This window comes from Bufo gargarizans, chromosome 6 (assembly GCF_014858855.1).
Source record: "Bufo gargarizans isolate SCDJY-AF-19 chromosome 6, ASM1485885v1, whole genome shotgun sequence".
Taxonomy (NCBI): domain Eukaryota; kingdom Metazoa; phylum Chordata; class Amphibia; order Anura; family Bufonidae; genus Bufo; species Bufo gargarizans.
The window spans coordinates 352,926,260-353,067,437 of NC_058085.1; the positions used below are offsets into that span (position 1 = coordinate 352,926,260).

General features: G+C 42.8%; 1 protein-coding gene and 1 long non-coding RNA gene across 2 annotated transcripts; both read left to right on the forward strand.

Moving 5' to 3' along the window:
* The first annotated feature begins 6,330 nt into the window (after nucleotides 1-6,330).
* On the forward strand, nucleotides 6,331-12,487 carry LOC122939845. Its single transcript, XR_006390183.1, has 3 exons — nucleotides 6,331-6,440; nucleotides 7,588-7,697; nucleotides 12,419-12,487. It is a non-coding gene; the product is annotated as an uncharacterized LOC122939845 (long non-coding RNA).
* A 36-nt stretch (nucleotides 12,488-12,523) lies between these two features.
* On the forward strand, nucleotides 12,524-115,627 carry LOC122942214 (alpha-2-macroglobulin-like protein 1). The gene is made up of 26 exons (XM_044299714.1): nucleotides 12,524-12,580; nucleotides 21,135-21,365; nucleotides 33,071-33,134; nucleotides 35,559-35,704; nucleotides 37,142-37,291; nucleotides 37,429-37,563; nucleotides 38,229-38,325; nucleotides 39,966-40,062; nucleotides 43,010-43,235; nucleotides 43,325-43,451; nucleotides 45,345-45,466; nucleotides 45,853-45,904; nucleotides 46,304-46,378; nucleotides 69,697-69,873; nucleotides 76,962-77,043; nucleotides 77,143-77,299; nucleotides 77,382-77,456; nucleotides 78,002-78,164; nucleotides 78,692-78,906; nucleotides 98,298-98,513; nucleotides 100,022-100,146; nucleotides 103,876-103,972; nucleotides 105,600-105,668; nucleotides 107,009-107,111; nucleotides 109,680-109,721; nucleotides 115,318-115,627. The coding sequence occupies exons 1-25, from the start codon at nucleotides 12,524-12,526 to the stop codon at nucleotides 109,718-109,720; spliced, it is 3,099 nt and encodes a 1,032-aa protein (XP_044155649.1). The 3' UTR covers nucleotide 109,721; nucleotides 115,318-115,627.
* Nucleotides 115,628-141,178: the final 25,551 nt, after the last annotated feature.

Consider the following 141,178-nt stretch of genomic DNA (forward strand, 5'->3'; position numbering starts at 1 on the left):
ACCCCTTTAAATTTCTATAACACCTCAAACCTTTTGTTCCCTACAGTCATCATGAATGCAGTGGATTTTAATGAGAACCTCATTGCCAAAAATGAACCGGTGAGAAAATAACCACTGTCAGACATCTGCAACCTGGGACTCTTCAGTCATTGTGAAGCTAGAATAGCAAAAATAAAACATAGTATAAGAGCAGAATGAATTCTGTAACCACGGAGACACATAGGTCTGCCTAAGAGCTGTGTACAGAAGTAGATTTTCAATCATGACACTTTATTATAATAAAAATGGCTGTAAATGTGCACCTAGGTTTAACTCATTCATACTGACTGCTAACCATAGCTTGGTTTTTATTTTACAGTTCACATTGGTTACCCTTCAGGTAAGTTATTACATACTAATACTGTCCATTTCTACTTCATATTTCACTGACCCAGCTGTTTGTCTGCATGTAGCAGAGCAGAGTGGGAGGATCCTGCTGCCGCCAGTTGTCTTACGGCCAGACACAGGATAGCGGGAAGGAAAAAAGAGACCTGGTAGACTTCCTGGGGCACATAGAGATTTCTTTACAAGATGTGTCTACACTTAGGCCCCTTTCACACGGGCGAGATTTCCGTGCAGGTGCAATGCGTGAGGTGAACAATGCACCCGCACTGAATCCAGACCCATTCATTTCTATGGGGCTGTGCACATGAGCGGTGATTTTCACGCATCACTTGTGTGTTGCGTGAAAATCGCAGCATGCTCCTCTTTGTGCGTTTGTCAAGTAACGCAGGCCCCATAGAAATGAATGGGGTTGCGTGAAAATCGGTTGCTAGGTGACGATCGGGATGGGTACCCGATTATTATTATTTTCCATTATAACATGGTTATAAGGGAAAATAATAGCATTCTAAATACAGAATGCATAGTAAAATAGGGCTGGAGGGGTTAAAAAAAAATAAAAAATATTTCAACTCACCTTAATCCACTTGTTCATGCAGCCGGCATCTCTTCTGTCTTCTTTCTTCAGGACCTGTGGTGACATCACTGCGCTCATCACATGGTCCATGGTGATGGATCATGTGAATGACCATGTGATGAGCGTAGTGACGTCATCAAAGGTCCTTTTTCTCACAGATGAAGACAGAAGAGAAGCCGGGTGCGCGAACAAGTGGATTAAGGTGAGTTAAAATATTTAAAATTTTTTTTTAACCCCTCCAGACCTATTTTACTATGCATTCTGTATTCAGAATGCTATTATTTTCCTTTATAACCATGTTATAAGGGAAAATAATGCAATCTACACAACCTTGAACCCAAACCTGAACTTCTGTGAAGTTCGGGTCTGGTTACCACAGTCTTTTTTTTTAGCACACGCGTGCAAAACACATTGCAACCGCACGATAAAAACTTTAACGGAATGCAATCGCAGTCAAAACTGACTGCAATTGCGTACCTACTCCCGCTGGTTTGCCGCAATGCACCGGGACGCATCCTAGAATGGCTCATTCACACGTCAGTGTTTTGGTCAGTGATTTCTATCAGTGATTGTGAGCCAAAAACCAGGATTTGGAGCTTCCACAGACATAAGGTATAAGGGAAAGATCTGCTCCTGTTCAGTGTTTAGACCCGCACCTGGTTTTGGCTCACAATTACTGATGGAAATCACTGACCAAAACACTGACGTGTGAATAAGGCTACATGCACACGACCGTTTGCGGATCCGCAAAACACGGATGGTGTCCGTGTGTTCCGCAATTTGCGGAACGGCACGGACAGCCATTGATATAACTGCCTATTCTTGTCTGTTTTGCGGACAAGAATAGGACAGGTTATATTTTTTTTGCGGACCCACCCCATTCGGAATTGTTTTTTTAGCTTTACACTATGTCGTATGCAAAATTAACTGCCACCATTAGAAAGTGCAACTTGTCTCGCAAAAAAAACAAAAACAAAAAAAAACATGCATATGGCTATGTGAATGGAAAAATAAAAAAAGTTAGGGCTCTGGCAAGCAGTGAGTAAAAAACGCTAGGATATGTCCCCATTGTCTGATAGGTGCGGGTCCCACTGCCGGGACCCGTAGCTATATCTAGAACGCAGCAGGGAAGGTGGTGGCCAAAGGGTCAAGGTCCTGCCACCACCAAGCACTCTCCAGCGGTGGGACCCAAACCTATCAGACAATGGGGGCATATCCTAGCGATATGCCTCTATTGTCTGAGATGGGAATACCCCTTTAAGGAAAGAACTGTTTGTATTTTTTGTGTGTGTTAATTTTTTCTTCTTGTAGATTAATTATTAGTCTTTGTAAGCACATGGTAACAAAAAATGGTGAAGACAGGGGCATAGCTACAAGGGGTACAGAGGTAGCAGTCAGACCTGAGACCCAGTGCCTAAAGTAGACACCAGTATTAGAAATAGCACGATAGGTGGGGGGACAGAAAAATGTAACGTTATGCCTCAATGAACTGATGTCATAGAGTATATCCTAATTATTTATTATTATGTAGCAGGTTTATTTAGCCTCTGTGTATGGTCTGTTAAAGAGGTTATCCTACGAAAAATCATACATAACTTTAGTGTATGACAATTCATTACATTATGTTTACCGTTAGGATGACCAAAATAACATTATAAAACAGTGGCAGAATGTTCAACCGAAGAGCGGCATATTGGAAATATCCTATAATCTGTCCCCCGACATACGTGTCGGTGATTATACAATCACGGTTAATAAAGGGGACTCTAAGTCGAAAGTGGTCATCACCGTGGACAAGCTTGGTAAGTCTAATGTTGAGGATGATGATGAGTCTTCTTATTATTATTATTATTATTTTATCACTTCTTTTAGCCACACAGCACAAATGTTTATGTAATTTCGGCACCAGGGTTACGGACCCTTATCTGTAATGTCCTTCTTTGACAAACATACATAGGGCAGCATATTCAACTTTAAGTAAAAAGTGAGTGTTGGGGGATGATGGTCTATACGACACAGCGCCATTAACTGTACATAGAAATTTAAGTCCACATTGTAAAAATAAAGCAAAAAAATCAAAAATGAGCAGAAACATAACTGATCACAACAGGAAAACGAAAAACTTAATTTAAGAGAATAGTAAATCAATGTCTGCTTCTTGTACAGTCTTACCCAAGTTTGAAGTCAAGATAGACGCACCAGATGAAGTAACCATTCACGAGAGCAGCTTTTCTATCAACATATGCAGCAAGTAAGTCCAGTATCTGCATCTGATTGTAGTAGTATGTCCTCCTGACTGTAGGGACTGGAGACGTCCTTCAAAAAATTATCCAAATAATTCCCACGCATAAGGGTACGACAACACAGCGCGGAAGTGTGTGGTCACGCTGTGGTTAGGGGAACGCATGCATCCGCACGTAATTACCGCATGATTTTAGGGTGCGTTTTTTTTATCTGCAATCCTTTAGTAGTTTGAACTGTTGCAGATTTTGCTGGTTCTTCAGTCTTCTGATCAGTGACGTACATGGAGAAGTAAGGACCCCACAGCAAGGATCAAACCAGGCCCCCCACACAGGACAGAAGGGTTTCCACCTAAACCCCTTTCAGTGACCCTTGGGCCATTTCTTCCACTGCCTCATTTGCTAAAAGGTGTTCCTTTAGAGCAGAGCACCTTTTCTGGTTGGGGGCCACATTGTCAACCTGAACCAATTCCAAGGGCCGAAAATAAACTTTAAAGGGGTATTACCAAGTGAAATACTATATTTATGGCATATTGAACATACAGTAATATATATATAAAAAGACGTATGTGTGTGTGTGTGTGTATGTTCCGCGAAAACTCCAAAAAGCAACCATTCATTTCAAAGAAACTTGGTATACATATCCCTTGCTACCTGGAAAGAAATCTTGTGGGGGTCTCAGCTCTCTAGGATATTCACAAAAAATTACCTGCATTAGCCAATACAAGCCTGCAAGTCTTTCTCTTAAAGGGGTTATCCCACTTAGCGTTTTTAAACTTACCTGCTGCCACCGCGCGTTCACTTCCTGGATTCTGCCTGGGGGCGGGCTTCATCTTGATTGAAGTCTTCTCCCGGCCGTGCCGCGAGCTGGACTGAACGCGCACGCCGCCGCGCATGCGCAATGGTGACTTATTCCTGCCCAGTTTAGTACAGAGCCGGCGTGTGCGTTCACAGCTCTGTACTATTCTGGCCGGGAAGAAGTCACCGTTGCGCATGCCGCGGCAGCGTGCGCGTTCAGAACAGCGAGCGGCCCGGCCGGGAGAAAAGAAGGAGTCTTCTGGGCAAGCGCGACCATCGGGATTTTGGAGAAGAGCGGTGGTCATAACCAGGGGAGACCGAGTCACAACAATAAGGTAAGTGGGGATGAATTTTATCCTAATCGGTGGGAATTTGTTAATAAAGTATATTTACAAAAATGATCACTGTCAAATCATTAACAGATTTAACAGTGATCATTATGATGGGATAACCCCTTTAAATCCTAGCTGCCATACACACATGTCCCTTATCAGCCAATAGAAGCTCGCAGGTCCTACTCCAGGTTGCCATAACAAATGATCACGGGTTTTAGCAGTTCGCAGGTCCTGAAATATTTAGTCATATGACGTATGAAGGCACAACTACACTGCTACATGCATGGGGGCAGGGGCCACTATGGAGTTCACTGTTAAAGGGGTGGGCGCTGTGAAAGTCACTGTTAAAGGGGCGGTCACTGTTAAAGGGTTTCTACCACCAGATTTTAACCTATTTAGCTGTCTGACACTAGCGATCTGCTAGTGTCTGCTGTACCTAACCATGTTCATGCATTACCTTTGTCTGGGGCGGTTAAGCTTAAAAACGTAGTTTTATTGATATGCAAATGAGCCTCTAGGTGCTATGGGGGCGTATTTTCAGAGGCTCTGTCTACTCACTATTTCTGCCGCCCAGCACGCTCCAGCCCACCCCTCTCCTCTAGATTGAGAGCCTTCTGTATTCGGTGCAGGCGCAGTGACTGTTGGACTGCTCCCTGCGCCGTAATCGGCGCAGGCGCAGTGAAGATGCCTGTGCAGGGAGCGGTCCGACAGTCACTGCGCCTGCGCCGAATACAGAAGCACACGGCGCAGGCGAGAGAATTCGGCCGAGATGGAGAGTAGTAGGATGTCAATCTAGAGGAGAGGGGCGGGCTGGAGCGCGCTGGGCGGCAGAAATAGTGAGTAGATGGAGCCTCTGAAAATACGCCCCCATAGCACCTAGAGGCTCATTTGCATATCAATAAAACTACGTTTTTAAGCTTAACCGCTCCAGACAAAGGTAATACATGAACATGGTTAGGTACAGCAGACACTAGCAGATCGCTAGTGTCAGACAGCTAAATAGGTGAAAAGCTGGTGGTAGAAACCCTTTAAAGGGGCGATCACTGTGAAAGTCACTGTGAAAGTCACTGTTATTTAATAAAAAATTGCAGTGAATAAATACCCGAGCAACGCCGGGTCATCAGCTAGTATATTATAAATGTTACACTTCTAGTGCTCCCATCTAATGGGACAATACATAAAAGATTCATGTGAGCAGCCACAAGACATAGAGATACATGTCTGCTACCAGATGGTTGGGGGCCGCATAGAATGGTATTGAGGGCTGCATGTGGCCCCCAGGCCACAGGTTGTGCACCCCTGCTTTAGAGGGTAGAGTCCTGACCAAGTTTTCACCCCCAGTTGAAGAGGAGATAATCCCAAGTACGACTGGGGCCCCTCTTGCCCTGGGCCCCATAGCAGTCGCCTGGTCTGCCGCTATGGTAGTTATACCCCTGCTTCTGATTAACTTCAAATGTGGTAGAGTATATTAAACATATTCCGCAAGTGACTGTTCAACTGTAGCCGGAGCAGTCAGAAGCTACAAGCAGCAGGACGCGTTTTACGTACTGTCGACCTCAAGTACAACAGGTTCAGACATTACAACTTTGAAAGCACCAGGTCAGCCTCAGAAACTTATATCCCCATTGACTTCTATTGGGAAATGAGATGCTGCGGCTCCCTAACTGCATAACGACCGCTCTGTGTATGGTCGTAGCCTAATATTTATATCATGGAAAATATCTCAGAACTGTTTTATCATCCTAGATATACATATGGACAGCCGGTGAGAGGTCACATAACTGGAAAGATATGTCGTAATGCTCTATTTAGTCCAGATCACATCTGCAAGCCTATTGATGGGCAGGTAAGGATCAAGTCATGACCTAGGATATGACTGATCAATGGATGGATGGATGGATCGATAGATAGATAGATAGATAGATAGATAGATACTTCTTTCTAATGAAATAAAGCTGATTCACTCAGTAATTTACCTCTTCTGCTGTCTGTAGACTGATGTGAATGGATGCTTCACCGCACAAGAAGACACCGACCTCTTCAAGTTTAAGTACAATGGGTACATGAACTATGTGGACGTGGAGGCTTCACTTGAGGAGGATGGAACCGGTAACAATGATTTTTAAATTAAATTAGTATTTATTATAGGCACGTGTACGGGGGTGGCAAAATCTTCAGATTTCTTTTTATGGACAGAGGGCAGCACGGTAATCTCAACAGAAACCCCATGTACTCTGGATTAGACAATAGAGACCCATGGACCTCTTCCTTACTCTCAAATTCTGCCTAGTCTAACGGTATAACCTTTCAATGAACACATTTTCATATTTCTATAGTGTTTTAATGCTTTACCACTTTTGCACAACAAAATCATCCTTAAAAAATATGAAATTGTCTAAAAGAATTTTAGAAAAAAAGATTTCTTTGAATCCCGTCAACTGGCCGCTCATGTAGAGCTCTTATCTCTGACCTCTAGACTTTATAAACACTCATTATGGCTAAATTCTTATCAAACTGATAAGAATATACTTAAATAAGTGTTTATGAGGTCAAGAAGTCAGAGATGAAAGGTACATATGAGCCATCAGATGAGGGGATTCAAAAACAAAGTCACAACAAGTAAACAGACAGTTTTTTTAATGCTTGTATCCCAGGAACAGCTGGACATTTTTAATAAAGACCAACTGAAAGAATTGTTTTTTTTAGTCCACAATGAGTAAAATGCCAACATAAAAAAAACTGCCCCTGAAGGTGTACATAGCCTTTAAGGCCAGAATCAACCACACTTTTTTATAATTTCCCATCAATTTTATTCTGGATTATTCTCGTTATTTATTTTTTGGGTATTTGTTACATCTGTTTTTTTGGGCATTGTTAAAGTCCTATAGAATAGCCTATGGGCAGTCAAGCAAGAAAAAGCCATCCCAGCAGATTGTCAATTTATTAATGTCTAAGAGGAATAATAGAGGGATAGCACATTTGCGATTTATGCTGCTGAATTATTTCATGGGGAATACATGTATTTACTAAAATAGACATGTCAGGACCTCTTTATATGTCATTGGGCATATTTGGTACTATTAAGTAAGCCCATGGGATATTCCATTCAATATAAACTGAAAAGGTACTATTGTATATACATATAGATCAACATTTTCTATTTTATAATAATAATAATCAATAAAATGCAAACTAGAAAATCCCTTTAACCCTCATCCTTGACATTGTGAAACATCCTTTTTCTACTTCCCTGCAGGAGTGCAAAGAAAAGCTGCAAAATACATGGTTATCACAGACATTCTTGCCAAGGTAGAATTCATTGAGTCCAGAGCTGCCTTTAAGTTAGGAATTGACTACAGAGGTCAGGTAAGTTATGATATGGCACTCGTGGAACAGACATTTTTTTGGTACTGAATAGAGATGAGCGAATCAATTGTAAATGAATCTAATTTGATAAAATTTTCCCCAAAATTCTACTTCCGGATAAATTTTAAGTTCTGGAGATTCAATTCGGATAAATCAGGACCTTGGTAAAGGCCTTACCCACAATGCCCTGCAGTGACGAGATAGACTTGTCTATTAGGAACTATGCAAGGTCCCAAACAGAGAGGTCATTGTGAGCTCAGCCACTGATGTGATAGGACGCGTCTGTCACAGACACAGCTGGTGGGCCCAGGACAGCCAGTTTAAGGTCTTACAGGAACAATGTTAGGGATGGGGAAGATATACAGTTGATATAAAAAAAAGTCTACACACCCCTGTTAAAATGTCTGTGATGTAAAAAAATTAGACAAAGATAAATCATTTCAGAACTTTTTCCACTTTTAATGTGACCTATAAACTGTACAACTTAATTGAAAAACAAACTGAAATCTTTTAGGTAGAGGGAAGAAAAAATATAAAAATAAAATAATATGGTTGCATAAATGTGCACACCCTTAAACTAATACTTTGTTGAAGCACCTTTTGATTTTATTGCAGCACTCAGTCTTTTTGGGTATGAGTCTATCAGCATGGCACATTTTGACTTGGCAAGATTTGCCCACTCTTCTTTGCAAAAACACTCCAAATCTGTCAGATTGCAAGGACATATCCTGGGCACAGCCCTCTTCAGATCACCCCACAGATTTTCAATCGGATTCAGGTCTAGGCTCTGGCTGGGCCATTCCAAAACTTTAATCTTCTTCTGGTGAGGCCATTCCTTTGTTGATTTGGATGTTTGCTTTGGGTCGTTGTCATGCTGAAAGATGAAGTACCTCTTCATGTTCAGCTTTCTAGCAGAAGCCTTGGCATGATGCTGCCACCACCAGCTTCACTGTGCGTATGGTGTTCTTTTGGTGATGTGCAGTGTTGTTTTTGGGCCAAACATATCTTTTGGATTTATGGCCATAAATTGGTTTCATCAGACCATAACACCTTTTCTCACATACTTTTGGGAGACTTCAGATGTGTTTTTGCAAAATGTAGCCTGGCTTGGATGTTTTTCTTCGTAAGAAAGGCTTTCGTCTTGCCCCTCTACCCCATAGCCCAGACATATGAAGAATACGGGAGATTCTTATCACAGGTACCACACAGCCGGTACTTGCCAGATATTCCTGCAGCTCCTTTAATGTTGCTGTAGGCCTCTTGGTCCCTCCCAGACCAGTTTTCTTCTCGTCTTTTCATTAATTTTGGAGGGACGTCCAGTTCTTGGTAATGTCACTGTTGTGCCATATTTTCCCCACTTGATAATGACGCTCTTCACTGTGTTCCATGGTATATCTAATGCCTTGGAAATTATTTTGTCCCCTTCTCCTGACTGATACCTTTTAACAATGAGATCCCTCTGATGCTTTGGAAGCTCTCTGTGGACCATGGCTTTTGCTGTGGGATGTGACTAAGAAAATTTCAGGAAAGACCAACTAGAGAAGCGTAACTTTATTTGGGGTTAATCAGTGGCACTTTATATGATGGCCGGTGTATGCTGACTCCTAGTTAACAGGATTTTGAATGTGATTGCTTAATTCTGAACACAGCTACATCCCCAGTTATAAGAGGGTGTGCACACTTATGCAACCACATTATTTTAGTTTAGTTTTTTGTTTTCTTCCCTCCACCTAAAAGATATCAGTTTCTTTTTCAATTGAGTGGTACAGTTTATAGGTAACATTAATGGTGGAAAAAGTTCTGAAATGATTTATCTTTGTCTCATTTTTTTACAGCACAGAAACCTGACATTTTAACAGGGGTGTGTAGACTTTCTATATCCACTGTATGTAGGTAGGTAGATTCAATTGCTTGAGAGGTTTTAGCACTAGGGAGAAGATAGGGTGAGTTAGTGAAGCTGTTCAGCTATATACAGACTGTGTTGCACTGTACATCATCCTTCAACAAGACATTGGGGGTCATTTATTAAGACTGGCATGTGAATGCGGACACATTCTGCGGACGTGTGAATGGAGCCTTAGACCATTTTCTACACCTAAAACAGGCGTAAAAAATTAATGAGACGGGCCCTTTCCCGCACACGCCACGCCCCCCTTTTTAGACCTGGCGTAAGCGGGTAAAAGTCGCAGATTGAGGCACAAATAACTTTTGTGCCACAATCTGCAACAGATATACGCCAAAAAGTATATCTGTTATTAAATGACCTCCATTAATTTTATGAGCAGGAGCCAGCCTTTTTTCCAAAATATTTTGGTAAGCTTCTACAGTTTAGGCTACTTTCACACCTGTGTTAGGTGCGGATCCGTCTGGTATCTGCACAGACGGATCCGCACTTATAAATGGAAACGCTGGTATCCGTTCAGTACTGATCCGTCTGCATAACTAAGTAAAAAAAAGTCTAAGTGTAAGTCAAACGGATCTGTCCTGACTTACATTGAAAGTCAACGGGGGACGGATCCGTTTACAATTGCACCAATATTGTGTCAATGTAAACGGATCCGTCCCCATTGACTTACATTGTAAGTCAGGACCGCCAGGCGGACACCAAAACACTGCAAGCATCGTTTTGGTGTCCACCTCCAGAGCGGAACGGAGCCAAACTGATGCATTCTGAACGGATCCTTATCCATTCAGAATGCATTGGGGCTAAACTGATACGTTTGAGGCTGCTTGTGAGAGCCTTGAAACAGATCTCACAGGCGGACACAAAAACGGCAGTGTGCAAGTAGCCTAACAAATGTGCTACAGTTCTCTATCCAGGGTCACTGGCGGCATATCTTTTTGCCACTGAGATTACACAATTGTCCCATTTTTTCCAAAAGCCTCGACAGCGTATTTTGCCACAAAGATTGCCTAATTTCAAGTTTTTTCCAAAAACCTGGTGCAAATTCTGTACAGTTAACAAGTTCACAAATAAACATATTTCACTGTATCATCAGCAGCGTGTATTTTGACATAGACTTTGCACAGTTGCACCTTTTCTTCCTAAAGCCTGTTGCAACTTTTCCACAGTTAAAAGGCATACAAAACTTGTATTTCCCAGCATCACTGGCAGCAGTATATTTAATGCAGATGTTACGGAATTGCACTTTTTTTCCCCAAGAACCAGTTGCAAATTTTCTATAGTTAAGGGTACATTCACACAACTGTGCTGCTCCCATGCCCATGTTGCAGACAGGGCAGAGAAGAGCTTCCGTGTGTTTCCATGGGCTTCCGGCTCAGTGCCGCAAAAGATAGGACAAGTCCTATCTTTCATCATATCTTGCAGATCGTGGACCTATTGAAAGCAATGAGTCTGCACCACGATGCAGCATTCACATGGCTGTTGCCCAAATTTTGTGGACCAGCAGTTTGCAGTCTGCATCACGGGCATGGCAGCAGCACTGTCATGTAAATGTAGCCTAAAAAGTGCACAATATGCGTATATTGTTACAACACCAAAATGGCTGAAGAAGTTGTCAAATTGCATAGTCTGACACTATCCTATCAGGGCTGCGAGTGGCAGACTGTGCCAGAATACGCTCCCAACCGGTAACACCTAGATGGTCCTTAATTGCAGATGCTGGCAATTCATTCAGAAACTTATAACAGGAATTAGAGATGAACGAAGTTTTGAAAAATTTGACTTGACAGCTTTGCCGAAGTTTACCAAGAAATTTGATTAGTCACAAATCACTATAAATCAGGTATAGCCAGGCCATTCTGCCTTAGGATACGGCCACACAGAGCAGCTGTGGGTTGCGGCCATGCTGCTGTGAAGAAGCACGCGGCCAATTAGCCCACTTTTGCCTTCTTTTCAATATAGAAGGCCGCACTGTATAGTCGGTATTCATTGTTAATGACCATGCAGCACCTTTAAACAGGGGCTGTTGCTGGTATGGTGGTTGGCTGGTTAGGTGGGGACACAATATGCTGGCATACCCACTTCTCCAACCCCAGCGCTCTCCTGCCCTACAGGTTGGAGCCCTTCTTCTGCCATCTGTTTTTCCAGATCATCTAATATCGATGAGAATATGTCATCAGGAACATGCTGTTTCTCTTCTGTCTGCATCTCGCTGACTTTTCTAGGAAGTAAAGACAACAAATGATGAGGATGGTCATTATTAAGACCTGGTCCCCCCCTAAGGGGTGTAGACTGGATGGTATTGGTTGGCACACTGGCACTGAAATAATAAAGGCATCCATCATGTTGGCATTGAATTATTTTATTAATCGTTTTCAGTAACACTGTCACTAGCACGTGAGTGCTTACCATATCTCTCCCTATGCTCCGCTCACAGGACAATGGTGGAGACCGCGCTGGCTGTGACATCACCAGGGATGGATACCTGAGGATTGTCTGGTTGCGCGGTATTATGGGTGCTCCCACATTGTAACACGTGCAGCTGCCATTTTAGGGAAACCTGATTTGCATTTGGATTTGTTGTGAAGTTTTAATAAACTTCGGACCGAATTTTGCTTCGAATGCTTTGCGTCGCTCAACACTTGTAGGAATAATTGAGAAATGGCACAACATAGAGTCCTAAAAAACATGCTCCAGAATTGCTACTAAGTAGTTACTAGAAGAGACATGTCAGGGGAGGTGACAAGTCCTCTTTAAGGACTATAAGAATTCTCACAAACCTTAAAAAAACTGATCTTTCTGGTGTTTCTTCTCTCAGATGGTGCTAAGAGGGCCAGATGGACTTCCATTGGTAGGGGAGGATATTGAGCTGTATGTTGATGAAGAGAGAAGAGAAGAAATCTACACAACTGATAAATATGGGATGGCAAGATTTACCTTAGAGGCCACCACCTTAACTAACAAAGTGATTAATCTTCGGGTAAGTAACACTAAGAATAAATCAATATGAGGAGATGGCTTTCAAAACTAGTTCAAAAAGTTGACATGACACCACTGAAAACTTTGCTAGGGAAGATGTTTGTCATATCATGTCAGTCATTTTTAACCGCTTAGCGGCCAATGATCATACATGTACTGAATATCATTGGTGGCTAAGGAATGAATGGAGCTGGAGATAATTCCAATCTTGGTCGCATAGCCCCTCAGACGTCATGGTTAACAACAACTGTGGCAACTTGGGAATGCGTTCCCTCTGTCCTACAATTTCCACCACTGTGACATTATGGCATGGTGCCAATCAGTTTGTATGTCAGCCAGGGCCTGCTGAGAGGTAGGGCGTAACAGAATACCAGTCAAAACTGCTAATCACTGCAATACGTAAGCATTGCTGTGAATAGTACAAGTGATCACAGATTCAACTCCCCTAAGAGGAATTTTAAAAAAATAGTTAAACTTTTTCAAATGTTTAAAAAAAATACCAATATATGAAAATTCAACCCCCCTTTCCCATTTCTCGTATAAAAAAAATAATAAACTTACGGTAGTTGGTAAAACCACATCTGAAAGTGTCAGTAATATTATAATATCACGTTATTTATGGGTGTCAGAATGCACAAAGCAACTTACAAAAAAAAGTACTTTTTTTTAAAGTAGTAAAACAGGGCCCCTAAAGCAGAGGAGAGCGCATGCACAGCTATTTCTGGAATTCCGATAAAAGTAGGAATGGAGAGCGCACCATGCAAGTGCAGCCACCTCTGCAGTGACCTCTTTGGGAGTTCCAGAAATGTCCTCAGCTATCTTCAGAATCCCAAAGAAGTGAACGGAGGGTGACCACCCTTTCATTGTGTGTCTTCCTTCACTTTGACTTTATTTACATTTAGTCATAGACCACAATTTTTTATTTTTTTTTCAGATTTTTTTATTTTTAGTATATAAACTGTTTTATTTTCAATTTTCATCATACAAAAAGTTCCATAAAGCACAAAGGAAAGAACAGATAACATACACATTGACGGAATCAAGAAGGTTCACAGGCATTTAATGTCTATTTATCCATTATTCCTATCAAAAATCTGTCCCTATCTTTTTATTCTGTTTCTTTCCTCATATCAACAATATATAACAGAAAATTTATAGTGTCCTAATCTTTCCTTCCACCACAATCTGTGAAATATACTTAATACCATTTTTTTTCCAAAATATATAATCATCTAACCTCTGGAACTCACTTAAATTTATATTCCCCCATATGGGGGTATTCTTTAGTGAAAAATTTATACCCAATAACTTTTTGACTTTAACCCATACCAAGTGCATCATCTTGCTGATTGGACATTTCCTACCCTTCAATTTTATAATTCCTGTCTCCAGAAGACTAATCATGTTATATTGGAGCCCTTTAAACTCACCCATCAGAAAGTGACGTATTCTGTCATCCTCTGTCATTAACCATTGAAGCTGGGATGCATAATAATAACCTCTAAAACAGGGAACCGACAGACCCCCATCTTCTTCATCTAACCATAAATATTTTTGTTTCAACCTAACCCTTTTTTTCCCCCATATTAGGTCATTTATCATTCCTTCCAATGCATTAAAGCAACGATCCCCTATCCACACAGGACATGATGATATGACATAAAGAATCTGTGGTAACAGAACCATCTTAATAATGGCAATTCGATCCGCCTGCCGAATCAGTAATTTTTGCCAAGTGCTTATTTTATTTTTTACCCTTTTAATCATGGGGGAGATATTAAGTTCTACATACTCCTGGACCCTTGAACTGATTTTTATTCCAAGGTATTCAAATGCTTCTGTGGATTTTAATATCTTCACATTTATATCCGTTCGCTTAATTTCATAACCGACTGGGAGCATCACCGACTTCATCCAGTTCACCCTGAAACCGGAGATTTGTCCAAACTGGTTCACTATCCCCATCAGATATGGCAACGTTTGTGCCCCCCCATCCAAGAAAAACAAAATGTCATCCGCATATAAGCATATTTTGTCTAATGCCCCCCTTCCCCCAAACCCCCTGATCTTATCGTCGGCTCGCACCTTGCATGCCAACGGTTCCACAAATATGGCAAACAATAATGGGGAGAGTGGGCACCCCTGCCTGGTTCCCCTCTGCAACCCAATTGGCTCAGATATCTCCCCGTTTATTTTTATCCTCACCTTCGAATGATAATACAACAATTGTACCCATCTAATAAATTTTTCCCCTAAGTTAAACGCATGCATTATTTTCCAGAGGTATGCCCACTCCACCCTGTCAAACGCCTTTTCCGCGTCCAATGACAGGATGGAGTGGGCACCCTCACCACCCATCTGGATATTTAACAGTGCCCGTCGAATGTTCGTTTGAACCTGACGTTTTGGCACAAAACCCGACTGGTCAGGGTGTATTATTTTCCCTATAACTCTTTTTAAACGATTTGCCAGCAACTTAGCACATATTTTAAAATCAGTGTTGAGAAGAGAGATGGGGCGATACGAGTCCACCCTTCTCTCGTCCTTCCCCTTTTTCCCTATCAGGGTTATTACAGCCTCCGAGAGGGAGGCTGGAAGTTCACCCCTGTCCATTGCATCGTAAAAAACCTGCAATAGAACTGGGAGAATAACATCTCCATACCTTCTATATATCTCAAAAGGGAGACCATCCAGCCCAGGGCTAGTGTTCCCCTTTATAGATTTCAAGGTATCCCGAAGTTCATCTAATTCTATAGGTCCATTCAATAGTTCCCTATCCTCCTCCGAGAGACTGGGGAGCCGCACACCCTCCAAGAAGACTTTTATATCCTCACACCCCCCCCACTCCCTCCGAGGAGTAGAGGTCCTTATAATATTTGACAAATTCCTGCTCAATCCCTCCCGGGTTGGATGTTATCCCCCCATCTCTCCTCTCAACACACTTAATTCTATTCTCCCCCTTTTGGTTCTGTACAAGTGTGGCCAGCAGTCTCCCCGGCTTCCCGGATTCCCTAAAATACCGGGCCCCCTCAAAAAACACTCTTTGTTGTGCCTTATCTGCCAGATAATTTTTCAATAGGATTTTGGCCTCTTCTAACTGAGCCGCCATTTCGGGGGATTTATTTTTCAGGAGCTCCTCTTCTATTTTCTTTATTTTCTCCCCCAGCTCTTTCTCCTTTTTAGCAAATTCCATTTTTAGGCCCTTGATTCTACCCACGAGGATACCCCGTAGGTATGCTTTAAATGCATCCCATACATACCCTATTTGTGTGGACCCTAAATTAATTTGCCAGTACTCCTCTATATCTGCAATTATACCGTCATCTTTATTTATCAAGTTTAACCAATGCGGATTCAGCCGAAACTCTCTTCTTTTTGACCTAACATTAGTTTTAAATGTCAAGCTCACCGGGGAGTGGTCTGAGATACTATTAACCTCATACTTCATTTTGGAGATCTGGCCTATCAATTCTGGGCTAACTAATGCCATATCTATTCTTGACATTGTTTTACTCCCATGACTGAAACATGAATATATTCGCTTGTCATCATAAAGATATCTCCAGACATCTATCAATGATAGTTCCTGAGTTATTCTTTTAAGAAGTGTTGGCTGACTTATGTCATATTTATCGTTTGATGTCACTGAGTATCTATCTAGCTTACTATTCATTACACTATTGAAATCTCCCATTACTAGTATGGGACATTTACCTCTGGAGTCTGCAAACTCCACTAGACGGTGAATAACATAAAGGGAGAATGGTGGTGGTATGTACACGAAGGCTAATACACAGACTATTCCATTCCATTGACAGTGGAGGAATACATATCTTCCCCTATCATCAATCTTCTGATCTAGTGGGAGGTAATCCACTTTATGATGAATATATACACTGACGCCACATGAATAGGTAGAAAAACATGAATGATATTGGTACTTTGCCCATTTCCTCATAAGTAAATTTATCTTATCCTTTGTATTATGTGTCTCCGTTAGTCCCACAATGGCCGGGAGATGTCTAATAACCATATCAAACACCATAACTCTTTTAACCTTATCTCCCAGTCCACGTACGTTCCATGTAATTATCCTACTCATAAGTACCTCCCACCCATGGATTCTTGTTTTTCCTCATCCCCAACCCCACAGGACATCCATTCCCTCCCATTGCCCATCCTCCTTCCCTCCCTTTCCCTCTCCCTTGCCCCCCCCCCCCCTTATCCAATCCCCCCCCCTTCTGGTCGGTAGAAATAGAACATTTCCCCGTCTCATCTCTTCCACTCAGCCCCTTCCTGCCCTAACCCTTCCTCCCCATAACCCATCCGACACCCTACTTATTCCTTTTTTTTTTCATGTTCCTATACCCTTGGCGTCTAGCCATTCCACTGCCTCCTCCGGAGACCCAAAAAAACTAACCTGGTCGCGATATATAACGCGAAGTTTAGTGGGGTATATCAGAGCATATTGTATCTGAGCTGCCGCTAGTCTCTTCTTAACTTCTTTAAACTCACGCCTTTTTATCTGTGTTGCTCTGGAATAGTCTGGATATATCTCAATATTGTTTCCATTAAACTCAATTAGTTGCATCTTTCTTTTATTTTTCATTATTGCATCTCTGTCCCTACTACTTTGTATTCTGGCCAGAATTGCCCTAGGTCGGCTCCCTTTTGGGGGGGGTCTCCCCGGTATTCTATGTGCTCTTTCTATTACAAACCATTGAGATAGACCCTCATTTTTAAAAATATCCTGTAGCCACTGATGAATAAACCCTGTTGGGTCCTCTCCCTCCACCCCCTCAGGGAATCCCACTAACCTAATATTTGATCTCCTAGACACGTCTTCCATTGTAGTAATTCTATCTAGAAGGGTCTTTTTTTTCCCCATCCATCCTTTCCACTCTTTTTATAACTCCTTCTAGATCCTTTTTCATACTTCCAGCAGATAATTGCAGCTCTTTAACCTTATCCCTGACTTTATTCATATCCTCTTTTATAAAGGAGAGGTCCACCTGTACTGACGCAATCTTGAGGGTCAGCTCCTCTAGGCTATGATTCGATTTTTGCACCGCTTCCAAGATTTCTAGCAGCTTCCCATCTACTATATTTATTCTCTCCTCCATCCCTTCTCCACTACCCAACCTCCTATCCATCCCCCCCTGGTCCACAGAAACCGGTGGGTCCCCCACTTCCTTCTGGCTTCCAGTTCAGAAGCACCTTGATGTAATTACTGTTGCAGCATTGTTGCTTTGGTGGCTGCAACAATATATTTATTAGGCTACTTTTACACTTGCGTTGTTAATTCCGGTATTGAGATCCGGCAGAAGATCTCGCTACTGGAATTAAAGGAATCCGTTTTGAGTTTACACATCAGTATGCATCCGTTCTGTTAGGATGCAGTTGTGTGAAATCTAAATGAGAAAAAAAACTGATCTAAGTGACGGATCAGTTTTTTTTAGGCGAGGAGGAGCCCACAGATTTTCTGTTTACACCCTTTGGGGGCATTGCTGCGACCTCCCCCAAAAAAAAACACAGAAAGCACAATTCAAGAAATCCACCAAACCACTGCAATAAAATACAATGTCAAACTATCACCCCCCCCCCCCCCCCCCCCCCCCCCCACGCTCTTATAGTCAACAGCAAAAAAAGTCCAGTAATGCAAAAAAAAAAGTTTGACTCCTGATCCTCTTCTCCTCTCTTCTTCCCGTTTCACTCCCGGGCACCAGGATACGCAAAAACTCAGTTCTCTCTTAGCTCAACCCTTACTCCTTGAGCCTCTAAGATCAGAACCATATATCGTATGGCACCAAATCATCACCTAGAACCCGCCAATCAGCAATATTCCGGTGTATATTCAAATGCAATAGCTGAGAGAGTATATTAGTAAGACACTGTATATAATCACATTTTCTGCATATAGTCACTCACAATAACTGGAGCAGCCTGTTAGCATGGAGACAGTAGGTTAGCAGGTTTAGCTAATGAATAGGCAGTTAAGGCTGCTTTCACACTAGCGTTCGGTATTCCGTTCGTGAGCTCCGTTTGAAGGAGCTCACGAGCGGACCCGAACGCAGCCGTCCACCCCTGATGCAGTCTGAATGGAGGCGGATCCGCTCAGACTGCATCAGTCTGGTGGCGTTCAGCCTCCGCTCCGCTCGCCTCCGCACGGACAGGCGGACAGCTGAACGCTGCTTGCAGCGTTCGGGTGTCCGCCTGGCCGTGCGGAGGCGTGCGGATCCGTCCAGACTTACAATGTAAGTCAATTGGGACGGATACTTTTGAAGATGCCACAATGTGGCTCAATCTTCAAGCGGATCCGTCCCCCATTGACTTTACATTGAAAGTCTGGACGGATCCGTCCCAGGCTATTTCCACACTTAGCTTTTTTTTGCTAAAATAATGCAGACGGATCCGTACTGAACGGAGCCTCCGTCTGCATTATTATGGGCGGATCCGTTCTGAACGGATCCGCCCGAACGCTAGTGTGAAAGTAGCCTAACTAGTTGCTCCGTTACGTTAATCAGTTAGTTCCTTTTAACAAAAGTGGAGAATAAAGGGTCAATCTCACCAATCTTCAGCCGCAGGATGATGACACCCAAGGACACCCGTTGAGGACAACAGACAGGCATCAGACGAAGTGACCCAGAGAACCTGAGCATCAAAAATGCCACTCACACCCCCTGATGACACAGCGGCATAGGGACCCTCGGCAGCAGGAACATATGATAGCAGTAGCCTTCCCAAACACGCCGCAGACCACAGGAGCGAGCTCAAACAAAAGCGCTCAGCGGAGGAAGCCAAAGGGAGAAGGCTGGTGCCAGATCACCGCCGCCACTCCGTCTAATGAGCCCGCGATCACGGCACACAAACATCCATCAGGAAAAGGCACCGACCCTGGAGATAGCAGGAGCAGACGGAGGACACCGACATCCGTAACTCAACGGAGCAGCCAAACAGGAGAGGACGGAAGCAGAGTCATCACCACTGCTTGAATTCACAGTCGCAGCATACACCCGGAAGAGACTCCAACCCAGGAGGCGGCAGGAAGAGGTGGAAGACGCCGGCACCAGCGATTCAGCAGGGCATCCAGGCGATGGGGAGGGGGCGGAGAGCACGACGTGACGTCCTCACGTCATCACGTCCTGGAGCTTCCTGTATAGACCACTAGTTGCCAGATTTCACATTTGCCCTAAATAATTGTAAAACTTTACTTTTATTATTCTTATTTTAAAATACTCTGGAAACTTCTTTAAAACTTCCAGTTCAGAAGCACCTTGATGTAATTACTGTTGCAGCATTGTTGCTTTGGTGGCTGCAACAATATATTTATTAGGCTACTTTTACACTTGCGTTGTTAATTCCGGTATTGAGATCCGGCAGAAGATCTCGCTACTGGAATTAAAGGAATCCGTTTTGAGTTTACACATCAGTATGCATCCGTTCTGTTAGGATGCAGTTGTGTGAAATCTAAATGAGAAAAAAAACTGATCTAAGTGACGGATCAGTTTTTTTTAGGCTTCTAAAAAAAAATCGCATCCACCGCCATTGACTTACATTGTTTTTAGTGCCAGATCCGCTTTTTTCCGTTTTTATGACTGGACACAAAACCGCAGCTTGCAGCAGTTTTGTGTCTACTCACAAAACAGAATGCTGCCGGAACAGAAGACATCCTGATGCATCCTGAACTGATCTCTTTCCATTCAGAATGCATGAGGAGTGGACTAAACGGAAACGTTATTTTCTGGTATTGAGATCCTCTGCAGGATATAAATGCCGGATATCAATACCGGAAACAACGCAAGTGTGAAAGTAGCCTTAGATAGCCACGCTGGAAGTTTTAAAGATGTTCCCAGAGTATTTTAAAATAAGAATAATAAAAGTGACGTTTTACAATTATTTAGGGCAATTGTGAAATCTGGCGACTAGTAGTCTATGACTAAATGTAAATAAAGTGGTTGTGGTAAATACGCTACACATTAGCCTGGGTCTTTAGTGCTATATTCCTTCACTTTGGGGGGCCCTGTTCTAGACATAAGTGGGGGTCTTGCACCTATCTGACATTGGTGGCATATCTTAGCAATAGGCCACCAATGTGTGAGATGAGCCAACCCCTTTAAGAAGGGGGGTAATTAAAACCTGTAGTTAATCTCTCACTTTCTGTCTGTTTTTCGTTGCCACCATTTCTAACAAGAAAGGTATCATAATACGCATGAATCAGCAGGATCAACCCTATAGACACGCATGTCTGGTTTAAATGGGTTGGGCCTGCTGACCAGAGCTCCTTAAGTATACACTATATATTAGCTTATGAGATCATCTACAAATAGTGTCTCTATTTCTGATGTATAACATGGAAAACCCAATGATTTCAATGAGAACTATGTAATGCTTTATTTCTCCACTGGTGGCGCTGTGTCACTCCTAAGATTATAATAGATTTTTAGTTGATGCCTTGTGATGAGCTTATTTTGTAGGGATTCTTAAAAAAAAAAAAAAATCATACATTGCATATTGTATACATCAATAAAAAAATATTTATTTGTCTACCCCATTAGGCACAGTACCTACCTAGACAGCCACGGACAGCCCCTGTGGACTCTGAAGTGCAGCCAGTGTATGAAGATGGTTATGCATCACTGATCCCCTCTCACACAATCTCTGTAAGCCAAGTGAAAATCAGAAATGAACCTTTTGTCTTGCCCTGTAATGAGAGAGTGAACCTCTGGGCAGACTACGTCCTGGACCCTTCAGAGCACACGAAAGAGACTATAGACTTTCATTACCTGGTAAGTGATATCCCCCCAACCCTGAGGTGCACCAAGTACATAAATTTACAAGATTCATACAAGGCCTCATGCACACAAATGTATTTTTTTTTATCCTTTACCCTTTTAGCTAACCCATTGGAGGGGAGATGGAGGCGGAGAAATCTTATTTATTTTTATTATTCCATTCAAACAATATTTTGGACCAATGTTCGATCCTGTTCTGTGATTGAAATGTAACTTTTTCATAACTCTTTACCTTATTAATCAAGTTAGTCTAATTAGTAACACTAGGAGGGGCACTAGCCATCCAACTTCGTGCAATTATCACCTGAGCAAGTAGATGTAGTTTAGAAATACATTTAACCTTGCCAGTTGGACACGTGAGACACGTTAAATCATTAAGGATAGCCACCTTAATATCAAAATGAAGCAAAACCCCCAACTTATTCTTAATACATTCATAAACTTCCTGCCAAAATTCTTTAATGTATCTACAAGGCCAGGATAAGTGAATATAATCGGCAGATTCTTGATTCCCACGAGCACAAAACTGACCTTTGTCTTCCATACATCTTAGCCACTATCACAGGAGAGAGAGATAATCTAGGCACAAAATTGAAATTGCACCAGGACATGGTTACGATTAATTAAACCACTGCTCATATTTTTGTAAATCCGATCCCAGTGATCCACGGTTCAGCCCAGGAACTTTCCGACACCATCTTGATTGACTGGGATAGGACATACAATCCAACATAGGAGAAATCATTATCTTATAAATGTGTGACACTTTAACCCTATGTCTATGTGGATTAACCAACATATCTACACGCCTATTCTTTGCAATCGTGAATAAACGAGAGTGACCCGTGCAACTAAACGCCGAATATAATTGATTATATCTAAACCAGTCAATTCCACATACACCCTCCATAGATGAAAGTTCTTCATGTGACACAATACTACCATTCCGAACAACCTGCAAAACATATTGTATACCTGATTTTTCCCAGAACAAGTCAAAAAACATAAATTGTTCCAGAAATACATTGCCCTATAGAGAGGTAAACTCAAGTGCTGCTGTGATACCCAATAATTCCTTCATAAATTCCCATGTCTTATCTACTAAATGTATTAAGTGATTACCTGAACTACTTTTCTTCCTCTTTAATTGACCAGATTCTAGTAATTTGAAAATGTTCTCATATCCTGAATCCTGAACCATTTCGTGCAAAATACTATTCTGTTGGAACCGCCAATCCACCTGACCCAACAGGACCATATAGATACTCGACCTGTTTCCTTCCCCAAATTAATTCATTTAGAAATGTTTCATTTACCACAAATGTATTGTTGTCAATCCATATAGGTGAGGCCATCAATACATATAAAAGTTGGGGGAGAATAACCATTTTTTATAAGGGCAATCCTGTCTGCCTTTGATAAGGGCAGCTTTAACCAAATAGCCACTTTTGCTTTAATCTCTTTAATCAGGGAGTAATATTAAGTGAAGAAAAACTTCCAAACTGTGAAGTAACGTTGACACCTAAGTATTCAAAGTGTTAATGTGGGCCTAGTATCTTGACCCCTACTGTATTATTTAACAACATATCTTCTAACGGAAATAAAAAATCTCTCTACACTACAAACAAGCTTAGGTAAGGTATTAGGGGTGTCACTCAAGCAAAATAAAATGTCATCCGCATATAAAGAAATTTTCCCAGTGCGGCCTTCAATCCTGAAACCCATAATTGAACTATCCTAACTGATCTTCAAAGCCAAAGGTTCCAAAAACAAATCAAATAATAATGGGGACAGCGGACCCTGATGCTCACTTCTTGATAGTATAATAGAAGATGTCACTGATCCATTAACAACTATGCGAGCTGTAGGGTTGGAATATAGAAGCTGAACGATTTTAATAAAATATTCCCCAAACCCAAAACGCCTCAACGTCTTCCAGAGGAAACCCCACTCCACCCTGTCGAAGGCCTTTGTTGCGTCCAACGACAGGATGGAGCGGAGGGAGCCCCCCCCCCCCCCCCCCGCACCTGCATGTTTGTAAAGAGTCTTCGGATATTATAATGTGTGCTTTTCTTAGGAACGAAACCACATTGATCAGGGTGTACGATTAATGACCCGCTTAAGTCTAGTGGCCAAAACCTTTGCAATTAGGTTTATGTTTGTATTAGGGCTCATGCACACGACCGTTGTTGTTTTGCGGTCCGTTTTTCACTGATCCGTTGTTCCGTATCTGAGGTTTTTTCTGTCTGATTTAAGTCCTCTTTAAGTCCATTTAGGTCCTCTTCCGGTCCGTTATTGCACAAAACATATCCTTATGGTTTCCGTATTTGATCAGTTTTTACAGAAACAATAACTTATTATTGTTGACTTGAATGGGGCCTCGAACCGTGATTTGCAGACAATAATAGGAGATGCACTACTTTTTTGCAGAACAGCCATGCTGACAAACGGAAATAGAATGCACACGGAGTAACTTCTGTATTTTCTACAGCCCCATTCAAGTGAATAGTTCCGCATATGGTCCGCAAAAAAAAACAACTGAACGGAAGTGGAAAGAAAAAACGATCGTGTGCAGAAATTGGCCTATATGACTCTACCTCTAATGGGTCCTTTCCCTTCTTTTCAATCAATACTATATGTGCCATCATTGATGCAGGTAACTTACAATTATTCAATGCGTCCTTGATAACCTCTAACAAACCAGGGAGCAACTTCTCCCCGTATCTCCTATAAACTTCAAATGGCAAGCCGTCGGAGAGGGGTTTCCTCGAGTCAAGCTTAAAGCTTCTTGTAGTTCCAGCAGAGATATCGGCGATTGTAAACTTTGCCTCTGTTCTGCCGAGAGTTGCGGAAAAGTAATAGTGTCTAAATATTTTTCCAACTCCTCCTCTGACACCTTATTTTCGGATCTACAGTATATAGTTCTGAAAAATATATTTTTTTAAAACGACCCTTATCTCCTCCTGCTGAGTCCTGATACATTATAATACGTTCTGGAGATCTCAAAGCAGGTATGGAGGATTTCTGACCCTGATTCTTTAAAATAACTTTCCAGTATTACCTGCCTCATGAAAAGAGTTATATACAAAAAAATCTCTATATGCATATTGGCCATTAGTTCTCTATTTTCCTTTGATTGGGTCTTATAATATATTTGTTCTTTCTCTCTAGTGTCACTAACTAGCTCTCTTTCCCTCCTAGTGAAGTATTGCTTTAGTGACGTAATCTTACGTATAAAAAATACCCCTAATAGACGCCTTCAACACATCCCAAACACAGCACAAAGGCGCAAAGCCAAGATTAATACTCCAGAGAAATAATATCTCCTCCTGAATTGCCTTAAGATCTTGAATTATCTTCATCCAGTCAGGGTTTATTCTCCTAAGGACCATGCAGCCACCACCCTGACCCAAATTAAGATCAACTACCAAAGGAGTATGATCAGATATAAGCCTGGGCTCAAAAAGCAACTCTTCTAACACTACTAATATAACGGCTATTCACCAATGCTAGATCTATTCGTGACATCAAACTCCCTGAGCTACTTTAACAGGAAAAGTATTTGGTATCTGCGTTCCTACGTCTCCATATATCCACAAAGCCCGCCTCTTTACAAAACTTTGCCAACGGTGATGCATAACTTTTTTATTGATTATTCCCTAAACCCACCCCGGTTCTGTCCAGCTCTAAATTCATCACACAATTATAATCTCCAATTATTATTGTTGCACATTCGTCCTTCTGGTCCTTAAACAATAATAACTGACCCAAAATGTACGGTGAGTATGGGGGTGGGATATAAGCAAATGCTAATATGCATTTTGTGCCATTTAATTGACCATACAAAAAAACTAATCTCCCTTCTCTGTCACACAAGACGGAGATATTCTTATAATCAATCTTATTGTGAATCAAAACCGAAACACCCCTGGAATAGTTTGAGTATACTGAGTGATAACTTTGACCCACCCAGCCTTTGCTGGTTCGGGAAATTGTGTCTTTAGTTAAATGAGTCGCAGTCAAACCAACTATTCCTGGAAGGTGTCGGTGGATCAAACTAAAAATGGCACATCTTTTTGCTCTATCCCCCATTCCCCGTATATTCCACACATGATTTTAACCGACATTTTGGGTCAGAAATAAAAAAAAAAAAACTTAAATGGGACACCTCCAGCTCACCTCCAACGTTAACCTCCCACAACCACTTATCAATGAGGATAAATGTAAAGTTATGCATCTTGGTAGTAATAATCTCTGTGCTTCATATATCCTAGGTGATGTAACACTGGGGGAGACACTTATAGAGGATTTGGGTGTCCTTGTAGATCATAGATTGAATAACAGCATACAATGTCAATCAGCTGCTTCTAAGGTCACCAGGATATTGTCATGCATTAAACAAGGCATGGACTCGCGGGGCAGGAGTGTAATACTACCACTTTACAAAGCGTTGGTGCGGCCTCATCTGAAATATGCAGTTCAGTTCTGGGCACCAGTCCATAAAAAGGATGCTTTGCAGCTGGAAAAAGTACAGAGGAGAGCGACTAAACTGATAAGGGGCATGGAGGGTCTTAGTTATGAAAAAAGATTAAAATAATTGAATTTATTTAGTCTTGAGAAGAGACGTCTAAGAGGGGGACATGATTGACCTATTCAAATATATAAATGGTCCATACAAAAAATAAGGTAAAAAATCGGTTCCATGTAAAATGCCCTCAAAAGACAAAGGGGGCACTGCCTCCGACTGGAGAAGAAAAAGCTCAGTCTCCGGAAGCGTCAAAGCTTCTTTACTGTAAGAACTGTGAATCTGTGGAATAGACTTCCTCAGGACGTGGTCACAGCAGGAACAGTAGACAGTTTGAAAAAAAGTTTAGATGAATTCCTAAAAGTAAACAACATTAATGCTTATGAAAATGTGTAGAAATCTTAGTTTCATTTGCTTCTGGGATTCGCGTCCCCATCTATCCCTTGGCTGAACTTGATGGACTTATGTATTGATGTATTTTTTCAACCATATTAACTATGTAACAATGTAATGCCTACCTCCCTTGTCCCGCCCATCCTAATCCCCATCCTATTATCCCCTGGAATTAACCTGGGAACTCTAACCTGTTCATACTAGTAGTCAGTCAGGAGTTTGGTTAGGGTGTTACTAGGAGGTGTCCATCTTCCTTCCCTAGTTCTCAGGCCTGATTCCCTGTTCGTTCTTCCTTTTGGAGGAACAGGTAGTCTTGTCCCTGTCATTAGTACCAGGGTCCTTTAGGGCTTAAAAGGACTCTAGGTATTTCTGTGTATGAACACACCTACCTCTGGGTCTGTTCATACTGGTAGTCAGTAAGGTACTATTGTTAGGCGTTAACTTCCCATAGTACCATGCAGTCCCTAAAAGAGACATAACCTGCTTTTTTGTTGTAGAAGTGGACGCATCCGAGGTGGGGGTAGGAGCAGCTTTATTGCAGGGCCCGTCACCTGGTATATGACATCCAGGTGCCTTTTTCTCTAAAAAACTATTTTCCGCAGAGAGAAATTATGATGTGGGTAACAGAGAGTTACTGGCCAGTAAGTTGGCTTTTGAGGAAAAGCATCATTGGTTGGAAGGGGCGATTCATCCGATCATGGTGTTTACAGATCATAAAAACCTGGCTTACCTGGAGTAGGCTAAACGACTGAACCCAAGACAAGCCAGATGGTCTTTGTTTTTCACCAGATTCTATTTTATTGTCACCTATCATCCTAGGGTTAAGAACGTCAAGGCAGATGCCTTGTCGCGTAGTTTTCCTGGAGGTGGTGATTTTGAGAATCCGAGTCCTATACTGTCAGAAGGGGTGGTGATGTCCTCTCTTTAGCCTGACCTAGAGGTGAAGGTGTTAGAGGCCCAGGGAGATGCACCGGATTTTTGTCCCTCTGGGAAACTGTTTGTGCCATCGGAATTGCGTCACAAGGTGTTTGAGGAACACCACTGTACGGTTCTTACGGGACACCCTGGGAGTAGATCCACTGACGACCTCATCTCTCGTAGATTCTGGTGGCCAGGGTTGCATGAGTGTGTTGAGGACTATGTGTCAGCCTGTAGTACCTGTGTAGCGGAGAGCTGATATTCCACAGCCAATCTCCACCTAAGATCCCAGTGAGGCTCAGGAACAAGTATCATAAATCCATAGAGTAGTAATTCCAGCAGGCAAAATAGTCCAATAATATCCCAACAGCAATCCCAATGACTGGACGACACACAGCATCAGGAGCAGAACTAACTTTATTTGGACATGGCACACACTTTAAACCCCCCAACAGCCTTATTTACATACAATGGGGCACATAGATGACCATGGTACAAGGAAGGGTGGGGACAGACAATAGCAAGGGCTGATGGGAGATGGAGGAGGGACAGAACAGCTAGATTACTGGTCTCTCAGTGTCCCTGAGACCACACCCTGCTGGGAAAAGAATGGGACAGGAAATAAAAAGGGGGAGGGGAGGAGGCACAGAAAAGCAATGCATCCAACACAGTAAACATTACAGTTTACAATACATAGCCATACAATGAACCGAATGTCGTCCTACATGATCCAAACAGGCCAGGCTAAATACAATCCGCTACAACCTGTGCTCGTGCTAAGGTGACACATACTCGGCCTTCCGGATGTCTACTTTCATTGCCCATTTCGTCCAGACCATGGACTCACTTATCCATGGATCTTATAACTGATCTACCTAATTCTTCTGGAAAGACAGGTATTCTGGTGGTAGTTGATCGCTTTAGTAAAATGGTGCACTTTATGGCATTGCTGGGCCTACCTAATGCAAAAACACTTGCACAAGTGTTTGTTCACAATATTGTGAAGCTCCATGGCATTCCCTCTGATGTGATCTCAGATCGTGGGACTCAGTTTGTTTCCAGATTCTGGAAGGCGTTCTGTGCTCGACTGGGGGTACAACTGTCCTTTTCTTCGGATTTTCATCTTCAATCGAATTGACAGACGGAGCGCACTAATCAGGGTCTGGAGACTTACTTGAGATGTTTTGTCTCTGAGAACCAGGAAGAGTAGTCTTCGTTTTTGTCTTTACCAGAGTTTGCCATAAAGAATCGTAAATAGGAGTCCACTGGTAAGTCGCCGTTTTTTGGGGCCAGGGGCGTACATAGAAATCACTGGGCCCCATAGCAAGAATCGAAATTGGGCCCCCATTCCCCGTTTATAGCCCCTCCCACTACCCATTCCAGGCCTCTCTCTTTGTTCCATGAACTATTCTTGCTGCTGCGTTTTATAATTTATGCCTTCAGGGCCGGATTGGGATTACAAAACAGCCCTGGCACACAAAATAGGTATAATAGATGCAGTGTGTACAGATGTATAGAGTATACAGCAGTGTACTGTTATGTGCGGTACGAGGTATAATAGATGCAGTGTGCACAGGTATATAGTATATACAGCAGTGTACTGATATGTGAGGTACGGGGTATAATATATGCAGTGTGTACAGGTATATAGTATATACAGTAGTGTACTGATATGTGAGGTACGAGGTATAATAGATGCAGTGTGTACAGATATATAGTATATATAGTATATACAGCAGTGGACTGATATATGAGGTACGACCTGTAATTTATACCTCATACCTCACGTCAATACACTGCTATATTTACTCTATACCTGTACACACGGCATCTATTATCCCTCGTACCTCACATATTACACTACCGTATATACTATATACCTGTACACACTGCATATATTATACCTCGTACCTCACATATCAGTACACTGCTGTATATACTATATATCTGTACACACTGCATCTATTATACCTCCTATCTCACATATCAGTACACTGCTGTAGATACTATATATCTGTACACACTGCATCTATTATACCTCGTACCTCACATATCAGTACACTGCTGTAGATACTATATATCTGTACACACTGCATCTATTATACCTCCTACCTCACATATCAGTACACTGCTGGATATACTATATATCTGTACATATTGCATCTATAATACTGTGTAATATATGCAATGTATATATATATATATATATATATATATATATATACACAGAGCAGTGTATTGATCTGAGACATACAAGGTATAATACTATAGATGCATTGTTTACAGAAATATGTGGTCAGTTATACATTATGGTCACTGTGTGTGTGAGGTACATGAGGTAGTGGTCACTGTATCTGTCTGAAGTATTATACATGAGTGAGCAATGAGTAAAAACAGGGCATAGGGGGGGGGGGTTAATGATGAAAAGTGGAGGGCCTCTCTTACCATTCCATTCCAGTCTGTATGGATCAATGCAGAGCTGATTGTGAACTTCTAATACTTGCTGTTAGGGGTTGAAGGACCTGTGATGTACTGCACTTAATACTTGTTGTTAGGGGTTGAAGGACCTGTGATGATGTCATCATAGGTCCTGGCAGATGTACCTTTCAAAACTAGGAACTACACCATTTTTGGTGAAGTTTCTTTGCTACATCCTGCAGGACCTGTGATGTTGAAGATTATGTCATCACAGGTCCTGGCAGATGCACTGTTCTAACCTGGGAACTACACATTACACTGTGCAGTTCCCTTGCAGGACCTGTGATGACATCATCAAAGGTCCATTAGCTTTAGAAAGATAGACAGAAGTAATTAGGGGGCGGGGCCTCTCCTCCACTGTGGGACCCTCTTCCTCACGGGCCCCATAGCAGCTGCGTGGTCTGCCTATATGGAAGGTACGCCACTGTTTGGGGCATATGGGTTTCACCCACATTTTGGCACATTTTCTGGTTCTGATACTTCTAGTATCCCTGAGGAGCAACGTTTTTCGTCATCATTGTCATCTGTATGGCGGAAAATTCTAAATAATTTGATGAATATGGGCAACAAGTATAAATGTGTGGCTGATAGAAAATGTACAAATGGTCCAGACCTAAGAGTGGGAGATTCTGTGTGGCTGTCCACAAGAAACATTAAGTTGAAGTAAGGAAGTTGGGTCCAAGATTTATTGGTCCATATAAGATCACTGCCATTATTAATCCTGTAGCTTTTTGTCTTGAACTTCCTCAGGCCTTGAAATTGATAATGTGTTTCACAAATCTTTGTTGAAGTGATATGTTGAACCCTTGGAGCCGTCTTCCTTGCCACCCGCTCCTGTCATGGTGGACGGTAGTTTGGAATTTCAGATCGCCAAGATAATTGACTCTCAAGTTCATCGTAGATCTCTTCAGTATCTTGTTCACTGGAAGGGTTATGGACCAGAGGAGAGGATGTGGGTACCGGGTCCAGCATCTGATGTGAATGCCAGTCGTTTGGTGAGAGCTTTTCACAGGTATCACCCGGATAAGGTCGGTCCTGGGTGCCTGGAGGTCACTCGTAGAAGGGGGGCTACTGTCACGGACGTCGCCGTGACAGGTGGCAGGAGATCGGTGAGACTGACAACACGTGGTTTGATCTGACAGTTTTTTTTTGTGGATCTAAGGATCAATTGGTGTCTGTGTTGTTTCTGGGTATGGCCACACCCTTCCTTGCCTCCAGGTGTTGCTTATGTGGTCATTTAACCTTCCTTATTTATAGCTGCTTCTCCCACCTTGTAGTGCATTTTGTAGCTTCTGCTTCATTTGTGGTTTGCTGGTGTGTGGATCTCGGCGGAGTTCCTGGTGCTTCCTTTGCCTCATTGAAGTTAAGTCCTTTCCCTTTTGTACTTTGTTTGGGTCCTGTGTGTTGCTTTCCCTATTGTTTGTTTTAGACCTGTAGTAGACTCCTGTTCGTCCTTCCTTTTGGAGGAACAGGTAGTTTTGTCCCTGCCATTAGTACCAGGGTCCTTTAGGGCTTAATAGGACTCTAGGTATGCCTGCGTATGAACACACCTACCTCTGGGGTCTGTTCATACTGGTAGTCAGTCAGGAGTTTGGTTAGGGTGTTACTGTGAGGTGTCCATCTTCCTTTCCTAGTTCTCAGGCCTGATTCCCTGTTCCCCCCTTCCCTCTTACACTCAGTGTGGTGTCTCCCTCCCACAGCGAAGCGTGACACCAGGTCTGTAAAAAATACACAGGATCACTTTGTTCCGCTCCCACTGGGATTCCCAAAATCCTAATATTATAGTGTCTAGCTCTGTTCTCTAAATCAGTGAGTTTGGCCTGTAAGGACCCTCTATCTTCTTTTAGTAGCAGAACCTCAGATTTCATATTGGCGACTTCTTTTTGCAGTGTCGTTACTATAGAGTCCACCTCCTGAGTCCTCATTATTTATATCTGATCAATTACAAGTTACTGACTGATCCCCTATCGGACCTGAGGCCATTACTGGCTGATCTAAGGGGGAGTCAGTATTCATAGATTTCGAACTCTCTCCCTGGGAGTTTTTTTTACAGCGGTTCTAGTTTTTGCTGTTGGAGACTTCAGAAACGTATTAATTCTTTGAGGCCCCTCCTCTGCCCTTTTACCAGGGCAGCCTTTGAAGGATAGTAAGTCTCCAGACTTTCTGCTGTTCTTAGGGGCCATTTATATAGAAGAGCAAAAAAATAAAATAAAAAATAATAGGAGCAAAAAGGTGTGATGTAGAAGGGGGATGCGATTATAGACAGATTTTTGTTTCCTAAAGCAAAGCCCTGTCGCGTCTCCAACTACAGCACCAAAGTTGACATTAATTATGCTATTATTTATAAGACAGAACAGAACAGCAGTTCAGTCAATTGTTGTAATCAAGTCCATTCAGAGGATAAAACAGATTACACAACCGTATTTTGCAGTCTGGAAATCGCGGATCTGCAAAATATGGATACCGTCCGTGTTGCAGCCACATTTTTAGCAGACCGATTGACTTCACTGGGTCCATGGTCATTTTGCGGTCAAGTATAGGACCTGCCCCATCTTTTGTCAGAGCTACATATGGATGCAGAAAGCACATGGGTTATCAGTGTGCTTTCCGCATCCATTTGTCCATTCCGTAAAAAGATAGAATCCGCAAAATGCGAACCAGGGACCCATTGAAGCCAATGAGTCCACAAAAAATGCATACGGCACACTAACCGATTCCATATTTTTCGGATCTGCAATTTGTGAACCGCAAAACAGATACAGTCGTGTGCATGAGGCCTGATTATTATTTTATTATTAAAGGGTTTGTGCAGGCCATACATATTGATGACCTATCATCAGGACAGGTCATAAATATCTGATCGGTAAGGGTCCGACTCTAAGGATCCCCCGCGGATCAGTTATTGGAAGAGGAGGCGGCGCTGTATGCAGGCTCCACTTCCCCTTCATTACACCGGATATCATCTTGCAAGTTTCGGCAGTTCAGTGTAATGACAAGTACTTGCTCTATTGACTTGAATGGAGCGAGTACTTGGAATCACACTATGCCACCGCTACAAGCGAGACGATGGGTAGAGTAGTGAAGAAGAAGGAGCGCTCTCATAGAGCGACACCTCCTGTTTAAACAGCTGATTGGTGGGGTATGGGGTGTCGGACCCCTACCGATCAGATATTGATGACCTATCCTGCTGATAGGTCATCAATATGTATGGCCTGCACAACCCCTTTAAGCCAGTCATAGACATTAGATTCATCTGTGTTAATGTGAGTTGGAATTCAACATGTCCGATCCTTCTGTTGTCAAGGGATATACTGTATGCTACCACCAGAGGTGTCATCTTGTGTTCATAGATTTCTTACCTAAGTTTTTATTGTTTTTCTCACAGATCATTACATTTGGGAGAATTGTTTCAAGCTCAAGTATAAGACACACAATCTCTCCAGATGGAGGTATTTATAGGCCATTGTACAGTGCACTATATGGTCTTGTCTTTTTACTATTGCAATGGAATCATAAAACAATATATCATTTTATTTTGATATATTTTAATTACGATTTTTGTTTTCTCAATAGTTTAGTTTCTTTTCCAATAAGCTGTTTATGGTATTGATGCTCAGACTAAAGCCTCATTCACACGTCAGTGTTCAGTCAGTGATTTCCATCAGTGATTGTGAGCCAAAACCAGGATTGGAGCCTCCACAGACATAAGATATAATGGAAAGATCTGCACCTGTTCTGTGTTTAGGGCCACACCTGGTTTTGGCTCACAATCACTGATGGAAATCACTGACCGAACACTGACTGTGTGAATGAGGCATAATTCACTTAAATCAGGATGTGTTGTAATACCAAACACATGCCACTGATAAGAAAGGGCCAGTTTTTAGTTAAAAGGGTTCTCCGGAATTTTCATGTTGAGGATCAATATCAACCAGGTGCAACTCCCGGTACCCCCCATGATCAGCTGTATGAAGATCATGAACATTACTTTCATCAATCACGTGGCCTAGGTATATCTCAGCCTCACTCAAGTGAATAGGGCTGACCTACGATACCAAGCACAGTGGCTATACAATGTACGGAGCTGTGCTTGGTGAGCTGCGAGGAGGTCTCTGCACTCACCAGAGCTCTGGCGAACTGTCTCTCAAAAGGCGTCAATGCCTTAGGGCAGTGATGGTGAACTTTTTAGAGACTGAGTTCCTAAACTGCAACCCAAAACCCACTTATTTATCTCAAAGTGCCAACACAGCAATTTAACCTGAATACAGTCCAATACAGTGTATCTTCCATGTACTTTATCATTTAGCTTTAATATCCTGCCTACATTCAGTGCTCTGCCTGTGCCGTTAATAGTGCGCCCTTCACTGGTGAATGGCAGGAAAAGTCTAAGGCATATTGGTACACCATAGACTTTTTCCAGGGTGCAGGTGCCCAAAGAGAGGGCTCTGAGTGCTGCCTCTGGCACCCATGCCATAGGTGCGCCACCACTGCCTTAGGGCATAGGTTCTCAACCTTTGGTATACTGTATGTACTCTATGGGGAGATCCTGTTAGTCTCATGCTGCCTCTTAATGTGTAACACAGTAGGATCAAAGCTTTGAGGTACTATGATGCAGTTCATTTCAGTAGTGGGTACCAAGCTTAGAAACATTAAGGTGTCTAGATCTTTAGGAGACCAACCTGGTCAGCTTTCATTTTGCTGGAGTGTAGTTTACGACTTCAAATGGAAAGTCATTTGTCCCAAGAAAAATTCTGAAGGGCGAACAATAAGTGATCCTAATCCTGACAATGACATTGCGTCGGCCAGAGCCAGATAAAAACAATGGTAGCATTTTAGAGAAAGTAAATAACTGTCATATACACTCACCTAAAGAATTATTAGGAACACCTGTTCTATTTGTCATTAATGCGATTATCTAGTCAACCAATCGCATGGCAGTTGCTTCAATGCATGTAGGGTTGTGGTCCTTGTCAAGACAATCTCCTGAACTCCAAACTCAATGTCAGAATGGGAAAGAAAGGTGATTTAAGCAATTTTTAGCGTGGCATGGTTGTTGGTGCCAGACGGGCCGGTCTGAGTATTTCACAATCTGCTCAGTTACTGGGATTTTAAGTCACAACAATTTCAAGGGTTTACAAAGAATGGTGTGAAAAGGGAAAAACATCCAGTATGCGGCAGTCCTGTGGGCGAAAATGCCTTGTTGATGCTAGAGGTCAGAGGAGAATGGGCCGACTGATTCAAGCTGATAGAAGAGCAACGTTGACTGAAATAACCACTCGTTACAACCGAGGTATGCAGCAAAGCATTTGTGAAGCCACAACACGCACAACCTTGAGGCGGATGGGCTACAACAGCAGAAGACCCCACCGGGTACCACTCATCTCCACTACAAATAGGAAAAAGAGGCTACAATTTGCACGAGCTCACCAAAATTGGACTGTTGAAGACTGGAAAAATGGTTTCTTGAACATGACAATGAGTTCACTGTACTAAAATGGCCCCCACAGTCACCAGATCTCAACCCAATAGAGCATCTTTGGGATGTGGTGGAACGGGAGCTTCGTGCCCTGGATGTGCATCCCTCAAATCTCCATCAACTGCAAGATGCTATCCTTTCAATATGGGCCAACATTTCAAAAAAATGCTATCAGCACCTTGTTGAATCAATGCCACGTAGAATTAAGGCAGTTCTGAAGGCAAAAGGGGGTCCAACATTGTATTAGTATGGTGTTCCTAATAATTCTTTAGGTGAGTGTATGTTACCAGCTCTACAGTATATGGTATCATGATCCATGATCTAATGATTTTCCTTAGGGCTGTTGCTTAAACGATGGCACAATCTCGAACATGTTAATTTTTTTTATTTCAATCAGGATTAAGGAGCTTCTTCCCAATTCCTGTCATGGTCAATTCTGACATGTCCCCAGCTTCCACCATCTTAATTTACGCTGGCCTTGATTATGGTAATCTGATTGCTGACAGCCTTAAAATTCCAGTCACTAGCTGCTTTCCCAACACTGTAAGTGGGATATTTTTTTTTTCTTTTGCCACAATTATTTTAAGGCCTAAATTCCTTGGAAATTTAGGGTGGTCAGGCAAGAGGAAAAATGTGAAAAAAGGGGCAACATGGTTTAAAACAAAGTAAACACTATAGTTATATTCACCTTACTATTCTATCATTAATCCCCATCTTGACTCAGAAGTCCGGCGATGCACAGGTAAGCCCTTACCTGTGCCTGTGCCGAGAGCCAGTCTGAAACAAATGCGGCAAACGGGAGCAAGCAGTTCCGAGAACAGCCCGATGAAGGCCCCCAGTGGCTGTTCTCGGAACTGCCTGCTCCCGGTGACCGCATTTGATTTCAGACCGGCTCGCAGCACAGGTACAGGTAAGGGCTTAGCTGTGCATCGCCGGATTTGTGAGTCAAGATGGCAGCCCGCATGTGTTCGCTGGCGAACACTGCGAACTGGCCATCACTGCTTCTTAAGTCAGGAAATGTGAATTATTAGTCAGTCAGGGACCCCTATTGACTGGTTGAGCGGTAACATTTTTGTGTCCAGGGGGACAGAGAAGTTGAGACTGTGTGGGCATGAGAACAGAAGCAGCAAAGTGTGTATTTTAAGACATCATGCACACAGGCGTATTATTATTCAAGGTGCAGGGTTGGACTGGTCCACCAGAGTACCAGAGGATCCTCTGGTGAGCCTAGTTTCTGAAACCATAGTGGGCTCCAGAGGTCCAGGAGAAAAATCCCATCTGGACCTGCCTTTGGAGCTAATCACTTGTCACTAGGGTCTATTTCTTTGATTCAAAACCTGTTAGACTTTATTGATGAAAAAGAGGATGGGCCCTAAGAATAATTTCCTCTGGTGGGCCCAAGGAACCCCATGCCAAGATGTACAGAGCTGTTATACTTGTCCATTTATCTTTATGGGGCCATGACTTCCAAGGAGCTTTCAATTTCATACATCGCTATACTGGAACCCATAAGGTGACACAGGGGACTTTTCATGTGCATGAATCCTTATATACCACTTCTTTGTCACATAGATAGTTGTTGATGAAATATGGGGTGTTATTTGGTGGGGCAATAATACTGTAGGTTTGTTTTAGCTTTACTTGTTCCTCTGTAATCAAAGTATAATGGAGGCACCAGTGAATATCACAATATAGTGGCATTGACAGTTTAAAATGTGCACTTTACACTTCCTCGGATATACTACTTTTTAACACCAAGGAATTTACTGATGACCCAATTTTTCCCACCTAGACTTTCAGAGGCTTTCCATGAATCAGCACTCAGCTACCTTGACTTTTATGATTGCTATGTTAAAGAATGTTTAGGTACCCCTCCTTAAGGATTCATATTTCTCCAGCCATACTGTTGGGTTGTATGTATTGTATGCTTCTTGATTACCTGTGTATTTTAACTGAGGTGACCACTTTGGCTACTTAAAGGTTTCCCTTAAATTTTCGGAGGAGCAAAGTCTTCCTGGGTCTATGGTGAATCTCCATATAAGTGCTCACCCAAACTCCATATGCAGTGTCCGAGCAGTGGATAAGAGTGTCGAGCTCCTGAAATCAGAAGAGAGACGCTCGGAGGACAATGTAAGTTCTACCATGCAATTTATGTTGTTTTATTACCATTAAGTTTTATGCTCAGAGTAAAATAATATGATACTCGGCCACGATTATGTATTTAACCTTAAGTTGACTTTGTGTTTATGGTCCTATTTCTGGCTTAGGTGAATACATTCTTAAAAGAATGGGATACAGAAGGTTACCCTATAGAGATTGAAGAGCTTCAGGAGTGTCCACCCGGTTCTTCTCCTGTTTTTGTAGACGCTTCAGAACAGCCTGATATATTCAGTCTTTTTAAGGTATTAACTCATTATTATTTATCATTATCAATGAAGAGTACATATTGTTAATGCATGGGGGCGGACAGCAATCCAGGTCATTGGTCCTATATTTATATTTACAAAGACACTACAACTAGTATGCAGTGATGCTACATTCATAGCTATGTTACATGGTTGAATATTGGGTCATCGTCACTGCACCCTACAACCATTGGACAAGCCACATGGCATGAAGTCACTATGGCTGCAATATCACTGTAGACTAGAGCTCGTGGTACTAGAATGTGGATAGTAATTATTTTACAGAACTTTTTTCCCTAATTTTTAAATGGGTCACAGCTTCGACTTCCCTCTATAAAATTATAGTATTAACTAATACCGTTCTAGATATCTGCTTTTGGGGGAGGGGTCATAAGGGGTCATAAGGCATAAAGATTTATACATTTCCATAGAGCTCAGTCCAAGCAGTATACCTGTGTATACAAAAGTTCTGAACCCTTGAGTTTGGGAACCCCTAATTGCAAGGACAGTCAATTGGATGCTGTTTAAGTATATAAATTATCTGATGTTCTGATGTATATAAATTATCTGATCATAGCTGATGTTACCTGTATGTCTATCCTATCCACTGATCCATGATCTGTGCTGCTCTATATCAGTTATACCCTTCTCATGTCTTACAGCATTGTGGGATAAAAGCCTTAACCAACTTCGCAATACGGAAGCCGCTGGAGTGTGAATCGCAGGGCCCAGAAATATTACAGAATTTCGTTAATGCAAGTGAGATGCTCTCGTACACTTCAAACTACCAACTATCAAAATGATTGAAATTTAATGCAATTTCTTTCAAGCAAAAACGAGAGCCGATGTAATTTACAGTATATATACTGGGCAAATCAGAGTTAATAACCAAACTATTTTAAAGGTCTCTTCCAGAATTTGAAACAAGGGTCTACACAGCCCATGGGCAATAGTGTCACTGTTTATGGAAAACAATTTCTGGGAACCCCTTTCACACAGATTTACAGATTGCAGTACCTGGACTAGTTACACATTGGAATATATACCTTGTTAAAATGCTGCTCCTGAGATTGTTTTAAGAGCTGTGCCTGGAAAGTTTATATTTTCCATGATAGGATTGCATTATGGGAAGTATTATATTGTTCTCTATTAGGGGCACAGTTATAGAGGGTGGAGAGGTAGTCATAGTTTGTTACGGAAGAAGACACCATTGTTATAAATGTCACATTAAGTGGGGCCCTGATTTTGCAAGTTAAAGGGGTTTCACACAATTAACATTTATCATCTATCCACAGGATATGCGAAAAATGTGATCCTGGTGGGTACACCGCTGGGGTCATAACCAATTGCTAACATAGGGTCCTAAGGCCTACAATCCTTCTTACTACAGGACTACATGTAATAGAGCAGTAATTGAGCTTCTGCCCTGCACCTCCATTCAGTGTCTATGGATCAAGCATGTGCCCTGCACCTCCGTTTTGTCTCTATGGGTCAAGCATGTGCCCTGCACCTCCATTCAATGTCTATGTGTTAAGCATGTTGAGCATGTACCCTGCACCTCCATTTAGTCTCTATGGGTCAAGCATATGCCCTGCACCTCCATTTAGTCTCTATGGATCAAGCATGTGCCCTGGACCTCCATTCAATGTCTATGGGTTGAGCATGTTGAACATATGCCTGACACCTCCATTCAGTGTCTATGGTTCGAGCATGTTGAGCATAGACTCATTACACCTCCATTCAGTCTCTATAGGTGAAGCGTGTGCCATGCACCTTCATTCAGTGTCCATAGGTCCAGCATGTCAAGCATGTGCCCCGAACCTCCATTCAATGTCTATGAGTTGAGCATGTGCCCTGAACCTCCATTTAGTGTCTATAGGTCAAGCATGTTGAGCATGTGCCCTGTACCTCCATTCAGTGTCTATAGGTTGAGCATGTTGAGCATGTGCCCTGCACCTTCATTCAATGTCTATGTGTCGAGCATGTGCCCTGCACCTCCATTCAGTGTCTATGGGTTGAGCATGTGCCCAGCACCTTCATTCAGTGTCTATAGTTAGAGCATGTGCCCTGCACCTCCATTCAGTGTCTATGGGTTGAGCATGTGCCCTGCACCTCCATTCAATGTCTAACAGTCTCACGGAAACAGCCATTGATAGGTGATACATGTCAATTGTGGGACCACTTCTTTAAACCTCTGGCCTCTATCCATTTTTTCAGTTATTAATGAACTAAATACTTTAATTAATGACCTGACTAAATTTTGAGCCACGTATGGCCATGCTGTTCTTGTGATTGTTTGCAAACATCACTCAACAGCTGTACAGTTATATAACGGCACAGAATATAGTAAATTTACTCATCGCTTTTTTTTATCTCTCTCTTTTCAAATTTCAATACAGAAGCAGTATTTCCAGGAGTCAAAGAAGATGCACCACCACAAGAAAACGTTCGCAGAAGATTCCCAACTACCTGGATAATGAACTTGATGCTAATAGGGTAACTTTATATAGAGCACTTATTAGTAAGGCACTTTGGGGTCATTTATGATGCTGAAAATACGCCTATATTATGCATATTTCAGGCGCAGATTGTAGCAGCTAGTTGCGCCACCATCTGTGACTTCTCCCCGCTCAAACCTGGTCTAAAAAAGTTGGACTGGTGTGTTTCAGGTGTAGAAAATGGTCTAAATGTAAAACAGCTTGGAAGTTGTCTTGCATTTAGAACTGGCGGAGGATCTGCCGAAGTTATGTAGATGATGATGCCAGCTTAGGGGTTTATTAAGACCGGCGTCTTAAATGCTGGTCTTAATAAATGTGCCCCTTTGTTCTTTGGTAAAATGTACAGCACATGTAAAGCCCCTGATTTAAAGAAAATTATGCAGATTTACTAATCCTAAAACCGGTGTAACCTTAACCAGGCTGTCTAGAACTGCACCAGATTTATCACAGGGGCTCAGGCTGGATGAGAAATGTGGTTCAGGGATAGACACCTTTCTCTAACTCTGTGCCAACTATTAGCCGGCTTAGTTTGAGAATTAATTTTACACCAGAGTCAGTGCAATTTTGGTGCCAAGTGGTTCATATTAGACCACACCTCCTGTCCAGTGAAGCCACTCCCTCTTTCTGTAAGACCCACCACCTTGACAGGCTACGCCTGTCTCCCACCCAGCTAGTTACATAGACCCTCTGCTATCACTGCCCTTCCCATGGACATAACATCACAGGAAACAGGGAAGGGCTGCATGGACATGGTCATGTGATCACAGCCTAGAACAGGAAATAGCAGCAATAGGGATATAAGAAATACCTTACAAAATTACAGCTACCTTCATAAATGATTATTCTAAAGGATATATCAACATATTTAAGAAGGTCCCTCAATATAGGTTCTGGGTTGTGTTGGGGAAAAGTCGCGGCTGTGATTCTGGAAACAACCAATAAAAAGAGTAATGCTGTTTCTAGAAAAGAATCTCAGAGAACCCCTTGACCACTAAGGGGAAACTCATAACTAAGTCATAAAACGCTGTTACCCTATTAATCTCCCTTGTGTTTCAAGAGCACCTGTATATAAAGGTAACACAGGACCTACAAGAGACCTCTGTGGTAGGCACATCTTACATGGTACTACAATAAGAGCTAAGTAAGTAGCCACTGTAACTATCCATAGGGCCCCATACACTGTACGGTATTAGGTTTACTATTTTTATTAGAGCCTATGGGTGACATATGCCACTGAATGTACACTACGTGCAGAATTATTAGGCAAATGAATATTTTGACCACATCATCCTCTTTATGCATGTTGTCTTACTCCAAGCTGTATAGGCTCGAAAGCCTACTAGCAATTAAGCATATTAGGTGATGTGCATCTCTGTAATGAGAAGGGGTGTGGTCTAATGACATCAACACCCTATATCAGGTGTGCATAATTATTAGGCAACTTCCTTTCCTTTGGCAAAATGGGTCAAAAGAAGGACTTGACAGGCTCAGAAAAGTCAAAAATAGTGAGATATCTTGCAGAGGGATGCAGCACTCTTAAAATTGCAAAGCTTCTGAAGCGTGATCATCGAACAATCAAGCGTTTCATTCAAAATAGTCAACAGGGTCGCAAGAAGCGTGTGGAAAAACCAAGGCGCAAAATAACTGCCCATGAACTGAGAAAAGTCAAGCGTGCAGCTGCTAAGATGCCACTTGCCACCAGTTTGGCCATATTTCGGAGCTGCAACATCACTGGAGTGCCCAAAAGCACAAGGTGTGCAATACTCAGAGACATGGCCAAGGTAAGAAAGGCTGAAAGACGACCACCACTGAACAAGACACACAAGCTGAAACGTCAAGACTGGGCCAAGAAATATCTCAAGACTGATTTTTCTAAGGTTTTATGGACTGATGAAATGAGAGTGAGTCTTGATGGGCCAGATGGCTGGATTGGTAAAGGGCAGAGAGCTCCAGTCCGACTCAGACGCCAGCAAGGTGGAGGTGGAGTACTGGTTTGGGCTGGTATCATCAAAGATGAGCTTGTGGGGCCTTTTTGGGTTGAGGATGGAGTCAAGCTCAACTCCCAGTCCTACTGCCAGTTTCTGGAAGACACCTTCTTCAAGCAGTGGTACAGGAAGAAGTCTGCAAGGTAAGAAAAACATGATTTTCATGCAGGACAATGCTCCATCACACGCGTCCAAGTACTCCACAACGTGGCTGGCAAGAAAGGGTATAAAAGAAGAAAATCTAATGACATGGCCTCCTTGTTCACCTGATCTGAACCCCATTGAGAACCTGTGGTCCATCATCAAATGTGAGATTTACAAGGAGGGAAAACAGTACACCTCTCTGAACAGTGTCTGGGAGGCTGTGGTTGCTGCTGCACGCAATGTTGATGGTGAACAGATCAAAACACTGACAGAATCCATGGATGGCAGGCTTTTGAGTGTCCTTGCAAAGAAAGGTGGCTATATTGGTCACTGATTTGTTTTTGTTTTGTTTTTGAATGTCAGAAATGTATATTTGTGAATGTTGAGATGTTATATTGGTTTCACTGGTAAAAATAAATAATTGAAATGGCTATATATTTGTTTTTTGCTAAGTTGCCTAATAATTATGTACAGTAATAGTCACCTGCACACACAGATATCCCCCTAAAATAGCTAAAACTAAAAACTACTTCCAAAAATATTCAGCTTTGATATTAATGAGTTTTTTGGGTTTATTGAGAACATGGTTGTTGTTCAATAATAAAATTAATCCTCAAAAATACAACTTGCCTAATAATTCTGCACTCCCTGTATATACTGTATAGCAGAATACACTGAAGGGTGCTCTCAGACAAATATGTCAGGAAATAATCCTACTATATACTTTCAATGTTAGGCTCAGATATGATGTCAACTGAAACCAAGTGAGATTTTTTTTTTTATTACAAATATTTTGTGATTGTCACTTCTGTACAGATCCACTGGTGAACTGGACTATCCAGTCAAAACTCCAGACACCATCACCCAGTGGAATGCAGACGCCTTCTGCACATCAACCATTGGTCTTGGCTTTTCACCCCGGATATATCTTCAAGTGTTTAAACCATTTTTTCTGGAGATGATCATCCCATACTCAGTTAAACAAGGGGAGACTTTCGTACTGAAGGCAATTGTCCTCAACTTCATGAGGAGGTGTATCAAGGTGAGAATGTGAAAATACTAATATATCACAATAATGGTCCATGTGTATCCCAACGTGATGATGTCAGATTTCTGATTCTTATATTATAGGTCCAGGCAACTTTGTACGAGTCAAAAGACTTTCAACTGGAACCATGTGAAGGTTGCTTGTACAATGCCTGCCTCTGTAGTGATCCAACCTACACCTTTATCTGGAACATCAAACCCTTAACCCTGGGTAAGAAGCCTGGACACTGCAGGGAAAATGCAGTATTACATGGTCTCCACTGAAATGATTTAAAGAGGACCTTTCACCTAAAAAAAAAAAAGGAAACTAAGACTATAGCGTTACTTACATGCCCCCATGATTTCTTGAACGTTAATTCTTTTTTCATTCTGTGCCCCCGTTTGTCCGCTATGCCCCCCGGAATAATTCCCGCCATCTATGCTAATGAGCCAGCCTCAAATGGGCTGGCTTTAAAAGTTCTCCCGGTCGTGCCTTCCATCTTCTCCCTGGCACGGAGCGCATCCAATCAGCGCGCTCCGCTCTTAGCCAGGGAGAAGACGCTCCAGTTCTCGCGAGACTTCAGAGAACTGGAGCGATTTCGTCTATCACGACCGGGAGAACTTTTAAAGCCAGCCCATTTGAGGCTGGCTCATTAGCATAGACGGCGGGAATTATTCCGGGGGGCATAGCGGACAAACGGGGGCACAAAATGAAAAAAGAATTAACGTTCAAGAAATCATGGGGGCATGTAAGTAACACTATAGTCTTAGTTGAAATTTTTTTTTTAGATGAAAGGTCCTCTTTAAATAGAAAATTGTGGCACACGGCTCTTCATTTGCAGTTCAAGGCATTTTATTCATGTCACATCACACAGATCTCACGATCCAGTAATTTCTCAGAAGCGCAATTGATCATAGGTATTAGATTACGTGACCGGACTTTTTTCGGCCTGTGAAGGCCTTCTTCAGCTGTCTATTATCTTACTGTGGCTTCAATGTGGCTCTGGCGCTGGATCACAACGACTGAGAAGTCCTCGATGGCACTGGCAACTACGGTGTGCGGTGCTCTACTTTTATAACATTCCACTGAAATGAATGGAAGACTGTGTAAAACATAACTGTGTCAGTCTGCCAGGGCTTACTGTACAGCTCCAAACACTGGCTAATAGAGATTATCATGTAGGTGGTCTCCTCTATGACTTCCATATGACCCAAAGATCTTTACTTCTTGGCGCAACCCCTATAAAGTAACATTTCAGGAGAGTATTTAAAGAGGCAACTCCATCCACTCAACTGCATTCTCATAGTGGAAGCATTTTTTTCTCCTATATTTATCAGAAATAATCTACAGTTTTTTTCTACACAGACATAAAATGTCAATAGAGCAAGAACTTTAAGAGAAATGCCCACTTTCTTCAATATTGGTTGTCTACACCACTAAAGGAAACTTAGGAGCTTACCACAAAGACAGTGTTCATTAAGTGCTATGAGCTCCCTCTAGTGGTGGCTGCCTGACAACAGTTTTATGTTACATAGCTCCATGGATATATGGTTCAGGTGATTTGGAGCTTTGTGACAGAAGATGGAGGTTGTTTATCAAGACCAGCATTTGCCAGTCTTGATATCCCTTTACCCCACCGGAAGATGTGCCTCTTCATTAAATGAACTGCATGCTCTCGCAGTTCATGGGCCTAGATTGAAATCTATGCCAGCTCAGAGCTGCCAAAGAATTCAATCATTAACTCATAAAGCTACCGTAAATTATGAAAATCAGCTGGTGACAATGGTCCCGTTCACACTGTGCCCATCTATGCCTTCTTCTTTTGAGTGAGTCCTTACACTGAAATGGTGCAGCACCACATTGGGATAATCACCGCTGTTACACAACACCCACAGATGGAGGGGACAAGCAGCCCAACTACACCCCTGCTTTCAGGCTAAGACCCCTTTGGCACTGGGCTACACCAGCCCACAGGAACACACCATGGCAGCAACATGTGAACAGATTTAAAAAAAAGCTTTGATGGTTTTTTTCCATGTGCTTACCAGAAGGTCATATTAAATTAGAATAAATTAGATTTAAAAAATGTAATAAATATGCAAGTCATTTATGTTCCTGCCACAGGCTATATTAATATCAGCGTTGGTATAGAGGCATTGAGCACTAGCGATCTATGTGATGGACAGAAGCCTATGGTGCCTAAAAGAGGACAGTCAGACATTGTGCAGAGGCGCCTTATAATTGAGGTAAGTACTCAGAACCGAAATGTATATTTTTAAACATTAGATCAGACTGATATATTATCTGTAATTGTGGTTTCATCAATACCTGATCAATACCCGATAATGTTTTTTTACACTATAAATCCATTTCTGAAGTTATGTGTGAAGTCTCGCGAGACTTCGCAAAGTAATAACTTCGGCTCACCGGAGCCAATACATTCTAATACTGTACGGAGCGCTCGATCCGTACAGTATTGAAACAAAGTTTTATGCAAATCGACTTTGAATGTTTCATCCGAAGTCGATTCAATCGTCCCTAGTGAAGACATATCTTACATACCCATGAGTGGTACAAGGATAATCTCAAGTTTTTCCTGCCTGTTGTTATGGTGCATTTTTTTTCTCCACAGCCAAATGGAGTACCAGAGGAAAAGACACACAGTATTCTCCTATGCGCTTTTGGTAAGTACTGATCTTTTTTATTTTTGTAGAGAATAAAGGAAATTTTTGAATCCTCAGCTTCCCAGGCTAAGGTGGCTTTGATTCTACAGTCTAGCGTTACTTTTAATGAGTTATGTCTAGAGCTATTTGTATGTGAATAGTGGTATAATCATAGGGATAGCTGCATGCAATATCAGTGTTGGGAAACAAGTTTCTGCAAGTTTTACAAAAAAAATTTAGAGAAAAACTGATGCTACATATAGCAGATAGAACAAAGAATATACTCAGATATAACCTAACTTATTCATGTAAATGGAGCACTGATTTCATACGAGTACTACAGTACAAAGCTACCAATACATGTGCAATAGGTTTCATCCACTGGTGCTTTCTAAAGTTGTTGTAATGTTTTTTTTCCAGAGTTGGACACAATTCTCCTGGACCTTCCAGAAAACGTTGTGCTTGGATCTCAGTCAGCAAAGGTTACTGTTACAGGTAAGATTATTTTTCCAGCTGACGTTCTTTATGATATTCCTTTACATGTTACATAGCGTCATATATGCTTGAGGTGAGGCCTATATGCTTGAACCAATTATCATGCAGTGTTCATCCAAGAGAAGGCAAAGACAAATCTCTAATCTCCTTCTGTTAAAGGGGTTTCCTGGACTAAAATATTGATGACTTATCCTCAGAGTAGGTCATCAATATCTGATTGGTGGGGGTTTAACTCCTGGTCGGAACCACTACTGATCAGCTGTATGAAGGGGTCGTGGCACACTGTTGAGCGCTGCGGGCTCTTACTAAGTCAGTGACTTCAAGTTCATTGGTCACAAGGACATTTTGAAGCTCAGCCCTACTAAAGTGAATGGGCCTAGACTGCAATACAGCCAATATACAATACACAGAGCTTTGCTTGGTAAGCTGTGAGGAGGACACAGTCCTGGACCAACCGACCCTTGCAAATAGCTGATCGTGGGGGTGACGGGAGTTGGAGTTGATGACCTCAGCCATAGATCATCAATATTCTACTCCCAGAAAGGCAAACTTAATACTTCTTAATACAAATATGGAAGTTGTAGAAGCTTCATGGGCTGACTGTATGGTATAGTATACAGCCAAACCTGGACATCTAACCATCACAGCTGTATGAGCTTGTTGGGCATCTCAATCAAACACTATGATAATATACACTCACCTAAAGAATTATTAGGAACACCTGTTCTGTTTCTCATTAATGCGATTATCTAGTCAACCAATCAGATGGCAGTTGCTTCAATGCATGTAGGGTTGTGGTCCTGGTCAAGACAATCTCCTGAACTCCAAACTGAATGTCAGAATGGGAAAGAAAGGTGATTTAAGCAATTTTGAGCGTGGCATGGTTGTTGGTGCCAGATGGGCCGGTCTGAGTATTTCACAATCTGCTCAGTTACTGGGATTTTCACGCACAACCATTTCTAGGGTTTACAAAGAATGGTGTGCAAAGGGTAAAAACATCCAGTATGCGGCAGTCCTGTGGGCGAAAATGCCTTGTTGATGCTAGAGGTCAGAAGAGAATGGGCCGACTGATTCAAGCTGATAGAAGAGCGACATTGACTGAAATAACCACTCGTTACAACCGAGGTATGCAGCAAAGCATTTGTGAAGCCACAACATGCACAACCTTGAGGCGGATGGGCTACAACAGCAGAAGACCCACCAGGTACCACTCATCTCCACTACAAATAGGAAAAAGAGGCTACAATTTGCACGAGCTCACCAAAATTGGACTGTTGAAGACTTTAAAAATGTTGCCTGGTCTGATGAGTCTCGATTTCTGTTGAGACATTCAAATGGTAGAGTCCGAATTTGGTGTAAACAGAATGAGAACATGTATCCATCATGCCTTGTTACCACTGTGCAGGCTGGTGGTGGTGGTGTAATGGTGTGGGGGATGTTTTCTGGGCCTTTAGGCCCCTTAGTGCCAATTGGTCATCGTTTAAATTAAATGCCACGGGCTACCTGAGCATTGTTTCTGACCATGTCCATCCCTTCATGACCACCATGTACCCATCCTCTGATGGCTACTTCCAGCAGGATAATGCACCGTGTCACAAAGCTCGAATCATTTCAAATTGGTTTCTTGAACATGACAATGAGTTCACTGTACTAAAATGGCCCCCACAGTCACCAGATCTCAACCCAATAGAGCATTTTTGGGATGTGGTGGAACGGGAGCTTCGTGCCCTGGATGTGCATCCCTCAAATCTCCATCAACTGCAAGATGCTATCCTATCAATATGGGCCAACATTTCTAAAGAATGCTATCAGCACCTTGTTGAATCAATGCCACGTAAAATTAAGGCAGTTCTGAAGGCAAAAGGGGTCCAACACCGTATTAGTATGGTGTTCCTAATAATTCTTTAGGTGAGTGTATATGGAGTTGTATTCAGTTTTCAGACTATAAATGCCCCTACCTTTTTTGGAGGAGTGTGACAAGATCAATCTCGCCACATTGCATTGGAGAAGCCTGGTTGCCCGCCTGCTTCTTTTAGACTATGGCCTCATGTTGAAACGCTTAATTTTCCCCTGCAAAGACTATGTGAAAGAATTTGGCCCCATGGCGATTTGACTGTGAGCATCTGAGCGCTGTTCGGATATATTGAGCGCTCAGATCCAAGCCATCTGGGGATATGTTGAATGTCTATGTTTTATGCACAGCTAAATATTCTGCACAGTTAAATATTCTTATGTCTCTTATTGTCTTTTGCTACCATGTGGCTAATGGAGTTTTGCCTCTTCCCTTAAAGATAAATTGGATTACTTCCCAATTGTCTCCAGGACAGAAGACTTTGTGTAAAACTGTATATTCTCCTGCCTGTGATAATTACATTTACCCATTGTGTAAGGTAATTGTATCACAGGCAGAGAGGAGGATTTTGTGTGGGAGTGTCTGGGTGTATTGTAAGTGGTTACTGGTTGTTTTACAAAACCCTGTGGGTGGTACTAATGTGTAAGAATGTGTATATAAGAACAATAAACACACAGCTCTGGCTATCCACTGCTTTACCCTCAACACAGAGCTTGGTCTCGTTCTTGGGGGAATTCACTGTATGCTGTTAGAGACTGATTGCTAGGAGTGTATGCCGCTTGGGTGCGTTTCCTATTCGTCTGCTAGCAGCTATTCGTGATGTTCCGTTCGGGAGTTTGGAGTGCTATGCTGTATTCCGTTCGGGAGTTTGGAGCATTCCCTTGTATGCCATTCGGGAGTTTGGTGTTCTGTAAGTAGCTGTGCCTGTAGCTCTGGAAGGGGAAGATCGCCTAAACTGTTTTAACCCCTATTATGCCCGGGGTGCCGTAAAAATTATTTGTGAAGTCTGGGACTGAGTCTGAGCAAGATGGCCCATCTGTCATCCCGAAGGTGTTCCATGGGGTAGAGTTCACAGTGCTGTGCTTCCACATGTGGGATATTTATCAAAACTAGTATAAAAGTAGAACTGACTTAGATGCCCATAACCACCAATCAGATTTCAGCTTTCATTTTTCAGAGCTCCTTTGAAAAATGAAAGGTGATATCTGATTGATTTTTATGGGCAATTAAGCCAGTTTTCCTTTACACTAGTTTTGATAAATCTCCCCCCATGTCTTTATGGAATTAACTGTAGGTGTCATTGCAGCGACCAGGCCACAGGGGCAATATGTGAGTTATGGGGTAGTAGTTGTTTACTCATAGTTCTAAGGAGCTCCCTGGGCTGGAGTGCAGTGAATGGAAGGACAGCACCAGTTCCTTCAGGGCACAATCTGTTGTCTAGAGACTCCCGCCAGATGGTGGTTGAGGTGCCCTTGGTGGTGTGGTTTTCAAGGTGCAGGGGAGGGGAAAAGAATGGGTAGGATGTCTGGATGCATCTTGGACTCCCAGGTCGCTGCTGGGAACGATGTTGTCCGAATAGTACGCCACTTTTACAGACTGACAATAATACGCACAAAACCGAAGATAAAATCGATTTTAGAGGAAAAATTCTTAGGAGACATTCTTTCCTGTATGTTTACTTGTATATAAAGTGCAAGTGCTGCCAAAAATTACAAGGAAGAGCCACTCCGATACAATCTGTATATCACATAATGGATGGCCTCATTCACATTGTGGTACAATTGTTCAGGTAGTGGGACTCCTACACTCATAAAGCCTATGCACTAAGTGAAAGGGCTTCCAAAAATTACAAGGAACTGGCACTCCAGTACACCCTTTATTACATATAAAGGAGGGCATCATACACCCTTGAAAAATTATGATTGATGGCCTGCTGTTGACCCTCAAAAACATTGGGAGCAAGGGCCTGCTGGTGACCCTCTACAACATTACGGGCGAGGGTCTGCTGCTGAGCTGACCATCTACAGTATAACATTAGGTATGAGGGTCTGCTGCAGAGCTGACTCTCTAAAGCATTAGGGGCGAGTGTCTGCTGTTGATCTGAGCATTGAAAAAATTATAGACAAGTGCCTGCTGCTGAGCTGACCATTGAAAAAATTATGTGCAAGGGCTTGCTGGTAAGCTGACCCTGTAAAACATTATGGTTGAGGGCATGCTGGTGAGCTGACCCTCAAAACCATAATATGCGAGGGCCTGCAGGTGAGCTGACCCTCTACAACATTAGGAGGGAGGGCAGACTAATAAGCATGTTGATATGATGGTGTCACGGATGTAACAGGACTTCAACAAGAACCACACTCCAGCTCTTCCAAAACCAAATGAAGCTATCCAGAGCAAGCAGTGATGGGTAAAGTCAGACTAAATAGGGATAGGTAAAGGTCACATGATCCACACCTGAACAGGAGGTGTGGACATACCAGCAACACACAAAGTGAAACCAAAAGAGGCTGTCAGATCACTAATGTGCAGATAATCTTTCAGACCTTCTAAGACCTGTCACAGATGTGACAGATGGAAGAGAAGGAGGACGAGAAAAGGAAGATTGAACCATATACCCTTTTTTGTGGTGGAAGGGGTGCATGGGAATACAGTGTATTCAGTACATTATAAAAAACACATTTAAAGTGCCTTTATGTTCAGCCGCTTCCCTCTGGTGGAGTAGAGAAGTCAGGGGCAATCCAGGCCTTGTTCATTTTTATAAGAGTCAACCTGTCAGCATTTTCAGTTGACAAGCGGATGCGCTTATCAGTTATTATGCCCCCAGCAGCACTAAATACCCGCTCTGACAAAACGCTGGCGGGAGGGCAGGCCAGCACCTCCAATGCGTAGACTTTGGAGAGTGTTGCCCTGCCTCTGGAACTGCTGTGTGTTCCCCTCGTCTCCCCTCCTAGGTTGCCCAAGGAACTACGTACTTTGCCGCCAGCGTTGTCATCTGGAAATTTAGGGAGAAATTTTTCCACAAGGACCTTCTGGTATTGCACCATTTTGCTCGTCCTCTCCACCACAGGAAGGAGAGATGAGAAGTTCTCTTTGTAGTGGGGGTCAAGAAGGGTGAACAACCAGTAATCGGTGTTGTCCAAAATGCGTAAAACGCGTGGGTAACGGGAAAGGCAGCCTAACATAAAGTCAGCCATGTGTGCCAGAGTCTCAACAGGCAAGACTTCGTTGTCGGCATCAGGAGGATGACTCTCAATCTCCTCATCCTCTTCCTCCTCTTTTGCCCATCCACGCTGAACAAATGGAATTAAACTTCCATGGGTACTACCCTTCATAGCGGAGGCAACCGTCTCCTGCTCCTCCTTCTCCTCCTCCTTCTCCTTCTCATCAACCAATTTGCACTGAGAAGACGAACTGAGGGTGGTCTGGCTATCACCCTGTGTAATGTTTTCCCCATTTCCACCTCTTCCACATAAAAGCGTCGGCCTTAATTGTGAGCAGCGAGCATTTGAGTAGACACAGAAGTGGGATGGTGACACTGATAATAACTAGGGATGAGCGAACTCAAACTGTATAGTTCGGGTTCGTACCGAATTTTGGGGTGTCCGTGACACGGACCCGAACCCGGACATTTTCGTAAAAGTCCGGGTTCGGGTTCGGTGTTCGTCGCTTTCTTGGCGCTTTTGTGACGCTTTCTTGGCGCTTTTTGAAAGGCTGCAAAGCAGCCAATCAACAAGCGTCATACTACTTGCCCCAAGAGGCCGTCACAGCCATGCCTACTATTGGCATGGCTGTGATTGGCCAGAGCACCATGTGACCCAGCCTCTATTTAAGCTGGAGTCACATAGCGCCGCCCGTCACTCTGCTCTGATTAGCGTAGGGAGAGGTTGCGGATGCGACAGTAGGGCGAGATTAGGCAGATTAACTCCTCCAAAGGACTTCACTTGATTAATCGATCGATCTGCAGCTGTGCATCATTGAGCTGCTGAAATTCAAATGCTCACTCACCGTTTTTAGGCTGCCCAGACCGTTTGTCAGTCACTTTTTTCTGGGGTGATCGGCGGCCATTTTGTGTCTTGTGCGGTGCTGCGACCAAGTGCATCCAAGCTGCGACCAAGTGCATTTAACCCTCAATGGTGTGGTTGTTTTTTGGCTAAAGCCTACATCAGGGTGAAGCTGTCACACCAAGTGCATTTAACCAGCAATAGTCTGTTCATTTTTTGGCCATATACTAAATCAGGGGCAAGCTGCGCCTGTCACCAAGTGCATTTAACCCTCAATGGTGTGGTTGTTTTTTGGCTAAAGCCTACATCAGGGTGAAGCTGTCACACCAAGTGCATTTAACCAGCAATAGTCTGTTTATTTTTTGGCCATATACTACATCAGGGGCAAGCTGCGCCCGTCAACAAGTGCATTTAACCCTCAGTAGTGTGGTTCGTCAAGCTGTGACACCAAGTGCATTTAACCAGCAATAGTCTGTTCATTTTTTGGCCATATACTACATCAGGGGCAAGCTGCGCCCGTCACCAAGTGCATTTAACCCTCAGTAGTGTGGTTGGTCAAGCTATCACACCAAGTGCATTTAACCAGCAATAGTCTGTTCATTTTTTGGCCATATACTAAATCAGGGGCAAGCTGCGCCCGTCACCAAGTGCATTTAACCAGCAATAGTCTGTTCATTTTTTGGCCATATACTACATCAGGGGCAAGCTGCGCCCGTCACCAAGTGCATTTAACCCTCAGTAGTGTGGTTCGTCAAGCTGTGACACCAAGTGCATTTAACCAGCAATAGTCTGTTCATTTTTTGGCCATATACTACATCAGGGGCAAGCTGCGCCCGTCACCAAGTGCATTTAACCAGCAATAGTGTGGTTATTTTTTGGCCATATCCCAGTCTAATTCTGTCACTAAATCCATACCGGTCACCCAGCGCCTAAATACTAGGCCTCAAATTTATATCCCGCTAAATCTCTCGTTACCGCTGTCCTGTTGTGGCTGGGAAAGTTATTTAGTGTCCGTCAAAGCACATTTTTTGTTCTGGGTTGAAATACAATTCCCAATTTAGCAATTTCATAATTTAGTGGTTTCTGCTATATCAGAGCTATTTGAAATCTATCCCTAAAAGGGTATATAATATTCAAGGTGCACATAGAGTCATTCAGAATAACTTCACACACACGCTACTGTGCATTTCCAAGTCTAATTCTGTCACTAAATCCATACCGGTCACCCAGCGCCTAAATACTAGGCCTCAAATTTATATCCCGCTAAATCTCTCGTTACCGCTGTCCTGTTGTGGCTGGGAAAGTTATTTAGTGTCCGTCAAAGCACATTTTTTGTTCTGGGTTGAAGTACAATTCCCAATTTAGCAATTTCATAATTTAGTGGTTTCTGCTGTATCAGAGCTATTTGAAATCTATCCCTAAAAGGGTATATAATATTCAAGGTGCACATAGGGTCATTCAGAATAACTTCACACACACGCTACTGTGCATTTCCAAGTCTAATTCTGTCACTAAATCCATACCGGTCACCCAGCGCCTAAATACTAGGCCTCAAATTTATATCCCGCTAAATCTCTCGTTACCGCTGTCCTGTTGTGGCTGGGAAAGTTATTTAGTGTCCGTCAAAGCACATTTTTTGTTCTGGGTTGAAATACAATTCCCAATTTAGCAATTTAAAAATTTAGTGGTTTCTGCTGTATCAGAGCTATTTGAAATCTATCCCTAAAAGGGTAGATCATATTGAAGGTGCACATAGGGTCATTCAGAATAACTTCACACACCCGCTACTGTGCATTTCCAAGTCTAATTCTGTCACTAAACCCATACCTGTCACCCAGCGCCTAAATACTAGGCCTCAAATTTATATCCCGCTAAATCTCTCGTTACCGCTGTCCTGTTGTGGCTGGGAAAGTTATTTAGTGTCCGTCAAAGCACATTTTTTGTTCTGGGTTGAAAAACAATTCCCAATTTAGCAATTTAAAAATTTAGTGGTTTCTGCTGTATCAGAGCTATTTGAAATCTATCCCTAAAAGGGTAGATCATATTGAAGGTGCACATAGGGTCATTCAGAATAACTTCACACACCCGCTACTGTGCATTTCCAAGTCTAATTCTGTCACTAAACCCATACCTGTCACCCAGCGCCTAAATACTAGGCCTCAAATTTATATCCCGCTAAATCTCTCGTTACCGCTGTCCTGTTGTGGCTGGGAAAGTTATTTAGTGTCCGTCAAAGCACATTTTTTGTTCTGGGTTGAAATACAATTCCCAATTTAGCAATTTCATAATTTAGTGGTTTCTGCTATATCAGAGCTATTTGAAATCTATCCCTAAAAGGGTATATAATATTCAAGGTGCACATAGGGTCATTCAGAATAACTTCGCACACCCGCTACTGTGCATTTCCAAGTCTAATTCTGTCAGTAAATCCATACCGGTCACCCAGCGCCTAAATACTAGGCCTCAAATTTATATCCCGCTGAATTTGAATACAATACATTGGGCCAAATAATATTTTTGTTGTTGTGGTGAACCATAACAATGAGGAAAACATCTAGTAAGGGACGCGGTGGTGGACATGGTCGTGGTGGTGTTAGTGGACCCTCTGGTGCTGGGAGAGGACGTGGCCGTTCTGCCACATCCACACGTCCTAGTGTACCAACTACCTCAGGTCCCAGTAGCCGCCAGAATTTACAGCGATATATGGTGGGGCCCAATGCCGTTCTAAGGATGGTAAGGCCTGAGCAAGTACAGGCATTAGTCAATTGGGTGGCCGACAGTGGATCCAGCACGTTCACATTATCTCCCACCCAGTCTTCTGCAGAAAGCGCACAGATGGCGCCTGAAAACCAACCCCATCAGTCTGTCCATCCCCCCCATGCATACCAGGGAAACTGTCTCAGCCTCAAGTTATGCAGCAGTCTCTTATGCTGTTTGAAGACTCCGCTGGCAGGGTTTCCCAAGGGCATCCACCTAGCCCTTCCCCAGCGGTGAAAGATATAGAATGCACTGACGCACAACCACTTATGTTTCCTGATGATGAGGACATGGGAATACCACCTCAGCATGTCTCTGATGATGACGAAACACAGGTGCCAACTGCTGCGTCTTTCTGCAGTGTGCAGACTGAACAGGAGGTCAGGGATCAAGACTGGGTGGAAGACGATGCAGGGGATGATGAGGTCCTAGACCCCACATGGAATGAAGGTCGTGCCACTGACTTTCACAGTTCGGAGGAAGAGGCAGTGGTGAGACCGAGCCAACAGCGTAGCAAAAGAGGGAGCAGTGGGCAAAAGCAGAACACCCGCCGCCAAGAGACTCCGCCTGCTACTGCCCGCCGCCATCTGGGACCGAGCACCCCAAAGGCAGCTTCAAGGAGTTCCCTGGCATGGCACTTCTTCAAACAATGTGCTGACGACAAGACCCGAGTGGTTTGCACGCTGTGCCATCAGAGCCTTAAGCGAGGCATTAACGTTCTGAACCTGAGCACAGCCTGCATGACCAGGCACCTGCATGCAAAGCATGAACTGCAGTGGAGTAAACACCTTAAAACCAAGGAAGTCACTCAGGCTCCCCCTGCTACCTCTTCTGCTGCTGCCGCCTCGGCCTCTTCTGCTGCTGCCGCCTCGGCCTCTTCCTCCGCCTCTGGAGGAACGTTAGCACCTGCCGCCCAGCAAACAGGGGATGTACCACCAACACCACCACCACCTCCGTCACCAAGCGTCTCAACCATGTCACACGGCAGCGTTCAGCTCTCCATCTCACAAACATTTGAGAGAAAGCGTAAATTCCCACCTAGCCACCCTCGATCCCTGGCCCTGAATGCCAGCATTTCTAAACTACTGGCCTATGAAATGCTGTCATTTAGGCTGGTGGACACAGACAGCTTCAAACAGCTCATGTCGCTTGCTGTCCCACAGTATGTTGTTCCCAGCCGCCACTACTTCTCCAAGAGAGCCGTGCCTTCCCTGCACAACCAAGTATCCGATAAAATCAAGTGTGCACTGCGCAACGCCATCTGTGGCAAGGTCCACCTAACCACAGATACGTGGACCAGTAAGCACGGCCAGGGACGCTATATCTCCCTAACTGCACACTGGGTAAATGTAGTGGCAGCTGGGCCCCAGGCGGAGAGCTGTTTGGCGCACGTCCTTCCGCCGCCAAGGATCGCAGGGCAACATTCTTTGCCTCCTGTTGCCACCTCCTCCTTCTCGGCTTCCTCCTCCTCTTCTTCCACCTGCTCATCCAGTCAGCCACACACCTTCACCACCAACTTCAGCACAGCCCGGGGTAAACGTCAGCAGGCCATTCTGAAACTCATATGTTTGGGGGACAGGCCCCACACCGCACAGGAGTTGTGGCGGGGTATTGAACAACAGACCGACGAGTGGTTGCTGCCGGTGAGCCTCAAGCACGGCCTGGTGGTGTGTGATAATGGGCGAAATCTCGTTGCAGCTCTGGGACTAGCCAATTTGACGCACATCCCTTGCTTGGCGCATGTGCTGAATTTGGTGGTGCAGAAGTTCATTCACAACTACCCCGACATGTCAGAGCTGCTGCATAAAGTGCGGGCCGTCTGTTCGCGCTTCCGGCGTTCACATCCTGCTGCTGCTCGCCTGTCTGCGCTACAGCGTAACTTCGGCCTTCCCGCTCACCGCCTCATATGCGACGTGCCCACCAGGTGGAACTCCACCTTGCACATGCTGGACAGACTGTGCGAGCAGCAGCAGGCCATAGTGGAGTTTCAGCTGCAGCACGCACGGGTCAGTCGCACTACAGAACAGCACCACTTCACCACCAATGACTGGGCCTCCATGCGAGACCTGTGTGCCCTGTTGCGCTGTTTCGAGTACTCCACCAACATGGCCAGTGGCGATGACACCGTTATCAGCGTTACAATACCACTTCTATGTCTCCTTGAGAAAACACTTAGGGCGATGATGGAAGAGGAGGAGGAGGAGGAGGAAGAGGGGTCATTTTTAGCACTTTCAGGCCAGTCTCTTCGAAGTGACTCAGAGGGAGGTTTTTGGCAACAGCAGAGGCCAGGTACAAATGTGGCCAGCCAGGGCCCACTACTGGAGGACGAGGAGGACGAGGATGAGGAGGAGGTGGAGGAGGATGAAGCATGGTCACAGCGGGGTGGCACCCAACGCAGCTCGGGTCCATCACTGGTGCGTGGCTGGGGGGAAAGGCAGGACGATGACGATACGCCTCCCACAGAGGACAGCTTGTCCTTACCCCTGGGCAGCCTGGCACACATGAGCGACTACATGCTGCAGTGCCTGCGCAACGACAGCAGAGTTGCCCACATTTTAACCTGTGCGGACTACTGGGTTGCCACCCTGCTGGATCCACGCTACAAAGACAATGTGCCCACCTTACTTCCTGCACTGGAGCGTGATAGGAAGATGCGCGAGTACAAGCGCACGTTGGTAGACACGCTACTGAGAGCATTCCCAAATGTCACAGGGGAACAAGTGGAAGCCCAAGGCCAAGGCAGAGGAGGAGCAAGAGGTCGCCAAGGCAGCTGTGTCACGGCCAGCTCCTCTGAGGGCAGGGTTAGCATGGCAGAGATGTGGAAAACTTTTGTCAACACGCCACAGCTAACTGCACCACCACCTGATACGCAACGTGTTAGCAGGAGGCAACATTTCACTAACATGGTGGAACAGTACGTGTGCACACCCCTCCACGTACTGACTGATGGTTCGGCCCCATTCAACTTCTGGGTCTCTAAATTGTCCACGTGGCCAGAGCTAGCCTTTTATGCCTTGGAGGTGCTGGCCTGCCCGGCAGCCAGCGTTTTGTCTGAACGTGTATTCAGCACGGCAGGGGGCGTCATTACAGACAAACGCAGCCGCCTGTCTACAGCCAATGTGGACAAGCTGACGTTCATAAAAATGAACCAGGCATGGATCCCACAGGACCTGTCCGTCCCTTGTCCAGATTAGACATTAACTACCTCCCCTTAACCATATATTATTGGACTCCAGGGCACTTCCTCATTCAATCCTATTTTTATTTTCATTTTACCATTATATTGCGAGGCTACCCAAAGTTGAATGAACCTCTCCTCTGTCTGGGTGCCAGGGCCTAAATATATGCCTGTTGCAGTGGTGGCTGACGTGAAGCCTCATTCTCTGCTATGACATGCAGACTAATTCTCTGCTGACATGAAGCCAGATTGTCTGTTACGGGACCTCTCTCCTCTGCCTGGGTGCTGGGCCTAAATTTATGAAAATGTACTGTTGCAGTGGTGGGTGACGTGAAGCCTCATTCTCTGCTATGACATGCAGACTGATTCTCTGCTGACATGAAGCCAGATTGTCTGTTACGGGACCTCTCTCCTCTGCCTGGGTGCTGGGCCTAAATATGTGCCAATGGACTGTTGCAGTGGTGGCTGACGTGAAGCCTGATTCTCTGCTATGACATGCAGACTGATTCTCTGCTGACATGAAGCCAGATCCTCTGTTACGGGACCTCTCTCCTCTGCCTGGGTGCTGGGCCTAAATTTATGAAAATGGACTGTTGCAGTGGTGGGTGACGTGAAGCCTGATTCTCTGCTATGATATGAAGACTGATTCTCTGCTGACATGAAGCCAGATTCTCTGTTACGGGACCTCTCTCCTCTGCCTGGGTGCCGGGGCCTAAATATCTGAGAATGGACTGTTCCAGTGGTGGGTGACGGGAAGCCAGATTCTCTGCTATGGGACCTCTCTCCAATTGATTTTGGTTAATTTTTATTTATTTAATTTTTATTTTAATTCATTTCCCTATCCACATTTGTTTGCGGGGGATTTACCTACATGTTGCTGCCTTTTGCAGCCCTCTAGCCCTTTCCTGGGCTGTTTTACAGCCGTTTTAGTGCCGAAAAGTTCGGGTCCCCATTGACTTCAATGGGGTTCGGGTTCAGGACGAAGTTCGGATCGGGTTCGGATCCCGAACCCGAACATTTCCGGGAAGTTCGGCCGAACTTCTCGAACCCGAACATCCAGGTGTTCGCTCAACTCTAATAATAACGTTATCGCCACTTACCATCTGTGTTTATTCCTCAAAGTTGCGTTAAAACCTCAGAGGTCAGACATCCATGCCCACTCCTCGCTTGTGAAGAGCGGAAGCTGACTGGAAAGGCGATGACCATGTTGCAGCTGGTATTCCACTACTGCCCTCTGCTGCTGCTCACAAAGCCTGGCCAACATGTAGAACGTTGAGTTCCAGCGTGTGCTCACGTCGCACACGTCGTTAGCTCGCGATTGTAAGCGCTGCTGCAGCGTTGACAGACCAGCGGAAGCTGACGATGACTTGCGGAAATATGCACACACGCGGTACACCTTCACCAGTAGATCAGGCAAATTGGGGTAGGGTTTGAGAAACCGATGAACCACCAAGTAGAAGACGTGGGCTAGGCATGAGATGTGTGTGAGCTTGCCAAGCTCCAAAGCCGCTATCAAGTTACGGCCCTTATCAGACACAACCATGCCTGGTTCTAGGTTGAGTGGCGAGAGCCACAGCTCAGTCTTGTCTCTTATCCCCTGCCACAGCTCTGCGGCAGTGTGGTGTTTGTCACCTAAGCAGATCAGCTTAAGCACAGCCTGTTGACGCTTCCCCACTGCACCTATAAGACAATGGGGGCTTATCCTAGCGATATGCCCCCATTGTCTATAATGAGATATCCCCTTAAGAGGGATAATTGACTTAAAGTTAGGCTGCTACGTTCACAGGGCTATGGCGCTGCCATGCCTATGCTTTGCATTACAAACCGCAGATCTGCAAAGCACCAACTGTGTGAACACAACATCATGGTGTGGACGTGGATCTATTGACTTCAATGAGTCCGCATTCCACAAGATGTGGCAAAAGACAGGACATGTCCTATCTTTTAAGGGGCATAGGCATAAATCCAAAAGCCCAGTGGCACCACAGCCATGTGAATGTAGTTGACACTTTAAGTCAATTCTAAAACAGGGATACATCAGAAAGCAAGGTAGTGGCAGTGTGCGCCCCAAACTGAGGTGACATGCTATACAGCCACATTACAGCAGTGTCACTCACACAGTGACTATAACCCAGTAGAACCAAGCCCATCCCAGGCCAGCACAATCTGGGGAAACCAGTAGAAACTGGCCACTTTGCACACAGACTAGCAGCAACTTGATCCTGGGCCCCTGGCCCTGCCTGCCTATCAGCCTGTAGCAGGAGTGGCCCGTCCTTCATTGGCACATCAGTCAGGACTCAGGACAGGAGGGCTGCGCTGGAGACCGGTAAGCTGGCTGCTGCTATCTCCCAGTCCCCATTCCTACCCGGCAGCATCCCTCAGTCTTATAACTTGTAGAGGCTGAGCTCTCTGCTCCGGACCTCACGCCTCACCTCACTCACTGCCTGCAGCTTCACCATTCACGTCCAGCCCGGTACACCACACAGCACTGTCTGCCGATGGGATGGCACGCACTTGCACGCACACGCTCTGCCTCCGCCCGCCCTCTCACCCTATTGGTTGATTTGTGAACTTTGTGTTACGGACCCGGTATTGTATGCAAATCATCATCACACACATGTGGACCTAGCGCTGCAGCAGTACTGAAGCCAGCGCTTTCATTGTTTACGTCTGGCAGGGTGGGATTCCATCTCTCCTGGGGGGCCCCGTGGGCCCCCCAGACTTAGGGGCCCGGTCGCAATTGTGACCGCTGAGACCCCTATAGTTACGCCACTGTGTAAGGACATTTGTACGCTGCGCTGGGACGCGGAAGTCGATGTGGTCGCTGATGGTGCTTGCGAAGTTCCAGGTGCAGAGCGGGAGGCATCCGGTCCTGCACCTTCGACATGGATTGGCCAGCACGTAACACAGGGGAAGAGGAGGCAGTGGTGTGACCCGCAGACACAGATTGTGGGCCCAGGCTTTCGGTACACCTATTACAGTGCTTTGATGCCATGTGGCGGATCATGCTGGTGGTGGTGAGGTTGCTAGTGTTCACGCCCCTGCTCATTTTTGCATGGCACAGGTTGCAAATTACTATTCTTTTGTCGTCCGCACTTTACTCAAAAAAGCGCCAGAATGCGGAACACCTACCCCTTGGCAAGGGAGATTTCCGCAAGGGGGTGCTCCGGGGAACAGTTGCGGGCCTGTTCACCTCCCCACTACCTCTTACAGCCTGTTGCGGTGCTGCGGATCCCTCCCCCTCTGTACTGCTATCCTCACTCGGCTTGCCACCTTCCCAGGTTGGGTCAGTGACTTCATCCTCCACCACCTCTTCTTCCACTAACTCACTCTTCTCATCCTCCTGACTTGTTGACCTAACAACAACCTCAGTTATTGACAACTGTGTCTCATCCTCATCATCAACCTCTTGAGACACTATTTGCCGTTGACTTATTGGCAATTGTGTCTCATCATCATCATCCACCTCGTGAAACACTAATTACCGTTCCCCACTGTCATCTTCTTGTGACTGTGGATGCTCAAGAGTTTGGGAATCAGGGCACAAGATCTCATGTCCCTCTTCAAGTGGGCTTGTCGAGAGGACCAAATGAAGGAATGGCGCTGAAAAGAACTCCTCGGAATATCCAAGTGTGGGATTACTTGTTTGGCAAGACTCTCCATGGTGGGAGGAAGGAGGATCAGGTTGAGGATTGTGTTGACCAGACTCTTGGCTACTGAGACTGGACTTGGTGGAATACAGGGTGGTGCTTAACCGACTGGAAGCATTATCTGCTGGAATCCAACCAACCACCTGGTCGCACTGGTCTGACTTCGAGAGCGTTGTCCTGCTCCGCCCTGCAAACTGGGACATGAAGCTAGGTATCGTGGATGATTGTTTTTCTTGCGCTTTGGCAGCAGGCACAGTTTCAATGCACCCAGGGCCACGGCCTCTGTGTGCACCATCAGCATCACGGCCACTTTCCTGTCCCTTACTGCTCGCCTTCTTCATATTAAATGTTATGAAAGTATGTCATAGGTACAGTAGCGTAGGATTTGTAAGTGCAGGGGGCAGAAGGAAAGGAATGCCATATGGTTTTTGGAAGGCAGATTTTGCTGGACTGGGTTTTTGACACCATGTCCCATGTGGCTGAAGCCCCCCTGATGCACCCCTAGAGTAGAAACTCCAAAAAAAGTGACCCCATTTTAGAAACTACGGGATAGGGTGGCAGTTTTGTTGGTACTAGTTTAGGCTACATATGATTTTTGGTTGCTCTATATTACACTTTTTGTGAGGCAAGGTAACAAGAAATAGCTGTTTTAGCACCGTTTTTATTTTTGTTATTTACAACATTCATCTGACAGGTTAGACGCGGCGATACCTAATATGTATACTTTTTTTATTTATGTAAGTTTTACACAATAATATCATTTTTGAAACAAAAAGCCACAGTTTTTTCAGCTTTTGGGCGATTATCTTAGGTAGGGTCTCATTTTTTGCGGGATGAGATGACGGTTTGATTGGCACTATTTTAGGGTGCGTATGACTTTTTGATCGCTTGGTATTACACTTTTTGTGATGTAAGGTGACAAAAAAAAAGGCTTTTTTTACACTTTTTTATTTTTTTATTTATGGTGTTCACCTGAGGGGTTAGGTCATGTAATATTTTTATAGAGCAGGTTATGATGGACGCGGTGATACCTAATATGTATACTTTTTTTTATTTACTTAAGTTTTACACAATAACAGCTTTTTTTTTTTTAAACACACAAAAAATTATGTTTTAGTGTCTCCATATTCTGAGCCATAGTTTTTTTATTTGTCTTAGGTAGGGGCTCATTTTTTGCTGAATGAGGTGTTGGTTAGATTGGTACTATTTTGGTGGGAATACGCCTTTTTGATCGCTTACTGTTGTACTTTTTGTGATGTAAGGGGACAAAAAAATTGTTTATTTAGCACAGTTTTAATTTTTTCATTTTTTACGGTGTTCCTCTGAGGGGTTAGGTCATGTGATATGTTTATCGAGCCGCTCGATACATAATATGTAAACATTTTTTTCCCCCCCTATTTTTTACCAATTTTTCTTTACTTTATTTGGCGAAAAAATGAAATTTTTTTTTTTTTTTTTACTTGAAACTTTTAAATTTTTCTTTATATTAAATGTTATATATGCTTGAAAGTATGTCACACGTACAGAGTAGCATAGGATTTGTAAGTGTATGCGCAAAAAGAATTATAAAGGTATTTGGGATGTAGAAACATCGCACAGGAGATATACCGCAGCTAATAAGAAATTACAGGGAATTTCACAGGTATTTGAGATGTGAAAACGTTACACAGGAGAAATACCGCAGATAATGTCGCTGATGTCAGCAATGGTTAATATAAAATTACAGGGAATGTCACAGGTATTTGGAATGTGGAAACATTACACAGGAGAAAAACAGCAGATAATGTCACTGATGTCAGCAGCGGCTAATATAAAATTACAGGGAATGTCACAGGTATTTTGGATGTGGAAACGTTACACATAGGAGATATACCGCAGATAATGTCGCTGATGTCAGCAGCGGCTAATATAAAATTGTCACAGGTATTTGGGATGTGGAAACGTTACACAGGAGATGCACCCCCAGGTAATGTCACTGTCCATAGCGGACACCATCTACGGAAAAAGTACACTGGATGTCACAGATATTTTTGGGATGCGCACACGTTACACAGGAGATGTAGCGCAGATAATGTCACTGTCTGCAGCGACCTAACTATTGCACGCTATTTAGTGCAGGATGCGCATTAAAATAGATATTGCTGCCTCACATAATAGTCCTTAAAAGGACTTTTGGGTCTGTAAAGTTATAGCAATTTAGGGCAGGTTACGCTAAAAAATATATATTCCTGCTGCCACACACAACAATAGTCCTTAAAAGGACTTTTGGGTCTCTGACAAGTTTTTATAATGAAAAAATGAAAATTTCAATCCCTATACTATCTTTCCCTTCTTCAGCACAGCACTCCCTGACTAACACTGAGCCAAACACATGTCATCGGGTGCTATATAGCACCCGATGACGCGTTCCGGCCAGCCAATCACTGTAATGCCAGTAACCAACATGGCTACGGCATTACAGTGAAGGACAGTACTTACCTGCACGGTTATTGGCTGAATACCGCCATGTGCCAAGCATTGAGATGCTCGAGCCGAACTGGCCAAGCATGCTCGATCAACACTACTCGGCACCATACGAGAGTTTCAGTATTGGTGTGAAGAGACCAATCTCGCCACATTGCATTGGAGAAGCCTGGTTGCTTTAGACAATGGCCCCATGTTAAAACGCTGGATTTTTCCCCTGCAAAGACTATGTAAAAGAATTTGGCCCCATGGCAATTTGACTGTGTTTGTGCATCTGAGCGCTGTTCGGATATATTGAGCGCTCAGATCCAAGCCATCTGGGGATATGTTAAATGTCTATGTTTTATGCAATAGCTGCACAGTTAAATATTCTTATTTCTCTTATTGTCTTTTGCTACCATGTGGCTAATGGAGTTTTGCCTCTGCCCTTAAAGATAAATTGGATTACTTCCCAATTGTCTCCAGGACAGAAGACTTTGTGTAAAACTGTGTATTCTCCTGCCTGTGATAATTACATTAACCCATTGTGTAAGGTAATTGTATCACAGGAAGAGGGGAGGATTTTGTGTGGGAGTGTCTGAGTGTATTGTACGTGGTTACTGGTTGTTTTACAAAACCCTGTGGGTGGTACTAATGTGTAAGAATGTGTATATAAGAACAATAAACACACAGCTCTGGTTGTCCACTGCTTTACCCTCAACACAGAGCTTGGTCTCGTTCTTGGGGGGATTCACTGTATGCTGTTAGAGACTGATTGCTAGGAGTGTAAGCCGCTTGGGTGCGTTTCCTATTCGTCTGCTAGCAGCTATTCGCGAGGTTCAGTTCGGGAGTTTGGAGTGCTATGCTGTATTCCGTTCGGGAGTTTGGAGCATTCCCTTGTATGCCGTTCGGGAGTTTGGTGTTCTGTAAGTAGCTGTGCCTGTAGCTCTGGAAGGGGAAGATCGCCTAAACGGTTTTAACCCCTATTATGCCTGGGGTGCCATAACAATTGGGTTTCAGGATTACTGGTTTATTACCTCAAAGGGAACCTGACACTGGGATTTTGTGTATAGAGCTGAGGTCATAGGTTGCTAGATGGCCGCTAGCCCATCTGCAATACCCAGTCCCCATAGCTCTGTGTGCTTTTATAGTGTAAAAAAAATTATTTGATACATATGCAAATTAACCCAAGATGAGTCCTTTTCCCTGACTCATCTCACGTACAGGACTCATCTCAGGTTAATTTGCATATGTATCAAATCGGGTTTTTTACACAATAAAAAGCACACAGAGCTACGGGGACTGGATATTGTGGATGGGATAGCGGCCATCTAGCAACCCATGACCTCAGCTCTATACAGAAAATCCCAGTGACAGGTTCCCTTTAATGCGAGCACGGCAAATCTCTCCTTTCTCATTAGCAAATTTCTGTTGTACATTTAACACATGGATGGTTTGTTGCATCACCTTTTTGGAGGCCGGTGAAGCGGTAGGCATGGACTTGTGTAAAGCTTCAAGCATTCCAGTATAACAGTTCCTAAGGACATTCATTCCTAGGGTTACTGGAGGGTTGTTATCTTCCCTGACTTGCACAACAATGATACCTTGTTGGGGTAGTGTGGTTCCTCCCACTGTTCTAGTTTTCGGCATACTTTCTCCAGACTTTTGGTTAGGAAGTTGACTTGATCTGTCAGAGCAGCAACTGCATCAGGAACCGGAGCTTGGGCTTCCTGACTAATTATAGGGTGATGTTTTGGAGATGTAGATGGCTTATTCACAGACATTACAGAAAGCCTAGCAAGCTCTGGTTGTGGGTCTTTCCCCAGAATACTGATAGCTAGCTTTTAAAAGTCTAGGAAGGTAGAACTTGGGTGCTGTGCTGCTAACATCTTTAACTGGCTCTTTAAGGTTTCTGTCCTAACACCTTCAATGAATTGTTCTCCAAGTGTTTTATCCTGATCCTCCGCTTCACGGGGGTCTACCTGTATAACAGCTCGCAGGGCTTCCTGTAAGGATAATACAAAGTCTCTGAGTGACACACTAGGCTGCTGTTTCTTGCTGAAGAATCTCATCTTGACCTCAGACACAGTCCTGGGTTCAAAAATAGCGTAGATTCATTCAAATATCTGCTCCACCGTTCTTTTCTCTGAGCTTGGCCAGGATTTCTCTTATCTGAGGACAGCACCTTCCAATTGTGAAATGAGGATTTCCATTTGTTGTTATGCTGACATAGAGTACAATCTGAGTACAGCCCAAATTTTTTTCTTTAAAATATGAGCAGTATATCGTGGGAACCAGGGTGCTCCTAGAAAATAAGGCATTGTTAAGGGCATCATGCTTGGTGTAGCGGTGGCTGGAGATGCACTGGGACTAGCTGCGGCTGTTGCAGGGAACCTGCTAGGATCAGGCTGCTCACCATCTCCTTATTCAGACATGGCAATGACAGTCTTTCAATATAATGCAAGTTAAATGCAGTTTTACACACTTTTTGTGTTGCGTTGCTATGGGCAACCGCCACTATATAGGCATCTAGCCCTTTAAGAGTCGCAGCGACAGCCCGTTATAGGGGAGTATGGTGCTCTATAAGGCAGATTGTGGCCCCAAACAGTCCTTATTAAGGTTAATTCCCCCAACTGTACTCACTCAGACCTTCTGGGCTGACTCTCAGGATCCAGAAAAGCTGGAACTGTATTTTTCCCTTCTCCAAGTTGGCTGCTGCTTTCACTTCCTGTAGGGGTACAGTAAGTTTCTTTGTACTCCTGGGAACTTGCACTCAACACTTTAGTTCCTTCTGCTAAAAGGATGGTTCCTCTGTGGAGGTGGGTTGTTTGTTTCCCACCCCAATGCTGGGTGGAACAACCTTTCCCCTCAGTATGTGAATAACAAATCCAATATGGCTGATTAACCCCTCTTTTGCCATGGTGCTGCAACTGATGCAGATTCACTCCTTTCAGCAGCAAATAAATGCAATAAAGTCACTTGTATGGGGTTTTGCAGATGTTGTGGACCTTCAGCAATGGTCTGAGAGCACATACATATAGTCTATAATATGGAATAGAGGATTTGGATCATGTTTACATAAGGTACAAAGGATTTGGATCCTATTCACACCAGACGCAGAGGATTTTGATCCTGTTCGTGACGCCAATTTATATGCAGCGACCAGGCCACAGGGGCAATAGGTGAGTTATGGTGGGTCAATGAGGGTAGTAGCTGTTTACTCACAGTTCTGAAGAGCTCCCTGGGTCGGCGTGCAGTGAATGAAAGGACAGCACCAGTTCCTTCGGGGCACACTCTGTTGTCCAGGGACTCCCGACAGATGGGGGTTGGGGTGCCCTTGGCGTGTGTGGTTTTTAAGGTGCAAGGGAGGCAGGATCCCTGATGTTCGTGACACCAGCACCCTTGGGTGCAAATAGGTGATAAGTTCGCACAATAAGGAGACCAGTTCTCAGTGCTTTACTGAAGCTGATCCAATGGTCATAAATGTGCGCAAAAGTCATTTACAGCAAAGCAGCTTCTACAATGGCTCAGGTTAGTTCCCAAAAGTTGCATAAGGAGTAGTTTCACTCTATAGCAATCAATCTTTCTCCCTTGTTTCTCCAGGCTGGAGGGATGGACTATCTCTGCTGTACTGTATAGTCATATACTTCTGTATCCTCTCTAGCAATACTATCTCCTGACAGGTGGCCTTTCTGTCTTTGGTTATTGTCGGCAGATGGTAGCTTGTAATCTCTCCACTAAATGCAAAGGAGACTAGAGCCTGATATAGGACAATTACCTTCCTTTGCCAATATTCTCCCTCCCTCTCTGGGTTGCCTGGATCTCATATAATCTTTCCCATCTATAGGCTGGTGCATGGAACTAACTCTGAAGTTTAGATAACTCTCCAAAATGGCTGCTGAGGTGCAGCTGTTTCCTTAGACATCACACTCACCTCTTTCTTCTCCTATCAGAGAGCAGGGCAGAGTCAGCCCTGAAAGGTTTGTTAGAACATCCCCCTCCCTGTGCAACTTTATGGGAACTCAGGCACAAGCACATTTTACATGAAGCACAATCACAATATTAAGCAGTGTGTTTCAGGACACTGCATTGAGTCAACGAAAGAATGTCATCCGTATGCTGTCCTGATCTATGTGTCCATCCCACAAATTACAGAATAAGTCCTATTCTTGTCCGTATTGCAGATAAGAATTGTCATTTCTAGTAATGGGAGTGAGAAAAATGTGGATTGCACATAGAAGGACAGCAATACGGAAATTGTTGTCTGCATGAGGCCTTATGCAGAGGTCACAGTTCACCACTGTTGCCATAAATTTGGAAGGATATCTTTATATGGCATAGGATTAACCGTGCCTTGCACTGAAAATAAGTAACTTAGTCCAAACCCTGAAAAGAGCCCCATAACATCTTCCCTCCACCACCAATTTTTACAGTAAGCACTACACATTGAGGAAGGTAGCTACCTCAAGCGATTTGCCAAACCCAAATTTATGCATCAGACAGCCAGACAGCAAAACCTGATTCATCACTCCAGAAAACTTGTATCCTCTGTTCCAGTGTTTGCTTTAAGTCACTCTAGCCGTCGCTTGACATTGCATAAGGTACAGTTGCTTTACCATGAAAACCTATTTCGTGAAGCACGCAACGCACAGTTCATCTGCTGATGTCACTCCCGGAGCCTGTCTACAGCCCTGTAGTAAGTTATGTGTATGCACCATATGCTTCAGATCTCTGCAATGTGTGGTCTACCCCTTTGTGGCTGGGCTGTTGTGACCCTTTGATGCTTCCATCTTACAAAATTATCTCTCACAGTTGACCAGGACTGATCTAGCAGATCAAGAATCCTATAAAGTGACTTGTGTCAAAGGCGGCCTCCTATGACAGCGCCACGTTTAGTCACTGAGCTCTTCAGTATCAATAGTAAATAGAAGCAGCACTATACGGTCCTGTATCGATGTGTAGCGGGATGCAGCAGCCTCACCATTGGCCCTTGATCCAACGAGCCATAAGATACATATAAAGAAGAAATGGCACCGGCAGCATCTCACATCCTCCAAACTTTATTGCAACCCCCAGACAAGTAAAAGCAGCAACGTTTCGGCTGAATCCCGGCTTGACAAAGGCTGGGATTCAGCCGAAACATTGCTGCTTTTACTTGTCTGGGGGTTGCAATAAAGTTTGGAGGATGTGAGATGCTGCCGGTGCCATTTCTTCTTTATATGAGCTCTTCAGTATGTCTGTCTGTGGAGATTATGTGCCTTTGTGCTTGATTTTTATCTGTTTGCAATGGTGGTGGCAGAAACACCTGAACACGGCAATTAGGAGTAATGTCCACATGCTTTTGGCCACGTAGTTCATGTGTTTCCTTGGTGGTTGGACATTAAGTGTTGGGTATTAGAAAGCATTTTCTTTGAACAAGACTCTTATATCTCTTCCAGGTGATATCATGGGAAAGCCATTAGACAACTTGAATAACCTTGTGTTGCTGCCATTTGGCTGTGGAGAGCAGAACATGATGTTACTTGGCCCTATCATAGCAGTTATAAATTACTATAGTACCACAGGGCAACTGACTGATGAGATTGTGGCTAAAGCAACCGAATTCATGGAGACTGGTGAGTAGACCCTATATGTGTCCCCACCAACATTTATAAAAACAGCACAATATCCAAAATGTACCAATAATAATGTAGATGGCAGGCACTATATATCCCGGGGTTGCATAGATATAACTCAGATACGTGTATATATGTGATTTATTCTCCATAAAAACTGATTAAACAGAGAGAAATTCATATTGAGTAAAATAATGGAAATGAATAATAACATAAAATATCTCTCTAATATATCTATAGATGATAACCATAGGCCCTAGATAATCTTCACATATATATCACAACAATTGATATAGCAGCGATTATTTTTTTTTATAGTTGGAATGCACATTATTGGTCCGGGCCACTATAATAGATATACAGTGGATATAAAAAGTCTACACACCTCTGTTAAAATGTCAAGTTTCTGTGATGTAAAAAATGAGACAAAGATAAATAATTTCAGAACTTTTTCCACCTTTAATGTGACCTATAAACTGTACCACTCAATTGAAAAACAAACTGAAATCTTTTAGGTGGAGGGAAGAAAACAAAAAAAACTTAAATAATGTGGTTGCATAAGTGTGCACACCCTCTTATAACTGGGGATGTAGCTGTGTTCAGAATTAGGCAATCACATTCACAATCCTGTTGAATAGGAGTCAGCATACACCTGCCAGCATTTAAAGTGCCTCTGATTAACCCCAAATAAAGTTCAGCCGCTCTAGTTGGTCTTTCATGAAATGTTCTTAGTCACATCCCACAGCAAAAGCCGTGGTCCATATAGAGCTTACAAAGCATCAGAGGGATCTAATTGTTAGAAGGTATCAGTCAGGAGAAGGGTACAAAAGAATTTCCAAGGCATTAGATATACCATGGAACACAGTGGAGACCGTCATCATCAAGTGGGGAAAATATGGCACGACAGTGACATTACCAAGAACTGGACGTCCCTCCAAAATTGATGAAAAGACGAGAAGAAAACTGGTCTGGGAGGGACCAAGAGGCCTACAGCAACATTAACGGAGCTGCAGGAATATCTGGCAAGTACTGGCTGTGTGGTACATGTGACAACAATCTCCCGTATTCTTCATATGTCTGGGCTATGGGGTAGAGGGGCAAGATGAAAGCCTTTTCTTACAAAGAAAAACATCCAAGTCAGGCTACATTTTGCAAAAACACATCTGAAGTCTCCCAAAAGCATGTGGGAAAAGGTGTTATGGTCTGATGAAACCAAGGTTGAACTTTTTGGTCATAATTCCAAAAGATATGTTTGGCACAAAAACAACACTGCACATCACTAAAAGAACCCCATACCCACAGTGAAGCATCATGCTTTGGTGCTGTTTTTCTTCAGCCGGAACTGGGGCCTTAGTTTAGCTTGAGGGAATTATGAACAGTTCCAAATACAAGTCAATATTGGCACAAAACCTTAAGGCTTCTGCTAGAAAGCTGAACATGAAGAGGAACTTCATCTTTCAGCATGACAACGACCCAAAGCATACATCCAAATCAACCAAGGAATGGCTTCACCAGAAGAAGATTAATGGGGTTCTGCACTTTCATTTAACTGATGATCTATCCTCTGGATAGATCATCAGCTTCTGATCGGCGGGGGTCCGACACCCGGGACCCTCGCCGATCAGCTGTTTGAGAAGGCAGCGGCGCTCCAGTAGTGCCGCGGCCTTCTCACGGTTTACCGCTGGGCCGCTGGCCCACTGAAGTCACGACTAGTATCAACTAGCGTGGGCGCGGCTAAGCTCCATTCAAGTGAACAGAGCTTAGCCGCGTCCACGCTAGTTGATACTAGTCGTGACGTCAGTGGGCCTGCGGTAAACAGTGAGAAGGCCGCGGCGCTGCTGGAGTGCCGCTGCCTTCTCAAACAGCTGATTGACGAGGGTCCCTGGTGTCAGATCCCTGCCGATCAGAAGCTGATGATCTATCCAGAGGATAGATCATCAGTTAAATGAAAGTGCAGAACCCCTTTAAAGTTTTGGAATGGCCCAGCCAGAGCCCAGACCTGAATCCGATTGAAAGTCTGTGGGGTGATCTGAAGAGGGCTGTGCACAGGAGATGCCCTCGCAATCTGACAGATTTGGAGTGTTTTTGCAAAGAAGAGTGGGCAAATCTTGCCAAGTCAAAATGTGCCATGCTGATAGACTCATACCCAAAAAGACTGAGTGCTGCAATAAAATCAAAGGGTGCTTCAACAAAGTATTAGTTTAAGGGTGTGCACACTTCTGCAACCATATTATTTTATTTTTATATTTTTTCTTCCCTCTACCTAAAAGATTTCAGTTTGTTTTCTAATTGAGTGGTACAGTATATAGGTCACATTAAAGGTGGAAAAAGTTCTGAAAGGATCTATCCTTGTCTCATTTTTTCACATCACAAAAACCTCATATTTTAACAGGGGTGTGTAGACTTTTTATATCCACTGTAGGCTCGCTGTATATTTGATAAATGGATATTCAGGTAACTATAAATAGTTAATAGATAATTAGTCATGCTTATCTTCTTAGTAATTATTTATAAATACTATTTAGCTCCGTGGCAGTAGGTCCATAAATTCATAGATTAGTATATATACCATCCATATTATTGTAGTTCACATTGAAAAAATATATTAAAAATTGCATAAAAATTATGTATATAAGTATGCAAAGATGTCTTGTTCAATTGTTATAATGGTTGTACAAATATTCATATATCCCCTAATGTTCGTATATCAATATCACCATGTCAAGCTGATACATTAGGTGTTTAGGGAAAAGAAGGCAAGTCTCTCGTTCAACACTAAATTACCAAGTATAGAGTGATACAATGTAACACGCTGTTACTTTACCACCTGGAGGAGTTAATCAGCAATTAAAATGTATTGTCCCCTGTTTCTATTTCTCCTGCTTTCAGCGCTTGCGTTCCTTGCTGCAACTGCTGGCTGTACTATGCTCACTTCTCCCAGCGTCCCACGTGGCGTCCCAGGTAACATAGTAACATGGTACGTGAGGCCGAAAAAAGACATCTGTCCATCCAGTTCGGCCTGTTATCCTGCAAGTTGATCCAGAGGAAGGCAAAAAAAAAAAACTGTGAGGTAGAAGCCAATTTTCCCCACTTTAGGGGAATAAAAAATTCCTTCCAGACTCCAATCAGACAATCAGATTAACTCCCTGGATCAACGACCCCTCTCTAGTAGCTATAGCCTGTAATATTATTACACTCCAGAAATACATCCAGGCCCCTCTTGAATTCTTTTATTGTACTCACCATCACCACCTCCTCAGGCCGAGAGTTCCATAGTCTCACTGCTCTTACCGTAAAGAATCCTCTTCTTTCCTCCAGACGCAGAGGATGTCCCCTCGTCACAGTCACCGTCCTGGGGATAAATAGATGATGGGATAGATCTCTGTACTGACCCCTGATATATTTATACATAGTAATTAGATCTCCCCTCAGTCGTCTTTTTTCTAAAGTGAATAACCCTAATTTTAATAATCTTTCAGGGTACTGTAGTTGCCCCATTCCAGTTATTACTTTAGTTGCCCTCCTCTGGACCCTCTCCAGCTCTGCTATGTCTGCCTTGTTCACAGGAGCCCAGGTGGTTGGGGAGTTGTTGTTGTTTTCAGCTTAAAAGATTAGCGGTATACCTGCAGAGTCAATAGATATAGGACTTCTCTGTGTGTGCTGATAATGAAGGTAGCAGTAAATGATCCAAACTTATATTCTTATCCAAATTGCATGTTAAAGACAGATTTATACACCCGATTGGTGTATAAATCTGGCTTTAACATGCGATTTGGATAAGAAGACCAAAGACCAACTCCCCAACCACCTGGGACGCCGGTAGAAGTGAGCATAGTACAGCCAGCGGTTCCAGCTTGGAACTCAAGCACTGAATGCAGCAGAAATACAAACAGGGGACAATACATTTAAATCGCTGATTAACTCCTCCAAGCGGTAAAGTAACAGCATGTTACATTGTATCACTCTATACTTGGCAATAAAGTGTTGAACGAGAGACTTGCCTTCTTTTGCCTAACACCTAATATATCAGCTTGACATGGTGATATTGATATACGAACAATATCTGAATATTTATACAACCATTATAACAATTGAACAAGATGTCTTTGCATACTTTTCAATGCATACTACAATAATATGGATGGTATATACCAGCCATCCTCAAACTGCGGCCCTCCAGCTGTTGCAAAACTACAACTCCCAGCATGCCCGAACAGCCTACAGGTATCAGCCTACAGCAGGGCATTGTGGGAGTTGTAGTTTTACAACAGCTGGAGGGCCGCAGTTTGAGGATGCCTGGTATATACTAATCTATGAATTTATGGACCTACTGCCACGGAGCTAAATAGTTTTTTTAAAATAATTACTAAGAAGATAAGCATGACTAATTATCTATTAACTATTTATACTATTTAACAAATAAACAGCACAACTATATCTATTATAGTGGTCCGGACCAATAATGTGCCTTTCAACCATAGGCTAGTTTCACACTTGCGGCAGGACGGATCCGACATGCTGTTCACCATGTCGGATCCGTCCTGCGGCTATTTCGCCGTGCCCGCGGACCGCCGCTCCGTCCCCATTGACTATAATGGGGACGGGGGCGGAGCTCCGGCGCAGCACGGCGGTGCACGGAGAAAGCCGCCGGACTAAAAAGCCTGACATGCAGTAATTTTAGTCCGGCGGCCTTTCTCCGTGCACCGCCGTGCTGCGCCGGAGCTCCGCCCCCGTCCCCATTATAGTCAATGGGGACGGAGCGGCGGTCCGCGGGCACGGCGAAATAGCCGCAGGACGGATCCGACATGGTGAACAGCCTGTCGGATCCGTCCTGCCGCAAGTGTGAAAGTACCCATAGAAATTGCTGCTATATCAATTGTTGTTATACACTGCCTGTCCAAAAAAAAAAAAGATTCTCAATGGGGTTAAGGTCTGGACTCTGTGTTGGCCAATCCATGTGTGAAAATGATGTCCCATGCTCCCTGAACCACTCTTTCACAATTTGAGCCTGATGAATCCGGGCATTGTCATCTTGGAATATGCCCGTGCCATCAGGGAAAAACAAATCCATTGATGGAATAACCTGGTCATTCAGTATGTTCAGGTAGTCGGAGGACCTCATTCTTGGAGAACATACTGAACCTAGACCTGACCAACTGCAGCAACCCCAGATCATAGCGCTGCCCCCACTGGCTTGTACAGTAGGCACTAGGCATGATGGGTGCATCACTTCATCTGCCTCTCTTCTTGATGCGGCCATCACTCTGGAACAGGGTAAATCTGGACTCATCAGACCACATGACCTTCTTCCATTGCTCCAGAGTCCAATCTTTATGCTCCCTAGTAAATTGAAGCCTTTTTTTCTGGCTTGCCTCACTGATTAGTGGTTTTCTTATGGCTACACAGCTGTTCAGTCCCAATCCCTTGAGTACCCTTCGCATTGTGCGTGTGGAAATGCTCTTACTTTCACTATTAAACATAGCCCTGTGTTCTACTGTTGTTTTTCTTTGATTTGATTTCACCAAACGTTTAAGTGATCGCCGATCACGATCATTCAGGATTTTTTTCCCGCCACATTTCTCCCTCGAATACGATGGGTCTCCACTATCCTTCCAGTTTTTAATAATGCGTTGGACAGTTCTTAACCCAATTTTAGTAGTTTCTGCAACCTCCTTAGATATTTTCTCTGCTTGACCCTTCTCAAACAGACTAACATCTTTTCCACGACCACGAGATGTGTCTTTCGACATGGTTGTTTAAGAAATGAGAAGCAACTCATTGCACCAGTTGGGGTTAAATAACTTGTTGCCCGCTGAAAGATAATCGCCCATGCAGTAATTATCCAATAGGAGGCTCATAACTATTTGCTTAGTTAAATCCAGGTAGCGACTTTTTTTTGGACAGGCAGTGTATATAAGTGAAGATTAGCTAGGGCCTATGGTTTTCATCTATAGATATATTAGAGAGATATTTTATGTTATTATTCATTTCCATTATTTTACTCAATATAAATTAACCCCTGTTTTAATCAGTTTTTATGGAGAATTAATCACGTATGTGTATGTATACACCTATCTGAGTGATATATCTATGCAACCCTGGGATATATAGTGCCTGTCATCTACATTATTATTGGTACTTTTTGAATATATACGGCGGAGGGTGGGCCGCAGGCAGAGCACCCATATTGGGTGAGCCACTACTATAGTTTTTTTACAATATCCAAAATGGTTGATAATTGTTTGTCCAAAAACTCTACCTTCAGTCTACATCATGTAGACAAATGATCAGCAACCCCAATAGTTCCTAGAGAATGGGTATGAGCCTGAGGGAATCTTTTTTTTAAGTTTTGAAGATCAATTTATAGTTGTATTTTTGAAAATTAAATCATGTATTTTTTAGTTATCAGTAATATGGTTCAATATATATTCTCGCTCCCATCAAAAAGTACAATAGTGTGCATTGTAAATAATTATTTCATAAATATAGTGAATGTAGGGTCAGACTGGAAGTACCAGAAGATCCTCCATGGACCTCTATCGGTCTAGAAGAGGGCAACCCTATCTGAGGTTGACATTGGAGGAAATTACTTGATACTCTGGTCTATTCTTTATGGGTTTATTACAAAAATAACCTATTCGATTTTATTGATGATACGTCCTGTGTGCACAATGGTATTCGCAATAGTTGTGATGCCATTAAAAGAGTTGTCCTGTGTAGACATCATCTTTTCAAAAATAAGCCAATATGTCTTCTCAAACCACTGATGATCAGGCCGTGGCCAGCTTCATATTTTTCCCTGCATTGTGTAATCATTCCATGTCGCATTCCATGTCGCATTCCATGTCAACCCTTCAAATTGTTGTCTGTCCGTGTGCTGCATTGCTGCATCAGGTCTGCCATGTTTTTTCTTATAGCACATAGAGGTGGCATCTTCATGTGCTTCAGCAGAAAACATGGACAAGGGTTGCCCTGATGGGATACTCCTTTAAAAGTGAACAAGTGTATGTTTTGTATTAATCAACTAATTTCTTCTGGAGGACCCAGTCCATGACAATCCATGAGTTGATATGTTCTTTCTTTTCTAGGATTACAGAACCAACTTAATTACAAGCATACAGATGGATCCTACAGCGCCTTTGGGAACAGTGATCCATCTGGAAGTACATGGTGAGTTGAATATTAACATAGCTAGAGTACTATGGTATTTTGGTAGGGTTATAACAGTTCTCCAATGTTCCTCATTGATTTGCATGTTTCTAACCTCAGGCTGACAGCATTTGTAGCACGTATATTTTTTATGGGTCTGAAATACATCTATATAGAATACCGACACATCACAGAAGCTCTGGACTGGCTGAAGGGGCAGCAGCAAAGCAATGGCTGCTTCAAAAGTGTAGGTCAAATATTTCACAAGGAGCTTCAGGTAAGAGTAGTTCATCATTACACTTGGACCATAGAATTTGGTTACTTAGTTCTGATTTCAGCTGTTTTACCTTTGTCTTCAGGGAGGAGTGGACAACGAGATCACTCTCACTGCATATGTTACTTTAACATTACTAGAAATAGGAGATCCACAATACGTAAGTGTCTGAGGTGTCTCATACAATATATTACAAATATTGGACTGCTTTAGACAGTTCGCTGACATTAAACGGATGACAGGTTGTCCCGCTGATTGGAACACCAACAATCAATTGTGGTCTGCTGAGGGACTCAAAAGCAAGCGTTTAATTCCCCTATAGTGCCACTAGATAGAAAAGAAGCTTTACTTAGTTCCAGTGGAGATCAATAGGCTATCTATGAAATGCATGGATATCCCGGGTGGAGCTGCAATCCAGTCTTGACTTTTTTCTGGACTTTTTCTTTAAAAGGGGTTGTTCAGGATTAGAAAAACAAGGCTGCTGTTTTGGAAAAAAAGAAAACAGACTGTGAGAGCTTGCAAACAGACAGATGTTTAACCCTTGTTACTCAGAAAAGGCTGAACATTTTTAATAACGACCAATTGAAAAAATGATTTTAGCCCAAAATGAGTAAAATGCAGTCATTTATTCCATTAGTTTAATCTATTCCATTCTCATTCAACATGTTACAATATCTTTACTGTATCTTACATAAACCTCAACAGGATGAGACAATCGAGAAAGCAAAGCAATGTCTGGAGAAATGCACTGATGCACAAAGCTCAACCTACACGAAGGCACAATGTGCATACACTTACACTCTGATGGGTGACACAGAGAAGAGGACACAACTTTTGGAGCAGCTGGATCAAGTGGCCATAAAGAAAGGTATTTACACAGAGATCATAAAGGAATTAACGATCACCTATCAGCAGGATGAACCCTATTAAACTAAACATATTGCCTGGTAAGGTAATTCTGCTGATTAAAACTATACCTGCCTTCTGAAAAATGTCTGTGGTGTTGCCAAGAAAATAATAATATCTCTATTCTTTATACAAATGTTGGCTTCAGTGAACAGAGGGGTAGGGCCTACTACTACTACCAGATAGTATGTCTTGTTTAATAGGGTTGATCCTGCTGACAGGTGCTCTTTAAGAAAGCATTGCTGCATAACAATTGAATTATAATACAATAGAAAACCTGCTGTACAGATCAAGCAGAAATTTGCCATTTAAAGCTTTGTGCAGCACTGTTTGCATATTTTAATATCTTTTGTGTATGGTGTAGCTCTGCTACATGTGTATGCATTTGATGAAGTATTATATTTACTAGGTTAAAGCTGTGGCATTTTTTGTTTAATGTGATCCAAGAGATGGTAACAAGACTATACAATTTTATAATTTTTGTTTTAGATGCTATGACACACTGGTCCCAAAATTCTGAGATCCCTTCAGATGACCCATTATGGTCAAAGCCAAACTCTGGAAATGTGGAGACCACAGCATACGTTGTGTTGGCCACGGTGTCAGGAACCAACCCAACCAAAACGGATCTCGGGGCGGCAGTGCCTGCCATCCGCTGGTTAAATTCACAGCAAAATAGCAATGGAGGATTCACCACCACTCAGGTTCTTTCTTAATAAATACCTGATATTTTATTATTTGAAAGCTTTTCTGCATAAGACCTAATTCAGACCAATGTAAAAACGTCTATGAGCTATCTGGGTGTGCAGCAGACTGCTCCCGGACAATACACAGAACCTTTAAACTCAATGGCTCAATTCACGTCTATTTTTCCAACAAGACCATTGGTCCGTGTTGAGAAATTGCGGCATGCACTCTTCTGTCTCTTTTGCATCCTAAACTCGCCTATTCAAGTCTATGGGTGAAAAAAAAATACAACAACAAAATAGCAAACAGACATCATAGGGAAATCCACATGAAAACTGTCATCATTAGGATGATTTTTAACACAGCCACCTGAATCAAACCTTATGCTATCTATCACCATGATACTGGATATTTCTTCATAGAAGTCGTCCAAAAAGAAGGCTACATATTAAAGAGTAGTATTATATAACTCCTTCAGTACCCTGCCATTTTTCACCTTCAGGACCAGGCCATTTTTTGCATATCTGACATGTGTCATTTTATGTGGTGATAACTTTAAAACGCTTTTACTTATCCAAGCCATTTTTTCATGACATATTGTACTTCATGACAGTGGTAAATTTGAATCAAAATATTTCATTTTAATTTAAAAAATTTTTTACCAAATTTACCCAATATTTGGAAAAATTCGCAATTTTCTAAATTTTAATTTCTCTGCTTTTAAAAGAGATAGTGATACCTTCTAAAATAGTTATTACTCTACATTTCCTATATGTATGCTTCATGTTTGGATCATTTTGTAAATGACATTTTATTTTTTTGGGACGTTAGAAGGCTGGGAGGTCTTTCACACGAGCGGATGCAGTTCGTGGAACCTGCTGCTTGAAAGACAGCCGAGCTGCGCTCTGTACAGCAGAGACTCAGAGCATTAACATGATTGATAATGCTCCGTGCCTCTCTATGATCTTTTTACTATGAAATCACAGTGAGAAAAATTTGTCACTGTGATTTACATAGTAACATAGTAACAAACATAGTACATAAGGCCGAAAAAAGACATTTGTCTATCCAGTTCGGTCTGTCATCCTGCAAGTTGATCCAGAGGAAGGCAAAAAAAGTCTGGGAGGTAGAAGCCAATTTTCCCCACTTTAGGGGAATAAAAAATTCCTTCCCGACTCCAATCAGGCAATCAGAATAACTCCCTGGATCAACAACCCATCTCTAGTAGCTATAGCCTGTAATATTATTACACTCCAGAAATACATCCAGGCCCCTCTTGAATTCCTTTATTGTACTCACTATCACCACCTCCTCAGGCAGAGAGTTCCATAGTCTCACTGCTCTTACCGTAAAGAATCCTCTTCTATGTTTGTGTACAAACCTTCTTTCCTCCAGACGCAGAGGATGTCCCCTCATCACAGTCACAGTCCTGGGGATAAATAGATGATGGGATAGATCTCTGTACTGACCCCTGATATATTTATACATAGTAATTAGATCTCCCCTCAGTCGTCTTTTTTCTAAAGTGAATAACCCTAATTTTGATAATCTTTCAGGGTACTGTAGTTGCCCCATTCCAGTTATTACTTTAGTTGCCCTCCTCTGGACCCTCTCCAGCTCTGCTATGTCTGCCTTGTTTAGAGGAGCCCAGAACTGTACACAGTACTCCATGTGTGGTCTGACTAGTGATTTGTAAAGTGGTAGGACGATGTTCTTATCACGGGCATTTATGTCCCTTTTGATGCAACCCATTATCTTATTGGCCTTGGCAGCAGATGCCCGACACTGGTTTTTGCAGCTTAGTTTGTTGTTTATTAAAATTCCTAAATCCTTTTCCATTTCAGTGTTACCGAGTGTTTTACCATTTAGTATGTACGGGTGACTTGCATTATTCCTTCCCATGTGCAAAACTTTACATTTGTCAGTGTTAAACCTCATCTGCCACTTATCTGCCCAAGCCTCCAATCTATCCAGATCCCTCTGTAGTAGTATACTGTCCTCTTCAGTGTTAATTACTTTGCACCGTTTAGTGTCATCTGCAAAAATTGATACTTTACTGTGCAAGCCTTCTACAAGATCATTAATAAATATATTGAAGAGAATAGGGCCCAATACTGACCCCTGAGGTACTCCACTAGTGACAGTGACCCAATATGAGTGTGTACCGTTAATAACCACCCTCTGTTTTCTATCATTGAGCCAGTTACTTACCCACTTACAGACGTTTTCTCCCAGTCCGAGCATTGTCATTTTATATACTAACATTTTATGTGGTACAGTGTCAAATGCTTAGGAGAAGTACATATATACGACATTCATTGATTCGCCACTGTCAAGTCTAGAACTTACCTCCTCATAGAAACTGATTAAATTAGTTTGGCATGACTGATCCCTCATGAAGCCATGCTGATATTGCGTTATTTGCTTATTTCCGTTAAGATGCTATCAATCAGATAGCATCTCTTAGAAAACCTTTAGTTTACCCACAACAAATGTTAACCTTACCGGCCTATAGTTTCCAGGCTCTGTTTTTGGACCCTTTTTGAATATTGGCACCACATTTGCCATGCGCCAATCCTGTGGGACATTCCCTGTCAGTATAAGTCCGCAAATATCAGAAATAAGGGTCTGGCTATGACATTACTTAATTCCCTTAGGATACAGGGGTGTATGCCATCCGGTCCTGACGATTTGTCTATTTTAATCTTTTTAAGTCGCTGATGTACTTCTTCTTTGGTCAGTCAGGGCACTTTTAAAGGGGAATTTATTTTTATATTCTGCATGTCATCTGATCGTTTATTTTCCTCAGTGAATACATTGGAGAGAAAAAATATTTAACAGCTTTGCTTTCTCCTCGTCGCTCTCTGCAACTCCCCCCTCATTACTCTTTAAAGGGCCGACACCTTCAAATTTATACTTTTTAACATTTATATAATTGAAGAACATTTTAGGGTTAGTTTTACTCTCTATGGCAATTAATCTCTCGGTCTCTAGTTTGGCTGCTTTTATTTGTTTTTTACATGTTCTATTTTTTTCCTTATAGTTTTTCAGTGCTTATCTTCTGTTTTAGTGATTCATATGCTTTGTTTTTGTCATTTATTGCTTTCTTACAGTTCTATTTATCCACATTGGTTTCTTTTTGTTCCTTAACCTTTTATTCCCATACAGTATGTACCTTTCACAATGAGATTTTAGGATGCTTTAAAAGATACGTCACGCTCTCCGCCCTCCCCGCGGCTCGGCTATCCCGCTATCCTGATTCTCCTGGCGTCTCTGCGGTGGTTCTCAGCCCTATCCTCTCTATGGTCGCGGGGCATGTGCTGCTGCCCTGATTGCTAAATGTGTGTGGAGTTTGTCTTCAGCTTCTGCCGATCCTCCCTCCTCCTCTCTGTACCGCTGTGACTAACCCTGCTGTGTTTGTCTCGATTGACGGGCCGCTGGACGGGTTGCTGGACTTCACCTGGGAGTTCTGTTGACCTCCCCCCTATACCTGACCTCATCCTCGTGTCTCCAGTTTCTCCCGATCCGCTTCCCCTCCTTCCCGCTACCGTTGTGACTAACCTCGCTGTGATTGTGACTAACCTCGCTGCGACTGACGGGCTGCCGGACGGATTTCGCCTGGGGGCTTTGCATGATCCCCTCGTCATATCTGACCTCCTCCTCGTGCCTCCAGATTTTGTTGACCCTTTTCCCCTCCTCCTTTGCACTGCTGGGACTAACCTTACTAACCTTACTGTGATCGCTTTGGCTGACGGGCTGTTGGAGATTGCGATCTCTCCTTTCTGGTTGCCGGTGTGTTTCCTGGCTCTCCAGCCCTGGTCGGCGACGGCGTTTTCCATGTGGACGGTCGGGGAAAGTTGAAACCGGTGAGACTGTTCCTTTTTTTTTTTTTACCTCTTTTGTCTCCCCTATGTCCTCTCCCTTTGATGCTAGTCATTAATCAAAACTGCTTCACCATCCTAAAACATATTCAAGGGCTTATTGTTACCCATCCTCACTGTTGAGGGAAAAAAAGAGAGGTGGCTATAAAGGCAAAATAAAAATAAAAATTTGATACAAATATAAAAGGAATAAACTACAAAGTATAAAGTGAAAAAAGAGAAAAAAGGGGAGAAAGCAGAAAGAAAAGAAAAAAAGGGGGGGGAGAGGAACATAAAATAAAGGGGAAGGGGGGGGGGAAGAGGGAAAAAGAGAAAAAAGAAGAAAAAAGCGAAGAAAAGAAGACTAAGAAAGAAGAAAGGGGAGGAAGGGGGAAAAAAAGGAGAGAAAAAGGGGAAAAGAAAAGAGGAAAGCAGAAAACAAAGGAGGAAAAAAGAGAGGAAAAATAAAAATAAAAAGATAAAAGGATATACAGGAACAGGGCATGGCTCCAAAAGCTAGTAGGCGCTCGGTCGACCTCTCCGGTCAGAAACCGGGGTCAAAAACTTTTGAAACAACAAAAATAGACCAGTTCCTGAGGTCTCCGAGGGTTAATACGAGGGGCGGACAAAAGGAACTTGTCGCTAAAAAAAATGACGACTCTGAGGTGACAGAGAGAACCACAAAAAGCCTCCAGACACCCTGAAGAGGAAGACGGTATAATGGGGGAAGTTATCCCTAATGACAACTCCTCTCCGCTAGAAGAAATATTGCTAGCGGTCAAACAAAATGGGGATTTAATACAGGCTGTTACAACCCAACTTGGGTTTATCCAAGTTGATGTGGGACTAATAAAAGATGATTTGTCAAAAATGCAAGACAGAGTTAACAATCTTGAGAGCTCCGTTGCCCTGATACAGAATGAATCCCAAAAAATAAACTCTGAAGTCTCCACACTTAAATTAGAGTGTAACCTTCTGAAGAAAAAGGTTGTGGACTTTGAGGATAGATCACGAAGATATAACGTAAGAATAATAGGGATCCCAGAGGGTGCTGAAGAGAAGAATTCAACCCAATTCATACAGAAGCTAATCTTTGAGAATTTTGGGAAGGACTCGTTCTCCCCACTGTTTATGATAGAAAGAGCGCATCGGGTCCCAGGGGGTAAGTTACTGGCCATAGGGGATAAAGATATGCTTTTGAGAAGGGCGAGGGAATGCTCACCGGTTGTATATAATGGTAACAGATTGGCCTTTTTTCCAGATTTCTCAAAAGACATACAAGAAAAGAGACGCACATTTATGACGGTTAAAAAGAGGCTAAGAGAAAGGGATATTAAATACTCTCTTATGTTCCCAGCAAAATTGCGGATTATTTTCAATGACAAAATCCTATTTTTTGACACCTCGGATGAAGCCGTGGACTGGCTTGAACGAAACGATCTATGATTTAATAGTTTTAGGATTTGGTGGGAACAATAATTGTTATAAGGGGCTTATACCCCCAATTCTCCTTTTCTCCGCTTCCTAATAGGGATGGCCGAGTGGGGGGAGTGTGGGAGGGATGGTCATAGGAGAGAAATCTACTACAATATGTGGTGGATTACCTGTACGGGGGGGGGGGGTTGGGCTGTGGTGCGTCTAAATTTTTTATTTTTTTTATATATATTTGTTTTTCCCCTCTTGTCCCACCTAACCGCTGTTGATAATGTCGACTAGAATTATTGCCTGGAATATACGCGGTTTGGGGGACAGAGGAAAAAGACAAGCGGTTTTTGATTTGACTCAGGTCCACTTACCAGCAATAGTATGCTTGTTAGAAACCCATCTCACTGAAGAGACCTCAAGGGTGGTCGGCAGGGGATGGGCTGCGCATACGTATCATTCTACTTTCTCCAGTTACTCCAGAGGTGTTACTGTCTTGATACATAGACTGATTGATTGATTTCGTTTGTGAGGCATCCTCTGTCGACCATCAGGGGAGATTTATCTTCCTATATTGTAGGTTAAGGGGGAAGATATGTATTTTGGCTTTTGTCTACATTCCACCGCCATTTTCCTTTTCGGTTCTTAATTCTTTGGTATTATTTATGGATAAATGGCCAGAGTGTCCAACATTGATTATTGGTGATTTCAACTGTGTCATTGATCCTCTACGTGATAGGGTCTCTACGAGTGTCAGGGGAGATAGTCCGGTTCAGGGGTCTCCCCTGGCACGGTTTTGCTTGGAGGCTGGTTTTGAAGATGTCTGGGGATATTTAGGACAGGGGAAAAGGGCTTTTTCATGTTTTAGTAAAGCAGGTAAATCTATGTCTAGAATAGATCTTGCACTGATAAGTAGTAAATATGTGAAACTGGTAAAGCGAATGAAATACGAAACGAGGTCAATATCGGACCATTCACCGTTACTACTCGAACTCTGCTTAACCCAGGAAAGACACACACAAAAACCCCCTTTTAGACTAAACCCTTACTGGTTATCAGTTATAAAGACACATGAAATAATCCAGAATGAAATTGGCCGATTTTGGGATAATAACTATGGCTCAGCAAAAATTCAAGTGGTATGGGACACCTTTAAGGCGTATATGAGGAGATTGATGGTCAGTAATATCGCGAACCTCAGAAAGGAGTACGGAAAAAACTGAAAAACCTAGAAGAACTTGCATCACTGGCGACAGAATCCTTCTATATGAATAAGACGGAGGAGAATAGGGAAAGTATGCAAAGAGCCACACAAGTATATTCTAACTTCTTATTGGACAAGGCCCAACAGAGCCTTTTTTTTAAAGGGCAAAAATACTTTACGGAGTCAGGGCGACCTGGTAAACTTTTGTCCAGAGTGATCTCAAGCCAACAATCTAAAAAATATATAGATAATGTTCGACTGATTGATGGTAGGATGGTTACTGGACAGGGTCCGGTAGAGAAGGCCTTTGTGGACTACTTCCTGGATTTGTATAAAGCTGAATCTAAGATCACAGATGATAAGATGGATTCTTATCTTGATGGGATCGCTTTCCCAACTATTACTGAGGCGCAAAAGAAAGCACTTGAACTAGAGGTCTCAATTCAGGAACTTGAGGGAGCTATTAAATTATGCTCAGCCAACTCCACCCCTGGTTCAGATGGACTCCCATATGAATTCTATAGTAAATATGGGGACTGTATTCTCCCCAGACTGCTGGAAGTCTTTTCTGAATCAATGGAGGATGGGAAGTTGCCAGATTCAATGATGGAAGCCGTAATAACATTAATTCCAAAAAAAGGCAAGGATCCTGTAGATCTAGAATCTTATAGACCAATCTCACTGCTTAATGCAGATGTAAAGCTTCTTGCGAGGGTTCTGGCTACAAGGCTTTCAAGGGTCATTTCCTCTATTGTCCATCCGGATCAGAATGGCTTTATTCAAAACAAGGGCACCCATCATAATCTGCATCGGCTCTTTTCCAATATACAGGCCCCTGGGGGGACCGCTCGCTCCATCCTGTCATTGGATGCCTCTAAGGCCTTCGACAGGGTGGAGTGGCGCTTCCTCTGGAAGGTTCTGGCAAGGATGGGCTTTGTGGAAAAATGTATAGGTATTCTCAAACTATTGTATAGATCTCCAAGGGCAAAATTAAGTCTCAATGGAATCCTGAGTAGTAGTATTGATCTAAATAGAGGCACGCGGCAGGGCTGCCCACTATCCCCATTGTTATTTGATATTTATATTGAACCCCTTGCGATGGCCATTAGGCAGGACGATCAGGTCAAAGGATTTGGTACGCTAGGAGTGCAAGACCGTATCTCCTTATATGCGGATGATGTTCTTTTTTTTTTATAGACCATACGGAAATAACTCTTCCTAGAATTATTCAAATGGTTAAAGCTTTTGGTGAGGTGTCCAGTCTTCTTATAAAATGGTCTAAGACCAGTTTGATGCCAATAGACCCCCTGCCACAGAAAGAGGTTCTTGTGACACAGTTGGACACCGTTGACACTTTTCAATACTTGGGTTTGATTATATCACCTCGGGTTGAAAATTTTGTACAACTTAATTTGATCCCCATAATGGCAAGGATTAGAGCTAAAATAGGGATCTGGCTGAGACTTCCCCTATCCAGAGCTGACCGAGTTTCACTGGTTAAAATGGTGATACTACCACAACTTCTTTATGTGCTTAGGAATACACCTATTTGGATACAAGATAAGTACTTTAAACTCATGGAAAGAATAATTAATGATTTAATATGGGGAAGAAAACGAGTTTGAATAAAGTTGGAATATTTGTATAAATCAGTGGAGTGCGGGGGTTTAAATCTCCCTTACTTTAAAGGGTATTTTATTGCAGCCCAGCTATTGATGTGCTACGAATCAGAGAACAGCGCACTGTTGGGGAAGTTGGTAGGTAGTCACGCTCACAATAATATATTTACCCTGTCGGAATCCGGGCTACTGAAGAGCTATGAGCGGGGCTACAGAGAGACTATAAAACTACTCCTGAAAGTGTGGGCTACAACTAGGACATGGTTGAAGGTAAAGGGTTCACTTACATTCACGCCTCTTTGTAAATACACATTATGCCAAAGGCTAGATGATATTGCAGCCGACACATTTTGGCAAAAGAATAAAATTTTGTATATTTCACAGGTAGTTAAGGATAGAGACATTAAGCCATTTATAGAGATGACACATAATATAGAAAACTTTTCATGGTTTAGGTACTTTCAATTGCGTTCAGTACTATCTAGTCTGGACGATAAACTGGTGTTGGATATAGATAATTAATCTTTTTTGAATGATTGGGTAGGGGGTACACTGTCTAAAATAAAGATTTCAAATATATATAAGCTACTACTCAAGGAACTGTTTAGTGATACACAGTCACCAGGACACAGAGCGTGGGAGGTGGATTGTCCGAATTTACAATCAGAAGGGTGGGAGAATATTTTTGGGAACTTAGGTTCACTATCCCAGAACTTCAACCATGTTTTAGTACAATTTTATATTTGCCACAGATTATATATCACTCCTTTATGGATGAATAAATGTGGACTAAGAGACACGTCTAACTTCCCTAAATGCGACACTTCAGGAGCGGACTATCTTCATATGATCTGGACCTGCCCAGAACTTATAAACTATTGGAATACCATAAATAATTTTATCATGTATAAACTAAAAATACGAATCCCTTTTGAACCACAAGTATTCTTGCTTAATGATCTTTCCAAAATAAATAATCATAAGTATCAAAAGTTCCTCCTGGGTAGGATACTGATGTTGGCCAGAGTGTTGGTCAGTCGGACCTGGTTTGCTCGATATACTCCAGATATAAATATATGGATAAACCTAATTGATAAGGTAAAAAATTATGAGAAAATCATGTATAAACAGAGGGAAGCTGAGGAGAAGTGGACTAAGATATGGGGTGGTTGGAGGATTAGATTAGTTGTGATAAATGTTTTTCTTTTTTTTTTGGCGCACCACAGGTAGGGGGAGAGGGGAGGGTGTAGGGAATTGGGGATGGGGGGGGGGGAAGGGAAGGGAAAAAAAAAGGGAAGGGAAAAAAAGCGTTTCTTTTCTGCATTCTTCCTTGTATTGTAATTTTTCTTGATATACCAACTAATAAAGACAATTAATAAAAAAAAAAAAAAGATATCCCATTTTGTGGCTGTGTTTTTTTATTTTTGAGGAATTTGTTCCAGTTAGTTAGGCCTATGGCCTCTCTTAGTTGGCTAAATTTAGCTTTTTTGAAGTTTGGTATTTTTGTTCCTCCCTGTGGAAACGCTCTTTTGAATGATCATTGGAAGGTTATTACTTTATGGTCACTATTTCCCAGGTGTCCCCCAACCTGCACGTCTCTTGTTCTGTCAGGCCTATTGGTTAATACTAAGTCCAGTAGGGCCGTCCCTCTAGTCGGGTCCTGAACCAGTTGGGAGAAGTAATTGTCTTTGGTTATTGCAAAAAACCTGTTTCCTTTATGAGATAAACAAGTTTCAGTTTCCCAGTCTATATCTGGGTAGTTGAAGTCCCCCATAATAACCACCTCACTATGATTTGCCGCCTTGTCTATCTTGTTTAGTAGTAGATTTTCTGTGGACTCTGGTATATTAGGTGGTTTACAGTAAACTCCTATTAGTAATTTATTATTAGTTTTAGCTACATGTATCTCTACCCACAGTGACTCCACTTGTTCTTGTCCCTCACTTATATCTTCACGGAGTGTGGGCTTTAGACAAGACTTTACATAAAGGCAGACCCCTCCCCTCTCCGGTTTTGACGATCCTTTCTAAACAGACTGTAACCCTGTACATTAACTGCCCAGTCATAGCTATCATCCAGCCATGTCTCAGTTATTCCCACTATGTCATAGTTCTCACACATCACTAATTCCAGCTCCCCAGTTTTATTAGTCAGGCTTCTGGCATTAGTATACATACATTTGAGAGGTTTATGTATATTTTTTTACCCTACATACTAAAAAGATCACAGAGAGGCATGGAGAATCATCAATAATGTTAATGCTCCGGGTCTCTGCTGTCCAGAGCTCAGCTTGGCTGTCTTTCACGCAGCGGATTCCATGCACTGCATCTGCTCGTGCGAAAGACCTCTTAGAAGTTTAGAAGCAATTCTTCAAATTTTTAAGAAAATTTCCAAAACCCAATTTGTAAGGACCAGTTCAGGTCTGAAGTCACTTTGTGGGGCATACATAATATAAACCACCCATTTAATGGCCCCATTTTAGAAACTACACCTCTCAAGGTATTCAAAACTGATTTTAAAAACTTTTGTTAACCCTTTAGATATTCCACAAGAATTAAAGGAATATGTAGATGAAATTTCAGAATTTCACTTTTTTTTGGCAGATTTTCCATTTTAATCCATTTTTTCCAGTAACAAAGCAAAGGTTAACAGCCAAACAAAACTCAATATTTATTACCCTGATTCTGTAGTTTTACAGAAACACCCATATGTGGTCGTAAACTGCTGAACGGGCACACGGCAGGGCGCAGAAGGAAAGGAACGCCATATGGTTTTTGAATGGCAGATTTCACTGGGATAATTTTAAGCTGCCATTCCATTTGAAGACCCCCTGATACACCCCTAGATTAGAAACTCCAGAAAAGTGACCAAATTTTGGAAACTACGAGATAAGGTGGCAGTTTTGTTGGTACTATATTAGGGTACATATGATTTTTGGTTGCTCTATATTATACTTTTTGTGAGGCAAGGTAACAAAAAATAGCAGTTTTGGCACTTTTTTATTTTTATTTTTTTACAATGTTCACCTGACAGGTAGGTCACGTGCTATTTTTATAGAGAAGGTTGTTACGGATGCGACAATACCAAATATGACAACTTTTTTGTTGTTTAATTCAGTTTTACATAATAAAGCATTTTTTTTAATGATTTTTTTTGTGTCTCCATATTCTGAAAGCCATATTTTTTTTTACTTTTTGGGTGACTCTTATGTAGGGGCTCATTTTTTTAGGTGAGATGACAGTTTGATTAGTACTTTTTTGACACAGTTTTTATTAGATTTTATTTACAGTGTTCACCTGAGGGGTTAGATCATGTGATATTTTTATACAACAGGCAATACCTAAAATGTATACTTTTATTTATTTAAGTTTTACACAATAAATGCATTTTTGAAACAAAAAGATTTTTTTTTACTTTCTCCATATTCTGAGAGCCATATTTTTTTATTTTTTGGGCGATTGTTTTATGTAGGGACTCATTTTTTGCGGGATGAGATTACAGTTTGGTAATATTTTGGAGTGCGTATGACTTTTTGATCGCTTGGCATTTCACTTTTTGTGATGTAAGGTGACAAAAAATAGCTTTTTTTACGCCGTTTTTATTTAAAAAATTTACGGTGTTCATCTGAGGGGTTAGATCATGTGATATTTTAATAGAACTGGTTGTTACAGACACGTCGATACCTAAAATGTATACTTTTTTTATTTATTTTTTACTTTTAACACAATAAAAGCATTTTTGAAACAAAAAACTCATGTTTTAATGTCTCAATATTCTGAGAGCCATAGTTTTTTTTTGTTTTTTCCCGATTGTTGTATATAGGGTTTCATTTTTTTACTGGATGAGGTGACCGTTTGGTAATATTTTGGGGGGCATAAGCCTTTTTGATCACTTGGTGTTGCACTTTTTGTGATGTAAGTTGACATAAAAATGTTGTTTTAGCACAGTTTTTATTTTACGTTTTTCTACGGCGTTCAGTTGAGGGGGTGGATCATGTGATATTTTTGTAGAGCACGTCATTACAGATGCGTAAATACCCAATATGTCTGGTTTTATTTTTCTTTCTATATTTTTTTACAATTTTATGTGTTTTATTTTGGGATTTATTTTCTTTTAATTATGAAAAACACTTTTTTTTTTATTTTTTTACTTTATTTTTGTCCCACTCTGGGACTTCAACTTCTGGGGTCTGATCCCCTCTGCAATGCATTACAATACAACCTGTATTGTAATGCATTGACTGTCAGCTTTTATGCTGACAGCCTGCCTGTGAGACCCAGCTGGATCTCACAGGCTTCCGTAGAAGGCAAGCCCCAATGCCTATGGAAGGCATAGGGCTTTCCTTCTCTGCCATCGGGTCCCCGCCTCTGCAGCGCAGGGACCAGATGGGGAAGCGGAGGGCACCCGTACCCTCCGCGAACCCTCTGTATGCCACGGTCAGCTTTAACCGCAGTATGCATGTGGTTATTATGCCGGCATCTGTGTTTTCACCGATGCCGGTGTATGCAGCAGGGGCCCGGCTGTCAGTGACTGCCGGGTCCGTGCCGCTGATCGGGTGGGCGCATTACCTAGCGATATGCCCCCATTGTCTGAGATGAGAATAACCCTTAAATGGCTTCTGTCCAAAAATAAAAAAATGCTCAGAATGGTGTAAAATAATACAAGTAAAATTCCTTTCACTAGCCCCTTGCTTCTCCTGTTTCAATGAGTGCAGCCAACCATTGGCTATACAGGTCCTTCTAAAAAAAATTGCATATTGTGATAAAGTTCATTATTTTCTGTAATGTACTGATAAACATTAGACTTCATATATTTTAGATTCATTACACACCAACTGAAGTAGTTCAAGCCTTTTATTGTTTTAATATTGATGATTTTGGCATACAGCTCATGAAAACCCAAAATTCCTATCTAAAAAAATTAGCATATCATGAAAAGGTTCTCTAAACGAGCTATTAACCTAATCATCTGAATCAACTAATTAACTCTCAACACCTGCAAAAGATTCCTGAGGCTTTTAAAAACTCCCAGCCTGGTTCATTACTTAAAACCGCAATCATGGGTAAGACTGCCTACCTGACTGCTGTCCAGAAGGCCATCATTGACACCCTCAAGCAAGAGGGTAAGACACAAAGACATTTCTGAACGAATAGGCTGTTCCCAGAGTGCTGTATTAAGGCACCTCAGTGGGAAGTCTGTGGGAAGGAAAAAGTATGGCAGAAAACGCTGCACAACGAGAAGAGGTGACCGGACCCCTAGGAAGATTGTGGAGAAGGACCGATTCCAGACCTTGGGGGACCTGCGGAAGCAGTGGACTGAGTCTGGAGTAGAAACATCCAGAGCCACCGTGTACAGGCGTGTGCAGGAAATGGGCTACAGGTGCCGCATTCCCCAGAAACAGCGCCTGACCTGGGCTACAGAGAAGCAGCACTGGACTGTTGCTCAGTGGTCCAAAGTACTTTTTTCGGATGAAAGCAAATTTTGCATGTCATTCAGAAATCAAGGTGCCAGAGTCTAGAGGAAGACTGGGGAGAGGGAAATGCCAAAATGCCTGAAGTCCAGTGTCAAGTACCCACAGTCAGTGATGGTCTGGGGTGCCATGTCAGCTGCTGGTGTTGGTCCACTGTGTTTTATCAAGGGCAGGGTCAATGCAGCTAGCTATCAGGAGATTTTGGAGCACTTCATGCTTCCATCTGCTGAAAAGCTTTATGGAGATGAAGATTTCATTTTTTTAGCACGACCTGGCACCTGCTCACAGTGCCAAAACCACTGGTAAATGGTTTACTGACCATGGTATCACTGTGCTCAATTGGCCTGCCAACTCTCCTGACCTGAACCCCATAGAGAATCTGTGGGATATTGGGAAGAGAAAGTTGAGAGACGCAAGACCCAACACTCTGGATGAGCTTAAGGCCGCTATCGAAGCATCCTGGGCCTCCATAACACCTCAGCAGTGCCACAGGCTGATTGCCTCCATGCCACGCCGCATTGAAGCTGTCATTTCTGCAAAAGGATTCCCGACCAAGTATTGAGTGCATAACTGAACATAATTATTTGAAGGTTGATTTTTTTTGTATTAAAAACACTTTTCTTTTATTGGTCGGATGAAATATGCAAATTTTTTGAGATAGGAAATTTGGGTTTTCATGAGCTGTATGCCAAAATCATCAATATTAAAACAATAAAAGGCTTGAACTACTTCAGTTGGTGTGTAATGAATCTAAAATATATGAAAGTCTAATGTTTATCAGTACATTACAGAAAATAATGAACTTTATCACAATATGCTAATTTTTTTAGAAGGACCTGTAGTGGATCACGCTGTGGCCAGTGATTGTCTGTAGCATCACATCCCTGTGTCAAGACTGAGGGACTGACCGGTAAGGTTTTACTTCTTTTATTTTGTTATACCATTGTCAGCATTTTTTAAGTGTCTGGACAAACACTTTAAAGGGCTTCTGTCACCCCACTAAACATTATTATTTTTTTGTGTAGTTATAATCCCTATACTGCGATTTATCCATACATAATGTGATTAATCATTTTGGTTCAGTAGATTTTGCTAAAAACGTACTGTTATAATATGTAAATTACCTGTCTACCAGCAAGTAGGGCGGCTACTTGCTGGTAGCAGCCACATTCTCCTATCATAATGACGCCCCCTCCGCATGTTGATTGACAGGGCAGGGAACGGGATCGTTCTCTGCTGGCCCTGTTTGCATTCAAAATCTCGCACCTGCGCCGTACCTGTCTTCAATCGGCGCAGGCGCACTGAGAGGCGGACGCTCGCTCGGCCGCTCCATCCTCAATGCGCCTGCGCCGATGACGTCACATCTACACCAGGCGCAGGCGCATTGAGGATGGAGCGGCCGAGCGAGCGTCCGCCTCTCAGTGCGCCTGCGCCGATTGAAGACAGGTACGGCGCAGGTGCGAGATTTTGAATGCAAACAGGGCCAGCAGAGAACGATCCCGTTCCCTGCCCTGTCAATCAACATGCGGAGGGGGCGTCATTATGATAGGAGAATGTGGCTGCTACCAGCAAGTAGCCGCCCTACTTGCTGGTAGACAGGTAATTTACATATTATAACAGTACGTTTTTAGCAAAATCTACTGAACCAAAATGATTAATCACATTATGTATGGATAAATCGCAGTATAGGGATTATAACTACACAAAAAAAAAATATGTTTAGTGGGGTGACAGAAGCCCTTTAAAGGAATGTCTCAGGCACATTGGAGAATTTATCAAGCCTTGCATTTGAGTTTTGGCTTCAAAAATACTCAGAATAGGGTTTTGTGACGGAGTTATCCGTGCAAAAACTTTATTGCATTCTTACACCACTCCAATTTTGAAAAGTGGGTGGATATTGGGTTGGTCTTGTAGATTTACCAACGGTGACTTTTTAAAAAGTCATAAAAATTGTCTCTACCCCTGTAAAGAGGTTACTTAGAAAGCAGAGTAACAGATGCTGCAAATTTATCAAATATACTTTGACATTTGATAGATTTGGCACAAACTGTGGTAACATAGATTCCAAAACTCACTTTAAAGCATACCTAAGTTTTCAAAAATAGTTTGCACAATGTTTTTTCTTTGTGCAATCACATTTGTGAAGAAATAGGTATTTTTGAGCTTCCCTAATGTCTTTTTAAACCTAATTATTCCCCCTTTCAGCTGCACAGCTAGATTTATTTCTCTCACAAGCAGGGGCCATTGGAAACTGCCCACTCTGTACTGCTATGATATTCTTTCCCTTACTTCTAACTCTGTTTTCTTCCATCTCTGGAGCTCAAAGAACAGATAAGGAGGAGGAAATTACACTTACGGTCACTCAGTGATCTTCAGAAGCTATGCAGGCTGTGTGTTGTCGGGATTAGGTTCTCAGCTAGCTCTGACATGCCCCCACTTCCTGTGAACCGTTTTCTGTGTCTCTGTTACTAGGGACCGACCTTGCCTGACAAGTGACAACAGGCAGTGGACTGCAAATTAGGTGGAAGTGCTGCGACCCCTACAGCCCATGACTTTACAGAGTTTTTTCCGGTGGATGCACACATTTTTGAATGAAGTGATTTGGAAATGTACTACTTACACCATTTGCTATTAAATGAAATGAAGTTGTGTGAAAGTAGAGTGAAAATAGTCTCACAGAACAACTATCCAGAGTATTATAAGGATCCCCTTATAATATGAGCCACGAGCATGAGGTCATCTCCCCACACATGGGCGGCACAGCAGAAACTGGGACGTCATACTCTTGTACATGCCCCTCTCCTACAAATGGCCGCCTGAGACAGCTCCCCTGCTCGTCCTCCCGGCGCATCCCTATATATTGAGCAGGAGTGGGCGGGCGCGCGTGGCCATTCTAGCGCCAATGCTGCTGCGCGATCGACGTGCAGCGTTCTCCGCTTGTCTCCATATTTAGGCAACCATTGAATTACTTAGTACCCGCTTGCCCACAGCTCCTGATGAAGTGCCCGCTATAGGGCAAACAGAAACGCATCGAGGAGGGCTTGTTTTCACTAGGTAGACTATACCCAAACAGTAGTGGGGGTCTCCCAGAGAATTGCCATGGTTGTCAGCCACACAGGCACCATTGTGGCATTGCTGGGGAGAGAGATGGACCTCTGCTTTATTTAGGTAGCTGGACCACAGCCTTAAATACAAACCGGATTCCAAAAAAGTTGGGACACTAAACAAATTGTGAATAAAAACTGAATGCAATGATGTGGAGATAGCAAATGTCAATATTTTATTTGTAATAGAACGTAGATGACAGATCAAGCGTTTAATCCGAGTAAATGTATCATTTTAAAGGAAAAATACGTTGATTCAAATTTTCACGGTGTCAACAAATCCCAAAAAAGTTGGGACAAGTAGCAATAAGAGGCTGGAAAAAGTAAATTTGAGCATAACGAAGAGCTGGAAGACCAATTAACACTAATTAGGTCAATTGGCAACATGATTGGGTATAAAAAGAGCTTCTCAGAGTGGCAGTGTCTCTCAGAAGCCAAGATGGGTAGAGGATCACCAATTCCCACAATGTTGCGCAGAAAGATAGTGGAGCAATATCAGAAAGGTGTTACCCAGCGAAAAATTGCAAAGACTTTGCATCTATCATCATCAAATGTGCATAACATCATCCGAAGATTCCGAGAATCTGGAACAATCTCTGTGCGTAAGGGTCAAGGCCGTAAAACCATACTGGATGCCCGTGATCTCCGGGCCCTTAAACGACACTGCACCACAAACAGGAATGCTACTATAAAGGAAATCACAGAATGGGCTCAGGAATACTTCCAGAAACCATTGTCAGTGAACACAATCCACCGTGCCATCCGCCATTGCCAGCTGAAACTCTACAGTGCAAAGAAGAAGCCATTTCTAAGCAAGATCCACAAGCTCAGGCGTTTTCACTGAGCCAGGGATCATTTAAAATGGAGTGTGGCAAAATGGAAGACTGTTCTGTGGTCAGACGAGTCACGATTCAAAGTTCTTTTTGGAAATCTCGGACGCCATGTCATCCGGACCAAAGAGGACAAGGACAACCCAAGTTGTTATCAACGCTCAGTTCAGAAGCCTGCATCTCTGATGGTATGGGGTTGCATGAGTGCTTGTGGCATGGGTAGCTTGCATGTCTGGAAAGGCACCATCAATGCAGAAAAATATATTCAGGTTCTAGAACAACATTTGCTCCCATCCAGACGTCATCTCTTTCAGGGAAGACCCTGCATTTTTCAACAAGATAATGCCAGACCACATTCTGCATCAATCACAACATCATGGCTGCGTAGGAGAAGGATCCGGGTACTGAAATGGCCAGTCTGCAGTTCAGATCTTTCACCTATAGAGAACATTTGGCGCATCATAAAGAGGAAGGTGCAACAAAGAAGGCCCAAGACGATTGAACAGTTAGAGGCCTGTATTAGACAAGAATGGGAGAGCATTCCTATTTCTAAACTTGAGAAACTGGTCTCCTCGGTCCCCAGACGTCTGTTGAGTGTTGTAAGACGAAGGGGAGATGCCACACAGTGGTGAAAATAGCCTTGTCCCAACTTTTTTGGGATTTGTTGACACCATGAAATTCTGATTCAACATATTTTTCCCTTAAAATGGTACATTTTCTCAGTTTAAACTTTTGTTCCGTGATTTATGTTCTATTCTGAATAAAATATTAGAAGTTGGCACCTCCACATCATTGCATTCAGTTTTTATTCACGATTTGTATAGTGTCCCAACTTTTTTGGAATCCGGTTTGTAAATAAATTACAATCGGCACGGTCCATTGCCACCACATACTAATTTGGGATCTGACCGCAGATACACTCTGTCACTGTGTGCATCCAAAACAGTGTTATCTGCATCTGGTTTAAGTCGGGGGACAGCTGAAAACACATTGATCCCCAGACTTTTGATCTTCTCTGCCCATCTCAATATACAAAGAGAGGGATAGCTATATTTTAAATAATTATCTTTAATAAAGTTTCGTTATTATTTTCTTTTTAACCGTCCTATTAGGCAGTGAATATACTTTAATTGAAAGTACAGCGACTCTTTAAAAATTCCCCAAATGATTAAAGTGGTTCTGCAGTTTTTTTAAACTGATGATCTATCCTCTGGATAGATCATCAGCATCTGATCAGCGGGGGTCCGACACACAGGACCCCCGCCGATCAGCTGTTTGAGAAAGCAGCGGCGCTCCAGGAGCGCCACGGCCTTCTCGCTGTTTACCGCAGGCCCAGTGATGTCACGACTAGTATCAATGGCCTGGGCGGGGCTAAGCTCTGTTCACTTGAATGGAGCTTAGCCCCGCCCAGGCCAGTGATACTAGTCGTGGCGTCAATGGGCCAGTGGTAAACAGCGAGAAGGACGCGGCACTACTGCCAGCGCCGCTGCCTTCTCAAACAGCTGATCGGTGGGGGTCCCGGGTGTCGGACCCCTGCCTATCAGATGCTGATGATCTATCCAGAGGATAGATTATCAGTTTAAAAAAACTGCAGAACCCCTTCAATTTCTCCTAGAGTGTTGTGCCTACAGTAAATCTTGAGGGGGTGGAGCATGACACAACATTCTCTCCTTGCTGTTTTTTGGATCGCAGTGTCATGCTCTAACTCCTTAGATCCTACAATAGGCATAACACAGTATGTTAGTTGTGCATGGAGTGTTCCTTTAAGAATGTATTCTCGCACTTTTCTTTCTACTTTTTTTACATTTATATGTCTCCTGTCTGGTCTTATGTCAATGTGAATTTCATCTTTTGGCACTAAAACCATTAACCTCTGATACGTTTCTTTGGATCTTTCAGGACACAGTAGTTGCTATCTTTGCAATGTCTAAATATGGCTCCTTAACGTTCGTGGATGAAAACATGCCGACTGTCACCATTACCAATGACAAAGGGTTCAGTGCAAAAGTAACAGTGAATCCCCAGAACCCGACAGAAGTGAAAGTTGTGGACTTGCCTGACATCCCAGCAGAGTACACTCTGGAAGCATTGGGAAGCGGATGTGCATATGTGCAGGTACAATGCAGACCTTTATTAATGGCCTAGCTCTGGATTAGCTTTAGGCTATAGGGCCCAGAGTGTTGCCATGACACTGTCAAAGACGCCACCTGCAGTTACCACTAGAAGGCGCTCACTACATACAGACTGACATGGCTCTCATTGAGTTCAAGTTAGCTCCCCCTAGTGGTGACTGTATGCAGCCAGAGTTATATCATATGTCATTTCAGAAAAAGGAAACTCTCCTGTATAAGGCAGGGGCGGTTTTTACTACCATGCAAACGTATGGGACCCCAGAGATCAGGGGGCCCTGCTGATGGTGCAAGTCCCCTGACAGCTGCACTACTTTTAATTGTATCTGTGTCCTCAGGATGCAAATACAGTTGAGAACTATAGTGCATGGCCGGTGAGTATGACTTACTCAACACCATGTCAATGACACATCGCTCCTCCTCTCTGCTGGCCAGCGTCACGATATTCTGTGCAGGTGGAACTAACGTTGCTGGTTAGCGCCGTCCCTTGTCTCTTATCTGCTCCCGCTGCTCCAACAGCTTTCATTTTGCGGCAGACATGATCCGACCACAGCTGGACCTGCCCCCCTCTCCCTATGACTAGCAACGGAGTGTGTTTGGCAGTGAACCCCAAGCATAATCTTGCTTGGGGTCCCAGATATGCCGAATCTGTCTCTGTATATAGATATATAATGACATTTTCAAATATTTATAGTTGTTGCATTTATGTTTTTTGACACACCTGCACAGAGACACCTTATAAAATGCTGGCTACCTGCACCACTAGGGGGAGCTCAGGAGCTTAGAATACATAAAATGAATTCAATAATAAAACCATAGGATCCTAAGTTCCTCTTGGTGGCAGCCACAGGTAGCCAGAACATAGTTGGCAACTGTCCCAAATTTGCCAAGACTGTCCCTGATTTTCAGGAACAGTCCTGGCAAATTCGAGCTGTCCCGGGCCAAAAATTAGTGGGTTAGGGCTCATGCACATGTTCGTTGCCCAGCCATGCATGTATTGCAGCACTTGAATGGGTCTGTAATCCTGAAGGTCGGTGCATGCACTACTTTTTTGTGGTGCGGACGGACCACGGACTCATTCAAGTCAAATGGGTCTGGATCTGCCTGTGGAATCCGCACAGAAGTTGTCGGTGCATTGGGAACCGCTGTTTGCAGTCCCCAATGCACGGAACGGCCTATCAATGGCCGTGTGCATGAGCCCTTACAGTAAATCCCGTCCATAAGTAGGCATTCCCAGGTGGGGTCAGGGCATTCCCAGGGGGATAGGGGTTAGATGCCCCAATTATACCAACTAAAACATTGGTAAGTATTCCAGAAGTTTATTACTGTCCATAGGATTTGCAGCGACAACAGAAAAACTGAGCATATAAAAATACATAATGAAAAGAATCAGCACAGAACGTCAGCCCTTTAAGTCTTTGGACTACAGTATCAACAAAATTCTACATGTGTTTGTCCCTAAAATGCTTACGCTCTTCAAATTTTCTTGACCAGATTATAATAGGATACAATATTCTGAATCCAGAGCCAGAAAAGTCGTTTATGCTTGATGCAGTAACCTCAGCAATTGAGTGCCCCCCTCACCCTGCGCCAAAATTCAGCATAGGAATCAGTTTCAGGTAAGTGGTCCAGGGTATAAAGGAAATATAAATCTTTGTGGAATTGTGTTTTGCCACATGTGCCACCTACCTTCTCTATACTGTACCACATATACATACCAACTAGAGATGAGCAAATTTCTCCAAAATTTGATTCTGTCAGTTTGACAACTTTTCCAAAAAGATTTGATCCAAATTTTTTTGTGGCGAATCATGTTAAACAGCTATTTCCTGGCTGCAGATAGCTTGTATAGTGGTGTAGAACACTGTGCCTTGTAGTAACACACATAGGGAGTCTGCTGTAGTAGTGAAACAATACTGTGAGTCAGTATGACATGCAGATGACAGGCGTCGCTCTTAGAATCACTGCACACTTCACTTATTTGGGCAGTCACGGGGCCAAAACTGACCAAATAACTCAAGTGTGAACTCAGCCTTACAGGTCAATGTTAGCACCAGGTAACCGTGCAGAGGCCCAGGATCCTACTATAGCTTGAAAGAGGTCACTCGTTTTACACCGTCGGCAGCTGATTCCACATAGATGTCTACAGAACCTGTTCTATTAAACGCTTATACAAGTAGAACCCCCTGACAGAGTGGAGAGGGTGCCAGCAGTAAGTTTGTGTTGACGTCACTGATTGTTCCGGCCTTTCACTGATTTGTCAGAATAATAACCCCCCAAAAAACGGATCCTGTCTGTTGAGCATCCGCCTTCACTCGGTCAGCATTAGGTCAGTAATCCATCAGTATTGCTAAAGCCCAAAAAACAGAGATGACAGGTGAATTGAGTATTTGCATGTCTTTTGTGTTTGGTACCCATTCCTGCTTTTGGCTACCAAATCACAAGCCAATTCTGATGCAAAATAGACATTATATATTTTTCCTATTAATAACCCCCCCCCCCCCAAAAAAAAAAACAATATTAGTTTACCGCGCAGAGTGGATAATAGGAAGTAGGTTTATTTCCCTTCAATACACCATTTAAATTGCTGAACAGCAATTAAGAAATATATCTTTTCAGATTAATACCGTATTTTACGCACTAAAAGACGCACCAGCCAATAAGACGCACCTAGGTTTTAGAGGAGGACAATAAGAAAAAAATATTTTTCATTAGACCTCAGGTCAGACCACCAGTCAGACCCCCAATGTTAATCAGACCTCAGATGACAGCCCCAATCAGACCCCCAATGATAATAAGACCCCAATAAGACCTCAGATTAGACCCCCAATCAGACCTCAGCTCAGATCCCAATGTGAATGACCCCCAATCAGATCTCAGATAAGAGCCCCATGCCTCTCATCAACCCCCATATCAGCCATCATTGCCATATTTCAGCCCCATGGACATATTTCAACCCCCATATCAGCCATCATTGCCATATTTCAGCCCCATGGACATATTTCAACCCCCATATCAGCCACCATTGCCATATTTCAGCCTCCATTACCATATTTCAACCCCCATATCAGCCACCATGGCCATATTTCAGACCCCATGGCCATATTTCAGCCCCCATTGACATATTTAAACCCCCATGCCTCTCCTCAACCACATAAGACATAAAACAAACAAAAAACACTTACCTCTCCTGCTCCGGACGCCGCCACTTCTCTCCTCCAGCACGATCCTCGTCCTCCTGCTGTCGGCTGTGCTGTGACCCGACGTGCACAGCGTGAGGACACAGAGCACATTCACGCTGTGCGCAGCCACTGCACAGCTGACAGCGGAGGACCAGGAAGTAGTGAGTACAGATCCTTCACCACTTCCCGATCCTCCGGTACTAATGAGCGCTTCCATAATGGAAGCGCACATTAGTATTCGCCCCATAAGACAAAGGGGTATTTTTCCCCAACTTTTGGGGGGGAAATGTGTCTTATGGGGGCGAAAAATACAGTACACCCTCCCCCCAAATAAAAAAGCAATCACAATTCACTGCAGAACAGATAATAGGAAGTAGGTTTATTTCCTTTCAATACACCCCGTAAATGGCTGTAGTACAATGTAACGTCACCGCAGAACGGCAATTAAGACGTATTATTTTTCCTATTACTACACCCCCCAAAAAAAGAAATATAACAATCACAATTCACCGCAGAACGACTAATGGGACATACGTATATTTCCTTTTAATACACCCCGTAAATAGCTGTAGTACAATGTAACTTTACCGCTGAACGGCAATTATGACATATTTTTTCCTTTTTTTTTTCTCCTATTAATACACCCGCCAAAAAAATGTCAAACAATATAAAATCAACGCAGAACGGCTAATAGGACATATGTATCTTTCCTACTAATACACCCTGTTAATTGCTGTATCACACAGAACTTGTACCCCAATAACAAGCAAGGTTTGCTGGAATTAGTGATGTATCATATAGTGCAAACAACCTAAAAGCAGCAGTATAAGGATCCATTCACACGGCCGTATGTGTTTTGCGGATCCACAAAACACGGACACCGGCAATGTGCGTTCCGCATTTTGTGGACCGCACATCTCTGGCACTCTCATAGAAAATGCCTTTTCTTGTCCGCAATTGCGGACAAGAATAGGACATGTTCTATTTTTTTGTGGAACGGAAGTGCTGATCCGCAAATGCGGATGCAAACTGCACATTCCGGCCCCATTGAAAATGAATGGGTCCGAACCTGTTCCACAAAATTGTGAAACGGATGCGGACCCATTTTGCGGACTTGTGTATGGCCCCTACTGCAATTTGGATCCTCAATTAGTGCAGCAAGGTGTAATAGAATCGCTCCTATTACCTAGGTTCTACACTCTCCTATTGCACCCTGTTCTCCTTTTATAGCATGGCTGATGCCTCCCTATCCTTTCCCTACATCTTAAATGATCTTTCCCTGAACTTGTAAATTGTTTTTTCAGCACAACAGTTTTTCCTAGCACCGTCCCTAGCGCCTGCTGACGTCTCTCCCTTCACTAAGCACAGTGGTAAATGTCAGAATCCAAGATGGCTGGCTGCTGATTGGCTGCATGCATGGCATTGTGGGTGATCCCTCGTTCCCAGAGTTCTGTGCAGCAGCTATTTAAGGAAAAAATGCAATGCGTTACCACGAAGCATAAGGAAATTCGTTGCGAATCGAATTTTTCCTAATATTCAGATCGAATTTTACTTTGTCAACTTCGATTCGCTCATCTCTAATACAAACACGTCTGTTGGTAAATTTGGGTCATTTAAGTCCGATTCCAGGCAGAATCCAAGCCAACTTGGACACCAATTTTCGTGTGTGGTTTACATTAGCCTCACCCATTTCTAGACCGGATTATACTTCCTATCAGCTGAACTCTGAAAAGGCAATTGGTCAAATTGTACATTTTCATATAGAAAAAGGGGTTCATCACCAGGACCCCCTACCCCTGGCCCCGAAACAGACGCGTTGTCTGTGTCCATGGTAGATACACCACTGCATGGACAATATTTGCATGGAGAATGTCACTGAAGACTGGGGATGGTGTACATGATTAGGGATGAGCGAATAGACTTTGGATGAAACATCCGAAGTCGATTCGCATAAAAATTCATTTCAATACTGTACGGAGCGAGCCACAGAATGTGATGGCTCCGAGAGTATTGAAACAAAGTTTTATGCGAATTGACTTCGGATGTTTCATCCGAAGTAGATTTGCTCATCCCTATACATGATAGTTATGAAATATGATTGATCTGCCAAACTAGATATAAGTTAATGCTGAAATTTATGTTTAACCAATCCTTTCCATATTTCAGTTTAAGTGATGCAAGTGAAGATCAAGCTTCTAACATGGCCATCATAATTGTAAAAATGGTGTCTGGATTTGTCCCTGTAGAAAGGTCTGTAAATGCGGTAAGTTACTTACCTCCTGATATCACATATTTCTCATATTTATGAGGTTGATATCACACAGGGAACTTGTTTTCTCATCTTAAATTTGGGGATATGAAGTGACTTTAATGGTGCATCCACACAGGATACCTATCCACAGTAAATTCCACAGCAGATCATCTGCACCACATGCATCCAGTGTAGAAGTAACATTAAGGCTGGGTTCACACCTGAGCGTTTTACAGCGCGTTCCTACGTGCTGTAAAACGCTCAACAGGCAAGAACCAATGATTCCCTATGGGAATGGTTCTCACCTGAGCGTTTTACACCGCGTACGATCGCGCTGTAAAACGCCCGACGCCCCAAGAAGTACCGGAGCTTCTTTGGGGCGTCTTGTCGCGCGTTCCCGTACATATACTTCAGCGGGAACGCGCGACAATGGGCGTTCGCTTGTCTCTGTATGCGCGATTGCAAACGCCCGTACAATGGCGCATACAGAGCGCTCCATCCCGAACGCTCAGGTGTGAACCCAGGGTAAAGGCCATGGACACCTTCAGGAAAATTATTTTATGATTGCATTTTACTAATTTTGGGCTAAAAGCATTTTTTCAGTTGGTCTTTAGTAAAAATGTACAGCTGTTTGAGATACAAGGGTTAAAAAAATCTGTATCTGCAGAGAATCACTCCATAAACACTCGTCATAGCTAAACCTTTATCAAGCTGAATACGGCTTAAATGAGTTCAGGAGATCAGAAATAAGGCTTCACGTCAGCTGATGGGACTGAGAAGTGATACTCTGAAAACAAACTGATTTTTAACCCTTGTACATCAAAAACAGCAATTTTTTTTTAATAAAGACCAATTAAAATTAATGGTTTTGAATTCAAAATGAGTAAAATGCAATTATTAAAAAAAAAAATCCCAAAAGATGTCCATAGCCTTTAAAGTCCACAATTAATCTTCCGCATATATCCACATGAGTTGAATGCATATTTTATTCTGAGATCTGTGCATGGGGTGAATAAACCATCAATATCTGATCGTCAGGAGTCCAGTACACCCCCCCACCGATCAGCTGTTTGGAGTAGCTCTGGCGCGTGGAGGCTCCTTCTGCTGTGTAGTGGACGCGCTGATGACGGCGGCCCTGCTCCTATTCTCTTCAGGTGAAGCAGTAACCAGCTCTGTACACTACACAGCACAAGGAGCTGAGTAGTTTTCACGTGCCAGAGCTACCCCAAAACAGCTAATCGACTCCCCTCTTTGATATCCATATGTCCTAACAGGACATAAGGACAGGTGTTATCATTTCTCTGCCTGCATGCTGCAATATGTCCTATGGATCCATTCACACGACAGTATCCGTTTTGTGGTTCGCAAAGTGGATCTGCAAAACACGGGTCCAGCACATTCTTCCCTATGTTAGAAATGCCTATTCTTCTGCGCAAAATGAACAAGAAAAGGACGTGTTCTATCATTATTTTTTGCGGGGCAGCGGAACAGACATACGGCTGTGCACAGCACACGGTGTGCTATCCTCTCTTTTGCAGCCCCATTGAAATGAATGGATCCGCATTCGGATCAGATGCGGACCGAAAATACGGTGGTGTGAATGGACCCTAAAGTTCATTTTCTCGTTTTCATCTCCCAGCTCTTAGCCAACAGCGTGGTGAAGAAGGTGAAAAGCAGCCCGGCGGATGTGACAATCTATCTGGAAAAGGTAAATGCATCGAATGCAAATAATGAGAGAGATTGGTTGCTATGGGCAACTAAGCCAATCAGATTCCACCTTTCATTTTTCAGAGCCGCTTTGGAAAATGAAAGGTGGAATCTGATTGGTTGCTATGGGCAACTCAGCCAGTTCTACTTTACAGCAGTTTTGATAAATTTCCCCCAATAAAGCTGCTTTTCCTCTAAAATCATAATGGAATCTCAAATATTAACTAGTTTGAAACTTGGTAAGAAATGTTTTGATGGAGTTCTCTGCTTGCTGTCAGTAAATGGAAGCATTCAGAGGCTGAAAACCTGATAATGTGCTGCTGTAATGAATGCCCCATTCACTTGGTGCACTCACTCTTGTACAGCTCCCTGTATCTGTGGGATCAGGGCTAAACCTAAACATTAGGGGGGAGATTTATTAAAGACAGGCATTTTACACCGGTCTTTCCAATCTCCAACTCCGCTGGAAGATGTGACCAATTTATGATGAGGTGCCGACCTTGTCATATATTATACACACCTTCGGCTGTCCGTCTGCCACAGTGAAATCGGGCATAAATGAAGATAAAAGTGGCAAACCTGCTGGCTCTGCCCACTTCCTGCCCCGCAATGCCGCCTTTTCAAAAAGTGGCGAGGGCAGCACAGAAAATTCTTAAAGTCACAAACTGTTTTTCCACCACTTTTCTGGATCACACAGACGATGAATCTCTCCTTAGGTGTCTATCGCCCTAACGCGCCAATTTCGGTAGGATCGGCCAAGCATTTAAAGGGCATCTGATTTGTAGCAATGAAACTGGCTGACCTTTTACTTGTGTGCATTGCTGAGGAAAATGGTGTTTTAATATATGCAAATGAACCTCTAGGAGCAATGGGGGCGTTGCCATTACACCTAGAGGCTCAGTTCTCGCTGCAACTGCCGGGACCTCTGCACTTTGACAGGACCAGGTGTGATGACATTTTCAATCAAAGTGCCGAGGGCGCGGCAGTTACAGAGAGAGCAGGGTCTCTAGGTGCAATGGTAACGCCCCCGTTGCTCCTAGAGGCTCATTTGCATATATTAAAACTTCACTTTTCTCAGCAATGCTGGCACATATGAACATGGGACCATTACTGGCCTTCAGCTGCCAAGTGCACATGTAACAGATCAGCCAGTGTCATAGGTGCAAATCTGGTGACAGAGGCCCTTTAATGTGTATGGTGGCCTTCTTACGCCCGTTGGTTTTTGACTGTCCTACCCTTTTGTTCCTTGGCAGATAAGCCGCTGCCAGAGAAGTCAAGATCTTCAAAAATCAAGAAATACTAAAACACAAATTAACTTTTTGCCTTTAAATGTCATTGTAGATTGACCGCAATACAATCCAGCTCTCGGTAGATGTTGAGCAGCAGAGTGAAGTGCAGGACCTGCAGCCGGCCGTGATATATCTGAAGGATTATTATGAGACCTGTAAGTGAATATTCTAAGAGAATCTGTCACCAGCGACCTTCCTATGCAACAGTTTGCCCAGACACATAGCTGTGGTTCACCTCATTAAAACGCTGTTTTTCTATTGTTGATCCAAGGCTCCGTTCCCAAGTTATGATACTTTTTCTTAATATGCAAATTAGGCCTCTGGTGCAATGAGGACATCACCGTTGCACCATTTTTGTACCCAAGCTCCACTCCTTTCTGTGGCCAGCCCCATCCTCGCTGCTTTCACTGACAGGTCCTGGCAGTGGTAAGGCCCCTTTCACACAAGCGTAATTTCCACGCGGGTGCAATGCGTGATGCGAACCCATTGCGCCCGCACGGAATCCAGACCCATTCATTTCAATGGGGCTCTGTACATGTGCGTTGGTTTTCACGCATTACTTGTGCGTTGTGTGAAAATCGCAGCATGTTCTATATTCTGCTATTTTTCACTCAACGCTGGCCCCATAGAAGTGAATGGAGCTGTGTGAAAATCGTTTTTAACGAATGGTTACTAAGAGATGTTGTTTTTATACATTCAGGTTTTTATCACGCGCGTGCAAAACGCATTGCACCCGTGTGATAAAAACTGAGCAACTGAACGCGATCGCAGGCAAAACTGAATAAATTTGCCTGCGAAATCGCACATTTTTCACTGAACACATTCGCAACGCATCCGGACCTAATCCGGACACGCTCGTTTGCAAGGGGCCTAAAGCAGCAAGGGAGAGGCTAATCACAGAAAGAAGTCAAACTTGGGTGCAATAAGAACAATGGCGATGCCATCATTGCACCAAAGGCCTATATTGCCTATTAAGAAAAAGTGTCATAACTCAGGAACGGATTCTCGGATCAACACAAGAAAAAACTGCGTTTTAATCAGGCGAACCACAGCTTAGTGGCGCAGCTATCAGAAGCAGGGGAGGCAACTGCTTCGGGGCCCGAGCTTAAAAGGGGCCCCGACACAGTACTGAATGTTTTTATTAGATCTACAGGCTTCCCCTATGTACTGCTGTGCTGTACTTTATAGAAGCAGGTACTACATACAGCAGCAGGCATGGGCGTAGCTATAGGGGGTGCAGAGGTAGCAGTCGCTACCGGGCCTAGGAGCCTGAGGGGGCCCAAAGACCCTTGTGCCACATAAGCACTGAGGGAAGGGGGGGCCCAAGCTGAACTCTTGTACCAGGGCCCATGAGCCTTTAGCTACGCCCAGGGCTGGAGCTCCTCCCACTGAAGGTCTTGGCTAGTGAGCGCTCTTCCTCCATGCTGTCTCCTCCTCCTGTGGCCGTTCTCACTCTGGGATCCGCAGTATTGGCACAGCTCTTGCCAGCACGGCTTTTTGTTTTCTGTTGGCTGGCAGCTTACTATGACATCTGCTGCCAGCCAATAGTAGAATTTAATGGGATCGAGACCCTCCCCCTTTCAGCACGAAGCTAGTGTAGAGCAGGCTAGCTGCTCCTGCAAACAGAGCTCTACCATGCCCTCCTCCCCCCCATGTGTCCTGTTCTCTGACCCCTGATTAACCTCTCCACTGCTGTCCCTGGATGGCACAGGGGGTGATGGCACCCACTTCTCCAGTTTGGATCAGACGTCAGCTATCTACAGGTAAGGCTAGTTTCACACTAGAGGCAGGGGAGTCCGGCAGTCTGTCAGATCTGTCCTGCCGCTAGTTCACGTGTGCCCCCGGACTGCTGCTCCGTCCCCATTGACTATAATGTGAAAGCACCCTAAGGTGTCTGTGTGTAATAATAGGTGTATAAGTGTATAACTATGTTTGTGTATATGTATTGTAAGGGATCGCCTCTTATTCGGGGGTCATTCTCACAATGATCTTCATCGACCACAGGGTTAGGGGCCAAACATTGCTTTTATTTGGCACCTCAGCAAAACCAAAACAAACAATACAAATAAAACTCCCTACCTCACTAAAAGCCCCGTTCACACACGGGAAGAACATGCGGCTTTTCCCAGCCTAACAATCCAGCACTTCCAGGCTGTAACAAAGTCCAGTACCTTTTGGGGGATTGTGGCCCAGAAGTCCTCCTGACTCTGGCCTAGCGACCGTCGATTACAAGACCTCGCGGAGTCCCCCAAAGTTCAGGCTAACACCTGGCCCCGTGGCCCCTCAGCCAGCTCAGCTGAGCCCACTTGTACAGAGCCTTCCCAGGCCTCTGCTGCACACAGACTCTCCAGAGTCAGACACACCCAAGATCCAGTAGCAGGATTAAATAGGATCCCTGGACATGAGCATGCCCTAAGTCCCGGACTGGAACCTGGGGAAACAACACCTCAATGTTTACATTGCCACAGTATATATTTATATATGTGGTAAGTTCATGTATAAGTGCATCCATGTACAGTATGTAGTGACTGTGTATGAGTGCGTCCTTGTAAGTGGTGAGCTCGTGTATGAGTGCATCCATGTAAACTTACCTTTATTTTACCAGACTCGGGATACAAGAACGTGGTGTGCTATGTCAAATGGAGGCATAAAACGTGATGTGAACTCTCCCTTAACGTCACACTTCTAATGTCAGCTCACATTTCTGCTTTTCCTTTACACAGCACGACGTATTGAGGTGACTTATCAAAGTCCGTGCAAGTAAGGTAAGAACGTTTGATGTACTTCAGCTAGAAAATTAATATTTTTTGTCTTTTGTAATTTCTATGTATCAAAGGGAAGTTTCAGATGCTGACTGAAGTAAGGGTCCTTTCACACAGGCAGATAAATCGCCCGCAACAAGCACTGATCGATGATATCGCAAATCAATAGGCGCTCAATGACGTCTTCTCTTTCGGGTTTAGAGGTGACGTCATCGGCGCAGGCGCGCTGAGGAAGCGAGTGTCCTTCTCTCAGAGCGCCTGCACTGAATAAAGACACGTAAGGCGCAGGCGCAGGATTTGAATTGCAGACAGGGTAAGCCGGAGGAGGAGGAGAGCGCTCGCTGGCCCTGTCAATCAACTGGAGGAGGGGGCATTTCTTTTTAAAAGGAGGATGCGGCGACTACCAGTAAGTAGACGCCCTACTTGCTGGTAGTGAGGTAATTCACATATTTTTTTTTCTTTTTTTTTTTTTTATGAAACAAAGCCACAGAACAAGGTAAGAGCCCTATATAGGGAATAGTCATACAAAAAGGATTTTAAATATGCCCAAAAATAAAAATGAGTTTTGGGGGGTGACAGAAGCCCTTTAATCGCCTTTATTCTAGGCAACTGGCTTTTTATGTTGCCCTAGAATAAGACCCGGGCAGAGCAGAAGCCCGGCTGTCCTATGAAAACTGGGCTCCTTCTCTAATAGCCTAGATTGGCAGAAGCACTGATCTTATCCGTTTTATTGCTAAAATGCTGCGGTCAATAGCGACTGCAGTATCTAAGCAGTTTAGAGGGAGGGAGCTCTATCTGTCAGACATCTCCCCCACCCCCTAGTGCAGGCATCCTCAAATTGCGGCCCTCCAGCTGTTGTAAAACTACAACTCCCACAATGCCCTGCTGTAGGCTGATACCTGTAGGCTGTTCAGGCATGCTGGGAGTTGTAGTTTTGCAACAGATGGAGGGCCGCAGTTTGAGGATGCCTGCCCTAGTTTATGCCCTATTACACTGTGCCTCTCTGATCCAGCTGGTTCAGAGAGGTACCACCTCTTAGGGTATACACTGCACACTTGTCAGTATCGTGCCTGTCAATATAGTGTTGACAGTATAATACACTGTACTGCATAAGCAGTACAGTGCATTATAGAAACAATCATAGAATTGCCTGTCAAAGTCCCCTTGTGGGTTTAATGAACAGTAAAAAAAAGAGCTAAATAAAGTTTCCAAAATATCTAAGTAAAAAAAAAGAAGAAATACACCTTTTCCATTGAAAAAAAATGCTTTTCAACTGAAAAAATTGAAAAAAAAAAATCCCCTCCTCATATTTGGTATTGCCGTGTCTCGAACTCTAAAATCATTACATAATATATCCCACACAGTGAATGCTATGCAAAAATTTACGAATTGCTTTTTTGCTTATTCACCATGAAAAAATAGATTAAAAAGTGTTATGTACACCAAAATGGAATCAATGAAAACTACAAGTCATTCAAATGCAAAAGTAGAAAAACGTTAAAAAAAAGAAAGAAGATATGTATTTGGCAATGCTGTAATTGCAACAGTCAGTGGCGGCTTCGCATTTTTTTTCCCATCCTCCTAGAAAGAGTTAATAAAAGTTAACCTGTAAGTTATGTGTACCCCAAAAAAGGTGCTGTAAAAAACTATTACTTGCTTTCATACAGCTACTTAAGCTATTGCTCTTGAAATGCGGTGATGAAAAAAATTGCTTGGTCGGTCACTAAGGCTTAAAATGCATACAGGTGGAAGGGGTTAATATAGTCGGCAGCAGGTTCTCGTGTGTAGATAGGCAAACAATGGCTTCTATGCTGTCTTGTGTTTAGCATCAAATAAGCAAATTATTGTTTGTGGTTCGATGGTTGGGCATTTTTACATAAGACAATGATTGGGAGGCGATGTTCATACACGGCTCTAGCAGGCCATAAACCACTCTCTACTGCATTCAACCCATTATTACTACTTCTTATACAGTCCCTGAAGTGCATTCACATGACCGTAATTCTGGGAGCACATCCATTCCACAATTTTGCAAAGGGTGCAGATCCATTTATTTCAATAAAGAGCATGTCCTATTTTTGTCCACAATCGCGGGCAGGAATAGGCATTTTCTATATAGCGCCGGCCATGTGCGGTCTGCAAAATGCAGAACGCAGACAGCTGGTGTCCATGTTTTGTGGATCCGCAATTTGCGGACCTCAAAACACTTACGGTCATGTGAATGCACCCTTAAAATAGACCTCTCATGTATTTAAGCCAACCCTCAGGTTTAGGGAAAAAAAATCACAAATTGCACCAAAAAGTATTGCAGTATGGAGCATTAAAGCTTAGAGAAAGCTTCTGCGCCTCATCCAAAAAAGGGAAGTGTCTTTGTGGGAAATAGATGTAGCCTAGGAATAGGGATGAGCGGACCCGTGGATGTTCAGGTTTGAGCGAACTTCGGGTCAAAGTTCCGGTTCGGGACCCAAACTTGACCTGAACTCTATTGAAGTCAATGGGGACCCGAACTTTGGTTCGGTTTGGTTTGGACACTAAGTAATTGTGAAAATTAATCTGCCCTGACGAAGTGAAGCACCCGCTACAACTATGGCCAGTGGAACCCTGTCATTTCAGCAGGAGGAGATCTCCCTTATTCTATCCCAGGTCAACATCTCTGGTGAATATCTACAGACACAACCCTCGGAATTTAAAGCTAGGGATTTGGAATGGGAGTCCCGCAGACTGCTAAACTATGAATTGCACAGTGTAACCCTGGCAGAGTATCTTAAGGTAAAACTTATCCCCCGTGGATTACAGATTCGCACTAGACCAACCTTCTTCAAAGACAACACGGAATTCTGTGAGAAATTTGAGCAATTGTGTTTGATCTAATTGTGTTAACCCTATCATACTTACAGAATGCCATCAGCGATACTAAAACCGAAATCAATGCAATTGAGGAACAGTTAAAAAAATAATTGTCTACAGAGGACTACAACCAACTCAAAGATAAGATTAACTCTACTTTATTACAGCATCAGAGAGAAGTGGAAGCAACAAAGAGAAGTAACTTTCTTTGTGACACTAAAGACTATAGACAAAAACGAGTCTACAGGTGGCCGGATCCATCTAACGCCCGGTCAAGTTATCTCAGACAACGTCCACCATCCATTGATTCATCTCAATCTGAATCAAGCAGCGACACTAACCTTCATCCTAGACCTGGTGAATAAAAACCCACATGAGGCAGAGGAGGACAGAGGGGAGGACCCACCATTTACTCACGAGGCTCTTAACACATCACCACAAGATCTCTATGGTCAACATATCATCCTATACACTGGGACCATTGGAAATGTCTTTATTGGAGAAAGGCCTTTCCTATTGTCCATCAGTCCAACTGGACACATTTCAACTTGATTTGGACCTACAGAGGGTTTTTTTAGGAACATTCGCCTCAAAGTTCATTTTTCTACTGGGACTGATACCCCAAAGAGGGATACCACCCAACCTACATCACAAATTTCTATGCCCCCCAAAAATCAGCTCGCTATTGAGACATTTATCAATTTAGTACAACAAGATGTAAGTCAGTTCAGAAAGGAAAGAGGCAAATATAAGTTTGAGCATAACCTAGACAACACGCAGAGACAGGCCCTTTCTTCTCTTATGAAGATTCAAGATGAAGGGACTACTATTCAAACCAGCAGACAAGGGAGGGGCCTTAGTCATACTGGATAAACACAAATACATTGATGAAATATATTGACAGTTAAATGACAGTACTGTTTACCTTAAATTATCCTGTGATCCCACCAAACAAGTGATAGACAACAAAATACCAAAAATAGTGACCCATTATCGTGATCTCAATGTGATCGATGACTCCACAGTAACCTTTTTGACCAATACAAATCCCATAACACCTGTGTTTTACACGTTGCCCAAAATACACAATGATCTCTATTATCCCTCAGGCCGACCAATAGTAGCATCGACCCAGTCAGTCCTTTCTCCACTGGCAATTCTTCTAGAAAAAATCTTGACCCCTATCATCAAGGAGACAAGATCTTTTCTTTTGGATACCTCTTCATTTACCTCTACATAATAAGCAATTTACCTCTATTGTCGCCTGATACACTGTTGGTCACCTGGGATGTGACAAGCCTATATGCATCCATCCAGCATCAGAAAGGCCTAACTGCTGTCCACAAACGTCTTCTTTCCACTAACATGGAACCTACTACTGTATGTTTACACATGGAACTATTAGAATTGGTCCTCACTAATAACTTCTTCCTGTTTCAAGATGACTTTTTTCTTCAACAACAGGGTACCGCGATGGGGTCCAATGTAGCGCCTCCCTATGCAAATTGTTTCATGGCAGACTTCGAGGATACCTGCACCTGTGTACCTATATTTATCCAAACACTCATTTCATAACACAGGTAATAGTGTGGAAACGTTACATTACATGACATTTTTTGCATATGGGAGGGCTCATTGGACTCCTTACATTTCTCAATTCTATCTACCCCGAACTTCAGTTCACTATCCATTACCACCCCACCTCCATCAACTTCCTGGACACTATGGTGACCAAAGAACCATCCGGTACCCCCACTACTGACTTGTATAGAAAGCCAACGGATCACAATAACCTTCTGCACTTTTCTAGCTTTCATCCCCACAACACCAAGAAATCTCTTCCATGTTCCCAATTTGAACAGGTACGACGCATATTCAAAACAGACTCCTTAAGTCAATTGCGTTTATCAGAAGTGAGACAACGGTTTCTAGAGAGAAGTTATCCACAGTGTCTTTTTTTCAATCATCAGATACACCTAAAACTCCCAGAACCATGCAGAATACTACACGGATCTCTTTTGTCCATACCTTCCATCCGAGTGTTAACAAAATACTCAACAGCATTAGGAATCATTGGCCTCTTTTACAAAAGGCCTACCCGAAGGTGGAGGAATTCAAGAACCCGTCGCCCAAAAAACTTACAGGATTTGCTGGTGAGGGCCGACATCAGATCATCTAGAACTGTCCCTAAACAGACATTTCTTTGTACACAGAAGACGGGTACATTCCCATGTGTCTTCAATGTTTCAACGTCCTAAAATGCCCTCATTTGTATCATCCACAATCCGGTAAAAGTTTCCCTATTCAAGGCTATTTCACATGTGAATCCAACTTTGTAGTATACCTACTCAAATGTCCTTGTGGTAAAATTTACGTGGGGAGACAACAAACAATTTGGGAACAAATATGTCAGCACAAGTCCAGTATTAGGCGGAAAAACCTACTCTTACCAGTATCGGCACACTTCGATTCGGCAGGCCACAACCTCTCCCAACTTAAATACCAAGCAATTGAACATGTCACGCCACTTAGAAGAGGAGGGCGATAGAGTCAAACAATTAAAAATCTGAGAAGCCTACTGGATCCACAAACGTGATAATTTGGAACCAAAAGGGTTAAACGGGGAGTATGAAATTCAGAGTCTAATCTAATTACATAGAAGATATGCCAAAGGTTTTTTAATACAATGTACATTGAGTTATACATCATAAAATGTATATACCATAATAATTATTCTTCTCTTCTCTTCCAGACCTACTAGTATGGAATCCTGGTGTCTCCTGAGTATCATTTATAGTCAAGTATACTCATCATACTATCTTCTTTTTCTACAATCTTTTTCTTATGACATAGTATTCTTTTTACGTCCCTGCCTCTTATTCTATTTATTGTTCCTATTCCTATCATAATTACTTATTATATTTTATCACTTATCCTTATTCCTACTTCATATCTTTCCTTTTTTCCCCATAATTTTTCTTCTCCCTATTCCTATCAGAACCTTATCACATTGATCGCATATAATCAGCTGCTCACATTCACTCCAAAATGAGGCTTGAGACGCTCCCTCCATCAACGCGCATGTGCTAAGCGCATTGACGACAGGCCAGCATTTTTAAAGGGCACGCTACATTCTATACACATGGGGCATGTCCTATAGTGCTGAGGCACATTTCCAGAGCACACGCTTCCCAGATTAGGGACCTCCATTTAGGGACCTCTGTCTAAATACCTTCCTACCCTTCAGAACACATTCAGAATAATTTCTACTGTATGTAAATTGCTTTTTTTTCCTTTGGCTCCTTATTTTCTTATTATTTCGCATTATTAAGAATACCATGTATTAGAATATCTTCCTTATTATTTTTTTCATATATATGGACTCAATCTATGCATTCTACAACCAAACCAAACCTTGCGCATTTATTAAGAACTAGGTGGAATTAAATTTACAGCACCGTGATCAATGTTACTTCAGTGACCTCATTCGTGTAATTACCAATTTGTTGAAATTAGATTTGTTTAGATTTATTTCTGTCATTTATTTCTTTTGCTGTAGTTTGATAAAGGCCAAGTGTGGCCGAAACAACATCACATGATTTGTACAGCCGCATGCTTAAATAAAAAACAATCTTGCAACTATATTGCTGGAGTATATCTTCTATTGTAAAATAGTCATAGTAAGAGCTAGAGGGCTGCAAAAGGAAGCAAAATGGGGGTTAGAGCAGGACAATTGCCCTGCAAACAACTGTGGAAATAATTGAAAATAACAGAATATAAAAGTCTATATAGAATATAAAAGTCTATAGGTCTTCCACAAGACTTCATTGCAAATGGACATAACATTTTAGAATTTTGGAAAATTTTCCAATATAATCAATTTTTTCCAGGAAAAAACAAGGGTTAACTGCCAAACAAAACTCAAAATAGGTTGCCCTGATTCTGTAGTTTGCAAAAACACCCCATATGTGGTCGTAAACTACTGTTTGGCCAAACGGGAGCACATAGAAGGAGGCGAACGCCATATGGTTTTTGCAAGGCAGATTTTGCAGGACTGGTTTTGTTTATACCATGTCCCATTTCAAGCCCCCCCTTGCACCCCTAGATGGGGTGGGCAAGTGGCAGGGGGGATGGGGGGGGCAAGTGGCAGGGGGGGTCTAGGGTCTAAAAGCTGAAACAAAAAAGTTTAGATAAAAGTGCTTTTTTTTGTTTTTCCTAACTAACTTTCTATCACTGCTTAATGGTGCCTCTCCTTCACTGACCCTATCCTACCTGGAGGGCGATGGGTGCAGGAGGGTGATGGATGCCGATTAGGAGGAGCTGGTGCTGGACGGTGCTGGACGGTGCTGGACGGTGCTGCCGGGTGCTCGTGCAGAACAGGAAGAGGAGGGGAGAGTGGAGTGCAGGAAGTTTGAATCTCGCGCCTCTCTCCCCTGCACCAATCAGCACCCTGGACAGCAGCATTCAGCACCATGGCCAGCACCGCCTCTTCAAATCTTCGGACTGTGATTGGTGGTGTATAATCACACCGTTCCTGAGGGTAACAGCGAAAAGAAGACGTCACTGGGCTCAGCGCATGCCCATTGACACTTTTGAGGCTCTTGCCCTCAGGAGTGGTTGGATTGCACAGGCGCAGGCAGTAGGCGGTACCGCGCCTGCGCGAGATTTCAGCTGGACTAACTGAAGATTCCAGGTGCGTGGCTTGCATGAATGAATTGACGTAGGAGAAGGGTCGGCACCGTTAAACTAGGCTGTGGGACGTTACTAGATAGCAAGGAGGCGTGCTTGGGCTCTAAACTAAGGCGGGCTAGGCACTGCAGGGGGGCGTTACTGGGCTCAGAGGGTGAAGAATAACGCCCCTCTGGGCACCTTCAGGGTTAATTTGCATAACACAAAGATCGCTTTTTTAGCAAAATGAAAGCATGAATATAAGAGATTAAACCACTGCAGGAGATGAGGTATTTTATTATACATGGCAATGGTGAGAGCTTAATATGGTCAAACCAGGTGACAGATTCCCTTTAAGCAAGGAAATAACCACACAGACTCGCTGTTTCTCATCCCCAGATGAGTGTGGATGTAGCCTAAAATACAGTTTGCACGCTTCCCTAAACAAAATTATCACGTCCCCCAGAGAATCTGTCCGGGAGGGCAACTTTAGTTTCAAGACAGGCCTGGTAACCGCCACCACCACTAGGACCAGCAGCCTGTGGTCTCTGCATCTGCGGTCATGTGGAGGTCAGTTACCTCCAAAGACAGCCCTTGCAGCTGACCTGCCAGTACAGCAATAGGATGCATGGCTGCGCACAAACAAAATGACGGTTTTGGCGGTTTATAATGTCACGCTTCGGTGGGGGAGGGAAACACCACAACGAGCATAAGAGGAAAGGGGGAACATGGAATCAGGCCTGAGAACTAGGGAAGGAAGAAGGACACCTCCTAGTAAAACCCTAACCAAAATCCTGACTGACTAACAGTATGAACAGACCCCAGAGGTAGGTGTGTTCATACCCAAGAATACCCAGAGTCCTATCTAGCCCTATAGGACTCTGGTACTAATTTCAGGGACAAGACTACCTGTTCCTCCAAAAGGAAAGACAAACAGGAGTATCCTTCAGGCCTAATACAAACAACAGGGAAATGCAACACACAGAACCCAAACAAAACACAGAAAGGGAAAGGAAAGACAACTATAAATAAGGAAGGTTAAATGACCACATAAGCAACACCTGAGGCAAGGGGTGTGGCCATTACCAGAAACACCACAGACGCCTATTGATCCACAAGGATCTCCGATCTCCCGCCACCTGTTGCGGAAACGTCCATGACACAAATTCATGTAAAACTTGTTACTCCCCATTGTGGTAACACATAACCTACATCATATTGTGGAAGAAATAAGGATAGAAATAATACATTAGGATGACACCATAAGAGCAGAGGCAACATGGCTGATCTCATAGATGCCTATTGTCAACCCATAATGTATTAAAGGGGTTATCTAATGCTCTAAACCTCCTGGGCCACTCACAGGGAATATACGCACCCCACTCCCCGCGCTACTCCTAGTCCCCGCACCGCTGCTGCTGCTTCTCTCCATGCGCTGATGAAAACATCCGGTGTCAGGGGGAAACGGCCAATGGCAGGCGGGGACAGGGACGAGCCTCCCTAGCATCACGGGTGACGGATGTTTTCATCGGCGCACAGGTGGAAGCAGCAGCGGTGCAGTGAGCGGGGAGCCAGGTAAGTACAGTTGAAACCACAAGTTTACATACACTATATAAAAAGACACATATGCAAGTTTTTCTCAATATCTGACATGAAATCAGAATAAACCTTCCTGTTTTTGGTCAATTAGGATTACCATAATTATTATTATTTGCCAAATGCCAGAAAAATGAAAGAGAATGTTTTAAGGCATTTTTATTACTTTCTGCAATGTCAAAAGTTTACATACACTAAGATTACTTTGTCTTTAAACAATCCTGGACTGCCCATATGATGATCCAAACATATAGAAAAAAAAAGTCCAGCTCACCAAATATCCACCGTGCAACGGACAAGCCAAGGCCAGCTCTGTGTAATGAACTTCAAGGAAAGGAACTTCCAGCACGTAGTAAGTTAAAACGTTGCATCGTCTTTATTCCGTAACAGTCATTGTGATTAAAGTGCGGTGGACAAAACCTCCCGTCAGATCCACATGTTTCAAACCGTGCAGTTCTTACTCATGATCTTTAATCACAATGACTGTTACGGAATAAAGACGATGCAACGTTCTAACTTACTACGTGCTGGAAGTTCCTTTCCTTGAAGCCCATATGATGATGTCATGTGTTTGGAAGCTTCTGTTAGGTTTGTTGGCAACATCTGAGTTAGAGACACACCTGTGGATGTATTTAAATGCACACCTGAAACACACTGCTTCTTTGTGTAGCATCATTGGAAAGTCTAAAGAAATCAGCCAAGATATAAGGAAGAGAATTGTGGACTTGCACAAGTCTGGCTCAACCTTGGGTGCAATTTCAAGATACCTGAAGGTGCCTCGTTCATCTGTACAAACAATTATACGCAAGTACAAACAAGATGGGAATGCCCAGCCATCATACAGCTCAGGAAGGAGACGGGTTCTGTGTCCCAGAGATGAACGTGCTTTGGTCCGACATGAGCATATCAACCCAAGAACAAAAGCAAAATACCTTGTAAAGATGATGGCGGAAGCTGGTAAGATTGTGTCAATATCCACAGTATCAACATGGGCTGAAAGGCCACTCTGCCAGGAAGATGCCATTACTCCCAAAACATTTAAAAAAAAGAAACATAAAAAGCCAGATTAATGTTTGCAAATGCACACAGAAACAAAGACCTACATTTTTGGAGACATGTCCTGTGGTCTGATAAAACGAAAATTGAACTTTTTGGCCATAATGACCATTGTTACGTTTTGAGGAAAAAGGGAGAAACTTGGAATCCTAAGAACACCATCCCAACTGTGAAACATGGGGGTGGCAGCATCATGTTGTGGGTTTGTTTTGCTGCAGGAGGGACTGGTGCACTTCACAAAATAGATGGACTTATGAGGAAAGAAGATTATGTGGAAATACTGAAGCAACATCTCAAGATATCAGCCAAGAAGTTAAAGCTTGGACGGAAATGGGTCTTCCAAATGGACATTGACCCGAAGTATACTGCCAAACTGGTTACAAAGTGGCTTAGGGATAACAAAGTCGATGTTTTGGAGTGGCCATCACAAAGCCCTGATCTCAATTCTATTGAAAATGTATGGCCAAAGCTGAAAAGGCAGGTGTGAGCAAGCAACCAACAAACATGGCTCAGTTACACCAGTTTTGTCAGGAGAAATGGGCCCAAATTCCGACCAACTATTGTGAGAAGCTTGTGGAAGGATATCCAAAACATTTCACCCAAGTCATACAGTTTAAGGGCAATGGTACCAAATATTAATGAAATGTATGTAAACATGGGATTATAAATCATATGAATGTACCATAAGATTACTTACACATCTCCAACTCTATAAATAAGTAATAAAACACATGGACACAAATATTTTTGGGTGGAATAAATGAGGCCACGGCCAGCTTTATTAAAGATTAACTTAATCCAAAATTAAACTGTATCAATATATACCAATAACTTCATAAACAATAATTAGACCAGCCACAAGCTCGGCCTAAACTTCAGACTTAACTCGTCCGCTCACCATTTCAGTGAGCGACTTTACACCCTCCTTCTAATAAAGCAGCCGTGACAATCAAAATAAACTTTCAACAGGGAAGGGCGGGCGGGGGCAGCACCTCCTCCAGATGCTGTTGAGATGACAGCCTAACACTGCCCGCTACCGCTACTATATAGCCCTAACCAGGGGGGGCCTTGAAACTGTCCCACCAATGACCTAACTGTTGCTGGGCATTTCAGGCTACTCTGCCCAGCAACACTACCCCATAGGTCACTTAATGACCCAATGACTGACCTCTGCCCCAGACCCCCAGTAACCAACTATTCTTAGCTCACCTAAACACACTTTTAGGCGGGAAATTTTCCCACCACAAACTAAGTAAAAGCTAATGGGATGATTATAATCCCATGCGGATCCCTCTATATAATTTCGGGATCCATACATGGGATTATAAATCATATGAATGTACCATAAGATTACTTACACATCTACAACTCTATAAATAAATAATAAAACACGTGGACTCAAATATTTTCGGGTGGAATAAATTAGGCCACGGACGGCTTTATTAAAGATTAACTTAATCCAAAATTAAACTGTATCAATATATACCAATAACTTCATAAACAATAATTAGACCAGCCATAAGCTCGGCCTAAACTTCTGACTTAACTTGTCCGCTCACCATTTCAGTGAGTGACTTTACACCCACCGGACCATGCCGGCTAACCAGGCGGCGTGGACCCCACCCCACCCATAACTATCTCAATTATAACTTGCATGTCCAAATTGAAAATGTCCAAACCAATCTCTGACAAATGAATCTTGTCCGAAAAATCAAGGTCCACGTGTCGAAAAGAAAACCCCCAGATTAATGGCATAAAACGAGCCATAATTCTATTCAAACGTATCCTAATCTTATCCAAATATTTAAAATTAGAACAGGATAACCAAAGTAAACTTGGAATCATCTCCAAAAAAACTAAACGTGCATCAGGGAACAATCGCCTTGCTCTTACCATAGTACGTTTCATACAGAAAGCCAACTCAATGGTACCAAATTTGCCCACATCATTGGCCCCCGCATGAAAAATTATTATATCAGGATCAGGGTATAAATCACACATTTCTAACAGTACATCCATCAAACCTTCCCAACGAAGACCCCTGACTCCATTCCAGTATATTCGAACCGTAGCTGTGGACCAAGAGAGGGGGTCACCGTACGATCTTTTTACAGCTCTGCGATGGGCCCAATATACAAAAGAATGGCCGATAATCCATACGGTGAGACCTGTGAAAACTATAATATAAAGAATCATCAGATCACAAAAACATCAGGACGAACATACATTTTAAAACGATTAGACGACCATCTTCCAATCCGTTTAATCACCGACGCACTCAAACCCGACCGAGCCGCCGCAGTGGCGGCTCCAATCCGGAAAGAATGCGACGTAATCCGGACACCATCTAAACCCAATTCCTTTAAACATTTTCTTAGCACGGACCTAAATTGATATTGCGTTAAAGGAGAAGCATTCGCATGCACAAAGAAAGCATTACTACCCCCTGGTCTGCGAAGCCAATACTGAGAAATCGTACTCACCGGACAAATACCACCCGACCCAACTCTGTTCACTCGGATCCAGGTACCCTTACCTGATTGATCCATCTTTGACGTCGGAAGGAAGAACAAAACATAATTAACATGAACATGGACATGCTTCAAGGCCAAACCCAAACCTGCCTCACAATTTCTTGGAAACAACCCACTAATTCTAAAAGTACCAAAAAACATACAACAAAACGCAGTGGAAAACAGCAACTGTTCAAAACTATCAAAACAAACTAAAGAAGTAGCATGACATAATGATAACAACAGCGTGGGAGAAATAGGACATCTATTGTCTGGAGAACAATTACCACGTTTGTAACCCTTTAACATCTGCTTAATCAAGAAATATTCTAACAAAGAAGGAGAACCTAAAACCCGAAGAAAAAAGGAAACACCTGACAAAACCCTTAAAACAGTAGAGTAAGCCAGTCCCTCTCTAAACAATGCCACACAAAATGCTAATGCAGCAACCTCGCCACTACCATGAGAAGACCAACCTCTATCAGCTGCAAAACTGCACCACCTAAGCCACGAACGGCTATAATCTGACCATGTCGCCGGAGCCACAGAAGACTGTAAGTAAGACATACCTAGGACCAAATCAGATTCCACAGGTACGCAGGACTCGATTCCCCTTTCAGATCGGCCCCTTCCGCCAACTGTCGGAATGTCTGAAACTGAAAACGGGAAAGCGAATCAGCAATTGAATTATCTATCCCAGGGATATGGCGAGCTTTCAACCAAATATTTAATCTTAAACAGAGAAGCACCAGATGACGTAACAATTTAACTACTAACGGACATTTTGATGATAAACAATTAACTGCAAATAAAACACCCTTATTGTCAGTATGCAAAATAATTCTCCTATTGGAAAAACAACTCCCCCATAAAACTAGCGAAACCACCACAGGAAACAGCTCTAACAATATTCTTAGTCACCCCATTCACCCCATTCAAAATCCAAGCAGGATGCCATTCTGATGCACACCAATGTCCGTTCCAATATGCACCAAAACCGCAAGAACCAGCAGCATCCGTAAACAAATCCATAGAAGAAGCTAAAACAAAATCTTCCTGCCAATACGACCTGCCATTATATAGCTGAAAGAATTCCAACCAAATCATAAAATCTTCTTTACCTCCCTAGATAGACTAACATGAAAACCCGGGTTCCTCACACCAGAAATCTTTGCAGACAATTGCCGACAAAACACCCGGCCCATTGGCATAATCCTACTGGCAAAAGCTAACATACCCAAAACCGACTGAATCTCTTTCACCTTAGGCTACTTTCACACCTGCGTTCAGGTGTCCGCTCGTGAGCTCCGTTTGAAGGGGCTCACGAGCGGCCCTGAACGCAGCCGCCTGGCCCTAATGCATTCTCAGTGGAGGCGGATCCACTGAGAATGCATCCGCCTGCCAGCGCTCAGCCTCCGCTCCGCTCAGTGAGCAGACACCTGAACGCTGCAAGCAGCGTTCGGGTGTCCGCCTGGCCGTGCGGAGGCGAGCGGATCCGTCCAGACTTATAATGGAAGTCAATGGGGACGGATCCGCTTGAAGATGACACCATATGGCTCAATCTTCAAGCGGATCCGTCCCCCATTGACTTTCAATGTAAAGTCTGAACGGATCCGCTCAGGCTACTTTCACAATTAGAAAATTTTTCTAAGTTATAATGCAGACGGATCCGTTCTGAACGGAGCCACCGTCTGCATTAATATGAGCGGATCCGTTCAGCGCGGATCCGCTCGAACGCTAGTGTGAAAGTAGCCTTAGCTGTACGCTTACTTAGCAATGAAGATAATGCCATACAGATTTTTGACACTTTTTGTTGCGGAAGACAAAATTCGCCTTTCACAAAATCTATGACAATACCTAAATATTCCAAACAATTAGTAGGGTACACCGTCTTATCCTCAGCTAACGGAACACCAAACTCAGAAAAGGATTCCAAACTTTCTAAGCATGCTGAAGACTCCGCTGGACCAATGAACAGGAAATCGTCCAAATAGTGCGTCACTGCACCCCACATACACCTGACTGCTACTACCCATTCAATAAACGAGGAAAAAAAACTTCAAAATAGAAACAAGACAAAGAACAACCCATTGGAATACATTTATCAAAATAAAATAAACCCTGAAAATGAAAACCAAGTAAGTTAAAACAAGAAGGATTTACAGGTAACAGGCGAAAGGCGGACTGAACGTCCGCCTTTCCCATCAAAGCACCTTTACCAAAACTACGTATCAGGTCTATTGCTGAATCAAATGTGGCATACTTGACCGAACACAATGCTTTATCAATTTCATCATTCAAGGATGCACCATAAGGAAAGGATAAATGATGAATTAAACGAAAAGCATTGGGTTCTTTCTTTGGAAAGACGAAAATTGGCGAAAGGCGGAGAGGAAAAGGGACCAGCGATCCTGCCTAACTCCAGTTCCTTTGCCAATTTATCCCTCACAACCACAGGAAATTGATCAACCGAAGACAAATTATTAACCCATTCACAACCAAAGCCAGAAAACGATGGCAACTGAAAACCCAAAGCAAAACCGTCAAGTAGCAGCTCTGCCATCTTGCAATTTGGGTAACGCTCTAACCAGGGACGCATGGTCACCAGATTTACTGGCGTCCATGCTTTTTGCAATAAACTCTTTTGTGGATGGCATGGTAGGCATGTTATCTCTTTTATAACAGCGAACCATCGGGTGACTGCCCCCACAAAAGGCACATTCATGGCGATATTTACATGACGCAGGCCACCTACACTGTGCTTCATTAAACGCAAAGCAAGTGCCCTTTTTTAACAATTGAGACTGCAGTACTGCAGAGGCTGGCTGCTGTTTAGGGGCAGAATAAGATGAACGCTGTGGCAACAATAGATTAAGCCACAGCCCAACATCCTTTGTGCCCCACCGCATGCTAGGATATACGGACAGCCTCTGTCTCAAATTTTCATCATACACAAACCAACCTATCCCTCCAAAATTCTTATACGCCTCTAAAACATTATCTAAATGTTGAAAAAGCCCTGAACATTTTGCAGGGAATTTCTCACCCATCACGCTGCAAAAGATACAATATGCCTGCAACCAATTATTAAAAGTACGAGGGATCGGGCGCCTCCTATCTTCTTCAGACTTATCCTCCCTTTTATCTTATTTAGCAACGAAATCTTTTGAAGCAGGTAACAGCGACAAAATGTCCACAAATTCATTTCTCCATATCTTTTCTTTAACCGACATGGAGAGATGAAAGCCCAAAGGCGAAATATCACATGGTAACATTTCTTGATGTCATATACACCATGAGATAATAAATTTAATAACAACAAAACATCATAAATTGTAAATAAAATTCAATTTATTGAATAACTTGTACAATAAACTTTGTTGGGAATTTTAGGCCGCAATGCTTATTATGATAAACTATTAATAATTTTATTAAATTTCAATTCCATATAAAAATTCCATCTATTAAATAAACCAAGTAATCACAAAGTCCACTCAGCGGAGTGACTTAACCCAACCGCCAAATCGCAAAGCGACAAGGCAAGCCATTGCAGCCTAAATCTATACTAATGAAATATTTTATCAATCATATTTTGAACATCAACAATAAATATATCAAGTCCGATATCAGACAATTGTTCCTTCAGTGGGTGATAAAGACCTCTGGTGAAACCGTTTAATTCCCAGTGTCTGTATGAATTTTCTCCAATTTTTCTCATAAATATTTCCATCTGCCTATTAATTCTTCTTCTTATTTTTTCTTTGAATGCCAACTCTTTGTAAGACCAAGAAAATTTTGGAATAAATTCAGAAAATATTATTTTTGGATTTCCGATTAAATTGCGAATTTGGATTATATTCTCTTTCAATTCATAAATTATTTCATGAGTTTTTATTCCACCGATGGCATTTTCGCCAAAATGTAAAATGACTAAACTAGGTGTCGGCCAAATATTTAACAGTTTTTTACATTCATGAAACATATTGTTATACTTGACATCTTGAAATGACCTCCAATATAAACAATAGTTCGCTGGGAATCCTAAATTATAGGAAGACTTTCTGACAAATGAACGTCTATGAGCCAATGCAATAGTGTCGTGTCCTAGAATCCAAATTATTCGTAATTTTCCTGAAATTAATGAACAATTAGGTTAGGACGAATGTATAATTTGTAACATTTAGATTTCCATCTCCCTAGTCTTTTTATGACACTATCATTAATTCCCAATTGAGCAGCATATGTGGCCGCTCCAATTCTGAACGAATGGGCTGTTATTTTATGTTTATCTAAACCAATATTTTTTAAACACGAATTGAGAATATAATTAAATTGGTAGATTGTCAACGGAGTTCCATCCAAATGAATAAATAACGATTCATTAATATTGTTCCTAGCTTCTAACCATTTTTTCATGTTCTCAACTGGACAAACTGAACTAAAATAAAATTTATTAAGATGTATGGTTGTTCCTGTTCCAAACTGATCTGTTTTGGATTTTTTAATTTTAATTTCTAATGAACTACTGCTACAAAATAAATCGTAAATTAATAAAGGAGATTCTGTTCTTTTATTTTTTGCAGCTATCTCGCTAATTCTTAGCGCTGCAAAGAATGCCAGAGAATAAGCTGATGAAAAAAGGTAAGTTTCGTAAACAGATTTACAAACCTTGGGTAATTGAGAAATTATTTTTTGTAATAATTGTATCGAAATAGGCCTAGTTTTATCTGTTATCACTGAATTCTTATTGATGCCTTTTAAAATTTGTTTTATTTTAAAATGGCTAAGTAAAGAATTATAGCCTTCCAATTTTAGAAAAAATGATATACCCGATAATTTTTTCGAAATGGCACCAGCATTAACACCTTTTTTGTAAAGATACAAAATAAAATATATAACATTCTCAATATTCTCAGTTAAAATTGAACTGTTTATATTATGTAGTTTGCAAAATTCGCTCCACTCGAACCATGCGGCTGCATACGCTGCCCATGTATTTGCAGCTAAAGAATTTTTTATTAACTCGTCCTTCAGTCTTCTGTCAAATTCCAAAGTTGAGTCGGACAAGCAATTCCTATTCTTGTAGCTTGTGGTACCATCTCGAAGAAATCCTTGAAACGCTGTCGAGATAAAGCGTCAGCCAGTATATTATTTTTTCCCAGTATATGTTTTGCCTTAATCCATATGTTGTTTTTTAAACAAATTAAAACTAATTTTCGCAATATTAAGTTAACTATCTCAGATTTAGAGGAAAGACAATTGATAGCATAAACTACACCAGTGTTGTCCGTATGTAAAAGAATTCTTCTATTCTGAAATTCTAATGACCAAATAGATAATGACACTAGAACTGGAAATAATTCTATGAAAACTAGATTTTTTGTATATTTTTTCAAAATCCAGTCTATAGGCCATTTTTCTGCAGACCAATTTAAATTGAAGAAGGCTCCATATCCTACCGCTCCTGCAGCATCCGTGTATAAGGATAGAGAATCAGAATCTATGAATTCTTTTTGCCAAATAGAATGACCATTAAATTCGTTTAGAAATTTTAACCAAATAGCTATATCATTTTTTATTTCTTTCGATAAGCGTATATGTGAATTTGGAGATTTTTTACCTGCCGTTGCTGCGTACATTCTTTTTGAAAAAACTCTCCCCATAGGTATTACTCTGGATATATAATTTAGAGATCCTAGGAGTGATTGTAATTTTTTAAGTGTTGTTTTTTCCTTTTTTGTTAGTTCAGATAAAATCAAAATAATTTGGCAAATTTTCTCCATAGGAATGCTGAATTCCATGTTTACTGTGTTTATATGAATACCTAAAAATTTTAACTGAGTGGTGGGAAAAACTGTCTTATCTGTAGCTAAAGGAATGTTAAAATAATGAGCTATCTTAAAAAATGTGTCTAACAAAATTGCGCAGGCATTAGAATCTTTATCTCCTATGAATAAAAAATCGTCTAAGTAGTGCAAAATAAAACCCTGTTTTGAATGGATATCCAACATCCAGTGAAGGAATGTAGAAAAGGCCTCGAAGTAATGGCAAGAAAGTGTAAAGCCCATTGGTAGTGCCATATCGTAGAAGAATTTATCTAGTATTTTAAAACCTAACGAATTGTATCCAGAGGGGTTAATTGGCAAAAGTCTAAACGCTGATTTAATGTCAGCTTTAGCGAGCCAAGCATTTCTACCTGCTTTTTGAAGATATATTAATGCTTGGTCAAAAGAAGCATACTTCACACTTGCTTTACTTTTGTCAATTGAGTCATTTAATGAATCATTTTTTGGGTAAAATAGATTATGAATTAATCTGAACGAATTTTGCTCTTTCTTTGGCACTAAGCCTAAAGGGGAGATTCTGAAATTTTTAAAAGGAGGATAATTAAACGGACCAGCTATACGACCTGCAACAATTTCTGATTGAATTTTTTCAATTACAATGTCTAAATTATTTTTTACAGAACGAAGATTATCAACAACCTTACATCCCGGTCCTTTAAATTCAGGTATGAAGAAACCTTGATAAAACCCATCAGTTAATAGCATGGCCATCTGAGTGTTTGGGTAAAATCTTAGCCAGTGAATTAATTTTGCTGTATTCAGCGGAGTCACCATGTTTATTTGCATGTTGATCTTTGGCTGAATGTGCAAAATTAATTCCTTGTTTGCGAAAGCACTTTGAAACTGGGTGTGGTCCGGAACAGTATGAACATTCGTGTCTATATTTGCAATTGTTTTGCCATTTACAAAAATTGTCGTTAAAGGCAAAACAAGTTCCCTTTCTATATGTGTTAAAATTGCTTGTTTGTTGACGAAATGAATGATTCCTCTGAGGCAACATCAAATTGAGCCACAGACCTACATCTTTGCTTCCCCAACTAAGGTTTTTGTAAATAGCCAATTTTTGTCTGAAAGATTCATCTTAATGGAGCCAACCGTATCCTCCAAAATTTTTGTATGCCTCAAGTATTGTGTCAATATGAAAGAATAAACCAGAGCACAGATCATGATGTTTTTCGCCCAGTACTGCTGCATAGATGCAAAATGCTTGCATCCAATTAAATATAGATTTTTGATGTTTCTTTTTGTCATCATCTAACTTTTTCTCCTTATCTGAATCTGCTCTCAGATTTTCTCTACCAGATGGTAACAGAGAAAAAATATCTATATATTCCTTTTTCCATATTTTTTCTTTTATATTTTGTGTTAAATGAAAACCCAGTGGTGAAACTTGGCATGGTAATGCTTCCTTGAAAGAAGTCTCTTTTATACCAGAACCAAGTTCCAGCACTGGAATAATATTGGTTACATTACTGACATTTTCCTGATTCATATTTCCCATGGGACAATTGAATTTATCAATTTCAGAATTATAACTATTGAGTATTTTTGTAGGGTGATCTGTATCAGAAGCATCATGCCATACGAAACCAGTATGATCTGAAGCTTCTTTTTTAGACAAAAATTGTAAAAAATCTTTAAATAATTTGTCCTTGTCTAATGAATTGAATTCATTAACAATTGAAGGATTCTTCCATATAGTGCACTGTTCAGAACAGTCACTTTGTTTCAATAATTGTGAATTCTCACCTAACTCAGAAGATACTGATGCTAGAGTGACAGTTGCAGGCAGGGACGAGGCCTTTTTTGCTGAGCTACGTGATGGACGTTGCTCAGGCCTGGTACCTATGTCGTTACTAACTGTCATATTTCTTTTGCCACGTTTGATCATCGGAGATGTTCGGACTTGAGAAGGGGAATAAGCTCTTTTTTCTTTTCTTCTTCTTTTCGTAGCTTGCGGAATCGATTCTTTGTCATCGCATATTATTTCGGTGGAGATGGAACGGACATCGATCAGATCTGCGCTCGCGCTGGTTCCTGCGTAGCGGACTGAATTAGATGAATGCCGATGTTCGACCGTATCTTCGGGATCCCGATCGGATTGAAGGCATCTGCGCAGCCACTCTTCTCCTCCTTGGGATTCAGCCTTGAAGATTAGTTCCTTTAGAAGATCTTCCATCACGGATGTAAGTGCAGGACTGCTTTTGATCAAAATACTTACGTGAATGCGCCTAAACCGTTGAACCTCTTCTTTTATAGGATACGAAAAACCGTTAAATATTCTCCACCAATCCAGAAGCTTAGAATTACCACCTGCAACACAGACAGTTCCCAGGAGCGTACCACCTTATCCTTTATAACAGGTAAGTGTATATAAATGTACTGAGTATTAATTATACAATGATAGGTGTCATGATATCATGGCTCCCCTCATTGTATTCACAATATGTCTCGCTCCATTATAACATGACTCCGACACTCCTCCACGTTTAGCCACCGCTGGAAGAGGGAGAGAGTCATCACTATCATAATCCCCTCCCGTCCCCCGACTGCTAAAACGCCAAGCATCAGAAAAATCGCCTGCCGTACCAGCCGGTTCAGGAGCAGGGGGGGGGGGGGGGGGAAGAGGAGCAAAACTCTGTAAAGAAGAAAGTACAGAAGACAAGGACGCAATAACGGTGCCCAGATCCCTGGAGAACTCACCACCCGCTGGAGCAGCACTCCGGACACCAGAAGAAGATGCGGATGCCTCTTGTCTCTGCGTCACGCTTTCCAAGCACACACCGTCCCGCTGCTCAACACCGGAGCGGAGCGGTAGAGACTGGTACTGCACAGGCTGTGGCTCAATTCTGCGTCGTCTACGTCCATGTTGCCGCAAAGGATGTACAGGCGGCTCAAGCGATGCTCTTCTCAAAGCAGGACCTTCCTGGGAACCAAAAAGCTGCTCCAAGTTTCCTGGGGATGCAGATTCAGGACGGACCTCAGCCTGTGATGTCATCCCCAAGCGGCCACTTCCGGTTTCTTCCACAGCAGCACTTCGCCTCTCTGATCTTCTCCTCTCCGGAACAGACCTACAGGGGGAAGGAGAGAAACGGGTGCGCTGCCTCTTCTCTCTTTTTGAAGAGCGCAGCGCAGGCACCACAGGGAGACCTTCAGATAAGTCAGCCGCAGACACCGCCGGGACCGGGACATCGCCAGGATCGCACACTACTGCCGGAACAGCCACAGATGAAGACCAGTCAGCTAAGCAGGATTCCAGCCAGGACGCCGTCTCTCCATCTCCCGCACGCCTCCGCAGCGCAGCAACGAACTCCTCCATCAGGTACGCAGACAGGCAGCACCTCCTCCAGATGCTGTTGAGATGACAGCCTAACACTGTCCGCTACCGCTACTATATAGCCCTAACCAGGGGGGGCCTTGAAACTGTCCCACCAATGACCTAACTGTTGCTGGGCATCTCAGGCTACTCTGCCCAGCAACACTACCCCATAGGTCACTTAATGACCCAATGACTGACCTCTGCCCCAGACCCCCAGTAACCAACTATTCTTAGCTCACCTAAACACACTTTTAGGCGGGAAATTTTCCCGCCACAAACTAAGTAAAAGCTAATGGGATGATTATAATCCCATGCGGATCCCTCTATATAATTTCGGGATCCATACATTCTCTCTCTCTCTCTCATTATTCTGGCATTTGGCAAATAATAATAATTATGGTAATCCTAATTGACCAAAAACAGGAAATGTTTATTCTGATTTCATGTTAAATATTGAGAAAAACATGCATATGTGTCTTTTTATATAGTGTGAACTGTTACGCCCTCCTGTGGGGTTGTTTTGGGCAGAAAACAGGAACACCGACACCTTTGTAGCTTGTGCGTCAGACTGTTGCTAGTTTATTTTGCAAGTTGCTCAAAATAACAAACAAAACCAAAACCAAACAATAGCCGTCTGGTTCCTGCCTATCTCACTCGTCTGGCTCCTGCCTATCTCACTCGTCTGGCTCCTGCCTATCTCACTCGTCTGGCTCCTGCCTATCTCACTCGGCAGCCCTAGCTAAACTCATGACACAAAACACAAAGAGCATTTTCAAGGGCAAAACAGAGCAACTTACAGTTCAGTAGTTAGAAAAGCGACCGCTCTCAGAGCTCCTAGGCTTGCAGCTCCTCAAACAGACTGCGCACACTCACAGAGAGAGAGCTCCTGGGTCAGGGCTGCTGACTTAATTAGTACATCTGTGTGAGCAGTCCCCCAGGCAGGTAAAACCTGGACTGGCTCTGGGTGGTCAGGGAACCCACCCAACTCTTCCCTGACCGGATCCAGGACCCTAAACTGGCTTTCTTTTTCCCAGGAAGCTTCTAGAAACAAAGAAAACCAAACCATCCTGGAGGCTTTTAACACATGAAGTGCCGGAAACTTGGTGCAATGTACGTACACACCATCCAGCACTTTATCTGCCAAACAGTATATGTAAACTTCTGGTTTCCCTGTGAGGGGCTTGGCATGTGGGGGGGGGGGGGTTTATAGTATTGGATAACCCCTTTAACCATTAATCATAGGCCAGGCTAAAGAAAGTCCTGTATCTTTATCGGCTACTACATAATGAGCCAGGTGAACAATATTCCATGAAAATGAGTGAAAATCTCAGTAATGCCATTCTGGATGTCAATTAATACTGTTACTGGAAAACATAAACCCCAACATCTCATTTATCTAATGTCATATTTACACATTAAAGGGGTTATCCTATGACTAATGTAAAAAATGAAAATCAGACATCATATAGTCCATGACAACCTCATTCTAACAAATCTAGAGCCAGCCCTGCACCTCACATGGATCCAGAGATCTCCCCATTCATTGCTCTGCTAGATTTATATCAAGCTGACAGCTCAGGGGGAGTGTCTATTCTGCTGCAGCTCAGGGGGCGTGTCCATGTTCTCCCTATCACAGCTCAGGAGGCAGTTGAAGGATGAAACTGAGCATGTGCGGCCATCTCAGTGAGCAGGTCAAAGAAATAAGAAAAAACTAACAGCAGGTGGCGCTATACAGAGACATTTTATTGAATAACTAAGTAGCTATCCAAAATGTTTAATTACATGCAATTACAAAAGTATTCAGATCCAGCTGCTAGTTTGAAAATTGTAGAACTGTGTTTTATCGTAGTAAAGAATATTGATGTAGGCAGAGTAAAAGGAGTTATCTTGATACATTTTAAGCTTTTTTACTCACAGTATCTGCTTATCTGGAGGACTTTTTTCCCTTTCTGTGGGAGGACAGCAGCTCATGAATCTGTATCTCTCAGGGAGCATTGCAACGCTCGTTAACCCCTTCTTCCCCTGCAATGAAAATAGTTACTCACATATAACTCCAGAGATACAGATGGTAGGTAATGCCCCCACAATTTCCTTCTCCACTACAGAGATATAACTATATATTTCTATAAATTTTTAAGTAGGAATGAATGAATAAATTAATTAATTAATTGTGTCTCCACCGCTTCACTATGAGATTACTACACCAGCACTGAGGGGATGGGAGGGGGGCAAGGAAGCTACTGAGCATGTCAGCCCACCTCTGAATGCAGGAGAAGGTGGACCAGAAGGACAAACAGCAGGGGGCTCTATCAAGGAGGAAAATGTAATTTACCATTTATTGTATAATACCGTAATACTTTTTGTGGGATAATCTCTTTAAGGAAATAAAGATGTTCTGTGTGCTCCGAATTAGAACTGAATGTTACATCTACCCAGATGGATGGGAGATTGAGAAAATGCAATGCAATTGGGGAATACGGAAATATTTTCCTCTTTTTACAGAGCAAATTATTTATACAAATAATTTCACTATCTCTAATCATTGCAATGTAAATAATAAAACATGTACAGTGCAATACTCTATCAGACCAGCAGATGGCAGGCTGTGTTCAGTATAGTGTTCCCGAACCCTATAGCAGAAGCTATGGCACCTCAAAGATGCAGATTATTGTGGGGCAGATTATTATGAATGAACATTACTATTAGGGATGAGCAAATCGAAGTCCATGAAGCTAGGGAATTCAGCATAAATTCAATTTGCTGCAAAGCCGAATTTTCTCGTGCTTCGCAGTAGCGAATTAATTTAACCGGAAGTGTAAAAACTAATTATGATAATAATACTTACCTGCTCTATTTGCTCGTGATGAGCCGCCAGCTGATATTTTACTTATAGATCTTGGCCGAAATCCAAAGCACAGTGATGATGTCATCTCGAGCTGCGCGAGATTTCGCACCAGACCTTTAAGCAAGATGACGGTGGCCGGCCCATCGCAAGCAAATGGATCAGATAAGTATTTTTTTTTATTTCGTTTTTTTATTTCACACTCTTTTATGTACAGTGGATATAAAAAGTCTACACACCCCTGTTAAAATGTCAGGTTTCTGTGACGTGAAAAAATTAGACAAAGATAAATCATTTCAGAACTTTTTCCACCTTTAATGTGACCTATAAACTGTACCACTCAGTTAAAAAACAAACTGAAATCTTTTAGGTAGAGAGAAGAAAAAAATATAAAAATAAAATAATATAGTTGCATAAGTGTGCACACCCTTAAACTAATACTTTGTTGAAGCACCTTTTGATTTTATTGCAGCACTCAGTCTTTTTGGGTATGAGTCTATCAGCATGGTACATTTTGACTTGGCAAGATTTGCCCACTCTTATTTGCAAAAACACTCCAAATCTGTCAGATTGCGAGGGCATCTCCTGTGCACAGCCCTCTTCAGATCACCCCACAGACTTATAATCAGATTCAGGTCTGGGCTCTGGCTGGGCCATTCCAAAACTTTAATCTTCTTCTGGTGAAGCCATTCCTTGGTTGATTTGGATGTATGCTTTGGGTCGTTGTCATGCTGGAAGATGAAGTTCTTCTTCATGTTCAACTTTCTAGCAGAAGCCTGAAGGTTTTGTGCCAATATTGACTGGTATTTGGAACTGTTCATAATTCCCTCTAGCTTAACTAAGGCCCCAGTTCCAGCTGAAGCAGAACAGCCCCTTGGAATGATGCTGCCACCACCAGCTTCACTGTGGCATGGTGTTCTTCTGGTGATGTGCAGTGTTGTTTTTGCACCAAACATATCTTTTGGAATTATGGCCAAAAAGTTCAACCTTGGTTTCATCAGACCATAACACCTTTTCCCACATGCTTTTGGGAGACTTCAGATGTGTTTTTGCAAAATGTAGCCTGGCTTGGATGTTTTTCTTGGTAAGAGAAGCCTTTCGTCTTGCCACTCTACCCCATAGCCCAGACAGATGAAGGATACGGGAGATTGTTGTCACATGTACCACACAGCCAGGACTTGCCAGATATTCCTGCAGCTCCTTTAATGTTGCTGTAGGCCTCTTGGTATCCTCCCAGACCAGTTTTCTTCTCGTCTTTTCATCAATTTTGGAGGGACGTCCAGTTCTTGGTGATGTCACTGTTGTGCCATATTGTCTCCACTTGATGATGACTGTCTTCACTGTGTTCCATGGTATATCTAATGCCTTGGGAATTCTTTTGTACCCTTCTCCTGACTGATACCTTATAACAATGAGATCCCTCTGATGCTTTGGAAGCTCTCTGTGGACCACGGCTTATGCTGTGGGATGTGACTAAGAATATTCCAGGAAAGACCAACTAGAGCAGCTGAACTTTATTTGGGGTTAATCAGAGGCACTTTAAATGCTGGCAGGTGTATGCTGACTCCTAGTTAACAGGATTGTGAATGTGATTGCCTAATTCTGAACACAGCTACATCACCAGTTATAAGCAACCACATTATTTTAGTTTTTTTTTGTTTTCTTCCCTCCACCTAAAAGATTTCAGTTTCTTTTTCAATTGAGTGGTGCAGTTTATAGGTAACATTAAAGGTGGAAAAAGTTCTGAAATGATTTATCTTTGTCTCTTTTTTTTTACAGCACAGAAACCTAACATTTTAACAGGGGTGTGTAGACTTTCTATATCCACTGTATATCAGATGCCGCAATCATGTCTGTACATGCATCTGAGGGGTACAATGACGGGGGGGGGGGGCGGCACAATCGGAGCTCCCTATCATTGCACCCACTACTTACAAAGTAATGTGCTCGTTCCCAAAAATCTGCCCTTGTAAGTGCGCTGCCGATTACCTGATGAGCCAGCAAAACGCTCATTCATCAAGTGAAATCATCTTTCATGCAGCACGTTAAAGGGGTCCGCTAGGCATGTCTGATAGGTGTGGGTCCCACCTCTGGGACCCGTATCTATCTTTAGAACAGAGCCCGCAAAGTGACGGAGGGTGCACCGCACATGCGCAACTGCCCTCCATTTATTTGCCGAATATAGCCAAGTGCCGCACTCAGCTATTTTTGGAAGCCCTGTTGAAATTAATTGGAAGTGCACCACGCAAGAGCGGCCATCTCTCCATTTACTTCTGTGGGGCTTACGGAAATAGCTGAGCACGCCACTTGGCTATTTTCGGCACTCTCATAGGAACGAATAGAGGGCTGCTGCGCATGCTCGGTGCAGGCCCCTTTCTAAGGATATACCAATGCTAATGGTTTGCAAAGCTTTTGACACCTACTGGATATAGGCTGTTCATCATATGTGATGTTCACATGCAGCAAGTCAAAAGGGCGGTGTGGAGGATGGGAGTACTTGTACTCACAGTTCAGATACTCCCTGAGAAGTCAGCGGTGTACAGAAAAGTGGATTTTAAGCGCACCTTTCACTTTCCTTTAATAAAGTACATTACAAAAACTGTTATTAGGGACATGTTAACAAAAATGTATTCAAAAGTTTAGTTACTCTTTAAGAATCAGAAGGACAACTTGACTATGCCCAACTTAGGGTTGAGCTCAAAACAACATTGCTGAAGGGACTGTCTGAACCATCGCCACCAACTCGGAATCTATTCTAGTAGAAGCTACAGCAACCATCCACGAAGATTGGACTTTAGACTGAAAAATAAAAAATGAAAAAAGTATAGTGGCGACACATTTAACAAACGGTGTGCGACATTGTGTATTTGTCATGAAAAAAAACTGGCTTCAAAACCAAGCAGTCACTCCGAAAAAGTCGCATTGTAAAGGGGACGTGTCATCTCATACATTGGGGACTCCAAGGTCAGATAGGTGCACCTATCCCGCACCTACCTCTGGAACGAAGCCCGCAATGTGAAGGAGAGCGGATGTGTGGCCAAAAATAGCCAAGCAGCGAACTCGGCTATTTTCGGAAGTCCCACAGAAATTAATGGGAAGTGGACGGCACAAGAGCGGCTACCACTCCATTCATTTCTATGGGGCTGGTTGAAATAGCCGAACTGCATATTTCAGACAATGGGGGCATATCCTAGTGCAGTGATGGCGAACCTTTTAGAGACCGCATGCCCAAACTGCAACCCAAAACCCACTTATTTATCGCAAAGTGCCAGCACAGTAATTTACCCTGAATACGAATATAGTATATCTTCCATGTACTTTATCATTTAGCCATAATAGCCGGCCTACATTCAGTGCGCGGCCTGTGCCGTTCATAGCGCGCCCTGCGCTGGTGAATGGCAAGAGAAGTCTAAGGAGTATCGGTACACCATACATACCTCCCAACTTGTTGGACTGTCAAAGAGGGACACTTATGGTTCATTGCGTGAAAGTCCATTTTTCCTGCATATTTATATACATTAATAGTTTTCTTAGTGCACAATAGCGCAAAAAGTATCTGAATAGAGAAATTTCTAAAAAAAACAAATTGCATCAAATAATGAAATAATTTAAAAAGGTGGGGTCTAATATACAGAGAGGGAACAGACAAACACCTTCTGGATCAATATTGTAATTGTAAAATTGCAAATCTACCCCTCAGATAAAAAAAAAGGGACATTTAAAGAGAAAAGAGGGACTTGGGTCAAAAGTAGGGACTGTCCCTCCAAATGAGGGACACTTGGGAGGTCAGCACCATAGACTAGGTTCGCCACCACTGTCCTAGTGATATGCCCCCAAAGTATGAGATGGACCAATCCCTTTAAGACATTATACACCCCCCAAAGGTTATATTCCCATCTGCAGCACATAACTCCAGTAGTCTGGTCCGGCAGGGGAGCACACTATAGCTGCACAGCCCCGTTGACAACTATGGGATCTTACAGGGATCCAGTGGGTTCCCAGTATAAATGTTGGCATTCTGCAAAAGAGAAATTGGCAGGATTTGTCTGGTGGGCCAATTGTCCGGCAGAATGCTGGCATTTACACCAGAAACCCACTGGATCCCTGCCAGATCTCTTCATAGTCAGCAGGTATCCAGCAGTGCCGGACACAGTAAGGGCTTGTTCACACGACCGTGCCGTGTTTTGTGCCGCCCATGTGCCTTCTGCAATTTGCGGAACAGAACGGACGGCCCTTTAAAGAACTGCCTATTCTTGTCCGCAAAACGGACAAGAATAGGACATGACTTATAATTTTTGCGGGGCCACAGAACGGAGCAATGGATGCGGACAGCACACGGAGTGCTGTCTGCATCTTTTGTGGCCCCGTTGAAGTGAATGGGTCGGCATCCGAACCGCAAAAAATGCGTCTCGGATGCGGAACCAAACCACGGTTGTGTGTGTGGATGAGCCCTAACTCTCTGGTAGTGTGTTCATCTGCTGGGCCAGACTATGGGAGTTATGTGCTGCAGATGTGAATGAAGCCTGAGACAAGCAGTCTAAAGATGCGCAAATGTATCACAGTAGCTCATGCTCGATGATAGTTCTGTCATTTATGTTGGCACTTCTTAAAGGGGTTGTCCCATGAAAATATTCTACATTTTTCAAACCAGCACCTGGATCGGAATACTTTTGTAAGGGCACTTTTAAACTTGCGTTAAAGTTTTCTGGTATTGAGTTCCATCCTAGGGGCTCAATACCGGAAAATAACTGATCGGTTTTATCCTATTGCATGGTGCCATATGAGCAATTACTTAACTGGAATAAATCTCTGACATCAAACATAACTGAAATAAAACACCAAACCAAAATTGTGGTAGAAAATTGGCCGTGGTCCTTTATTAAGGGTAACATAAATATAATACTGCTGATAATAATAACCATCAATAATTAAATAACCAATCAATAAATACTGATTAAATATTCATTAAGTCCACAATTGTCCCCCCAGCAAAACTGGGTGACTAACCCCCCTCTAATACAGGACCACGACTTAAATGGGGGAGGGCGGGCGGGACAACGTCCTCTTCTTCCAGGCTCCGTGGCGGACAAGCTCCGGACCTGCTGTGACCTTCTTTAAATACTTAAATTTCCCGCCCTAAAACATCATTAGCCAATCAGCAGCTGGCAGAAAACAGGTACCTCAGCAACAGGTAGGCAACCAGGTACCAATCAGAATCTTTACACAGATTCACCTCATAACGCTGAAAAAGAACACATGTTACTAAACAGAAAAGGCGGGAAAAAGGGGAAAAAATGGAAATTAAACCAACTACTACCCCCAATATGCTCAATGCCACCATGGTGGGCATTCAGTATACACTTCTGTGCCCACTATTATTCTGAATGGAGAGCAATCCGTTCAGGATGCATCAGGATGTCTTCAGTTCAGTCCCTCTTACGCTATTTGGCCAGAGAAAATGCCGCAGTATGCTGCGGTATTTTCTCTGTCCAAAATTCCGGAACACTTGCCGGAATGCCGGATTTGGCATTATTTTCCATTGAAATGCATTAACCAAGTGTTCCAGCAAAACGGATCCAGTTTTCCCGTCTGCGCATGCTCAGACCTTTTAAAAATGCAAAAAAGAATAAAAATACCGGATCCGTTTTTCCAGATAACACCGGAGAGACGGATCCGGTATTTCAATGCATTTGTTAGACGGATCCGCATGTAACTAAAGGGGTTTTCCCATCTCAGACAATGGGGGCATATCGCTAGAATATGCCCCCATTGTCCAATGGGAGTGGGTCCCACCTACACCTACAATGCGAATGGAGCCGGGAAATGAACGGAGGGCATTCACTTCTATGGGAGCAGTGCTTGGTGGTCGATGGACCCCGGGAAATCCGGGGTCCTCCAGCCACTACGCTCCTCGCTTTCTTCTCATTGTAGGTGCTAGGACCCGCACCTATCAGACAATGGGGGATATCCTAGTGATATGCCCCGATTGTCTTACATGGGATAACCCTTTTAAAAATGTATTCACTGAAATATATACAGCGCCACCTGCTGCTTGCTTTTTCTAATCTCTCTGTCCTGCTGACTGAGATGGAAGCACATGCTCAGTTTCATCCTTCAACTGCCACCAGCTGCAGCAGAAAGGACACATCCCTTGAAAGTACACACCCACTGAGCCGCTAGCTTGAAATAAATCTAGCAGAACATTTAGGGTAGGTCTACACAATGACATTTTGTCGCACCAATGTCACGCGTCAATTTTTTGAATGTTAGTCTATGGTGTCGCACTGCAACATGCTGCGACTGTGACACGACAGTCGCTAAAAATCCATTTGAATTCTTCTGCGACTGTCGCGTTGCAGTCGCAGCATGTCTCATTGCGTACACCATAGACTATCATTCTAAAAATTGTCGCGCAACATTGGTGCGACAAATGTGGCAGTGTAATTGTGCCCTATCTGTTGCGCGACACATGTCGTCGTGTAGACCTAGCCTTAGAGTAATGAATGGGGAGATCTCTGCATCCATGTGAGGTCCAGGGCTGCTTCTAGGTTTGTTAGAAAGGTATTGTCATGGACTCTATGATGTCTGATTTTCATTTTTCACATTAGTCCTGGGACAACCCTTTCATCGATATCGCTTCTTCCCATGTGTGCAGTTCCCGAGGCGCAGTGGACCATTCTTTTTTTGTGCATTTATTTCGTAAACTGGTCTAAAACTTGTATGCGTCCAATTTTATCACACATTCTAGGCGCAATCACATTCGGAATTATGAA

Bases quoted from the DNA above. Each gene is read 5' to 3' on its own strand.
- LOC122942214 (XM_044299714.1), top strand. From the start codon at position 12,524: ATGGCAAGATTTACCTTAGAGGCCACCACCTTAACTAACAAAGTGATT. The intron at 35,705-37,141 runs GTAAGTGGGATA...GGCTACTTAAAG, and splicing joins CTAGCTGCTTTCCCAACACT to GTTTCCCTTAAATTTTCGGA. The intron at 37,292-37,428 runs GTAAGTTCTACC...TTTCTGGCTTAG, and splicing joins AGAGACGCTCGGAGGACAAT to GTGAATACATTCTTAAAAGA.